This window comes from Xenopus tropicalis, chromosome 7 (genome assembly GCF_000004195.4).
Source record: "Xenopus tropicalis strain Nigerian chromosome 7, UCB_Xtro_10.0, whole genome shotgun sequence".
Classification (NCBI taxonomy): Eukaryota; Metazoa; Chordata; class Amphibia; order Anura; family Pipidae; genus Xenopus; species Xenopus tropicalis.
Window position 1 is genome coordinate 130,176,211 of NC_030683.2, and position 108,006 is coordinate 130,284,216.

At 48.0% G+C, this 108,006-nt stretch overlaps 1 protein-coding gene across 15 annotated transcripts; it reads left to right on the forward strand.

The window, feature by feature from the left end:
- The first annotated feature begins 839 nt into the window (after window positions 1–839).
- ubr4 (ubiquitin protein ligase E3 component n-recognin 4) lies at window positions 840–75,795 on the forward strand. Of its 15 annotated transcripts, none has more exons than XM_031905467.1 (106): window positions 840–1,012; window positions 4,962–5,059; window positions 5,975–6,078; window positions 7,107–7,236; window positions 7,322–7,461; window positions 7,536–7,635; window positions 7,934–8,075; window positions 8,171–8,295; window positions 8,387–8,511; window positions 8,597–8,656; window positions 9,292–9,479; window positions 9,795–9,894; window positions 9,991–10,131; window positions 11,022–11,139; window positions 11,423–11,610; window positions 11,703–11,862; window positions 11,998–12,083; window positions 13,441–13,610; window positions 13,730–14,012; window positions 14,588–14,714; window positions 14,925–15,004; window positions 15,097–15,225; window positions 15,830–16,012; window positions 16,208–16,330; window positions 16,924–17,263; window positions 18,127–18,224; window positions 19,174–19,331; window positions 19,660–19,872; window positions 19,967–20,068; window positions 21,224–21,324; window positions 21,469–21,667; window positions 21,775–21,963; window positions 22,147–22,210; window positions 22,345–22,536; window positions 23,179–23,249; window positions 23,468–23,615; window positions 24,673–24,897; window positions 25,154–25,324; window positions 26,496–26,678; window positions 26,985–27,143; window positions 27,936–28,088; window positions 28,599–28,826; window positions 29,518–29,675; window positions 30,251–30,422; window positions 30,503–30,704; window positions 32,012–32,175; window positions 32,261–32,477; window positions 33,294–33,510; window positions 33,669–33,701; window positions 35,931–35,994; window positions 36,686–36,820; window positions 37,655–37,829; window positions 37,914–38,057; window positions 39,449–39,570; window positions 40,202–40,313; window positions 41,379–41,509; window positions 41,612–41,789; window positions 42,622–42,747; window positions 43,896–44,051; window positions 44,883–45,051; window positions 45,965–46,061; window positions 46,242–46,349; window positions 46,448–46,564; window positions 47,879–48,088; window positions 48,217–48,366; window positions 48,454–48,681; window positions 50,232–50,310; window positions 50,405–50,623; window positions 50,714–50,882; window positions 52,117–52,261; window positions 52,398–52,483; window positions 52,571–52,658; window positions 53,098–53,291; window positions 53,384–53,623; window positions 54,904–55,042; window positions 55,167–55,292; window positions 55,386–55,514; window positions 55,619–55,962; window positions 56,040–56,130; window positions 56,379–56,463; window positions 56,732–56,859; window positions 56,975–57,104; window positions 57,981–58,138; window positions 58,223–58,332; window positions 59,001–59,142; window positions 59,476–59,557; window positions 59,823–59,996; window positions 61,111–61,232; window positions 62,058–62,255; window positions 62,796–62,876; window positions 62,959–63,046; window positions 64,247–64,374; window positions 64,451–64,558; window positions 64,638–64,757; window positions 65,493–65,683; window positions 66,012–66,185; window positions 66,728–66,827; window positions 67,817–68,035; window positions 68,578–68,691; window positions 69,430–69,572; window positions 69,731–69,856; window positions 70,936–71,130; window positions 71,394–71,618; window positions 72,676–72,766; window positions 73,070–73,232; window positions 75,051–75,795. In XM_031905467.1, exons 1-106 carry the CDS (start codon window positions 888–890, stop codon window positions 75,113–75,115), a joined length of 15,513 nt encoding a protein of 5,170 aa, XP_031761327.1. In that variant the 5' UTR covers window positions 840–887; the 3' UTR covers window positions 75,116–75,795. The 15 variants fall into 15 exon arrangements, with proteins under 15 accessions (XP_031761327.1, XP_031761331.1, XP_031761332.1 ...); XM_031905471.1 differs by having other exon boundaries at window positions 43,896–44,039; XM_031905472.1 differs by having other exon boundaries at window positions 43,914–44,051.
- Window positions 75,796–108,006: the final 32,211 nt, after the last annotated feature.

Sequence of the window (108,006 nt, forward strand, 5' to 3'; positions counted from 1 at the left end):
ACTGACCCCGGCAGCCAAACCCTATTGCTCTGTGAGGCTCCAGTTTTATTGTTATTGTTACTTTTTATTCCTTATCTTTCTATTCAGCCCCTCCCCTATTCATATACCTGTCCCTCATCCAAACCACTCCCTGGTTGCTAAGGTCATTTGGACCCTAGCAACTCTTTCCAACTCACCCCGGCAGCCAAACCCTATTGCTCTGTGAGGCTCCAGTTTTATTATTATTATTATTATTACTTTTTACAACTTATCTTTCTATTCAACCCCTCCCCTATTCATATACCTGTCCCTCATCCAAACCATTCCCTGGTTGCTAAGGTCATTTGGACCCTAGCAACTTTTTCCAACTTTCAAACGGGGTCACTGAGTTTTATTGTTATTGTTACTTTTTACAACTTATCTTTCTATTCAACCCCTCTCCTATTCATATACCAGTCTCTCAAACCACTCCCTGATTGCTAAGGTAACTTGCACCTTAGCAACCAAACTCCAAACTGGAGTGCTGCTGAACTGAAAATGAAACCACCAAAAGAAAAAAAACGAAGACCAATTGCAAACTGTCTCAGAATATTACTCTCTACTTCATACTAAAAGCTAACTCAAAGGTGAACACATCTTTAAGTAACAGCCCGCCCCTGACATTTGCACTAGAATGAGTGTGTAAGAGTGTGAGTTTATGTGTGTGAGTCAGGGGCAAAGGCTTTGAATCAATTCTATAAAGAGAGCAACAGAAGGCGACTGTTTCCCTCACACTTTGCCTTTACCAACATGGCGGCCTTGGCAGCTGCCGCTCCACCAATAGCGTTGCGTCAGGAACCCTCAGCTGCTAAGCATTTCCGGTAAAGGAAGAGGCCGTTTCCGGAAGCGGCTTAGTCTGTGGAAGGAAGATGGCGTCTAGCGGAGGCTCTTCGGGGCCCGGCTGGGAGGTTGCGGTCCGGCCGCTGCTCTCAGCCTCCTACTCGGCGTTTGATATGAAGGAGCTGCCCCAGCTGGTGGCCTCGGTGATAGAAAGGTGGGTGCTGCCGGGCAGGGGGAGCCCTACGGGGGCAAGTACAGGAGAGCTGTGTCACTGCGGCCCTGACAGGAGCCACATCCCCGCTGTCACCCACTGGCCCCCGGGTACCGGCCGGGGACGTGGGACCCTTGGAACAGCCACTTCCTGTCTGTGGGCAGAGGCTTCTGGGAGTTGTAGTTTTCCTGCTTAGCGAATGGGCTTCACCTTTTCCTTGTTGCCGGGGTTTCAGCTGCTGCAGAAGCTCTTGGGGAAACAAATGTGGCAGTCATTTATTTAAAGGGACAGTACATGGAATGCAGGTTTGCTGGACATGAGGTGGGCGTGTATTCTGCCTGCGCCTTTAATAATAAAAAAGCTAATATTTTGCTTCTTTGTTTCAGTTCTAATGGTTCTTCCCCCAACCAGGGTTCAGCAGTGAGCTCTGTATAAACAAATCCTAAGCTGCAGCTTTGTGATAAGGAGCAGCTCAGAATACATTTGCTTTACCACCTTCTCCTTATCACAAAGCTGCAGAACTGGCTGCTTCTGAAGGGGCTGCATTTCAGATTTGGAAGCTGTAGATTGTCAGCTCTTTGCTTTAGCAGAGAGAGAATTGGAGTAATTGAATAATATGCCCTAGGTGCATGGCAGGATTTGCCGGCTGCTTTTCATTTAGCCAATCAGAACCCTTCACGTCATGTGACTTGTGCATTGGGCATGTGATTGATGTTGGACGATGGCGTTTGGTTGATTGGGTTGGATGTTGGTGTTTGGGATAACGTTGTGCCCAAATCTGGCCTTATAGGTTTAACTTGCCCTTTCTTTATAGTCTCTGGCATGTAAAGGATAAGTAGAATCAGTTTAGCTGAAGGCTAATGGTGGCCATAAACGGGCTGGCCATGTACCCTCTCTGCCCAATGGGTCACACACAGCGGGGCCGGCAACCAACCAGGATAAAGGCTTTTTTTTACAGATGTGGGTTCACCTTTAAGTTAACTTTTAGTATGTTATAGAATGGCCTATTCCTAGCAACTTTTCAGTTGGTCTTCATTTTTTCGTTTTTGAATTATTTGCCTTCAAGTCTCCAGCTTTCAGATGGGGGTCACTGACCCCAACATCCAAAAAACCAATGCTCTATAAGGCTTCAATTTTACTTTTATTTCTACTTTTTATTACTCATCTCTATATCAAAGCCATCTCCTATTCATATTCCAGCCTCTCATTTTAGTCAGCGCCTGGTTGCTAAGGTAATTTGGATCCTAGCAACCAGCTAGCTGCTAGAATTTCAAGCTGAATAAAGCTAAATAACTTTACAAATAATAAAAAATGAAGACCAATTGCAAATTGTCTCAGAATATTACTCTCTACATCATACTAATAGTTACCAGTTGGCTACTAGGGGTTGTTACTTTGCTGAAACAGTGTTGCACTTAGAGTTTGTTTCCTTTCTCTCCCCCGGGGCGGGTTGGAGACAACAAGTTGATACATCTGTGGGAATAAGGTGGAAAAAGTAACTAAAGGGCAGATTTATCCAAATGTGCCTCATACATAAAGGCTCTCATGTTCTATTCATATAGAAGCTTCTTTATCATTGGTTGAAACTCACCATGTGATATATACGCTCATAACAATCCCGTAGGAATGAGCAGAATGTGGGCGAGTTTTCGTGTATTAAAGTCAGAATTGACATTTTGATAAATCTGTTTGTTTGGCAGAACTTGAGGATAATTTGTCACTGGGGGGGGGGATATGGGCCCCTCAGCGCCCCACTCTATCCCTCTCATGATCCCAAGTCCAGTGTCGCTTATATTCAGTACAGCGTTGTCTTTCTACCGCGGCAATAAAGGGTCCTCTTGTTTTGTTAATTTGATTCTGGTTTCATGTGATCCGGGTGTGGGTGTCTCTTGTCCTGCAAACACTCTCATTGCTCAGAGACAGGGCCTTTAGCTTCCTCTGCAGTCTCCGTCCTGCGCTGTTTGGAATGTGACTTTTAGCTGTGGCCTTCAGGCTGGGCCCCCTTAGCCCATAACAAGGTTACAGATATATAGAAACATTGGGGTAACAGTCACCCTGCTATAGTTCCAGGGGTACCCAGGGCACAAATAAGCACTCACCCCAAATCCCCCCCTAACTGGCCTTCAGGCTGGGGCCCCCTTAGCCCATAACAAGGTTACAGATATATAGAAACATTGGGGTAACAGTCACCCCGCTATAGTTCCAGGGGTACCCAGGGCACAAATAAGCACTCACCCCAAATCCCCCCTAACTGGCCTTCAGGCTGGGCCCCCTTAGCCCATAACAAGGTTACAGATATATAGAAACATTGGGGTAACAGTCACCCTGCTATAGTTCCAGGGGTACCCAGGGCACAAATAAGCACTCACCCCAAATCCCCCCCTAACTGGCCTTCAGGCTGGGGCCCCCTTAGCCCATAACAAGGTTACAGATATATAGAAACATTGGGGTAACAGTCACCCCGCTATAGTTCCAGGGGTACCCAGGGCACAAATAAGCACTCACCCCAAATCCCCCCCTAACTGGCCTTCAGGCTGGGCCCCCTTAGCCCATAACAAGGTTACAGATATATAGAAACATTGGGGTAACAGTCACCCCGCTATAGTTCCAGGGGTACCCAGGGCACAAATACCCACTCACCCCAAATCCCCCCCTAACTGGCCTTCAGGCTGGGCCCCCTTAGCCCATAACAAGGTTACAGATATATATAAAAACATTGGGGTAACAGTCACCCTGCTATAGTTCCAGGGGTACCCAGGGCACAAATAAGCACTCACCCCAAATCCCCCCCTAACTGGCCTTCAGGCTGGGCCCCCTTAGCCCATAACAAGGTTACAGATATATAAAAACATTGGGGTAACAGTCACCCTGCTATAGTTCCAGGGGTACCCAGGGAACAAATAAGCACTCACCCCAAATCCCCCCCTAACTGGCCTTCAGGCTGGGCCCCCTTAGCCCATAACAAGGTTACAGATATATAGAAACATTGGGGTAACTGTTGTTGTGTCTGTCTGTCCCTAGTAGGGTGACTGTTGCACATAACTATAAACCCAGTGAGAATGAGGAATGAATGGATATTGGGGAGTTGTATCAGGAGTCAGAACCAGCAGTGCAGAGAAGGGAAAGGGACAGACACAGTGACAGTTTCACATAACTATAAACCCAGTGAGAATGAGGGATGAATGGGTATTGGGGAGTTGTATCAGGAGTCAGAACCAGCAGTGCAGGGAAGGGAAAGGGACAGACACAGTGACAGTTACACATAACTATAAACCCAGTGAGAATGAGGAATGAATGGATATTGGGGAGTTGTATCAGGAGTCAGAACCAGCAGTGCAGGGAAGGGAAAGGGACAGACACAGTGACAGTTACACATAACTATAAACCCAGTGAGAATGAGGGATGAATGGGTATTGGGGAGTTGTATCAGGAGTCAGAACCAGCAGTGCAGAGAAGGGAAAGGGACAGACACAGTGACAGTTACACATAACTATAAACCCAGTGAGAATGAGGGATGAATGGATATTGGGGAGTTGTATCAGGAGTCAGAACCAGCAGTGGAAGGGAAAGGGACAGACAGACACAATGGATATTGGGAAGTTGCTAACAATAGGGTCACTGCTGCTTGTTCCGGTACATGAGGATCTGAGTGCAATTTGAAACCAAAATGAACAGATGAATAATTCACATACCGCCCCCCCCCCCCCCCCCAGTTCCCTGCGGATGAAATGTCTGTTTCTGGCGCCAGTTCCGTGTAGTTGGCAAGTTGATAATTACTATTTGTGGCTGAGGCCTCCGCCTGACACTGGCGCATTGGGAATTATTTTTGGCCCCCCAGGGCCCATAAGGCTGATACTGTGCCGCGTTGCTAGTATCGTTACTGTAGCAACAGCGCATAGCGACAGGCCTCGGGGTCACTCATTTCTTTAACACTTTGTCTCTCTCTCCCCAGTGAATCGGAGATTCTGCACCACGACAAACAGTATGAGCCCTTCTATTCCTCCTTTGTGGCGCTGTCCACTCACTACATCACCACAGTGTGCAGCCAGAGTAAGTACTGGGACGGCCCGAGATCCAATGGGCCGGAACTGGGGCCACTGGGCTCTGTGAATACTTGGATCTGTTAGTAATGAAGAAATGGGGTAACTGTGTTATTAGAATGTGAGCAGCAGGGGGCACCATATTGTTTGAAAAGGGCAATTCACATTGTCTATGGCAGGGGATTTTCTGGCATATAGTAGCCAGGGCCGCTATCAGGGGGGCACAGGGGGGACAGTCGGGGGCACTGTTTATGGGGGGGCCCTGGCCAGCATAGCGTTAGGGGGGGGCACTGTGTATGGGGGAAATTGGGGGCACTGTCTTCAGTGGGCACTGTGTATGGGGGCAATGGGGGGCACTGTTTTGGGGGGCCCTGGCCAGCATAGCATTAGGGGGGCAATTGGGGGCACTGTCTTTGGGGGACACTGTAGGGGGGCCCGGGGCAGTTGGGGGGCACTGTCTTTGGGGTACACTGTATGGGGGGCCCTGGCCAGCATAGCGTTAGGGGGGCAATTGGGGGCACTGTCTTCGGGGGCACTGTGTATGGGGGGCCCTGGCCCGCATAGCATTAGCGGGGCACTGTGTATGGGGGGCCCTGGCCAGCATAGCAGTAGGGGGGCACTGTGTATGGGGGAATTTGGGGGCCCTGGTCAGCATAACGTTAGGGGGTCACTGTGTATGGGGGCAATTGGGGGCACTGTCTTTGGGGGACACTGTATGGGGGGCTCTGGCCAGCATAGCCTTAGGGTGGCACTGTGTTAGGGTGGGATACTTTTTTTTATCTCTGTGTGTACTTTTTGCTGATGGGAGGGGCCCCAGAAAATTTTGTTGTGAGGGGCCCCATGATTTCTGGTGGCGGCACTGGTAGTAGCTGCTACTAGTAGCTCTGTGCGTCTTTACCCTAATTTGCCTTTCTCTTCCCTGCAGTTCCTAGGAACCAGCTGCAATCTGTCGCTGCTGCCTGCAAAGTTCTGCTTGAATTCTCCCTGCTACGACTGGAGAGCCCCGACGAGGCCTGCGCTGTCTCCCAGGTGAGAAAAATCTACATGGCAGCACCTTGCCACAATCATCCAGGTCTCTCCTTGCCGAAATCTTTTAGACTCCTCCTTGTGTCATAATGAAATTTTTTTTTTAATTTTTCTGGTTCTACGGATGGTGATAGGCTATCTATTCCTGGCCCAGAAATTGACTGAATTCTTTTCAGGCATTTAAGAATGAATGGGCCCTTGAGAGCTTTTGTGCCCCCCCCTCCCTGCATGAGTAGTGGTTCTTCCCATGCTTTCCTGTTCTTAAAGGAACACTGTCATTGGAAATCCTGTTTGTTACAAACCAGTTAATAGAGCTTCTCCAGCAGAATCCTGCATTGTAATCTGTTTTTCCCATGGGGCTAGCCATATTCTTCATTTCCCAGGGTGCCACAGCCATGTGACCTGTGCTCTGATAAACTTCAGTCTCACTTTACTGCTGCGCTGCAAGTTGGAGTGATATCCCCCCCCCCCCTCACCCCCAGCAGCCGATCAGCAGAACAATGGGAAGGGAGCAAGATAGCAGCTCCCAGTAGGTATCAGAATAGCACTCAATAGTAAGAAATCCAAGTCCAGCTTGGGACTCCTCCAGTTACATGGGAGTAGGAGAAACAATAGGTTAGCTGAAAGCAGTTCTAATGTGTAGCGCTGGCTGAAAGCTCAGACTCAGGCACACTTTACTGCTGCGCTGCAAGTTGGAGTGATACCCCCCCTCACCCCCAGCAGCCGATCAGCAGAACAATGGGAAGGGAGCAAGATAGCAGCTCCCAGTAGGTATCAGAATAGCACTCAATAGTAAGAAATCCAAGTCCGGCTTGGGACTCCTCCAGTTACATGGGAGTAGGAGAAACAATAGGTTAGCTGAAAGCAGTTCTAATGTGTAGCGCTGGCTCCTTCTGAAAGCTCAGACTCAGGCACACTTTACTGCTGCGCTGCAAGTTGGAGTGATATCCCCCCCCTCACCCCCAACAGCCAATCAGAACAATGGGAAGGGAGCAAGTTTTACGTTTATACAAATATTTTTCATTCTGTAGAAGCACCTGATCCTGCTCATTAAGGGGCTATGCAGCGGTACCAGCCGCTTGGACCGAACCGAGATAATCACCTTTACAGCGATGATGAAATCCTCCAAGCTCCCTCAGACCGTGCAGACTCTCTCTGATGGTAAGCGCAAGCCGTCCGGGAGTTTTGCTTTTAGCTGCCTTTCCCATAATGTTCATTTTAACCATTTATTTTTTTTCTTCTTTAGTGGAGGACCAGAAAGAAATTTCAATTCTGCCGAGCCCAGAACTGCGCCAGAAAGAGGTCCAGATGAACTTCCTGAACCAGCTGACTTCTGTATTTAACCCCAGAGGGGCAGGCTCCCCGCCTCTTGCATCGCACACACAGGTTGGGCTCATTCACTTTCTTCCCTCCTTGTATCTCAGTGCAGTGGCTTTTTTATTAACGAACCTTGTCCTCAGGTGGAAAATGAGAGTGAAGATTCTACTGCCGATCCGGTGTCTAATGCCAAAACTAAGAGCATCTTCATAGCCCAGAACGTGGCCAGTCTCCAAGAACTAGGTAAGGCCAGATTGTCTGTGTTCTACTCATTAATGTTCATATAAACTCTCCATTCCCTAATGAGAACAAATCATCCATCAATCAATCCATGGTCCTGGTCAAACTGAATCGAATGCTTAAAATCACGCTTAATCACACAAACACATTTTTTTCCACGTGTTGCACACACGGTTCTTTTCAGATTCGGTTCGGTATTCGGCTGAATCTTTCACGAAGGATTCAGCCGAATCCCAAAATAGTAGATTCGGTGCATCCCTAGTTCTCATTGGTGTTTTGTGGTTTTTTTTCGTCTTGACAGGGGGATCAGAGAAGCTGCTGCGCGTATGTTTAAACCTCCCCTACTTCCTGAGGTACATCAACAGGTTTCAGGATGCCGTGTCGGCCAACTCCTTTTTCATCATGCCGGCTACTGTCGGAGACGCAACTGCTGTGCGCAATGGGTGAGTGGGAGCCGGACATACTGGGAAATTGGGAATCAAAAAGAAAAAAATGTTACATTTTTGTTACTGGTCTTTTCCCACTATGTATATTGCAGGTTCCACTCTCTCGTGATTGACGTGACTATGGCCCTTGATACACTGTCCTTGCCTGTCATGGAGCCCCTCACTCCCCAGCGACTGAAGGATGTCACCTTATTGGCCCTCAGCTGTTTGTATGCAGGTAGGGCCACGTGCTGCTTCCATCTTTTGCTTCCTGCGTATTTAATCTGTTTATAGATACACCATTGTCTTTTCTTGTATTCTCTATAAAGGTGTGAGTGTTGCAACGTGTATGGCAATCCTCCATGTTGGAAGCACCCAGCAAGTCCGAACAGGATCCACCAGCTGCAAAGAGGAAGACTATGAGAATGACGCTGCGACCATTGTGCAGAAATGTGTAAGTACAACAGGACCCATAGCTTGGTGTTACACAGACTCAATGCATCTCGCTTAACTTGATCCTTTTTCTACTTGCGTTGCAGCTGGAAATCTATGAGATGATCGGGCAGGCCATTAACAGCTCCCGCAGAGCCGGAGGAGAGGTAAGGGCTACTGAGATTTGTTTGTAAGGCAGTTGCTATGTACCACAGTGGTGTATGATATCTATTGCTTGCCCTATAAGCAAAGGATATGATCATTACATTTGGAATATTTGCCCTTGCATCTCGGGGAACACTTGGGTATAGTTTGAACCACTAGCAGGCAGGATTAAATAGTTAAAACAACTTCTCTTCCCTGGCTGGATCCTTCCACTGTTTCTCAAGAAGCTGCTTAAAGTGATCCAGGTCTGGAACCATGGGCTAGGCTAAGGATTAATCTCTTGTGAACAGTTCTGTTTTCTATAAAATGAAAAATAAGACCCTTACTTTCATCCGGGGAAGGTTCAGTGTAATAGGTTGCCCCTAGGTTATTCTGTGAAATACCCTATCACTTGGTGTTTCACTTTAAAGTTAGCGTTTACTATATCATATAATGTCCTATTCCTAGAAACTTTGCAATTGGTCTTCATTATTTATTTCATGTAATTTTTAAATCATCTCCCTTTTCTGCCTTTTTCCAGTTTTCAAATGGGGGTCAGTGACCTCGGCAACCTAGAAATTGTTGCTTTGTGAGGCCACAGTTTTGTTTAGCTTCCTAATCAAAGTCGAATTTCTCTTTTGCCGTTTATCTCCTGTAGCATTACCAGAACTTCCAGCTCCTGGGGGCCTGGTGTTTGGTTAACAGCCTCTACCTGATCCTGAACCTGAGCCCCACTGCTCTTGCTGACAAAGGGAAAGAGAAAGATCCCCTGGCAGCGCTTAGGGTTCGGGACATTGCGCGAGCCAAGGAAGGTGTGGGCTCCCCCAAACTGGGACCTGGGAAAGGGTATGTTCCCTCTCATTCAGCATACCATTTGCCTTACTGGTAGATATTTGTGTTTTATCCAATACTGCATACTTATTGTGTGCCTACAGCATTCCTTCTCTTATATTTATATATTTGAGAGGAAGCTGCTGTAGTGTTCCCCTTAGACAGTACAGTATTGTTTATATTAAATGAAAATACTGGAATATTACATATGGTTTGGAGCTGCCATAGTGTTCCCCTTTCAGTACAGTATCATGTATGTTTAATGAGATACCCTGATAGCCCAGTGTTAAAATACTAGAATATAAAATGTGTGTATATTTCTCTCCATAGACACCAGGGGTTTGGGGTCCTGTCTGTGGTTCTGGCAAACCATGCAATCAAATTGCTCACATCACTGTTCCAGGACCTGCAAGTGGAAACTCTGCACAAGGTGACTGTCAGCCATTTTTTTTTTACTTGTTCCCTTCCCCAATGCTCCATTCACATATAGAAATGTCGTTCTGATCTCTGCCAATGTTTATCACAGCAGCCATTGGACACAGACGGACCCCTGGCAGAGCTAAGCATTTCAGCTCAGAGCACATCTATTCAAAGGATCCAGCGGCTTATTGATTCCATCCCTCTGACCAACCTGCTCTTCACTATCCTGTTAACGTCCTACCGCAAGGTGAAGCAAATAATTTCCCATACAGTGTACCTTAGCCGTAATAGGCCCTAGTAAAGACCCAAAAATGAAAAAAAGAGAATCAGGGTGCCACAGCCATGTGACCTGTGCTCTGATAAACTTCAGTCACACTTTACTGCTGCGCTGCAAGTTGGAGTGATATCCCCCCCCAGCAGCCGATCAGCAGAACAATGGGAAGGGAGCAAGATAGCAGCTCCCAGTAGGTATCAGAATAGCACTCAATAGTAAGAAATCCAAGTCCGGCTTGGGACTCCTCCAGTTACATGGGAGTAGGAGAAACAATAGGTTAGCTGAAAGCAGTTCTAATATGTAGCGCCGGCTCCTTCTGAAAGCTCAGACTCAGGCACACTTTACTGCTGCGCTGCAAGTTGGAGTGATATCCCCCCTCCCCCCCCAGCAGCTGATCAGCAGAACAATGGGAAGGGAGCAAGATAGTAGCTCCCAGTAGGTATCAGAATTGCACTCAATAGTAAGGGATCCAAGTCCAGCTTGGGACTCCTCCAGTTACATGGGAGTAGGAGAAACAATAGGTTAGCTGAAAGCAGTTCTAATGAGTAGCGCTGGCTGAAAGCTCAGACTCAGGCACAAGGCACTGAGATGGCGCCTACACACCAATATTACAGCTACAAATACATTTGTTGGTTCAAGAATAAAATGTTAAATGGCAGAGGGAATTATTTGCTGTGTAACAGTGTCATATAGAAATAAAAATCATGGAGTCCCTTTAAGGTGCAGTGTGTAAGTTGACATGTATAATACTGACCCCTGATACCCCATGTGGGTTGCCAAGCAAACTGTATATATGGTGATCCTTGTAGTTCCTACACACTGTGCCAGTACTCGTCAACTTTTGTCCTTTACTACTCTTACAGGCTTGTGTCCTGCAGCGCCAAAGGAAGGGCTCTATGAGCAGCGATGCCAGCGCCTCTACAGACTCCAATACATACTATGAGGATGACTTCAGCAGCACAGAAGAGGACAGTAGTCAGGGTAAAGCAATGATCCATTAAAGGAAAACTATACCCCCAGGTCTCTATAAAAATATATTGCATGAACAGCTTATATGTAAAAGCCTGCTTCATCTAAATTAACCATATACTTTTTTAGGAGTACGTGCTATTGGGTAATCTGTTGGTTAAGTATTCATTCTGGGGGTATAGTTTTCCTTTAATGCGTGCAGATAGAGATGTCCAATCTGCTGTCTCTTGAACTAGATGACCCCATAGTGTCTGCATTAGGCTTTGCTATTTACCTTGTCCCTTGTTCCGTTCAGATGATGACATCGAGCCCATCCTGGGGCAGTGGTTTGAAGAAACAATCTCCCCAAACAAAGAAAAAGCCGTTCCTCCTCCGCCTCCTCCCCCACCCCCTCTAGAGAGCTCCCCAAAAGCAAAGAGCCCCAGCAAGCAAAATAACGGGGAAAACGGCAATATTTTGGCCAGCCGCAAGGATCCAGAACTGGTAAGAACAATTCCATTGTGTGGTTTACGGGAAGCTTAAAGGGCAAGTTTTAGGGGAGAGATAATAAAAGACTTCTCTCCCCCACCTCTCAGTTCCTCAGCCTGGCTTCCAGCACTTTGAACTTCATCACGGGCTGCATGCTGAATTCTCGTAGCAACTTCATCCGGAACTATCTGAGCGTTTCTCTGACCGAGCAACACATGGCCACTCTGGCCAGCATCATCAAGGACATGGATAAAGACGGCCTGAAAGGTAAGCAGCGATGACCCAAGAATAGGGGGTAGGTAGGGAGATGAAAGGGAGGGCAACTCCCACAGTTAGTACTAAGGAACCTGTAGCCAGTGATGCCAACATCCAACATTTTCTCCCATTTAATCTGTTTCCTAGGCTCCTCGGGTGAAGACTTTGCAGTTGCTTTGTACCAGTTTAACCACTGCCTTGTGACTTCAGATCTGCAGTCTCCTACACTACAGGTTTGCCTCTTCCAGGACAGGAATCAGAAATAATGGAGCTCCTTACTACTTATTTAGCAAGCCACATTCTAAATACAACATTCCCAGTCCTCCACTTTATGCTGTGGTCTGCAAATTAAACTAGACCATTCAATTGCGGGCCCTTTCACTGCGACAGGGTCTTTGTCTGGACACCTACTTGTTACCCCCAGACTTCAGCCCTGTTCCTGGATGCCCGTCACTGTATATTAAAATATAAGAGGATTAGGATTCTTGGTTAGATAGTACAGGTATGGGATCCCTTATCCAGAAACCCGTTATCCAGAAAGCTCTGAATTATGGAAAGCCCATCTCCCATAGACTCCATTTTAATCAAATAATTTAAAATTTTAAAACTGATTTCCTTTTTTTCTGTAATAATAAAACAGTACCTGTACTTGATCCCAACTAAGATATAATTACCCCTTATTGGGGCAGAACAGCCCTATTGGGTTTATTTCATGGTTAAATGATTCCCTTTTCTCTGTAATAATAAAACAGTACCTGTACTTGATCCCAACTAAGATATAATTACCCCTTATTGGGGCAAAACAGCCCTATTGGGTTTATTTAATGGTTAAATGATTCCCTTTTCTCTGTAATAATAAAACAGTACCTGTACTTGATCCCAACTAAGATATAATTACCCCTTATTGGGGGCAGAACAGCCCTATTGGGTTTATTTAATGGTTAAATGATTCCCTTTTCTCTGTAATAATAAAACAGTACCTGTACTTGATCCCAACTAAGATATAATTACCCCTTATTGGGGGCAGAACAGCCCTATTGGGTTTATTTCATGGTTAAATGATTCCCTTTTCTCTGTAATAATAAAACAGTACCTGTACTTGATCCCAACTAAGATATAATTACCCCTTATTGGGGGCAGAACAGCCCTATTGGGTTTATTTAATGGTTAAATGATTCCCTTTTCTCTGTAATAATAAAACAGTACCTGTACTTGATCCTAACTAAGATATAGTTACTCCTTATTAGAGAAAAAACAATCTTAGTGGGTTTAATTACTGTTTAAATATTTTTTTTTTGCAAACTTAAGGTAGGAGTTCTGAATTACAGTACCTTGTAATTGATCCAAACTAAGTTATAAATATTCCTTATTGGGGGCAAAACAATCCTATTGGGTTTACTCAATATTTAAATGATTTTTAGCAGACTTATGTTATGGAGATCCGAATTACAGAAAGACCCCTTATCCGGAATACCCTTGGTCCCGAGCATTCTGGATAATGGGTCCTATACCTGTACTTCCTGTATTTCATCCATTGCCTTTTCTCTATCTATGTGGTTTGCTGACAGCCTATTTTTTTCCCACTGGCAGAATGCTCTCCTACAGCAACTGGGGGTCGCTCCTTTAAGCGAGGGTCCGTGGCCTCTCTATATTCATGCCCAAAGCCTCTCGGTGCTGTCACGTCTGCTCCTTCTCTGGCAGCATAAGGCAAGCGCTCAGGGAGAGCCGGACGTGCCTGATTGTCTACGAGTTTGGGAGAGGTAGGGACACATTATATGTATGCTATAAGAATGTCCATCTTTTGTTATGAAGCATTTTAAAGAATGGTGCAGGCAGCTGTAGATTGTCCGGCCTATCCTCCTGTATCTCTCTCTTCCAGGTTTGTTGGGACTCTGAAACAGAATGCGCTGCAGGGAGTGCTTCCTGGCGACACCGAAGATGTGAATGTGGATCATCTTCAGCTGCTTCTACTGATCTTCCATAACTTGTCAGAGAAAGGACGCCGCACCGTGCTCTTACTGTGTGTCCAGACCCTGCAGGAGCTGTCGGGCAGCCTGGAGTCCCAACTCTGTACTGTACCTCTGCTGCTCGGCCGACTGCTGCTTGTGTTCGATTACCTGCTGCACCAGTACTCTAAGCCCCCTCTCTATCTGTTTGAGCAGGTCAGCAGAAACTTTTGTACATTCGTTTTTTTACATTTGAATTATTGGCTCCCGTTACTTGCCTTTATCTGCAAGTTAGTGCAAAACAGACACATCCATATTTTTATATTGTTTTTATATTGCATATTTGTTGATATTGTCCCTGTAATAAAGCAGTGGTCTTCCAACCTTTTTTGCACCATGGACCGGGTTTAAGCAAGGAGGACCAGGGGTGGTGGGTATAGACCTGAGCTTGTTTCCCTGCAACTAGATGCGCCCAGCACCCTTGCTCTTCTTACTCCTATCTAAGTGGTGACATCCCCTGACGCTAAATATGGAGATTTAAGTACTTTTCGCAAATAGTAGAAAGCTTCCTGGGCTTCGCATTGCAGTTGTCATGGAGTTTGTATCACAGGTAATTGGGACCCAGAGGTAGCCCAATTTACAACAGCCCACGGCCCGACACCATTCCCTGGCCCAGAGGTTGGGGACCCCTGTAATAAAGGGTGCGAAGCCGCCTTCTATATTGGACATGTGTAGTTCCCACAGCAGAGAGCGACAGGTACAAACAACCACCTCCTCCTTTTGCTTTCTAGGTGCAACATAACCTTCTGACTCCACCTTTTGGCTCCGGAACGTCTCAGGACAGTACCACTCGCACCTCTCCTCTATACCATGGTTTTAAAGAAGTTGAAGAAAACTGGACGAAACACTGTTCTGCAGGTGGGAAAAAATGTATATCGGGAAAAAGGTTGCATATAGTATCCAGAAGCTTGTTTAGAAAGTACCGTAGTTTTGTTCTAGATTGAGGAAAGTATGTATGTGTGAATTGCCCTGGGGGTACTTTCAGCGATCTTATGAGCAGGTCCTAGCAGAATGTAAGTAAGCCAAGCAGAGGTGCTAGTTCATATTCTTATTTTATTTGTTTGCTAGATGCTGCCCCACAGCCGCGCTTCTATAGCATTCTGTCCCAGGAAGCTTCAGAGGATGACCTTCATCGGCTGGACAGCACAGTAAGGGAACACTGCCATATACACCGCCTTCTATACATATATCCATGTTCTATGGAAGCCAGCTGACTCCCACTTTCCCTCTCTCTCCCAAGGTGTGCGAAGTCTTGTTCTCCAGAACCATAAAGTACGACGACCTGTACTCGTCCTTAATTTCCTTGCTCGCTGCCGGATCGCAGTTTGATACAGTGCGACGGAATGAAAACAAAAATATTACACCCCTGGTATGGGCTGTGTATCCTGTGGTCTTTTGGGTATTTTATTGCATATAAGAAAGAATCCAGGTCAGGGGAATTAATAGCTTTTTGGTTTGTTTTTTTTAAATTGGGTATAATATTGAAGGTTTTGTATGTCTCCAGACAGATTCAAGCAACAAGACAACTACATGCAGCTTAATGCCCATTTTTAAATTTCTGGCTAGCTTTGGTTGCATAAAAAATACATATACTGCCAAACAGAACCTCCTATAGGCATCCAGTCCACATAGGGTCTACCAGATAGCCAGGGTTGGGCTGGGCCAGCGTGACACTGGGTAAAAAAAAACCCAGTGGGCCCGGCTGACCCAGACCTGATCCCTGCAAGGGCTCCCCCTGCTGTCTTCCCTCCTCCGAACTCGCCTAGATAAGTATCAGATATGCATGCATGCATGCGTGGGTGGGCGGGCAGGGAGTTTGTGCGGGCAATGGGGTCAACTGAAGGGGTGCGGGGGGCCAATACTGGTAGGGATTGATTAAGGTAGAGGCATAGGCAGAACTCTTGGGGCTTCAGTAGCTGTTACTCTTGGCTAATATGGCTAGCTGTAACACCATGTGTTTTTCTCTTTGCCAGGAGGCTTGTGCACTGCAATATCACTTCCTGATACTGTGGAGAATACTGGGAATTTTACCTCCATCCAAGGGCTACATCAAACAGCTCTCCCTAAATGGGGCCGCTTCTACTGAATGTGAAATCCTGCACACCCTGCGCTGGGCCTCCCGCCTCCGAGTCTCTTCATACCAGCAGTGGATCAAGGTGAGCGGTGTCTGCTTTTTCTGCCTTTGTCTAATTCGGCCGGCACAATGGGGTAGGGCAGAGGGGGCCTCAGAACCAGAGATACCAGGATATATTGTATTCTGAGAAACTGCACAGCAGGTAGGATCTAGTCTCAGGTAGTTATGGCTTATTCAAGTCCTTTTCAGCACAGTATAATTTTTGTACTTCGTACAGGATCATCTTGCAAAACAGGGCATGAAGCCTGAGCTGGCTGCTACATCGATTGAGCAAACGTCGGCCAAATGCAACTCCATTAAATACGACGTGGAGGTGGCAGAGGAATACATCGCCAAACAGGTAAAGCGTGACTGGCATAGTGGGATCCGGGACTCACACACAAGAGTATGAACTTTTTTATTGCTTTTTGGATGGATAAGCACTGGCCAGGACTTGGCAATGAAAAGAACATGACATTTAGTTGATCAGCAGAACAATGGGAAAGGAGCAAGATAGCAGCTCCCAGTAGGTATCAGAATAGCACTCAATAGTAAGGGATCCAAGTCCAGCTTGGGACTCCTCCAGTTACATGGGAGTAGGAGAAACAATAGGTTAGCTGAAAGCAGTTCTAATGTGTAGCGCTGGCTGAAAGCTCAGACTCAGGCACAAGGCACTGAGATGTCGCTTACACACCAATATTACAGCTACAAATACATTTGTTGGTTCAACAGAGGGAATTATTTGCTGTGTAACAGTGTCATTTAGAAATTAAAAGCACCATGGCGGTGTCCCTTTAAAGACAGAATATATGAAACAGACCTCTTCCCTAGCTCTTGGGTTTAAGGGTGCAGAGGTGTGGCTTACAGTAGTTATATGGCCGGAGCAAATTGAATCTTAGGTTCTGTTGTGTTTAGTGTATTGCCATTACTGACTAATGATTTGCTCTCTGACAGATTTCCACATACTGCAGCACCGGCACTTACACATTTGAGCAGCTGCGCCAGGGGCCCAACTTGCAGTGCATTTATACACTGGACGCCGTGATCTGCAAGGTGCAGGTGTCTCTGGATGAGCATTTCTCCAGGCTCTCAACCGAGACCGACCCACAAAAAACCTCGCAAGTAGCCAAGAACCTCCTGCCTGCTGCCTTACAGCTCCTGGATATGTATGCATCTCTCACACGGTGCTACCTGCTGCAGAACCTCCCCGAGGAAGGATCCGACGAGCAGAAGCTGCTGGGATATGCTGCTGTGCTTTCAGTTGGCTCTGCAATGTGCAAGGCTAACACTCTGGGTAATGAGCAAGCAAATGCAACTATTAGACATGGATGGCTTTTTAGAAAGTGAGGGAATACAGGGTTATGGGAGAGAGTTCCGAGTACAAGTTGATCCAGGTTCTGGCCCGATTGCCATCTTGGAGTCAGGAAGGAATTTTTTCCCCCCTGGGGCAAATTATAGGCTTCAGATGGGGTTTTTTGCCTTCCTCTGGATCAACTAGCAGTTAGGCAGGTTATATATATGTATGTGTATATAAAGATATATATATCTTTAAATTAACTTTTAGTATGTTATAGAATGTCCTATTCTTAGCAACTTTGCAATTGGTCTTCGTTTATTTGTTAAATTTTTTTTAAATATTTGCCTTCCTCTTTAACATCTTTTCAGCTTTGAAATGGGGGTCAAAATCTTTTTGCTTTCCGAGGCTACAATTTTACTGCTATTGTTACTGTTTATTCCTTATTGTCCATATTCAGCTTCTCTCCAATTCATATTCCAGTCTCTTATTCTAACCATTGCCTGGTTACTAAGGTAAACAAGACCCTAGCAACCAGATGCTAAAATACCAAATTAGAGAGCTGCTGAAGAAAAAGGGAATTAACTAAAAACCCACAAAAAAAGAGGGTCAGGCAAGATAATATTGACAGCTAGGATTTTTACTGCCTGTATAATGGCAATGGATATGTTAATAAAATAAAAGTAATTTGTGTTTTATGTTTAATTTGAAAAGAACTTTTATTATACAGCTTTTTTATGTCTGGGTGACAGGTCCCCTTTTAAGAGCAGTAGCTTGGCAGCCCCCTTTGTTCATCAGCTGAAAGTGAGTTGCCCTTTATTTTATATCTACTAATAAACTAAAATCTGCTTTCCCCATCCCAGGCCCAATCCTGGTGCAGAATCTTCCGACTGCCGTGCAGTCTGTGTGCGAGTCTTGGAATAACATCTACACTAACGAATTTCCCAGCATTGGCTCGTGGGTAAGTGGAAAAACTGCTTCATATATCTAGTTTTGGGGGGAATGGAAGATGGTTATTGGCCTCGTTTGCTTCAGTGTCAGTAGTGACTATTACAAAGCACTCAGGAGCAAGATGGCTGAACAGGCTCAGTAAGCGTTTTAGGGACTCCCATAGGGGAGTGGGCTGGAACCCAACTTCAGGCACTCTTTAGAGTCCTAGATTTCATAATTGGGTCCAGGGTCGGACTGGGGAAAAACCTAGTGGGTACGTGGCCCTATTGGCACCTGTCAGCCCAGACCCGATCCCCACGGCGCTCCCCTGCCTAAAGATCTCCCTCCCCCCATCGCTTGGGGAGAGAGTTGGGTGGGCAGTGGGGGCCCCTTGGGGTTGGGGGGGAGGTTGGGGCCCCTGGGACCCTGATCAGGTCAGGCTCTTTTTAAATGTAAACTCAAGGCTGAAGGAGCTTAAAGGGGTGGTTTACCTTAAGGTTAACGTTTAGTATGTTAAAGAATGGCCTATTCTTAGCAACTTTTCAACTGGTCTTCATTTATTATTTTGTATAGTTTTTATTAATTATTTGCCTTCCTCTTCTGATGCTTTCCAGCTTTCAGATGGGGGTTGCAGACCCCGGCAGCCAGAAAAAAAATTGCTCTGTGAGGCTCCAGTTTTATTGTTATTGTTATTTTATTCCTTATCTTTTTTTTTTTTTTTTTTTTTTTTTTTTTAGGCCCTCTCCTTTTTTTTTTATTCCTGCCTCCTTTTCAAATCGCTGCCTGGTTGCTAGGTTAAATTGGACCCTAGCAACCAGCTGCTGAAATTCCACACTGGAGAGCTGCTGAACAAAAGGCCTAAATAGTATATAAATATATATTCAATAAAATGATGACCAATTGCAAATTGTCTCAGAATAGCATGCTCTACATAATACTAAATACTAGCTTCTCATACTGACAGTATGTTTGTCTTGCAGCGTAACGCCTTCGCCAATGACACGATTCCCTCGGAGAGCTATATCGGCGCTGTACAAGCGGCTCACCTGGGTACCCTGTGCAGCCCGGCCCTGTCTCTCGCTGCCTCCCTTAAGCACGTTCTCCTGTCGCTGGTCAGGCTCACCGGGGATCTGATAGTGTAAGTGCTGTTAGAGATCCCTGTACGGCAAGTTGGGAAACTGTGCTTATTGCTCCCAACTCCAATTGCAGGAACAGAGAACAGGGAGCCGGATTTACTCACATCAGCTGGGATTCTCATTGGGGGATTTCTTGCATTTTAATGCAGTTTTATTGGGCAATATTGCTTTAAGAATACAGCCCTGATGTTGCTGGACTACAGCTCCCAGCATGCCTCCCCCTTCATTATATGTTACATTATTCTGGGATTTGTAGTCCAGCAACAGCTGGGTAACGTTTGGCCACAGGGTTTAGTTCCCCTTTAACTTCTAATGACTTTTCCGTTTCAGATGGTGCCCTGAGGATCTGAATTCACGGCAGCTCGTACAATCCCTGCTCCCCCTTCTCCTGGAGAGCAGCACAGAGAGCGTGGCTGTGTTTTGCAGTAACTCCCTGGAGCGGGTTCTGGGCCCCGCAGAGTCCGATGAATTCCTCTCCAAGGTGTATGAGAAACTTATCACCGGCTGTTACAATATCCTGGCCAACTACTCCGACCCAGCAAGGTGAGGTTTTTTTTTTATAGATTTGTTAACGGGGCTCTGGGATCCCATAATATGAACCTTCCACTGATCACTTCTGTTGTTCTGGACTTCCCAGTGGTCTCGACGAATCCATTTTAGAGGAGTGTCTGCAACACTTGGAGAAGCAACTAGAAAGCAGCCAAGCCCGCAAAGCAATGGAGGAATTCTTTACTGACAGGTAATAGTTGATGGGGATGGGACTTGTGCCGGGGCTGTAACTGGATTATAAAACAGGGAGCACAACCTGATGTTATTGAACTGGCGTGATTGGAGCTGGTAGTGGCAGGGTCAATGTGAACGAATCGGGAAAGAGCTTAAAGGAGAAGGAAAGGCTAAGGCACTTGGGGGTGCCAAAATGTTAAGCACCCCCAAGTGACTTAGATCGCTTACCTTGTACCCTGGGCTGGTGCCCCTGTTAGGAGAAAAAAGCACCAGCCCAGGGTACCTGTAGGAAGCGCTTCCTCCTTCCTCTCTCTTCTCCGGGCGAAATCCGTCGGCCGGCGCATGCACAGTAGAGTAAAAAGCCGACTTTGTTTTTTAAGTTCGGCTTTTCACTCTACTGCGCATGCGCGCGCGGCGCTACAGGAAGGAGGAAGCGCTCGCTGCTACCCCGGGCTGGTGCTGTTCTCTCCGTACAGTGGCACCAGCCCGGGGTATGAGGTGAGCGATCTAAGTCACTTGGGGGTGCCTAACATTTTGGCACCCCCAAGTGACTTAGCCTTTCCTTCTCCTTTAACAGGGCCATACACGTTAAGATGTGCTCACCTGGCGAGGTCACCAAGCGAGCGGATCTTCTCCCGATATCGGGTGAATTCAGGCTAATTTGGCTGTTTGGCACTGCGGCCAAACGATCGAATTAGAACTCCAGTAATAGGCGCAGTCGGTTCGGGGGCCGTTTCAACGAGCCGGTGCGGTCCCCGCTCAGATTGGACTAAATTTTTTAATTTGCCCGATTTCAGACCAGATGTTGGTCGGGCAGGCCTGTCGTTTGTGCCCCTACACGGGCCGATAAGCTGTCGAATTGGTCTAAGGGACAAATATCGACAGCTACAATCTGCCCGTGTATGGCCACCTTAATTCTGATAGGCATCTGTCTACCCTGATCCTGAGTGGTGCTATAGCCACGTTACCCCCTGTTCCCTACTCATCTAGCTCTTCTATTTTATTCTCCTTACCCCATAAGTATTTTGTGCCTTTGAAGCCCTGTCAGTGTGCCTTTTTATTTTCTGGGGTTTAGTAGCAGGGAAAAAGTAGCTGCTACTAGTAGCTCAGTGTGTCTTCACCGTCATGCTGTCATCTCTTGCTTACTCTGTATCTCTTTGGTTTCTTGCAGGGGAGAACTGGTGCAGATCATGATGGCCACTGCAAATGAGGCCCTTTCAGCCAGATTCTGTAACAAAGTCCTGAAGTTCTTTACCAAGCTCTTCCAATTAAGTGAGTATAAAGTATTTTTATCACACATGAAACACTGCAAGTTATTGAGTAACAACTGGCAAAAAAGGAGCTATGATACCACTCAGAAGAGCCACTCTATATTTGTAGAGCCACTGTGTAACCCGTGCTTTTGTCTCTATGCAGCTGAGAAGAGCCCCAATCCCAGCCTTCTGCGTCTCTGTGGAACACTGGCCCAGCTCGCCTGCGTGGAGCCACCTCGCTTACAGTCCTGGCTCATCCGTATGACTGCAGCACCACCCAAGGACTCAGACCAATCAGAAATTGTGCAAGAGAACCGTCAGTTACTGCAACTGCTGACTGCTTACATTGTGCGAGAGAACAGGTAATAACACTATGATTATCTAGAACCCCAATCCTTCTGGAATCGCGGCTGGGAATTGTAGTTCAGCAGTCTCATCCTTTGTGGTAATCTTTTGTTTTATCCTACAGCCAAGTAGGAGAAGGCGTTTGCACAGTGCTGCTCAGCACCCTCATACCCATGGCCACCGACCTTCTTGCTAACGGCGATGGAACAGGCTTCCCGGAGCTGATAGTGGTCATGGCTACTTTGGCTAGTGCTGGACAAGGGGCTGGACATCTACAGCTGCACAGAGCCGCCATGGATTGGTTGTCCCGATGGTGAGCAAGGAAATTAACATTTACATAGTCTGCTGTGGGTTTTTGTGGGACCAGTTTATAAGGGCTTTTAGGTTTGGGAGAAAGTAGCTTCTTTCTATGGGTGCCTAGAACTGGAACACTTGTACCCACTCTATCTATGCCCTGTCTGTGGATACATTTGCTGAAACTCCTCTTTTCTTGCAGTAAGAAGTACCTTTCACAGAAAAATGTTGTGGAGAAAATGAACAACAACGTGATGCAGGGGAAGGTAAGCATTCGGCATGTCTCCAGATTTAAAGGAAAACTATACCCCCAGAATGAATACGTAACCAACAGTTTATATTATGTTAAGTGATCTATTCAAGATCCATCTGGCATCACTAAGCTGATTTTCCCTTTCAGCATGTAACCATCCTGGAGTGCACGTGTCACATTGTGGCGTATCTGGCCGATGTCACCAATGCCTTGAGTCACAGCTCGGGACACGGGCACAGCCACCCCCCTGTTGATGGGGAGGAGCGAGCAATAGAGGTGGATTCTGATTGGGTAGAGGAGTTGGCAGTAGAAGAAGATGACTCTCAGGCTGAGGACTCTGTAAGTACATGATCTTCTGCCCCTTTAACCCTTTTACTGCCACCAAATATGCACCTTGTTACCCCCCCCAGATACATTCTCTGCAGCTCACTTCCAAAAAACATAAATAAATAGGGACACAGTTTTGTTTATGTAATGCCAGTGTATGATTCCAGTCTGTATGAGCACATCAGATGTTGTAGGAACCAATCGGCAACTAGGCTGACCTGATAGGGAACTGAAGCCTGTCTGTGCTTGTGACTGCAGGGCTGTGATTGGCTCTCCTACTGTGCTTCTGGTTAGGACACGCCCACCCCTCATTTGAAACACAGACAGGGACCTGAGAGGATCTATAGCGAGCTCCAATAAAGGGGCAATTTTTACAGATAAGATTAATTTCTAGCCCTAAGTAAAACCAGCACCATATATTATTCATAATTGCCTACAAAATTAGTTTTTTTTTCCTTTTATCCAATGTCTCTTTTAACCAGACTTCCCACATCTGCCCCTGAACCATGTCAGTGACCTCAGTAGGGACAGCCCACAAATCAGGGCAAGTTGCAGGGAATCCTCGCTGTATTCAGTGCATATGTTTTCATGGCTCCCAGTTTGGGTAATCCCTGCTTAAGTATTTCTTTTTTTGTTTCATAAACTTATTTGTAGGATGAAGATTCCTTGTGCAATAAACTTTGCACATTTACGATTACCCAGAAGGAGTTCATGAATCAGCATTGGTGAGTACTTGGCCTTTAATCCTTTATGGTCTTATTCCATGGGTCTGAATGAACGTTATCATCCTGTTTATATCAGAGCTGAAGCTGATGCCTATTTCTATAATGTGGAACATTTTCCTTATGATTAGGGATGGGGTTTGGCAGGGAAAAAAAAAAATTATATATATATATATATATAATATATACACAATATAAATTTTTTTTTTTTCTCTTTCTAGGTATCACTGCCACACATGCAGAATGGTGGATGGCGTGGGAGTGTGTACGGTGTGCGCTAAAGTATGCCACAAGGATCATGAGATTTCCTACGCCAAATACGGCTCCTTTTTCTGTGACTGTGGTGCAAAGGAAGATGGCAGCTGCCTGGTAAGTTTTTAAATGAACAGTTAGCCCTTCTTGTGAGTACAGTTAAAGGGGTGGTTCATCAACCTAACTTTTACTATGTTATAGCATACCCCATTCCCAGCAACTTTGCAATTGGTTTTCATTATTTATAGTGGTTAAATTTGCTTTCCTCTTCTGCCTCTTTTCAGCTTTCAAATGGGGGTCGCTGACCCCGGCAGCCTAAAACTATTGCTCTGTGAGGTTTTAATTTTGTTATTGTTTTGTTAGTTACTTTTTCTTACTTATTCTTTTACGCAGACCCTCTCTTATTCACATTCCCGTCTCTCATTCAAACCACTGCCTGGTTATTAGGGTAAATAAGACTCTAGCAGCCAGGTAGCTGCTAAAATATCAAATTGGAGAGCTGCTAAATAACCAATTGCAGATTGTCTCAGGACATTGATGTCTACACCATACTAAAATTTAATATAAAGGTGAACTACCCCTTTAAAGGAGAAGGAATGGCTAATAAAGAGTTAATCTCAAGCTGCAGGCATACCTTCAGTTCTCTCAATAGTGCCCTTAAGTCTCCCCATATTTCTCCCATTCAGCTGATCAGAAGCCAAACAGGAATTAAAAACGCTGAGCTGTGTAAAGAATGTTCCCATAATGCCTCACTCCTGCACCAAGACCGGTGTACATGCTCAGTTAGTTAGACTGTGAGTCCGCTTCCTGCTGATTGGCTCAGATCCACATTCCTAAGGGGGGGGGAGTGAGTTCTTAGCATTCTTGAGGGAGGAGGGAGCAGGAGAGAGCAGAGAGCTGCTTGTCCCTGGCACAGGAAAACGGACAAAGAAATCTTTTGACAGTAACTCAGTGCAGTGTTTCTGATAAAGCTTATTTTACCTTCTCATTTAAAAATTCTGCTCATCTCCCTGCCCCAAAGCTGGGCAAGAGGGCCTGGGTTTGATGACCGTTTTAACCATTGTCCTGCCATCCCATGGAATATGTCTGCCCAGACTGAAAATTCCTTCTGCTAATGCTAACCATTAGATAAATGAAGTTGCGGTAAGATCATTATTCCATTCCCCTCTTACAGGCTCTTGTTAAGAGAACCCCCAGCAGTGGGATTGGCTCCACCATGAAAGAATCTGCCTTCCAGAACGAGCCACGCCTTCCAGAGAGCACAATCCGCCACATAGGCTCCGCCCTCACAGACAAGGGCAAGGTCACCATCAGTGACGGGAAGGGAGAGGATGACAAACCAAAGAGGAGCAGCTTGTGCCGTAACATTGAAGGTTGCAGAGAGGAACTCGTATGTCAGGTGAGTGGAAAGGAATATGGCTGCTGGCTGCACTGGTGATGCTCTTTTGCTTCCCATGTTTAGCAGCTTTGGGAGCTTTTTTTTGCCCCCACTATTCCCCTAGTTATCTACTGGTTACTAGGTCCCAGCAAAGAGGATTTAGGAACTGCACATAACTAGTGTTTGTAGGATCTATAGATGCATTTCAGTTGTCGGATCTTGGTTTCCGCCACTGGGAACTACATGTAACTAATTTGTATTTCTCCCTCTTTTCCAGGCTAATGTCTCCTTTGCACCCCTAGTTCTGGATATGTTAAACTTCTTGATGGGTGCCATCCAAAACAACTTCCAGCAGGCTTCTGCCGTTGGGAGCAGCAGCCGAGCCCAACAGGCTTTGGATCAATTACACTCTATGGACAAGAACGTGGAAATGACCGATCAGCTGATGGTAAGCGCTGGGGAGGCTGAGGTATCTTTGGATAATTAGAATTACCGCTGTGTAGTGTTGGTCATTTTACCTACCAGAACCATATTTTATATAGCAAGACTCAGAGATAAGGTTGTTTAGCAGAAAATGGCTGCTTTATTGTAAGTCTCGGGAAGCATCCAGCCCCACAGAATAACTTCTGTAGCTTTTATACCAATTACAAATGACATGAGGTGCACAAAGTCACTAGTAAGAATCCTATAGGTTAATGCTAACCCACTCACAGAATCCCATTGGCCAAATCTAGTCCACCCAAAGAAGTTCTGCATAGACAGCATTTACACCATGGCCTGCTAACTACTAAAACTGCAGGAAAGATAGGAGAACTAAAGGTGGCCATACACGTAACGATCCGCTCGCCTGGCGAGGTTGCCAGGCGAGTGGATCTTCTCCCGTTATCCCCACCTACAGGTGGGCGATATCGGGGGAATTTAGGCTATTTCAGTCGTTTGGGCCCTGGGGCCAAACGATCGAATTATGATGACTGTTAAGGGCACAGTCTGTTCGGGGACCGCATCAGTGAGCTAATGTGGTCCCCGATCCGACTGAATTTTTTAACCTGCCCGATCAATATCTGGCCGATTTCAGGTCAGATATCAGTCGGACAGGCCAGTCGTTGCTGCCCCTACACGGGCCAATAAGCTGCCGAATCGGTTCAAGGGACCAACATCGGCAGGGTCAATCGGCCCGTGTATGGCCACCTTAAGTCATCTTTTTGTTCTGTACGCCTTTTGCCTATACAAGGAATGGTTTATGTATCTGTATTTAATATATTTGTCTATTAAGTATCCCAATATATCTCTCCTATGTGGGTCTTAAGGCAGTCTGGACTGATAGCAGAGGGGCTGCTATAAGTGCCATAAACAGTTACCTACTTATTATACTGGTTTAGGCCCTTTGGGACATTGTATGCTTATTATACCAAGGCCTAATTTAAATTCCAGTCCAGACCTGGACTCGGGTGTCTAAGACCTTACCCATCATCAGTGAGTGTCTCCATTAGAACCAGGATCTTGAGTTTGATTCCAACCATGGCTGTATCAGTGTATAAATAAAAGAATATTGATTGTTATTAATAGCACTGTCCTTATGTACATGAACATTTCTGTGTTTTTTTTTCTTCCCCCTCTAGGTTCCCACTCTCGGCTCTCAGGAAGGAGCTTTTGAGAACGTGAGAATGAATTACAGCGGGGACCAGGGACAGACAATCCGGCAACTGATCAGCGCCCACGTGTTGCGCAGAGTTGCAATGTGCGTCCTGTCCTCCCCCCACGGTCGGCGCCAGCATCTTGCCGTTAGCCACGAAAAGGGAAAAGTGAGTTTTGTACATAATTTTTCTGTTTCTTAGGGCTCGTCGGCTGTTGGGCCGGGGTGAGTTTAGAAATAACCAGAACACATATGTCTCAGTGTGGAGGGTGTTACTTCCGGAGGGGGCGACATACGCGTGGGTCTCTGGGCCTTTCTAATTGGTCCCTGTGTGAGGAATGTTGCTGCTTCACCTGACTTGTTCTGTAATAAGGGAAATTACTGACACACACTCCATCGGCCCCTTTAAAGAAACAGGAGGAATAGCCATAGAATATTTCCACATTTATTTATTTATTTATTTTGCTGTCTGCAGATTACAGTACTACAACTCTCCGCTCTCCTGAAACAAGCGGATTCCAGCAAGAGAAAACTCACCTTGACACGCCTGGCCTCTGCCCCTGTTCCCTTCACTGTTCTCAGCTTGACTGGTAACCCTTGCAAGGAGGATTACCTGGCTGTGTGTGGCCTTAAGGTAAGTGCATGGAGTTCTGTTTGATAGCTACTTATTGCCCAGTTTGGGTTGGTTACTCTAAAGGAGGGATCCCCAAACGGTTTTTTTTTTTAACTCACGAGCCACACTTAGATACAAAAAGTGTTGGTAAGCCACACAAAGTATGGAAAAAGTCATTGGGGGTGGCAAATAAGGGTTGTGATTGGCTATTTCGTAGCCCCCTTGTGGACTGCTAGTCTGTAGGAGGCTCTGCTTGGTGTAAATCTGTATCTTTATGCTTCCAAAACTTCCCTCCAAGCCAGAAATTTGAAAATGGGCCACTGGGAGCAACATTAAAGGAACAGTAACACCAAAAAACGAAAATGTATAAATGTAACTAAAATATAATGTGCTGCTGCCCTGCACTGGTAAAAGTTGTGTGTTTACTTCAGAAAGTCTACTATAATTTATATAAATAAGCTGCTATGTAGCCATGGAAGCAGCCATTCAAAGGAGAAAAGGCACAGGCACATAGCAGATAACAGATAAAACACTATTCTATTCTACAGAACTTATCTGCTATATAACCTGTGCCTTTTCTCCTTTTTTCCAGCTTGAATGTCTGCCCCCATGGCTACACAGCAGCTTATTATATAAATTATAGTAGTGTTACTGTAGCAAAGACACCAGTTTTACCAGTGCAGGGCCACAGTACATTATATTTTTATTACTTTAAAGCTCTTTAATTTTTTGGTGTTACTGTTCCTTTAAAAGGGGTGGTGAGCAACATTGTTTAGGGATCACTGCTCTAAAGCTTTCTGTATTCCTCCCTAGGACTGTCACGTACTGACATTCAGCAGCTCTGGATCAGTCTCCGATCACTTGGTGCTTCATCCTCAGTTGGCAACCGGAAATTTCATCATCAAAGCCGTGTGGTTGCCGGGTTCCCAGACTGAACTGGCCATTGTAACGGCAGACTTTGTGAAGGTAAATAGGGGGCCAGTATCTGTATTGTAACTGGAACCAAAGGTTATGGAATCATTCAGCCTGCATCACACAAAATCCTGCCATAGATACAAACTCAGTAGCTAATATGGGGGTGTGGGGTGGGGGGGCTTCGCTTGCAAAAGCAAAACATACTGGCTGTGGAATAGGGATAGGGATGCACCGAATCCAGGATTCGGTTCGGGATTTGGCCAAGATTCTGCCTTTTTCAGGTTGATTCGGATTTAACTTCCGCATAAACAAGGAAAGTTGAAAACGTTTCAGCGCGCAGCACTCTTTAACCCTTCCGTATCCTAATTTGCCTATGCAATTCAAATTCAGTTTGGCATTCGGCCGAATCTTTTGTAGAGGGTTCGGCCGAATCCGAAAATAGTGGATTGGGTGCATCCCTAATTTAGAATTTCTGGCCGGACCTTGTGTAACCCTGGTATCTTCAGTCGGAATAGTCTACGGTTTGTTGCTGGGTGATGCAACTTTCTCTGTTCATTAAAGGTTTATGACTTGTCTACGGACGCTCTCAGTCCAACGTTCTACTTCCTGCTGCCGAGCTCCAAAATCCGCGACGTCACGTTCCTTTTCAACGAGGAGGGAAAGAACATCATCGTCATTATGTCCTCTGCGGGGTATGTGTACACACAGCTGATGGAGGAGGCCAGCAGCGCCAGGCACGGGCCCTTTTATGTCACCAACGTTCTGGAAGTGAACCATGAAGAACTTAAGGTTTGTAATGAGAACCCGGATCAGAACTACGTTTTTGCGTCTATGGTTCTTATATGGCTTCTCCTGTCAAGGCAGGTCACTATGGTCTCTAAGTACAACCTGTAGCTTAATCTCTTCCAGGGGTTAACTTTTAGTATGTTATAGAATGGCCTATTCTTAGCAACGTTTCAACTGGTCTTCATTTTGTATTTGTTAGCATTGAATTATTTGCCTTTCTCTTCTGACGCTTTCCAGCTTTCAATTGGGGGTCGCTGACCCCGGCAGCCAAAAACAATTGTGAGGCTGCAATTTTATTACTATTCTTATTTTGTATTACTTATTTTTCTATTTAGGCCCTCCCCTATTCATATTCCTGTCTCTTTGAAACCACTGCCTGGTTGCTAGGTGAAATTAGACCCTAGCAACCAGATAGCTCCACAGTGGAGAGCTGCTGAACAAAAAGCTAAATAAATAAAAAAAACGGCAAATAATAAAAAATGAAGACCAATTGCAAATTGTCTCTGAATAGCACTCTCTACATGATCCTATAGTTTAATTTAAAGGTAAACAACCCATTTAATTACCGGAGGGTCTGCTACTTCGTATTAGACCTTTGATAAGAGAAATGTGCTATTACTCATGTGCCGATTTTTGTTAGCTATTGACACTAACTTCTGCCTTTATTCCTTTTTTTTAAATAAATCTCCTACAGGACAGTAACGGGCAAGTAGCAGGAGGAGGAGTGTCCGTCTATTACTCTCACGTCCTTCAGATGCTTTTCTTCAGTTACAGTCAAGGCAAATCCTTCGCCGCCACCATTAACCGAGTGACTTTGGAGATACTGCGCCTTTTCCCCATTAATATAAAGAGGTAGCGCTGCCTTTTGTTCGTAGGGTGTTAACAGGTTAAAGGAAAACTATACCCCCAGAATGAATACGTAACCAACAGACAGTTTATATTATGTTAAGTGACCTATTAAAGAATCTCCTCAAACTGGAATATATATATATCAGTAAATATTGCCCTTTTACATCCTTAGCCCTGAGCCGCCATTTTGTGATGGGCTGGGAAGCTGGACAGGAAGTGATGCAGCTCTAACTGTAACAGGAAGTAGTGTGGGAGTAAAAGATAGATAGTACTCTGTCCATTCATTGGCTGATGGGGCCTAGCATGTATGTGTGCCTTGTCTTGTTTGTGTGCACTGTGAATCCTATGATCCCAGGGGGCGGCCCTTAGTTCTTAAAATGGCAGTTTCCTATTTAGGATTACCCAATAGCACATACTGCTAAAGTTTATTTATATCAAAATGGTTTATTTAGATGAAGCAGGGTTTTACATATAAGCTGGTTTATGCAATATATTTTTATAGAGCCCTACATTGTTTGGGCGGTATAGTTTTTCTTTAGATCAGTATGTTTAATGAAGCTTCCTTGCTTGTGTCCCAGCTCTAATGGAGGAAGTAAGACCTCTCCGGCCCTTTGCCAGTGGTCAGAAGTAATGAACCATCCTGGCTTGGTGTGCTGCGTCCAGCAGACGACGGGCATTCCTCTCGTGGTCATGGTAAAACCCGACAGCTTCCTTATACAGGAGATTAAGACTTTGCCGGCTAAAGCCAAGGTAAGCAGAGGGAGAATGTAGGGACGGTGACGTCTCAGTTTCCAACGCGTTTTACTCCCGTTGCTTTCTGTTTCTTGTAGATTCAGGATATGGTGGCCATTCGGCACACAGCCAGCAACGACCAGCAGAGGACCACCATGATCCTTCTGTGTGAGGATGGAAGTTTGCGCATCTATATGGCCAATGTAGAGAACACATCCTATTGGCTTCAGCCTTCTCTGCAGCCCAGCAGCAGCATTTGTATCTTGAAGCCCGTCCGGAAACGCAAGCCTGCCGCCGTCAGTAAGTAGCACCTCTAGGACTATATATAAGTATGGGACCTATTATCCAGAATGCTTGGGACCTGGGGTTTTCCGGATAAGGGATCTTTCCGTAATTTGGATCTCCATAACTTAAGTCTGTTAAAAATCATGTTGAATAAACCCAAATAGGACTGTTCTGCCCAATAAGGGGTAATTATATCTTAGTTGGGATCAAGTACAGGTACTGTTTTATTATTACAGAGAAAAGGGAATCATTTAACCATGAAATAAACCCAATAGGGCTGTTCTGCCCCCAATAAGGGGTAATTATATCTTAGTTGGGATCAAGTACAGGTACTGTTTTATTATTACAGAGAAAAGGGAATCATTTAACCATGAAATAAACCCAATAGGGCTGTTCTGCCCCCAATAAGGGGTAATTATATCTTAGTTGGGATCAAGTACAGGTACTGTTTTATTATTACAGAGAAAAGGGAATCATTTAACCATGAAATAAACCCAATAGGGCTGTTCTGCCCCCAATAAGGGGTAATTATATCTTAGTTGGGATCAAGTACAGGTACTGTTTTATTATTACAGAGAAAAGGGAATCATTTAACCATGAAATAAACCCAATAGGGCTGTTCTGCCCCCAATAAGGGGTAATTATATCTTAGTTGGGATCAAGTACAGGTACTGTTTTATTATTACAGAGAAAAGGGAATCATTTAACCATGAAATAAACCCAATAGGGCTGTTCTGCCCAATAAGGGGTAATTATATCTTAGTTGGGATCAAGTACAGGTACTGTTTTATTATTACAGAGAAAAGGGAATCATTTAACCATGAAATAAACCCAATAGGGCTGTTCTGCCCCCAATAAGGGGTAATTATATCTTAGTTGGGATCAAGTACAGGTACTGTTTTATTATTACAGAGAAAAGGGAATCATTTAACCATGAAATAAACCCAATAGGGCTGTTCTGCCCCCAATAAGGGGTAATTATATCTTAGTTGGGATCAAGTACAGGTACTGTTTTATTATTACAGAGAAAAGGGAATCATTTAACCATGAAATAAACCCAATAGGGCTGTTCTGCCCCCAATAAGGGGTAATTATATCTTAGTTGGGAGCAAGTACAGGTACTGTTTTATTATTACAGAGAAAAGGGAAATCATTTTTAAAAATTAGAATTATTTGCTTATAATGAAGTTTATGAGAGATGGCCTTTCCGTAAATCGGAACTTTCTGGATAACGGGTTTCCGGATAAGGGATCCCATACCTGTACTTTATAAGTTGGTTTTCAGTGTCTAATCTTGGCCTTACCTGGTTTTGCTTCTTGTAGTGACCCGAGCATCCAGCCAGGTGACCTTTCCTATTGATTTCTTCGAGCACAATCAGCAGCTCACAGACGTGGAGTTTGGAGGCAATGACCTCTTGCAGTTGTACAACGCACAGCAGATAAAGCACCGACTCAATTCCACCGGCATGTACGTTGCAAACACTAAGGTGGGTACATTTCAATCCATTGGGGGTCGGCACTGGACGTGGGTCCATTACGACTTGATACTAAAGATAACGTTCTCCTTTCCAGCCGGGCGGATTTACCGTTGAAGTTACCAACAACAACAGCACCATGGTTATGACTGGAATGCGCCTACAGATTGGGACCCAGGCCATCGAGCGAGCCCCGTCTTACATTGAGATGTTTGGCCGCACTATGCAGTTAAATCTGAGCCGCGCACGGTGGTTTGACTTCCCCTTTACGCGTGAAGAAGCCCTGCAGGCAGACAAAAAGTTAACCTTATTCAGTAAGTTTTGGATGCTCACTTATTCTAATGTAATTTCCCCGATTCCCACAGCACTTCCCTAAAGGTGGCCATACATGGGCAGATTTACCCAAGGACAAGTTTACCCAAAATATAATTTTTTTGCCTAATAAAAAAAAAAAGGTAATTCTAAGCAACTTTGCAATATACATTCATTACACATTAGCAATGGTTTCTGACTTATTTGTATATATAATTGCTATTAGAAGCAGTGTTTGTCTGTTTCTATTCCCTGCCCTGGGGGCTCTGGCATATAAAACAATGTAACACAAGCTATAAGACTGACAGACCTGACTTGCTGGAGGAGACTGACCTTTGCAACATGATTTAAAAAGTAACAAGCAGGAGTTCCGCAAATGCTGCTTTCAATAGCAATTACACTAAAAATTTTCAATAAATTCACATTGGAAAGTTGCTTGGAATTATGGTTTCTTTTATTAAGCAAAATAATTATTTTGGGGGTTGACATGTCCATTAAGCTGCTGAATTGAGTCCTTTAGACCAAATCGGCAGCTCATCTGCCCATACATGGGGACCCCCGATGTACCTGACCGATAATCAGCCAGGTGTTGATTGGGCAGGTTTGATTTTTTTTGTAGTCAACTGCAACGGCTCGTTGATACGGTCCTCACTCAGATGTCCGTTGTTGTAATTTGATTTTGAATCCTGTGAAAATGGCCGAATCCTGGATTTGGTGCATCCCTAATTGGCCACCTTAACTGACATTCCTGTTCCAATTTGAGCTATGTAGAAACAGCAATGTGATTACACTCACGCACACAATGTTACCTGTTGCAGTTGGTGCTTCTGTGGATCCCGCTGGAGTCACCATGATCGACGCTATTAAAATATATGGGAAGACCAAGGAGCAGTTCGGTTGGCCTGACGAACCCCCTGATGATTTCCCATCTGCCTCGGTGAGCAGCGTGTGTCCCCCCAACCTGAACCAGGGGAACGGATCCACAGATGGAGAGACGGCCGCTCCGCCCTCGACCAATGGCACGGTTATTGAAAGGTGCGGGAGTAGCGGGTTCCCCTCTTATGTTGTAAATCACCTTGGTGCGGGGAGAGGGATCACTTGTGTTAGGTAGTCTCTACACTCAAACTCCGAGCCCCTTTAGCTCGTTTGACTTCACATTTCCCCCTTTTTTTTTTTTCTTTGCTCCATCAAAGTCCTGACCCTGAACCCCTAACGATCTTGGACCGGTTAGTAAGTTCTTGTTTCTATGCACGAGTGAGTGTGCGCACTATCCCCCCCACCCCAACCCACCCCTGCTAGTGTGCCTATTTTGCTTTCTAAACATCTTGGCCCCTTTTGCATGGCAGTAACTGGATAGACTTATAGGTTTTACATTGAGTTTCACATTATCGGGGGCAGATTTAGGCACTGGAGGCATGTAACACCCTATATATTAGCATTAATAAGGTAGTGACCCTGACCCAAGCCTAAGATAACGCATGAGTCACATCTGTAAAGGTATGGGATTTATTATCTGGCAACTCATTATGGAGAAAGCTCTGCAGTATAGCAGTGCCATTTCCCATAATTCCCTATTTAAACTATTCCTTGGAACTGATTTTGCTTTTTCTCTGCATTAAAAACATAGTATCCTGTACTAGACCTCTAAACCACTTGAAGCCAAAGCAATCCTGTTGGCATTAAAACATAGTACAGGTATGGGATCCCTTATCCGGAAACCCGTTATCCAGAAAGTTCCGAATTACGGAAGGGTCATCTCCCACAGACTCCATAATAAGCAAATAATTCTAATTTTTAAAAATTATTTCCTTTTTCTCTGTAATAATAAAACAGTACCTGTACTTGATCCCAACTAAGATATAATTACCCCTTATTGGGGCAGAACAGCCCTATTGGGTTTATTTAATGGTTAAATGATTCCCTTTTCTCTGTAATAATAAAACAGTACCTGTACTTGATCCCAACTAAGATATAATTACCCCTTATTGGGGGCAGAACAGCCCTATTGGGTTTATTTCATGGTTATATGATTCCCTTTTCTCTGTAATAATAAAACAGTACCTGCACTTGATCCCAACTAAGATATAATTACCCCTTATTGGGGCAGAACAGCCCTATTGGGTTTATTTAATGGTTAAATGATTCCCTTTTCTCTGTAATAATAAAACAGTACCTGTACTTGATCCCAACTAAGATATAATTACCCCTTATTGGGGGCAGAACAGCCCTATTGGGTTTATTTAATGGTTAAATGATTCCCTTTTCTCTGTAATAATAAAACAGTACCTGTACTTGATCCCAACTAAGATATAATTACCCCTTATTGGGGGCAGAACAGCCCTGTTGGGTTTATTGAATATTTAAATGATTTTTAGCAGACTTAAGTTATGGAGATCCAAATTACAGAAAGATCCCTTATCCCAAAAACCCCAGGTTCCAAGCATTCTGGATAACAGGTCCCATACCTCTACTTCAAATACTGGAAAAGTCCCTTATACGGGAAAACTCCTAAGCATTTCAGATTATAGATCCCAACCTGCAAATACTAATTACTAATATGGGTAGAGAATTAATTACACTGTAGATATTAGCATGTTAATGCATCAAGCCCTTGTTAAACAGGTATAGCTATAAATTTACAACTGGCTGAGCTGCTCAGTGGATTTTAGCCACAGTTCCCCCGTTCCTCCGTTCTAGACTCGGCTAGAAACATCATCTAGTAATGCCTGCTTGTTTTTTCTTTTGTTGTTGTTGTTGTTGTTTGGCAGAACAGTGTAATAGAAAAGAACAACTTCATGTTGCACTTAGGGGTATAGTATGAGCAATACACCTGCTACACACACTGGGAGGGACTACAAGTCACCCTGGTATCCCATGATCCTCCTCATCCCATGGATTTATTTTATGAATGCTCATTTTCAGTTAAAGCCATATTACTCCAACTTGCAGTGCAGCAGTAAAGTGTGAGTGAAGTTTATCAGAGCATAGGTCACATGGCTGTGGCACCCTGGGAAATGAAGAATATGGCTAGCCCCATGGGATAAACAGATTGCAATGCAGGATTCTGCTGCAGAAGCTCTAGTAACTGATGGGTTTTGCAACAAACATGTTTTCCCATGACAGTGTTGCTTTAATGAAGCATTGTCAGGCTATCAAGGGTGTTTTTAACTGCTGTTCTCCCACTTTTCCCTGTATAATGGGGAGAAGCCTGTATCCCAGTATATAAGCTCAGCAGTCTGGCACAGGTCTGTGGCTGCGAGGGGCTTGCAGTGCACCAAGGCACAGTCTCTGGCATTCGCTTCCCACCCTTCTCATGCTCGGTGTGATGCCCCAGAATGGAACTCACGTGTGTGTGTTTGTTAGAGGGTTAGACATTAATAACAGCATTGGGCTTAGGCTTTTGATACTGGGGGGCAGTAGGTTCTCACCTGGACAATATATTTTTTTCCCGGTAGACTTGTGGGAAGCTCTTTGGAAGCCCTAGAAAGCTGCTTTGCCTACGGACCAGTGCCGGAGAAGGTAAGTCATGAGTATGTCTATGAAGATTTTCATTCATCCAGGTCATGGTATATCTAGTATAAATAAATCTAAAGCAACTGGACTTGTTAGGTACCGTATATACTCTAATATAAGCCGAGGTACCTAATTTTACCTAAGAAAACTGGAAAAACGTATTGACTCGAGTATAAGCCTAGGGTGGGAAATGCAGCAGCTACTGCTAAGTTCCAATAATCAAAATAAATACCAATAAAATTAGGGGCATCAGTAGGGTATATGTTTTTAAATATATATTTCAAAGAAAAACAGTAAACTAGCTCTGTAAGCGGAGAAGAGGGTCAACAAAAACAATAGGTCTGGTTACGGGTGGCCTATTTTGCACACAAAAGACAGAGGGTGCTAGTCTGGAGGGACCCATGGCACCCAACTCGAGTATAAGCCGAGGGTGACTTTTTCAGCGCATTTTGGGTGCTGAAAAACTAGGCTTATACTCGAGTATATACAGTAGTCATTGAAGACATTTCACTACTCATCCGAGCAGCTTCTTGAACAGAAGACGCTGCTCGGATGAGTAGTGAAACGTCTTCAATGATTACCTAACAAGTCCAGTTGCTTTAGATTTATTTATATTAGATAAGTCATGAGTAGTACAGGTGTATGTTAGTGGCGTATGTTACATGGTGCTAAAAAATACAAATTTCTCTTGTTACAGGAAAAAAGCAAGGCGTCTGCCCTTGAACTGGCCACTGTCCTGCTGTCCATCCCCACCCCATCCAGTGTGCAGCTCCAGACCAAGAATCTCCTGGCCAGTCTGCATACCAGCCGCTCTGCCTATCATAATCACAAGGTAACACCGGATATTCATATCTATTGAGCTCACCTGAATGGCAGAGCCAATGCAAAAGGGCCCTGGCATAGCCCCGCCCCCTCTGTCCCCCGCCACTGCTTAACTTTTAATATGATGTAGACATTGATATTCTGAGACAATTTTGCAATTGGTTTTCATTTTTTATTATGTGTAGTTTTTCAGCTTTTTGTTTAGCTGCTCTCCAGTTTGGCATTTCAGCGGCTATCTGGTTGCTAGGGTCTTGTTTACCTTAGCAGCCAGGCAGCGGTAGGAATGAGAGACTGTAAATGAATGGAATTAGAAAGTTATGGAATTAAAAGTAACAATACAAATAAAGGTGTAGCAATAGTTTTCTGGCTGCCGGGGTCAATGACCTCCCCCCCCCCCCCCCCCATGTAAAAGCTGGAGAGATGTAGAAAAAGAAGGAAAATAATTGAAAACCTATTACAAATAAATAATGAAGACCAATTGCAAAGTTGCTAGGAATAGTACATTCTTTAATTTTAATTTTAACTCACCTCCCACCTATTTCCAGTAGGGATGCACCCAACCCACTTTTTTGGGTTCGACCGAACCTCCGAACCCACCCAGCAGGATTCGGCCGAATCCCGAACCGGATCCGGGATTCGGTGCATCCCTAATTCCCAGCCCTGCCAGTCCTGTGCCAGCAGCTGCCTGCGGTACTTACCTGCTTTCTATCCGTTTGTCTGTGTCCTGCTCCCCGGTTCTGTTCCCGCAGGGAGTAGTACAGCCAGTGCCCAGCCAACTTTTACCATCACCTGGAAAGAGTGCAGGTACCCCTGCTTATTTATTCTTCATATTCTTTGCCCCCAGGATCAGGCGCTATTGAGCAACGCCGTGCAGTGTCTTTCGTCCTGCGCCCGCGAAGCCAAGGACCTCGACCCAGATGTATTCCAGAGGTTGGTCATCACTGCCCGGTCTATTGCCATCATGCGCCCAAACAACCTGGTCCATTTCACCGATTCCAAGCTGCCAGTGGGAGATGCAGGTGAGATTCCATTAGAGCCCGGCACGTGTAGAAATGTCTTCCCCCTCTGCCTTGTGCCCACGCTTCCATATTGTTTCCCTTTAGAGAGCGGCGAGGAAGGGAAAGAGGCACAGAGAGCTACAGATGGAGACGAGGCCTATTCTTTCATCACGCAGCTCGTTAGCCAGTTCTGGAAACTTCACGCCTCTAAACCAAAAAATGCTTTCCTGGCCCCTGCCTGCTTACCCGGTGAGTTCTGAGAAGGTTCTAGAGCATATGTGTCAAACTGGCAGCCCGCAGGCCACATCCGGCCCAGCATGTAATTATATCCGGCGGGGTTGGCGCACGCATTAGCCGTCATTCAAGAGAGACAGAGAGCCGGCGGGTAGAAACCAGAGTTCTGGTGCTTACTTTGGCGCTTATTTTTTGGCTGGCACAGGTACACGGGGCAATAATATGGCTGCTGGCACAGGTACACGGGGCAATAATATGGCTGCTGGCACAGGTACACGGGGCAATAATATGGCTGCTGGCACAGGTACATGGGGCAATAATATGGCTGCTTGCACAGGTACACGGGGCAATAATATGGCTGCTCGCACAGGTACACGGGGCAATAATATGGCTGCTGGCACAGGTACACGGGGCAATAATATGGCTGCTGGCACAGGTACACGGGGCAATAATATGGCTGCTGGCACAGGTACATGGGGCAATAATATGGCTGCTTGCACAGGTACACGGGGCAATAATATGGCTGCTCGCACAGGTACACGGGGCAATAATATGGCTGCTGGCACTGGTACACGGGGCAATAATATGGCTGCTGGCACAGGTACATGGGTCAATAATATGGCTGCTGGCACAGTTACATGGGGCAATAATATGGCTGCTGGCACAGGTACATGGGGCAATAATATGGCTGCTGGCACAGGTACACGGGGCAATAATATGGCTGCTCGCACAAGTACACGGGGCAATAATATGGCTGCTGGCACAGGTACATGGGGCAATAATATGGCTGCTTGCACAGGTACACGGGGCAATAATATGGCTGCTGGCACAGGTACATGGGGCAATAATATGGCTGCTGGCACAGGTACACGGGGGAATAATATGGCTGCTGGCACAGGTACACGGGGCAATAATATGGCTGCTGGCACAGGTACATGGGGGCAATAATATGGCTGCTGGCACAGGTACACGGGGCATTAATATGGCTGCTGGCACAGGTACATGGGGCATTAATATGGCTGCTGGCACAGGTACATGGGGCAATAATATGGCTGCTGGCACAGGTACATGGGGCAATAATATGGCTGCTGGCACAGGTACATGGGGCAATACTATGGCTGCTGGCACTGGTACACGGGGCAATAATATGGCTGCTGGCACAGGTACATGGGGCAATAATATGGCTGCTGGCACTCCAGCTCTGATAAAATGATATAAGAGCAAAGACAACTGAATTTTAGTGTTTTCAATAAATGTTTAACCTGTTCGGCCCGCGACCTAAAGTGTGTTTTGAATTTTGGCCCCCTGTGCAATTGAGTTTGACACCCCTGTTCTAGAGGGTTTAACTGTGCCGCCTGTGGTTTCCTATGGAAACATAAAGAGATTTTTGTTTCTAACTGTATTAGGGCTCACTCACGTGGAAGCCACGGTCAATGCTCTGATTGACATCATACATGGATACTGTGCGTGCGAGTTGGACTGTATTAATCTGGCCTCCAAGATCTACATGCAGATGCTGCTGTGCCCGGTAAGTGTGCTTATTTATATATAATATTTATTCATATTGCCCTTTTAAAGGGGAACTAAACCCTGCTGCACGGCGCGGCTCAACCAAACGTTACTCAGCTGTTGCCGGACTACAAATCCCAGAATAATGTAACATATAATGAAGGGTGAGGCATGCTGGGAGCTGTAGTCCAGCAACATCAGGGCTGTATTCTTAAAGCAATATTGCCCAATAAAACTGCATTAAAATGCAAGAAATCCCCCAATGAGAATCCCAGCTGATGTGAGTAAATCCGGCTCCCTGTTCTCTGTTCCTGCAATTGGAGTTGGGAGCAATAAGCACAGTTTCCCAGCACTGAACAAGTCTGTCCCTTTATCCCCATGTCTGATTCCTGTGCCATATAATGAGGGGAAAATGCCATCATTATCTCTATATGTAAGGTACCAGCAAGGGGCCTGACACAGTGCTGGGAATCAGCATTCTCATTGGTCACTTCTCTTGCACTTACAGTCACATTGTTGCTCAGTAGAATTCTCATTGGGGAATTTCCTTGCATCTGTAATTATGATTTAAAGCAGGGATTGACATACAGACATGACAGAGAGCACTGAGTGTTCAGACTTGATAATGATCAATTATGTTTACTTTTTAGGACCCTGCTGTGAGTTTTTCTTGCAAGCAAGCTCTTATTCGGGTGCTGCGGCCTCGCAATAAACGCCGTCATGTGACCCTGCCGTCTTCTCCACGCAGTAACACACCCATGGGTATGGCTCTTCTCCTTCTGTACACCGACTAGGTTGCCTTTCTGTGACCTATGTAAAGGCAAATAGCGTTATAAATTGCTATTTGCCTATACATATATACATATATAGATATATCTATATCGTATACAGGTATGGGACCTGTTATCCAGAATGCTCGGGACCTGGGGTTTTCCAGATAAGGGATCTTTCCATACTTCCGATTTCCTACCTTAAGTTTGCTGAAAAAAATTATTTAAACAGAAATTAAACCCACTAGGATTGTTTTAGCTCCAATAAGGGGTAATTATATCTTAGTTGGGATCAAGTACAGGTACTGTTTTATTATTACAGAGAAAAGGGAATCATTTAACCATTAAATAAACCCAATAGGGCTGTTCTGCCCCAATAAGGGGTAATTATATCTTAGTTGGGATCAAGTACAGGTACTGTTTTATTATTACAGAGAAAAGGGAATCATTTAACCATTAAATAAACCCAATAGGGCTGTTCTGCCCCAATAAGGGGTAATTATATCTTAGTTGGGATCAAGTACAGGTACTGTTTTATTATTACAGAGAAAAGGGAATCATTTAACCATTAAATAAACCCAATAGGGCTGTTCTGCCCCAATAAGGGGTAATTATATCTTAGTTGGGATCAAGTACAGGTACTGTTTTATTATTACAGAGAAAAGGGAATCATTTAACCATGAAATAAACCCAATAGGGCTGTTCTGCCCCAATAAGGGGTAATTATATCTTAGTTGGGATCAAGTACAGGTACTGTTTTATTATTACAGAGAAAAGGGAATCATTTAACCATGAAATAAACCCAATAGGGCTGTTCTGCCCCAATAAGGGGTAATAATATCTTCGTTGGGATCAAGTACATTTTTAAAAATGTGAATTATTTGATTAAAATGGAGTCTATGGGAGATGGCCTTTCCGTAATTCGGAAATTTCTGGATAATGGGTTTCCAGATAAGGGGTTCGATACCTGTATATAATCGTTTCAAGAATCAAAATGTAGTATGTGTATATATAAGGCAGAGACCAGTTTCAATAGCAACATGCACTTTTGGCCCAGGAGACAAGGACGATGATGACGACGACGAAGCTGAAGACAAGATGCAGAGTTCAGGTATCCCCCATGGGGAGCACCTCCGGCAGCAGAGCCAAGAACAGAATGAGACCGACCACGGGGACTTTGAGATGGTGGTGAGTAACTTCATAATAAGACCTGCACTCAGGGTTGTTGTTGAACTGCAAGTGCAGAGAATGCACCCTCTGTTTCATGAAAACACTATTCTGTTGTTGCAGTCGGAGTCTATGGTGCTGGAGAGCGCCGACAGTGTTAACAACGGTAACCCATCACCTCTGGAGGCGCTCCTGGCTGGAGCTGAGGGCTTCCCCCCAATGCTTGATATTCCTCCAGATGCCGACGACGAGACCATGGTGGAACTGGCAATTGCTCTCAGCCTGCAGCAGGATCAGCAGGGTAGGTTTTACCTTTATCTCTGTGTATTTATCCCAGGCCCCTTCCAATCCATACAAGAGACTGTGCTTTCAGCCCTCTTAGGCGTTTGCATGTATGTAATGTTTGCCCAAGTCTTGTAACTAATAGCAACCCCTAAGCAGCCATCATTTTTTTATTTATTTATTTTTTATAAAGGGATTCACCTTCAAGTCAACTTTTCGTGTGTTATAGAATGACCTATTCTAAGCAACTTATCACTTGGTCTTCATTTTTTATCTTCTATAGTTTTTAAATTATTTGCCATCTTCTGACTCATTGCAGCTTTCTAATGGGGGTCACTGACCCCGGCAACCAAACCCTATTGCTCTGTGAGGCTCCAGTTTTATTGTTATTGTTACTTATTATTACTTATCTTTCTATTCAGCCCCTCTACTATTCATATGTCGGTCACTCTCTTAATCCACTCCCTGGTTACTAAGGCAAACAGAACCCTAGCAACCAGATAACTGCTGAAATTCCAAACTGGAGAGCAAAAAGTAAAATAATTAAAAAAAGAAAAAAAACTACTAATAATAAAAAATGAAGACCAATTGCAAATTGTCTCAGAATATCATTCTCTACATTATACTAAAAGTTAACTCAAAGGTGAACAACCCCTTTGTTAGTATAGTGACGCTGACATCTGATTGGCTGTACATCTGATTTGGCTGTACATCTGATTTGGCTGTACATCTGATTGGCTGTACATCTGATTGGCTGTACATCTGATTGGCTGATTGATCTGTACGGCACGTACAGAGGGCAGTTTTAGTAGTGGGGGGCAGATCACGTATTTTAAACGCAGCCTTTGTAGTGTTCTCTGTTCTCTTCACAGGGAGCAGCAGCAGCGCCCTAGGGTTACAGAGTTTGGGGCTCTCTGGGCAGGCTCCGAGCTCCTCTTCCTTGGATGCAGGAACCTTATCCGACACCACCGCATCAGGTATCTGCCGCTCAGTCCTGACGACTGCCATCTTGCTCCTAATATAACTGGCATGTTCATGCTGTGCACAGATCCAATACATTGGCGTTACTGTGAGCACTGCTTCTCTACAGGGCATGGTTACCTGCACCTACTACTATATGGATAAAAAGCATAGAATAAATGCATATTCATAGTGTTACACTCTAATCAGCCATTTGGTTCCCTAAAACCAATGTCTGTATCACAGGGAACCCACCTTTGCACCATTGAGTTGATCTGATTGGGCCCCACTGTATCTCCCCATAATAGCGTTATTTGCCCTTAGAGAATCTCTTTAAAACCCAGCTCCATTTTTGGCCCCCTCTTTAGCCCACTTCTTACCTCCCTAGTGGAGTAACTGCAGTATTATCCACCCCCCATAAAGGTGACCATACACGGGCAGATTTAAGCTGCCAATTCAAGTGTTCTAGACTGATTTGTCAACTTTTCTGCCCATGTATGGGTCTTCCCCAATCAATACCTGGCATAAAATTGGGCAGGCTTAATTTTCCCTTCGGATGGGCTCGTTCATGCAGTCCTCAGTCTGACCACCCCTATAACCCACCATTTTAATTAGATTGTCTGGCCCTAGGGCCTAATCAAATTAGCCCAACATTGCCAACCTTAGGTGGGCATATTGGAAGAAGATCCACTCGTATGGCCAAAAAAAACACACAAAAAAAACATCAGTTAATAGAGCTTCTCCAGCAGAATCCTGCATTGTAATCTGTTTTTCCAATGGGGCTAGCCATATTCTTCATTTCCCAGGGTGCCACAGCCATGTGACCTGTGCTCTGATAAACTTCACTCACACTTTACTGCTGCGCTGCAAGTTGGAGTGATATCCCCCCCCTCACCCCTAGCAGCCGATCAGCAGAACAATGGGAAGGGAGCAAGATAGCAGCTCCCAGTAGGTATCAGAATAGCACTCAATAGTAAGAAATCCAAGTCCGGCTTGGGACTCCTCCAGTTACATGGGAGTAGGAGAAACAATAGGTTAGCTGAAAGCAGTTCTAATGTGTAGCGCTGGCTGAAAGCTTAGACTCAGGCAGAATGCCCTGAGATGGCGCCTACACACCACATCCGGCTGACGGGTTAGTTAGAGACTGTGTTTTTACTTGTAACAGCTCTCCTCATGCTTATAGCTCCAGCCTCAGATGACGAAGGAAGCACGGCGGCAACAGACGGCTCCACCCTGCGCACATCCCCAGCGGATCACGGAGGCAGCGTGGGCTCAGAAAGCGGCGGGAGTGCTGTAGACTCGGTGGCCGGTGAGCATAGTGGTACGTCTGTCCTGCGTCTGTCATGCAAGGGCCACAGCCATTATTATAGTGTAAGGCCTGAAGGAGTGATCAGTGGGAAGCAGAGTGAAGCGAGGATCTACTGAAAACTTTTAATATGTTATACAGTGGCCAATTCTATGTAACTTTTCAATTGGTCTTCATTATTTCTTTCTTATAGTTTCTGAATTATTTGCCTTTTTCTTCTGACTCTTTGCAGCTTTCAAATGGGGGTCACTGACCCCGGCAGCCAAACCCAATTGTTCTGTGAGGCTCCAGTTTTATTGTTATTGTTACTTTTTATTCCTTATATTTCTATTCAGCCCCTCCCCTATTCATATACCAGTCACTCATTCAAACCACATCCTGGTTACTAAGGTAAATGAGACCCTAGCAACCAGATAGCTGCTGAAACTCCAAACTGGAGAGCTGCTGAAGAAAAAGTGATATAATTAAAAAAAAAAAGACCAATTGCCAACGGTCTCAGAATATAACTCTTATATTATACTAAGGTGAACATCCCCTTTAAATGTTCCCATTATATAATGTGGTTGTCTCTGGTTCCGTGTTTTGTGTTTAACCTCTGCATTGCTGTTCAGTCTATTGCTACAGCGGTTGCCTTAGGGAATGCTGTGGGCAGAGAATGGGCAGCCATGTTACTTCCTGAGGTCAATAATCACCATTGGGTGCCTTAGTTGGGTGTTTGGGTGGGGGGGGGGGGCTGTATAAAAAAAAAAATTGGGCTATTGGCCCATGGGGTTTTGAAAATCCTCCGTGTTCCTTGTATAAAGGCGCCCCCTCTTGGTCTTGCTACCCTTCTCCTTTCTCTTTTAGTTTCAGGACGCAGCAGTGCTTATGGCGACACCACTGTTGAGGGACATCCGACAGGACCCGGGAGCATTAGTTCCAGCACCGGGGCAATCAGCACCACTACGGGCCAACACGAAGGAGACGGTTCTGAAGGAGAAGGGGAGACAGAGGGCGACACTCACACCAGCAACAGGTTGGCAGTAATTTCAAAGGACAAGTCAACCCAGAATATAATTATTTGCTTGATAATAGAAAACAATATTCTAAGTAACTTTGCAATATACATTCATCACAAATTTGCAATGGATTTTGAGTTATTTGTATATATAATTGCTATCAGAAGCAGTGTCTGTCCCTTTCTATTCCCTGCCCTGGGGGCTCTGACTGAAACAGTGTAACACAAGGCAGCAGCCTGACAGACCTGACTCGCTGGAGGAGACCGACCTATGAAACAGTGTAGCACAAGGCAGCAGCCTGACAGACCTGACTCGCTGGAGGAGACCGACCTATGAAACAGTGTAACACAAGGCAGCAGCCTGACAGACCTGACTCGCTGGGGGAGACTGACCCCTGAAACAGTGTAACACAAGGCAGCAGCCTGACAGACCTGACTCGCTGGGGGAGACTGACCCCTGAAACACTGTAACACAAGGCAACAGCCTGACAGACCTGACTCGCTAGGGGAGACTGACCCCTGAAACACTGTAACACAAGGCAACAGCCTGACAGACCTGACTCGCTAGGGGAGACTGACCCCTGAAACACTGTAACACAAGGCAGCAGCCTGACAGACCTGACTCGCTAGGGGAGACTGACCCCTGAAACACTGTAACACAAGGCAGCAGCCTGACAGACCTTACTCTCTGGAGGAGACTGACCCCTGAAACACTGTAACACAAGGCAGCAGCCTGACAGACCTTACTCTCTGGAGGAGACTGACCCCTGAAACACTGTAACACAAGGCAGCAGCCTGACAGACCTTACTCTCTGGAGGAGACTGACCCCTGAAACAATGTAACACAAGGCAGCATCCTGTGTAGCCAGACCTAAACAAATAAAATCCATGGTCAGGTCACTTTTTTAACTTATCACTTTTTTTTTTTCAGACTCCACATGGTGCGCCTTATGCTGCTAGAGCGTCTGCTTCAGACCCTGCCCAGTCTGCGAGGGGTCGGAGGGGTCCGTGCCATCCCATACATGCAGGTAAGGTAACATTCGGCTTGTATATTGTACTGTATGTAGGACCCCTCGCTGGGAGAGAACAAATATGGCTTCTCTGTGTATATCCAGTGATACATGGCTTATTTCAAGCCCAGGTGGGGTGGGTGGTCAGGGGAGAGAAGAGGGACCTATAGCTAATGCTGTTTGTGTCTTATTACTCAGGTACTACTGATGCTGACGGCAGATCTTGATGGAGAGGATGAGAAGGATAAAGGGGCACTGGATAACCTGCTGTCCCAGCTGATTGCAGAGCTCGGCCTGGACAAAAAGGTAACAAGGCTTCCATACACCAAAATCTCTGTTGCTAAATGATTCCCCGTCTCTACAGAGCCTTATAATTCCGCAATGTGTTTCATCCTCTCCCCCAGGACGTGGCCAAGAAGAATGAACGCACGGCACTGAACGAAGTGCACTTGGTCATCATGAGGCTGCTCAGCGTCTTCATGTCAAGAACAAAATCCGGCTCCAAATCCTCCATCTGTGAGGTAAATGAGTGCTAGCTCTGCGCGGATGCCAACATAGTCAGATTCATAGGCATTTTCATTCCATCGCTGCATACAGAGGGTCCAGTCACGTGACTGCATCCTCCCAGAGAGTAGGCTTATGTAGTCACTACTTCTCACTTCTGTATGCAGAGGGAGGGGTTACTTTGCTCTGTGCAGGTAGTGGGGTTACCTGTTCACTTGCTTGTAAAGGTGGGGGTCACCTGATTACTACCAGTCCTGTACGCAGAGGGAGGGGTAACATTGCTCTATGCAGGTAATGGGGTGCCCTGTTCACTTGCTTGAGAAGGTGGGGTCACCTGATTACTACCAGTTCTGTACGCAGAGGGAGGGGTTACATTGCTCTGTGCAGGTAGTGGGGTGACCTGTTCGCTTGCTTGGGAAGGTGGGGGTCACCTAATTACTACCAGTTCTGTACGCAGAGGGAGGGGTAACATTGCTCTATGCAGGTAATGGGGTGCCCTGTTCACTTGCTTGAGAAGGTGGGGTCGCCTGATTACTACCAGTTCTGTACGCAGAGGGAGGGGTTACATTGCTCTGTGGAGGTAGTGGGGTGCCCTGTTCGCTTGCTTGGGAAGGTGGGGTCACCTAATTACTACCAGTTCTGTACGCAGAGGGAGGGGTAACATTGCTCTATGCAGGTAATGGGGTGCCCTGTTCACTTGCTTGAGAAGGTGGGGTCGCCTGATTACTACCAGTTCTGTACGCAGAGAGAGGGGTTACATTGCTCTATGCAGGTAATGGGGTGACCTGTTCGCTTGCTTGGGAAGGTGGGGTCACCTGATTACTACCAGTTCTGTACGCAGAGGGAGGGGTAACATTGCTCTATGCAGGTAATGGGGTGCCCTGTTCACTTGCTTGAGAAGGTGGGGTCGCCTGATTACTACCAGTTCTGTACGCAGAGAGAGGGGTTACATTGCTCTATGCAGGTAATGGGGTGACCTGTTCGCTTGCTTGGGAAGGTGGGGTCACCTGATTACTACCAGTTCTGTACGCAGAGGGAGGGGTAACATTGCTCTATGCAGGTAATGGGGTGCCCTGTTCACTTGCTTGAGAAGGTGGGGGTCACCTGATTACTACCAGTCCTGTACGCAGAGGGAGGGGTTTCTTTGCTCTGTGCAGGTAGTGGGGTGACCTGTTCACTTGCTTGAGAAGGTGGGGGTCACCTGATTACTACCAGTCCTGTACGCAGAGGGAGGGGTTACATGACCAGTTCTTCCTTTAACAAAGGATAATGTATAATTAGAACTCAATGTAACACAACAGACAATGGCTTATTCTTATCTTTCTATGAAGTCGTCGTCGCTGATCTCTAGTGCGACCGCCACCGCCCTGCTGAGCTCCGGAGCCGTCGATTACTGCCTGCACGTGCTCAAGTCTCTCCTCGACTACTGGAAGAGCCAGCAGAGCGACGAGGAGCCCGTGGCTACCAGCCAACTCCTCAAGCCCCATACCACTTCCTCCCCTCCCGACATGAGCCCCTTTTTCCTGCGTCAGTACGTTAAGGTGCGTGATTGGCCGCTATGATGGCATTGGAATTGGATTTCTTGTTACTATAAACACTGTATCTTTATTACTTTTATTGGGGGGGCTATTTTCCATAGCTGTCAGACCCACTGTGTTTGCCTTTGCAGGGCCACGCTGCTGATGTTTTCCAGGCCTACACCCAGCTGCTGACAGAGATGGTTCTACGCCTTCCCTACCAAATTAAGAAAATTGCCGATACCAGCTCCCGTATCCCCCCTCCTGTGTTCGATCACTCCTGGTTTTACCTCCTGTCTGAGGTAAGTCGTTCTAGGTGTAAGTACTGCCATAAAGATACTCACGGAGATGCCCATTTGTGACAGATCTGTATCCCTTCTCACGCACAGTACCTGATGATTCAACAGACTCCATTCGTTCGCCGGCAAGTGCGTAAGCTCCTCCTCTTCATCTGCGGCTCCAAAGAGAAATACCGGCAGCAGAGGGACTTGCACACCCTCGATTCCCACGTCAAAAGCATCAAAAAGCTTCTGGAGGAACATGGCATTTTCCTGCGTGCCGGCGTAGTCACTGCCAGCTCCGGGTCCGCATTGCAGTATGATACGCTCATTAACTTGGTAAGTTTTGGGGGACCCTAATCAGGCCCGGATTTGTGGGCAGGTCGCGACAGCCCAGGCCTAGGGCAGCTTATCCAGGCAATTGTTCTACCCTAAGATGTGCACTGCTCATACCTGCCTGTCTCACTACAAAAGGTCCATGTCTACTCAGCACGGCAAGCCACACCACATTGCACCTCCTACACTCCAGTCAATTTACTTTTATGGTATTGAAGGGCTTGTTCACCTTTAAATTTACTTTAGTATGATGTAGAGAGTGAAATTCTGAGACAATTTGCAATTGGTCTTCATTTATTATTATTTGAGGTTTTTGAATTATTTAGCTTTTTGTTCAGCAGCTCTCCAGTTTGGAATTTCAGCAGCTATCTGGTTGCTAGAGTCCAATTTAACCTAGCAACCAGGCAGTGGTTTGAAAGAGACAAGGGGTATGAATAGGAGAGAGCATAAATAGAAAGATAAGTAATTAAAAACAATAACAGTAATATTGTAACTTCACACAGCAATAGGTTTGGCTGCCGGGGGTCAGTGAGACCCCCATTTGAAAGCTGGAAAGAGTCAGCAGAAGAGAGCAAATAATTCAAAAACTATAAGAAATAAATAATGAAGACCAATTGAAAAGTTTCTAAGAATGGGTCATTCTATAACAGGGGTGGGCAAACTACGGCCCGCGGGCCACATCCGGCCCGCTGGCCTTTTCAATCTGGCCCGCTGACTCGTGCCCCCTTAAAAGAATTATGGCCCTTGATTGGTTGCGCCCTGTGCGTGCGCGTGACATCAGCACGCACGGGGCGCAACCATATAAAAGGATGTGGCGGGGAGCCGGGGTCAGAAGCAGCCGGAGGATGGAGCCGCACATAGCTGGGGGGGGCGAGCTGGAGGATGCTGGGGGGGGCGAGCTGGAGGATGCTGGGGGGGCGAGCTGGAGGATGCTGGGGGGGGCGAGCTGGAGGATGCTGGGGGGGCGAGCTGGAGGATGCTGGGGGGGGCGAGCTGGAGGATGCTGGGGGGGGAGCTGGAGGATGCTGGGGGGGGGAGCTGGAGGATGCTGGGGGGGGGAGCTGGAGGATGCTGGGGGGGGGAGCTGGAGGATGCGGGGAGGGGAGCTGGAGGATGCGGGGAGGGGAGCTGGAGGATGCTGGGAGGGATGCTGGGGGGAGTTGAGAGGCCCCGTGATTTGTGACAATGGGCCGGCCCGTCAGTAAGTCAGTGTGGCCCCTGAGCCAAAAAGTTTGCCCATCCCTGTTCTATAACATACTTAAAGTTAAGCTGAAGGTAAACCACACCCCATTAACTCACCGTAGCAGACCAATAGCACGATAGAGAAAATGCTCTTTACACATTCCTTAGACTTCACTGGTTAAAAACCAAGGGGTGCAATGAGCTCAGATTCCCTGAGAAGGAGGGGGGGGGGGGGGGGGATACAGAATAACCGTTTTGCAGCAAACTGTCAAGGAAACATTATATTATGAGCTCCACCAGTACAAAAATGAAGGTATTTAGATGAAATTGGACATTTTTGCCGCACATTTTGAGAGCTGTTTGTGTTGCAGATGGAACATCTCAAAGCCTGTGCGGAGATCGCATCCCAGAGAACCATCAACTGGCAAAAATTTTGCATCAAAGATGACTGTAAGCGCTTTATTACCTGATTTATGAAGCTGTCTTTGTTCTTTGCTGCTTCTTGGGCAAAGAATAACCATTTAACGGTGTTGTTTCCCTGCAGCGGTGCTGTACTTCCTGCTGCAAGTCAGTTTCCTGGTGGATGAGGGCGTATCCCCGGTGCTGCTGCAGCTCCTCTCCTGCGCCCTGTGCGGCAGTAAAGTGCTCTCTGCGTCGTCCTTCTCCGGTTCAAACGCTCAGCCTTCCTCGGGCCAGGCCGGCTCCCAGACCAAATCGTCCACTAAGAAGAGTAAGAAGGAGGATAAGGAGAAAGACAAAGAAGGTGAAGGCTGTGAAACAGGAAGGTCATTGCAGTTGATTTTGATCCTAGAGCAAAGCCAATATGCCAAATATTTTGTCTTTCACGTTGCAGGAGAAAGTGCAAACAGCCAAGAGGAGCAGCACTGCACTGCGCTGGTCAATCAGCTAAATAAATACGCAGACAAGGAGACCCTTATCCAGTTCCTGCGCTGCTTCCTACTAGAATCAAATGCCTCCGCTGTGCGCTGGCAGGCCCACTGCTTAGCTCTCCATATATACAGGTGAGCATGGTACTGCCACCTCTGTGTGCTGGGGGCCCACTGCTTAGCTCTCCATATATACAGGTGAGCATGATACTGCCGCCTCTGGGTGCTGGGGGCCCACTGCTTAGCTCTCCATATCTACAGGTGAGCATGGTACTGCCCCCTCTGTGTGCTGGGGGGCCCACTGCTTAGCTCTCCATATATACAGGTGAGCATGGTACTGCCGCCTCTGGGTGCTGGGGGGCCCACTGCTTAGCTCTCCATATCTACAGGTGAGCATGGTACTGCCCCCTCTGTGTGCTGGGGGGCCCACTGCTTAGCTCTCCATATTTACAGGTGAGCATGGTACTGCCTCCTGTGTGCTGGGGGGGGCCACTGCTTAGCTCTCCATATCTACAGGTGAGCTCATTACTGCCTCCTCTGTGTGCTGGGGGGCCCACTGCTTAGCTCTCCATATCTACAGGTGAGCTCATTACTGCCTCCTCTGGGTGCTGGGGGGCCCACTGCTTAGCTCTCCATATCTACAGGTGAGCTCATTACTGCCTCCTCTGGGTGCTGGGGGGCCCACTGCTTAGCTCTCCATATCTACAGGTGAGCTCATTACTGCCTCCTCTGGGTGCTGGGGGGCCCACTGCTTAGCTCTCCATATCTACAGGTGAGCTCATTACTGCCTCCTCTGTGTGCTGGGGAGCCCACTGCTTAGCTCTCCATATCCACAGGTGAGCATGGCACTGCCTCCTCTGTGTGCTGGGGGGCCCACTGCTTAGCTCTCCATATCTACAGGTGAGCACATTACTGCCTCCTCTGTGTGCTGGGGGGCCCACTGCTTAGCTCTCCATATCTACAGGTGAGCACATTACTGCCTCCTCTATGTGCTGGGGGCCCACTGCTTAGCTCTCCATATCTACAGGTGAGCATGGAACTGCCTCCTCTGTGTGCTGGGGGCCCACTGCTTAGCTCTCCATATCTACAGGTGAGCATGGAACTGCCTCCTCTGTGTGCTGGGGGCCCACTGCTTAGCTCTCCATATCTGCAGGTGAGCATGGTACTGCCTCCTCTTGGTGCTGGGGGGCCCACTGCTTAGCTCTCCATATCTACAGGTGAGCACATTACTGCCTCCTCTGTGTGCTGGGGGGCCCACTGCTTAGCTCTCCATATCTACATTTGAGCGTGGGACTGCCTCCTATCAGAGTTTTGCATGTATTTTTGCACTGGGAACAGTGAATTGACTGTTACATCTCCTCTGCCCCAGGAACTCTAACAAGTCCCAGCAAGAACTGTTACTAGATCTTATGTGGTCCATTTGGCCAGAACTCCCGGCTTACGGGCGCAAAGCTGCTCAGTTCGTAGATCTGCTTGGATACTTTTCACTGAAGACCCCTCAGAGTGAGAAGAAGGTGGGTGCCGGACACACATATAAAGGATTTTATTGCTGTAACAGTAATATCTGTGCCCAGTGCAGTCCCATGGAAATATATAATATATTGTAATAATGTCAATATGTGTGTGTATTTAAGTTAGTCCCTATTTCAGTTCAAGGAATACTCCCAGAAGGCCGTGGAAATCTTGCGAACCCAAAACCACATCTTGACCAACCACCCCAACTCCAACATTTACAAGTAAGTCGCCTTATTTTTTTAACCATTTGCGTCTCGTTTTTATTCCGTGCCGTTTCATAGCTGACCACTGATCTATTTTCTGTGCAGCACCCTTTCTGGCCTGGTAGAATTTGATGGTTATTATTTGGAAAGTGACCCGTGCCTGGTGTGTAATAACCCAGAAGTTCCCTTGTGTGTAAGTATCTATGTGGCTGGCAGCCAGTGAGCCCTGGTTCCTTATGGTCCCCATACAAGGGGGTCGATGGTAGCTGCCTATATGGGTCCCTTAGACCGATTCTGCAGCTAGTCGGCCCGTGTATGGGCACTACCGATGGGCCCACCCAACCGATATCTAGCCTGAAATCAGCCAGATCTCGATGCATCGGCTCGTTGATGCGGTCCCCAGACCGACTTTGCCTATACCCGTTGTTATGTTTGGCCCCAGGGCCAAACGATCGAATTTCCCTGGATTCTCCCGATATCTCCCACCCGTAGGTGGGGGATATCGGGAGAAGATCTGCTTGCTTGGCGACATCGCAAAGCGAGCTGATCTTAAGGTGTATGGGCACCTTTAGGGGGGGCCTATTGGCAGTCCTGTCAGCTTTTCACTACACTCCATTGTTCATTTTTGGCAGAACATCAAGCTATCCTCTATAAAGGTGGACACGCGCTACACTACAACCCAGCAGGTGGTTAAACTCATCGGCAGCCACACTATCAGCAAAGTAACGGTGAAGATCGGGGACCTTAAACGGACCAAGATGGTGCGGACCATCAACCTGTACTATAACAACCGCACCGTGCAGGCCATTGTTGAGCTTAAAAACAAGTAGGTGCCACAGAGCGGGTAGGAGGCAGCCTTTCCTTTGTTAAATGTGCCCACTTCTCTTGGTCTGTGTTAATTGGATCTCTCTCTGGCAGGCCTGCCCGCTGGCACAAAGCCAAGAAAGTGCAACTGACCCCCGGGCAAACCGAGGTAAAGATCGACCTTCCGCTGCCTATCGTGGCGTCAAACTTGATGATCGAGTTTGCCGACTTCTATGAGAATTATCAGGCCTCCTCCGAGACCCTGCAGTGTCCTCGTTGCAGCGCCTCTGTACCCGCCAATCCCGGAGTCTGCGGCAACTGCGGCGAGAATGTGTACCAGTGTCACAAATGCAGGTAAGAATGGTAACTACTGGCTTCCCACAATGCAAGGGGGTTGTACACCTTTGAGTTAACTTTTAGTATCATATAGAGAGTCATATTCTAAGAAAATTGCAATTAGTTGTTTTTTTTATTATTTCATCTGGTTGCTAGGGTTCTGATTATCGTAGCAACCAGGGAGTGGTTTGAATGAGAGACTGGTATATGAAAAGGAGAGGGGCTGAATAGAAAAATAAATCATTAAAAAATAAGAATAACAAAATTGTAGTCTCACAGAGCAATTGTTTTTTGGCTGCCGGGGTCAGTGACCCCCATTTGAAAGTTTGAAAGAGTTAGTGGATTATGCAGATATTTAAAAAAAAAAAAAAAAAAAAAAAAAAAAAACCGATTAAAATAAATTAAGCCATAACGCTGTCCCACTGCGCCCCCTAGTTTTGCTATAGACGTTTCCAAAAAATGTAATTACAGAATTACAGATGCAAGAGAATTCACCAATGAGAATTCTGCTGATCAAAAACTTTATTATAAATGCAAAAGAATTGACCAGTGAGAATGCTGATTCCCAGCCCCCTGTCTTATACCAGGGGGCGTTTCCATTAGGGTTCTGTCTTATACCAGGGGGCGTTTCCATTAGGGTTCTGTCTTATACCAGGGGGCGTTTCCATTAGGGCCCTGCCTTATACCAGGGGGCGTTTCCATTAGTGCCCTGCCTTATACCAGGGGGCATTTCTATTAGGGTCCTGCCTTATACCGGGGGGTGTTTCCATTAGGGTCCTGCCTTATACCAGGGGGCGTTTCCATTAGTGCCCTGCCTTATACCAGGGGGCGTTTCCATTAGTGCCCTGCCTTATACCAGGGGGCATTTCCATTAGTGCCCTGCCTTATACCAGGGGGCGTGTCCATTAGTGTCCTGCCTTATCCCGGGGGGCGTTTCCATTAGTGTCCTGCCTTATACCAGGGGGCGTTTCCATTAGGGTCCTGCCTTATACCAGGGGGCGTTTCCATTAGTGCCATGCCTTATACCAGGGTGCGTTTCCATTAGTGCCCTGCCTTATACCAGGGGGTGTTTCCATTAGGGTCCTGCCTTATACCAGGGGGCGTTTCCATTAGGGTCCTGCCTTATCCCGGGGGGCGTTTCTATTAGTGTCCTGCCTTATACCGGGGGGTGTTTCCATTAGTGTCCTGCCTTATCCCGGGGGGCGTTTCCATTAGGGTCCTGAAAGGTTGAATTTGATGGATGTTTATTTTTTTTTTTTTAACCTCATCTACTACAAATATCCAATCTCTTTCCTCAGATCCATTAATTACGATGAGAAGGATCCGTTCCTGTGCAACGCCTGCGGTTTCTGCAAGTACGCGCGCTTTGATTTCATGCTTTACGCCAGACCCTGCTGCGCAGTGGATCCAATTGAAAACGAAGAAGATCGGAAGAAAGTGAGTTTGAGCCATTTTGCCTAAGGCGCCAGTTCTACCCCTCTTTTGCCTCTACCGCCCTCTACTGGCCAAGTTATTAAGTGCAGATTTCTCGGTACTTTCTTATTTCCACATTCACCTTCAGGCTGTTACCAATATTAACACCCTGCTGGACAAAGCTGACCGTGTGTACCACCAGTTGATGGGCCACCGACCCCAGCTGGAGAATTTGCTGTGCAAAGTGAATGAGGCTGCGCCGGAGAAGCCCCAGGTAACTGTCCCTACAAAGCTGCTTTGTGCCCATACTGCTGTGTGGCCCTTTCCTGACGCATTGGTGTTGATTTCTCCGGTTTGTGCCCTACAGGATGACTCTGCAAACGCCGGAAGCATAAGTTCTACCTCTGCCAGTGTGAACAGATACATCTTACAGCTGGCCCAGGAATACTGCGGAGACTGCAAGAATTCTTTTGATGAGCTCTCTAAGATCATTCAGGTATCCGTTTCTGACTCCCAAAGCCTAAAGGGGGGGGGGATATTGTGTCCCATTTGTATCCCATTTGCTCCTTTACACCTTGTCCATTATTTCTGCCGTTGCAGAAAGTCTTTGCCTCTCGGAAGGAGCTGCTGGAGTACGACCTTCAGCAAAGAGAAGCAGCCACTAAATCTTCCCGCACCACCGTGCAGCCCACCTTTACCGCCAGTCAGTACAGATCCCTGTCGGTGCTGGGCTGCGGCCATACCTCCTCCACTAAGTGCTACGGATGCGCCTCGGCCGTGACCGAACACTGTATTACGCTGCTCCGTGCCCTGGCCACCAACAGTACGATCAGGCACATCCTGGTATCACAAGGGCTGATCCGGGAACTTTTTGACTATAACCTGCGACGTGGGCCTGCCACCATGCGGGATGAGGTGCGGCAGGTCATGTGCCTTCTTACCAGGTATGACCAAACCCCATTGACTCCTGATTGGCTCTGTCCTCCAATAGCAAGGCTAACGCTTATGGTTCCATCCACAGGGACAATCCAGAAGCCACACAACAGATGAACGATCTGATCATAGGGAAGGTGTCCACTGCTCTCAAAGGCCACTGGGCCAATCCGGACCTGGTAAGGGCACTAACATTTGTCTCTGTGTCCCTATTGGCTGCATGTAGACCTGTTGGGAAAAGGGAATCCTGTCCCTATTATCAGCACTATTCGCTGACCGAGGGGTTCCCTTCCATGGGGGACCTATGGGTCCAACCTCCTATTGACAGGACACTTGACAAAACTGGAGATGGAGCTTTACCCCTTAGGTCCCCTGGAGACACCAGAGAAATATATGATACACCACTGTTCTATTTTGTGCCATTTAGGCCAGCAGCCTTCAGTACGAGATGCTGCTCCTCACAGACTCCATATCCAAAGAGGACAACTGCTGGGAGCTCCGCCTGCGCTGCGGTGAGTTTAACCGTTTTTACGGGAAGGACATTTGCCACATTATATTAAAGGGTAACTACTGCCATTAGCTGCATCTTTAAGGACTTCCTTTCTAGTGATAAGTAGTAATTGCCACACATGTTCCCTACATTTCAGATAACTGAATGGTTATTCAGTAACCCCCCCCCCCCCCCGCGTTATCTCGTTAACATCAATAATATTCTCTGTATCAAAGAGACCTTTTATGTTTATATAATCGCTGTTTCTCCTGTCTGCGTTATCCCTGTAGCTCTGAGCCTGTTCCTGATGGCTGTAAATATAAAAACCCCAGTAGTAGTGGAGAACATCACTTTGATGTGCCTGCGGATCCTTCAGAAGCTCATTAAACCCCCGTCTCCAACCAGCAAGAAGAACAAGGTACACATCCCTGCACGTAATAGGCTCAGCAGTCTGACTGCCATGTAATATAACTGGTCTGTTTTACAGGAGTGCATACAGCTACATGGTAATATTATTATATTGTGTTGATTAGGAGGTTCCCATGGACACCCTTACAACAGTCAAACCCTACAGCAATGAGATTCATGCTCAGGCCCCGCAGTGGCTGAAGAGGGACCCGAAGGCCTCGTATGAAGCTTGGAAGAAATGCCTCTCTGCCCGTGGTAAGGTGGATTCTATTTTGATGATAGGCTGACAGAGTAGTAGTGTTTTTGGATGCCGGGGTCAGTGACCCCCATTTGAAAACTGGAAAGAGTCAGAAGACGAAGGCAAGTAATTAAAAAAAAAAAACATAAAGTGAAGACCAATTGAAAAGTTGCTAAGAATAGGCCATTATACAACATATTAAAAGTTAATATGAAGCTGAACCCCTTTAATGCCTCTTGCCCAATGCCAAAAGGAGATAATATAGGGACAAAGACATAACTCTGAACCGAACCATCAATTAATAGAGCTTCCAGCATTGTAATCTGTTTTTCCAATGGGGCTAGCCATATTCTTCATTTCCCAGGGTGCCACAGCCATGTGACCTGTGCTCTGATTAACTTCACTCACACTTTACTGCTGTGCTGCAAGTTGGAGTGATATCCCCATCCCCCCCCAGCAGCCGATCAGCAGAACAATGGGAAGGGAGCAAGATAGCAGCTCCCAGTAGGTATCAGAATAGCAATCAATAGTAAGAAATCCAAGTCTGGCTTGGGACTCCTCCAGTTACATGGGAGTAGGAGAAACAATAGGTTAGCTGAAAGCAGTTCTAATGGGTAGCGCTGGCTGAAAGCTCAGACTCTGGTCCAATGCACTGAGATGGCGCCTACACACCAATATTACAGCTACAAATACATTTGTTGGTACAAGAATAAAAGGTTAAATGGCAGAGGGAATTATTTGCTGTGTAACAGTGTCATTTAGAAATACAAAGTACGCAATAAATATCATGGCAGAACCATAGAGTTGCCCCACATTCAGGGGCAGGTCCCTGTGGAGATGGGAGGGGCCTTTATCCATCAATAGGAAATAATCGCAACCTCTCTTCCTGGCAGGTACAGATCAAAGCGGCAAGTCTCCCAGCAAAGCAGAGAGGCGGCAGTTGTACTTGCAGGAGAAATACGTCTGGAAATGGAAACAGTTCATGAGCAGGAAGGGCAAAAGGACGTCACCCCTGGACCTCAAATTGGGGCACAACAATTGGCTGAGACAGGTGAGTGCGGTGGGAGTTCTTCTTTTCTCTGCTCTCCTCCTGCCTGTCGGAATACAGAAATAGTAACCCATTGCCTTATCACAGGTTTTATTCACCCCGGCCACCCAAGCAGCTCGCCAGGCTGCATGCACCATCGTGGAGGCATTGGCCACCATTCCTAGCCGCAGGCAGCAGGTCCTGGATCTACTCACCAGGTCAGTATGGGTCAGTGAAGCCCAACCATAGCCGCCAACATGGCTTTCATTTTGCTCAGCATTGGCTTCAGCTATGCTGCACCTTTAATAGGTTACAGAACGGCCAGTTCTTAGCAGCTTTTCAGTTGGTCTTCATTTTTTATTTATCATTTTTGAATAATTTGGTTTCATCTTCTGACTCTCCAGCTTTCAATAGGGGGTCGCTGACCCAGCAGCCAAAATCTATTGCTCTGTGAGGCTGCACTGTTTTTGTTACTTTTTATCACTTATCTTTTTATTCAGACCCTCACTCCTTTTCATTTTTCAGTTTCTCATTCAAACCAGTGCCTGGTTGCTAGGGTAATTTGGACCCTAGCAACCATAGCTGCTAAAATTCCAAACTGGAGATTAGCCGAATACAAAGCCAAATAAATCAGAAACCACAAATAAAACAAAATGAAGACCAGTTGCAAATTGTTTCAGAATAGCACTCTACAACAAAGGAAAATGTAATTTAAAGGGGAACTACCCCTTCAAATCAACTAACAACCTAAAGAGGCTATGCATGTACAGTATTGATCTATTCCATACCATCTGAATATGTATTTACACAGTCCTCAGTCTGAGACCCAGCAACCTAAATTCTTCTTACTCGTTCATGGTTTTCCCTCTTGTCCTTCCGATTACAGCTATTTGGATGAGCTGAGCGTCGCAGGGGAGTGCGCCGCCGAGTATCTGGCCCTTTATCAGAAACTGATCAAACCCGCTCACTGGAAAGTGTATCTCGCAGCCAGAGGGGTCCTGCCGTATGTGGGCAATCTCATCACCAAGGTATCTTACCCCTAAAGGGCTCCTTAGCAGTGTATATATATATATATATAATATTTTGCTTTGCTTGGTGGCAGCCAGACCATATCGGTATGTGCCTTCAGTCTATGCACAGTTATACCACCTAATCAAATATATATATATAGATAGATATAGATAGATATATATATAGATAGATAGATATAGACATATAGATATAGACATATAGATGATATATAGATATAGACATATAGATGATATATAGATAAATAGATAGATGTATATAGATAGAGAGAGATGTATATAGATATGTCATGTGTATACAGGTAGATACTAATGTGTATGTTTTATTCTCAGGAGATTGCACGTTTGCTGGCACTGGAAGAAGCAACTCTCAGTACAGATTTGCAGCAGGGCTATGCCTTGAAGAGCCTCACAGGTTAGTCTTGGAAGCGCAACCGTCATATTGGGGCATTTATATTATACTGTGTAAGCCAACATCACCGGTGATGTTGCCCATAGCAACCAATCAGAAATTTGAATAGAACGGTCACCTACAAGAAAACAAAGGCAAAGATCGGATTGGTTGCTATGAGCAACATCACCAGTGATGTTGGCTTACACACTGTAATAAATATGCCCCATTGGGTTCCTCTCCCTCTTGTACCTTTACTTATTTTATTGACACATCTTATTCTTTCTAGGCCTCCTGTCATCATTTGTGGAGGTTGAATCAATCAAACGCCACTTCAAAAGCCGCCTGGTTGGCACTGTATTAAACGGCTACCTGTGCCTCAGGAAGCTGGTGGTGCAGAGAACCAAGCTGATAGACGAGACCCAGGACATGTTACTGGAAATGCTGGAGGACATGACAACAGGTAAGGCGACCGTTTCAATTGGCTCTTCTCTGATTTGCATTGTACAAGGGCAGCCATATTGGCAGGGAAAAACCTTGTGCATCCGTTTTGTTACTTTTTCATGCAAAAGCAAAATATTGCACAGGAAACACAATGCAGCGATCTGCAGCAGAGAGGTTCCAAGCTGTGGCAGTTGAGAGGGTCCCCAGCCTGTGGCCGCAGAGAGAGGGTCCCCAGCCTGTGGCTGCAGAGAGAGGGTCCCCAGCCTGTGGCTGCAGAGAGAGGGTCCCCAGCCTGTGGCTGCAGAGAGAGGGTCCCCAGCCTGTGGCTGCAGAGAGAGGGTCCCCAGCCTGTGGCTGCAGAGAGAGGGTCCCCAGCCTGTGGCTGCAGAGAGAGGGTCCCCAGCCTGTGGCTGCAGAGAGAGGGTCCCCAGCCTGTGGCCGCAGAGAGAGGGTCCCCAGCCTGTGGCCGCAGAGAGAGGGTCCCCAGCCTGTGGCCGCAGAGAGAGGGTCCCCAGCCTGTGGCCGCAGAGAGAGGGTCCCCAGCCTGTGGCTGCAGAGAGAGGGTCCCCAGCCTGTGGCTGCAGAGAGAGGGTCCCCAGCCTGTGGCTGCAGAGAGAGGGTCCCCAGCCTGTGGCTGCAGAGAGAGGGTCCCCAGCCTGTGGCTGCAGAGGGAGGGTCCCCAGCCTGTGGCTGCAGAGGGAGGGTCCCCAGCCTGTGGCTGCAGAGGGAGGGTCCCCAGCCTGTGGCTGCAGAGAGAGGGTCCCCAGCCTGTGGCCGCAGAGAGAGGGTCCCCAGCCTGTGGCCGCAGAGAGAGGGTCCCCAGCCTGTGGCCGCAGAGAGAGGGTCCCCAGCCTGTGGCCGCAGAGAGAGGGTCCCCAGCCTGTGGCCGCAGAGAGAGGGTCCCCAGCCTGTGGCCGCAGAGAGAGGGTCCCCAGCCTGTGGCCGCAGAGAGAGGGTCCCCAGCCTGTGGCCGCAGAGAGAGGGTCCCCATCCTGTGGCCGCAGAGAGAGGGTCCCCAGCCTGTGGCCGCAGAGAGAGGGTCCCCAGCCTGTTGACCACTTTGCATCCAGTCTGTGGCAGTCCCCTTTCCCTCATGCCTTTTAACATTGCCTAATTTTCTGCCTTCCCTTTAGGAACCGAATCAGAGACCAAGGCCTTTATGGCAGTGTGCATTGAGACAGCCAAGCGCTACAGCCTAGACGATTACCGGACCCCTGTATTTATATTTGAAAGACTCTGCAGTATCATATATCCTGTGAGTAAGCGGAAAAAAAAAGTGTGTCTATAATTGTCTTCCCCTTAAAAAGTATCCGTTTGCAATTACTCAATGAGACACTCCCATTGGGGCATTCAGTGTTGCACTGATCATGCACAGATATAGCTTTGGCCGCTAGAGGGAGTGCTTGCTCTGTCACACTGCCATTCACAGTAGTTTTTTCCCAAGCTCAGTGCCATCAAACTCCAGTGTCCCACAATTCCCTGCACATGTGATGTCAGTAAGGAAAGGAACATCCCAGTGCAATGCATTGTGGGTTATGTAGTCCCTGCGTGCTGTCTGTAAGATGTGAAATCAGTGTTTTAGTCCCCTGCCACCCCTGCCAGGATTTCAAATGATGCAGAAAGAGAAGAACTGTTTTGCAGCTGGATTTCAGCATATAAAAATGGTATTTATTCCTACTTTTCGAAGGAACAGATTACAGTGATAGGTTTATTAGGGGTTTATTTAACAAATTTGGGTTCAGAAGCTAAAGTTCCCCTTTAAATTAGAACAGCGCAGAAGCAGTAAAGAGCTCTGTACTTATGTAAATAGTTGGGGGGTGGGAGAGACAGTCTTTGCCTGACCATGGGAAAGAGAACAGCCCACTAATGGGAAATCTAAAGTATCAGAACTCTGTACCTGGGCAAGTACTGGTGGGGCAGGACTAGTTACCCAGTGGGTAGGCAGTGGCCAAAGGTGCTTTTTGTATTTATTTACTCTCTAAACCCAGGGCAGTGGCCCACTATGTATCTATTGATTTTCAACCTTGTAATAAACCTTTTTTACCAATTCATTCCTTACCCCACTTTCTTGCACACACAGGAAGAGAATGAAGTGACAGAATTCTTTGTTACCCTTGAGAAAGACCCCCAACAGGAGGATTTCCTACAGGGGCGGATGCCAGGGAACCCCTACAGCAGCAATGAGCCGGGTATTGGGCCCCTCATGAGGGATATTAAGAACAAAATCTGCCAGGACTGTGACCTTGTGGCCCTGCTGGAAGACGACAGCGGCATGGAGGTGGGTATAAAGCACTTCAGGCCCAGAATTAAAGGGGAAGTTAACCTTTTAGTATAGAGTTAGTTAGAGAGAGGCCATTTCTAAGCAACTTTTGAATTAGTCTTCATTATTTGCCACATTCTAAAGGCCCCCATACACGGGCTGATAGAAGCTGCCGATATCGGTCCCTTGGACCGTAGGTGGGGATATCGGGTAAAGATCCGCTCGCTTGGCGACATCGCCAAGCGAGCGGATCTTATAGTGTATGGGGACCTTAACTCTTTGCAGCTTTCAAATAGGGGTCACTGACCCCGGGAGCCAACAATCTTTAGTTCTGTGAGGCTCCAGTTTTATTGTTATTGTTACTTTTTATTACTTTTCTTTCTGTTTAGGCCCTTTCCTATTCATATATCAGTCTTTAATTTAAACCACACGCTGGTTGCTATGGTAATTTGTACCCTAGCTATCAGATAGCTCCAATCTGGAGTTCTCTGTTGGGGGGTTATTTTATGATGCCTGTTTGATTCTAAGCTCCGTCTTGTTTCTTCTGTTCTCTCGCAGCTACTGGTGAACAACAAGATCATCAGCCTGGACCTGCCTGTTGCTGAAGTTTACAAGAGGGTTTGGTGTCCGACCAATGAGGTGCGTGTGGGATTTTCCCCTTGGTCTGCCATATTCATTAGGAATTAATACATTTTATATCTAATTGGCTCTCATTTTGCAGGGAGAGCCAATGAGAATCATCTATAGAATGCGAGGCCTTTTGGGGGATGCAACAGAGGAATTCATTGAATCCTTGGATTCCACCACAGGTAACCGTGCCCCCTACTGGCCTTTCCTTATGCAGACACTGATCTATAGATAATATACCGTATATACTCGAGTATAAGCCGAGTTTTTCAGCACACAAAATGTGCTGAAAAAAGCGACCTCGGCTTATACTCGAGTACTCAACAAATACAGACCCCCTCCAAGTGATTGCCGCTGCCCCCGCCAACAAGACAGGCTACCCGCATCAGCTCTAAAGCCCCGCCACGCGCACCAGGGAAGTTAAAGACACAGTCGCATGTTACCGGCACTCACGTTCGTCAGTCTTAAGGAGAAGGAAAGTGAAAGGTATACTTGTTTAAAGCATCAGCCCCCCTCCTGAACCGCCGCATTAAGAACTCACTAGTTGCTGCTGGTTCGGTGCACCATCCATCTCCTGTGTTCAATCTTTGGCTCCACCGCCATGTCACTTCCTCCTTGCGCCTGCTCCTAATGCGCATGTGCCGGCTTCGTGACTTTGGTGACGTAAGCGCTACGGGCGCGCTTATCTGTTACTGCCCTGCACATGCAGATTGCTGACGGAGAAGGTGAGGTTCCCTTTCAGAAATGGCCATAGCACTTTGCCCATAGCATTTTGCCCATAGCAAAAATAGACATTTCCATTTCCACCTTAAGAGGACACTTCTGCCATCAGAACTTGTTACAAGGCATTATTTATGAAATTATATGTTTAATAAATAATATTTATTTTAATTCTATTTTATACTGGTTTTGTGGCTGGGGATGTGGGACTGTGGAATGGCTGGTGTATGTGGGATACACAGGAGCATTCCGATTGGACAATAGAATGAAGTGGGCTCATTGTTTTTAGACTTTCCTTGTCCTTTAAATACCGGCACTCTCGTTCACCAGTCTGTGAGTGAAACCGCTGTGTATCCTTCTGTAATGTTTTTTTGACACTCTTCTTCACTTACAGAGCTAGTTAAACTGTTTTTCTTTAAAATAAATATGTAAAAACATATACCCCACTGATGCCTCAATTAATGTGATTTTATTGGTATTTATTTTGATTATTGAAACTTAGCAGTGGCGGCTGCATTTCCCACCCTAGGCTTATACTCGAGTCCAGTTTTCTTAGGTAAAATTAGGTACCTCGGCTTATATTCGGGTCGGCTTATACTCGAGTATATACGGTAACTGCCCACGTCACTACATAACCCTTTGGTGCTGCTGGTTACTTGCAGATGAAGAGGAGGACGAGGAAGAAGTGTACAAGATGGCAGGAGTCATGGCCCAGTGTGGCGGCCTGGAGTGTATGCTGAATCGCCTCACAGGAATCAAGGATTTCAAGCAGGGGCGCCACCTTCTCACCGTGAGTCTGTAACAAGCCCCCAATAGCATAGACATGAAGTCTGATTTATCCGTTTAACCATCTCCTTCTCCTTCAGGTCCTCCTGAAACTGTTCAGTTACTGTGTGAAGGTGAAAGTCAACAGACAGCAGCTCGTGAAGCTGGAGATGAACACCCTGAATGTGATGTTGGGCACGCTGAACCTGGTGAGGAAGCAATAGGCCGCTGCTTACATGCCCTTGGCATCTAGTAGCCTCAACTGACCCCCTTGTGCCCTTCTCCTAGGCTTTGGTTGCTGAGCAGGAGAGCAAGGACAGTGGAGGAGCAGCCGTAGCCGAGCAGGTCCTGAGTATCATGGAGATTATCTTGGATGAGTCCAACGCAGAGCCACTGAGTGAGGACAAGGTTAGTGTTATCCTGTCCAATTAAAATGCTTAACCTTAAGGTGGGTATACACTGTTAGATCCACTCATTTGGTGGGCATAGGTGTTAGCTCAGGGACCGCATCAACAAGCCGGTGTGGTCCCCAATCCAATGGAAAAATCAAACCTTCCCCATTGAGATCTTACCAATTTCAAGCCAGATGTTGGTCAGGTAGGCCTGTCGGTGATACCAATACATGGGCTAAAGGTCTAAAGGGCCGATATCGGCAGCTGAAATCGACCCATGTATGGCCCATAGCAACCAATCAGATCTTTGCTTCTGTTTTCTAGCTTGTAAGAGACCTTTAAAATAGGGTTGCACCGAACCCACTTTTTTGGGTTCTACCGAACCCACCCTGATGGATTCTGCTGAATCCAGAACTGAATCCTAATTCAGGGACCGTGGATTCGGGCCGAAACCGAATCCATCAAAAAAAGTCTGGATTCAGCCCGATTCGGTACATCCCTACTTTAAAACCAAATTGCTTATTGGTTGCTATGGGCAGCATCACCGGTGATGTTGGCTTTCACACTGTAATAAATATGCCACAAGTTGTGCAGGCTACAATTCCCTCTGGTGGCCACTCCATACATGTAATAAGTCCATATATAGGTCCAAATAGGAGCTACCATGCCCTTAATTCATTAAGACCTTTCAGATATCAGTGGAAGACTTTAATGGCCGTGTCTTCACTCGTTTCTATGTCTGTTTCCCCAGGGCAACCTTCTGCTGACCGGAGACAAGGATCAGCTCGTAATGTTGCTCGACCAGATCAACAGCACCTTTGTGCGCTCCAACCCCAGTGTCCTGCAGGGTTTGCTGCGCATCATCCCCTACCTGTCCTTTGGCGAGATGGAGAAGATGCAGATTCTGGTGGATCGATTTAAACCCTATTGCACTTTTGAGAAGTACGTCCTGCCCAATAGTCTCTCTCGGCTTATTTAGTAGCGTTAAAGGGGTTTGTTTGCCTTTTGAGTTAACTTTGAGTATGATGTAGAGTGTAGTATTCCGAGACAATTTGCAATTGGTCCTCTTTTTTATTTGTATTTTACTTTGTTCAGCAGCTCTCTAATTTGGTGTTTCAGCAGCTGTCTGGTTGCTAGGTTCCAACTTACCTTAGCAACCAGAGAGTAGTTTGAATGAGAATGAATAGGAGAGTGGCTGAATAGAAAAATAATTTATAGAAAGTAACAATACAATGCAACGCAGATGAGCTAATTGTCTGCCCCGGGCCAGGTACGACGACGAGCACAGTGCCGACGACAAAGTCTTCCTGGACTGTTTCTGCAAGATCGCCGCTGGCATTAAGAATAACAGCAACGGGCACCAACTAAAGGACCTGATCCTCCAGAAGGGCATTACCCAGAATGCACTGGACTATATGAAGAAGCACATCCCCAGTGCCAAAAAGTAGGTCCCCCCCCCCACAACATGTCCGACCCATGGCAGCCATGTATAATAGTTGGGATAATGGGCATTTCCAAAGGGGGTGGGGCACTAAGAGCAGTGACCAATGCTAAAGGACCTGATCCTCCAGAAGGGTATTACCCAGAATGCACTGGACTATATGAAGAAGCACATCCCCAGTGTCAAAAAGTAGGACCTCCCCGACATGTCCAACCCATGGCAGCCATGTATAATAGTTGGGATAATGGGCATTTCCAAAGGGGGCGGGGCACTAATAGCAATGGCCAATGGGTGGCATTTTCAGGCTCCTGCTTTATGCCAGCCTTGGTGGCCACCTTGGGGTGCTAATAGCCTTTTATTCCCAGGTGTTGCTGCTCAGTGAGTCTCTATAGGAGTTTAGACGCCAGTGGAAAGTTTGTTTAACTGGAGAGACAAATTACAGAACACGCCACAGGGGAAGGAAGGATTTATGTTGGCACAGGGTACGGGCGCGCTGTTTGTGCCTGTGGTTCTGTTATTGCCCTAATGTGAATCTTCCCTTGCAGCCTGGATGCAGATATATGGAAGAAGTTCCTGTCCCGGCCTGCTCTGCCCTTTATATTGCGCTTGCTGCGAGGATTGGCCACACAGCACCCTCCCACCCAGGTATGTTGTTATTGGCTCCTGATGTTGCCTTGGGTGCCATGCCTTCTCTGTGCCAACTGCTATTATTTCATTTCATTTACCAGATCAATCTGTTGCCACAGGTACAGTCCTTTATAAACGTGTCCTATAAATCAGTCTATTGCAATTACGTCATTATTGGGTTCTCTGCCCGCATTATTTGTTTGCTCTTCCATCGATTTATCTATATAATTATATAATTATAGGATTGGAGGATCACCTTAGGCTTGAGCTTGTTATTCAAAATCCCATAGAGCAACAGAAAATCCACATCAAATAGGATCTGTGCCACTGTGACAGAATGCTCTGTTATACAGATAGCTAGAATCTCAGCCATAAAGCAGGGCAGGACTGCTGCTTACAATGGGGGGATCAGATAGGATCTGTGCCACTGTGACTCTGTTATACAGATAGCTAGAATCTCAGCCATAAAGCAGGGCAGGACTGCTGCTTACAATGGGGGGATCAGATAGGATCTGTGCCACTGTGACAGAATGCTCTGTTATACAGATAGCTAGAATCTCAGCCATAAAGCAGGGCAGGACTGCTGATTACAATGGGGGGATCAGATAGGATCTGTGACACTGTGACAGAATGCTCTGTTATACAGATAGCTAGAATCTCAGCCATAAAGCAGGGCAGGACTGCTGCTTACAATGGGGGGGTCAGATAGGATCTGTGCCACTGTGACAGAATGCTCTGTTATACAGATAGCTAGAATCTCAGCCATAAAGCAGGGCAGGACTGCTGCTTACAATGGGGGGGGGATCAGATAGGATCTGTGCCACTGTGACAGAATGCTCTGTTATACAGATAGCTAGAATCTCAGCCATAAAGCAGGGCAGGACTGCTGCTTACAATGGGGGGGATGCTAAATAATAGTAATTCTAGGATAGGGGTCTGTATGGGAATCAAACCCTGGCTCCCTGTGCCGAGAATCCCATAAATCCCGAGTATTTTTCTTCTCTCAGGCTCTGATCGGCACCGACTCCATCTCAAATCTGCACAAACTGGAGCAGGTCTCTAGTGACGAAGGTATCGGGACTCTGGCCGAGAATCTCCTGGAGGCTCTCAGGGAACACCCGGATGTCAATAAAAAGATTGATGCTGCGCGGAAAGAGACTCGGGCGGAGAAGAAACGCATGGCGATGGCAATGAGGCAGAAAGCACTGGGCACTTTGGGGATGACTGTAAGTACCTACCTGCACCGCCACTCCTCTAACCCACAGGAACATTCCGTCCCCCACCAAGTTCTAAATAAACATTTGTGCTTAGTACAGGGGAATCCCTATGTGCCATAGTTTTATGGTATCTCTCTGTACAGGCTATGAGCAAACTTAGGGGGCTGTTCCTGCTGAATTGTGCTTAGTACAGGGGAATCCCTATGTGCCATAGTTTTATGGTATCTCTCTGTACAGGCTATGAGCAAACTTAGGGGGCTGTTCCTGCTGAATTGTGCTTAGTACAGGGGAATCCCTATGTGCCATAGTTTTATGGTATCTCTCTGTACAGGCTATGAGCAAACTTAGGGGGCTGTTCCTGCTGAATTGTGCTTAGTACAGGGGAATCCCTATGTGCCATAGTTTTATGGTATCTCTCTGTACAGGCTATGGGCAAACTTAGGGGGCTGTTCCTGCTGAATTGTTGAAGTGGGCCCAAAACACGTCTGGCTTCTCAATACAATGCAAGCAGACTGGTCAGTACCAATACCAGTACCTGTTCTGTTCCCTAGACAAACGAGAAGGGTCAGGTAGTGACGAAGACCACCCTGCTGAAGCAGATGGAGGAACTCATTGAGGAACCCGGACTCACCTGCTGCATCTGCAGAGAAGGCTACAAGTTCCAGGTAGAGTTGGTGCAGAGATGCTCTGTGATTGGTTTATTTTAGAGAGGGCCGCCATATTGCCTGTACAGCTTTGGCTGCAGTGCACCCTTATGGCCATTAGAGGGAGCCTTTGCGTCACTATAGGCTTTAGTTTCCCTTTGCAAACAAGAATCCTATTCCCAGCAGGTCTAAGTGACACCCTTCAGAACAAACAAGTAGGCGGGGCTCAGAATGAATGACCAAAGTGGATCAGTATTCAGTACTAGGGTGGATCACCCTGACGCAGCCTTAGAAACCGTTGCCAATCATCGCCCAGATCCCAAGTATAATAACATGCCAAGCTATTCCCTGACTTGGCACGTGCCTGTTTGATCCATCAACTCGCTCTAATGAGCCAGCCGTGTCGGTATTAAAATTAAAGGGGAACCCAAAAAGAAAATAATCGTAAACTTAGTCACATTGCTACGGACAGTTTTATTCTGACGTAACCGCAAAGGCCTTAGAGATGATTAGGGAGCTGCAAGCCTGATATTGGCACAGTAAAACTGCTAATATCTTGGCAACTGTTCATAGAAAATGAATGGAAATTGTAGAAGTTCTTAAGTTGATCCTATTTGGGTTTATATCCCCTTTAATGCTCTAAGAAGCCCCCAAACACTGCTCATTTGACTGCAGTCAGGGGTGGAGCTTAGTCTCTCATTGGGTTCCTATCATACGGGGTCCTTACGCCACACCTGCCCCCTCTGTTCTACCCCGCAGCCCACCAAAGTGCTCGGCATTTACACCTTCACCAAACGCATGAACCTGGAGGAGCTGGAGAACAAGTCGCGCAAGCAGCAGGGGTACAGCACCGTGTCCCACTTCAACATCGTGCACTACGACTGTCACCTTGCCGCCGTCAGGTACCGTATTTATTATATATTGGAGTCACGGGGGGGGGGGCCACGGCTGTAGCCCAAATGCTTGGCCCTCACCCCCTGTGTATGCAATAAATATCTCCCTTTATATTATATATATATATTATATTATACTTATCTGCTGATTGTATGTTGCGCTGCAGGTTGGCCCGAGGACGGGAGGAGTGGGACAGCGCCGCCCTGCAGAATGCCAACACTAAATGCAATGGCTTGCTTCCTGTTTGGGGCCCCCATGTACCAGAGTCTGCATTTGCAACTTGCTTAGCTAGGTACGATACCATTGCCCTTTCTCCCCCCAGTGGGGTAACTATAGAGGGGGGGGGGGACAGAGACGTAATAAAAAATAATTCCCTCCTTCCCAGCTGCTTTCTTAAGCAGTAGATGGGAGCAGAGGACAGTGATGGGTGGGGAAACAGGTGGGTTGGAGGCGGGCAGTGGGTGGGGAAACAGGCGGGTAGGAGGCGGGCAGTGGGTGCGGAAACAGGCAGGTAGGAGGCGGGCAGTGGCTGGGGAAACAGGTGGGTAGGAGGCAGGCAGTGGGTGGGGAAGCAGGCGGGTAGGAGGCGGGCAGTGGGTGGGGAAACAGGTGGGTAGGAGGCGGGGAACAGGTGGGTAGGAGGCGGGCAGTGGGTGGGGAAACAGGTGGGTAACAGGCGGGCAGTGGGTGGGGAAACAGGCAGGTAGGAGGCGGGGCAGTGGGTGGGGAAACAGGTGGGTAGGAGCCAAGCAGTGGGTGGGAAAACAGGCAGGTAGGAGGCTGGCAGTGGGTGGGGAAACAGGTGGGTAGGAGGCTGGCAGTGGGTGGGCCACTGGGTAACAATGGCTGTGCACTGGGCCCCTCAGAATTATTTTTTTGCTTGGGGGCCCAGCACACTGCTGTTAAGATCCTCAGAGGCGGGCACTGTATGCATAGAGGGGAACTGTGATTGGGTGACAGAATTTGCAGCTGGTTAGAGAACTAGCAGTAGCAGAGGGCTGTCAATTACTACAGCTGGCAGCACCCCAGGGGGGGGGGGGTGGTGGTGTAGTCATAGCAGGGAGCTATTAGAAGGTCGGAAGGTACAGGAATATGCTGCAAAATTAATAAAGGCAAAGTTGCCTCACTTCAGCTTGGGAAACACAGGGAAAAAGAGAAGGAAAGTTACAATCACTGGGGGGGGGCAAAATTTTAGGCACTTTTTCACTCTACTGGGCTGGGGTATCAGGGGAGTACAATCCCTGGGGGGGTGCCTAACATTTTGGCGTAATTGTTATTATAAATGAGCCCAATGTGTTGGAGCCGTACAGTTACCCAGCAGGTCCGTGCCCCTGATACTCACCCTGTTTGTGTGGTTCCGCCCCCCCCAAGGCACAACACATACCTGCAGGAGTGTACGGGTCAGAGGGAACCCACCTACCAGCTCAACATCCACGACCTGAAGCTCCTCTTCCTCCGATTCGCCATGGAGCAGTCGTTCAGCGCCGACACGGGAGGAGGGGGCAGGGAGAGCAACATCCATCTCATCCCCTACATCATCCACACCGTGCTCTATGTGCTCAACACGTGAGTGTCCCGCGCCCCTTCCTGGCCCCTGAGGGCCAAACAGAATCTAGATTGTTTTGATTGGTGGATTAGGCTTTGCCCTTTCTAAACATGGGCCAATAGACATGGACCAAACCAAGTGCCAAAAAGGGGGCAACTCCCCTATACTGTATATTGGCCTTTGGTGCAATGGTGAGGGCCGGCATATTGTGGGGGGATTTGGCTGCCATTTTGTTGGTCAGTTGGCCAATAATAATTCTATGTACGTTCCTTCTTTACTCCAGAACCCGGGCCATATCCCGAGAAGAGAAGAACGTCCAGACCTTTTTAGAGCAGCCCAAAGAGAAATGGGTGGAAAGTGCCTTCGACGTAGACGGACCCCATTATTACACGGTGCTAGCGCTTCACCTCCTTCCCACCGAGAGGTGGAAAACCATCCGAATCGACGTGTTACGCCGGCTGCTCGTCATCAGTCACGCGCGGGCAGCGTCGCCCAGCGGCGCCAACAGGTATTGGGGGGCCCCCCGGCTACTGGAGCTACGTGCCCAGGCAGGTTGCCTTACCCCCTGGGTCATGTGAATTGGCCGCAGTTACCTATTAGGGTCGGCATTCCTGTGTTGGGCAGGGCCTGTCCCAGTGATCTCACTAGAGGTGTGCCCCTCCCACATTCAACAGGCTCAGCTCGCATTCCAAGGCAATGTGCAAGGCTCCCTGCGATTGGTTCAATCCCTTAATTACAGGACCGGGGAGTCTCCCACTCCCTCTCCCAAGGGCCCTGCCTGCCTGTGCAGGATAATGGGGAACCTTGTAGGGTGCACCCCCCCGCCCCACTGCCCTTGGGTTTTATATCTAACTCCTCCTATTGGGACTTATGTAATAAAAGGCACTAAGCGACACATAGCGACCAATGAGAGATTTGCTTTTAAACAAGTAAATGCTCCTTGCTGATTGGTTGCTATGGGTTACTGTGCAAACTTAGTGAATTTATTACCTCCTAGTGCACATCCATAGGCCTGAACCCCACCAGGGTCAGACTTGGGGGTGCAGGGCCTACCAGGGCCCCAAGGCCTCCACACCCCCTCCCCCGAGTGCGCATAAATCAAACTTACCTTCAGTGCATTGGGCGACTGGCAAAAAAGTGTCTGCACACTCAAAAATTGCGAAAGAAAAGAAAATTTTATGAAATATAAAACATAGAAAATAAAGCCCAACGCGTTTCAACCCAATAATGGGTCTTCATCGGGGCAAAAAAGTTTTTGTAACTTTTCCCCTGATGAAGACCCCTGATTTAGGTTCTGATATTTTGTATCATTGGGGGACTGAACCCCACCCACCCCATAGCTGAAAGCTGTGGGACCCCCAGCACATACTCCTTTGTATAAACCCCACAATACAAGCCCCTCCCACCCCAGGAAATGGATATAGAGCAGCCGGGGGACATGTGGGCCTTCCCATTCACTTACATTGGAACTGCCCAATTAACTGGTTCTTTGCTGGCACAGACCTATGTACACACGCTGCAATTCCATTCAGCAATCATTAACCCTTTCCTGTTTTCCCTCCCAGGCTGACGGATAAGAGCATAAGAGACTACTCCGTGTATCGCTCCAGCCTGCTCTTCTGGGCCCTGGTCGACCTCATTTATAATATGTATAAGGTAAATACCCCCCCCTGTACAGAGCCCCATCTGTTAATGTTTTCCTGCTTGTCTGGGGGGTCATTTATTAACACTGGGCAAATTTGCCCATGGGCAGTAACCCATGGCAACCAAATCAAACTGTTGCATATATTGTTTTACCTGAAAAAAAGCCAATCACTGATTGGTTGCTATGCGTTACTGCCACATTGTCTGCCAAAGTCCATCGCCCGTGTCATTCCCAGACTGGCATGGGGGGGGGCACACTTCTTTATTGTGAAGATCTGTGTTGATTTTAACTCTTTGGTCTCTGTCCGATTGCAGAAGGTACCAACGAGTAACACAGAGGGGGGCTGGTCGTACTCCCTGGCTGATTACATCCGGCTCAACGACATGCCCATCTACGAGGCTGCCGACAAAGCCCTAAAGACCTTCCAGGATGAGTTCATGCCGGTGGAATCCTTCTCCGAGTTCATAGACGTGGCCGGTTTGTATCTTTTTGGTTTTGTATTGGGATTTAAAGCCGCAGGACACCTTTTTCTAAGTAGTCAATTGAAATAGCAACCACATGGTCTGGCTAGGGTGTGCGGGGCCCACTGTGGCTCCCACCCCAGGGGCCCCGCACACCCCCGATGTATTCCCGGTGTCCCACCAGCCCAGTCCTGCCCATGTTTGTGCTGTAACCTCCCCAAACCAGTCAGCAATGAGTCCAATAGCCCGGTGCCATTAACCTGTTAGGCTACTAACATTCAGGTACCTGGGAAACCCCAATGAGCCCAGGCAGGTATGTGGGCCCTGCTGTTCATCCAATTATTTTGCCTGTACCATGGCCACTCCTACTTCCTGTCGGAAGTGGGAAGAATAGACCCATTGGGCTATTTTCTTGTGGGCCCCTGACTTCCCAGTCTGACACTGCAGCCATTTTTATCTGGAGTCCCAGAGAAGAGGGGCAACTTGGGAGGGTGTAATATGGGGGCAGCTGGGGAGGGAGGGTGCCCTGTAATATGGGGGGCAGGTTGGGAGGGAGGGTGACCTGTAATATGGGGGCAGCTTGGGCGGGAGGGTGCCCTGTAATATGGGGGCAGCTTGGGCGGGAGGGTGCCCTGTAATATGGGGGCAGCTTGGGAGGGAAGGGTGCCCTGTAATATGGGGGCAGCTTGGGAGGGAGGGTGGGTGCCCATGGGGGGGGCAGCTTGGGAGGGAGGGTGGGTGCCCATGGGGGGGCAGCTTGGGAGGGAGGGTGCCCTGTAATATGGGGCAGCTTGGGAGGGAGGGTTCCCTGTAATATGGGGGCAGCTTGGGAGGGAGGGTGCCCTGTAATATGGGGGGCAGCTTGGGGCGGGAGGGTGCCCTGTAATATGGGGGCAGCTTGGGAGGGAAGGGGTGCCCTGTAATATGGGGGCAGCTTGGGAGGGAGGGGGGTTCCCATGGGGGGGGGCAGCTTGGGAGGGAGGGTGCCCTGTAATATGGGGGCAGCTTGGAGGGAGGGTGCCATGGGGGGGGCCGCTTGGGAGGGAGGGTGCCCATGGGGGGGGGGGGCAGCTTGGGAGGGAGGGTGCCCATGGGGGGGGGGGCAGCTTGGGAGGGAGGGTGCCCCATGGGGGGGGGGCAGCTTGGGAGGGAGGGTGCCCATGGGGGGGGGCAGCTTGGAAGGGAGGGTGCCCATGGGGGGGGGGCAGCTTGGGAGGGAGGGTGCCCATGGGGGGGGGGCAGCTTGGGAGGGAGGTGCCCATGGGGGGGCACTTGAGGGAAGGTGCCATGGGGGGGGGGCAGCTTGGGAGGGAGGGTGCCCATGGGGGGGGGGCAGCTTGGGAGGGAGGGTGCCCATGGGGGGGGGGGCAGCTTGGGGAGGGAGGGTGCCCATGGGGGGGGGGGCAGCTTGGGAGGGAGGGAGCCCATGGGGGGGGGGCAGGGCCCATATGGGAGCCTCTTGCTGCTACTTCCCTTAATACAAAAATGAAATGTTACGTTAATGAAAGAGTAGAATAGAGAGTAGTAATAACAGTTTCCCTGTAATTGCCCCGTATAGTAACAAATCGGTTGGTTAGTACTCGGCCGCACATAATGGATGTTTTTGCAGCTAATTATACGCCCGGGAATGTGCTGCCCGGTTATTTGGTGCTGACGTAACCGGTACCGGTACTTTATAGGCTCAGAGACTGGTGCAGCCTGTGGGCCGGTTATAGTTCAGCTAGGAGAGCTGGGCCTCTGCCCCACAGATGAGCAGCCTATGGGGGTTCCCAGCATCCCCCCAATATAATTCTGCTGGGAGTTGTCACTTCTGACCATTGTCCCCTCTCTGTAGGGCTTTTATCCGAAATCGAAGACCCTGATGGCTTCCTCCGCGATCTGCTCAACTCGGTCCCCTGAGCCCCCACAGAAACGGATTTGCTTTAAGCCTCTGCCGATTCCGTGCCCCTTCTGCCCCCCGAGTGCCTCTGTAACGCCCCCCCATTCTGAGTTGTGCTGTGTGTCCCTGGAAGCAATGGGCCTAGAGCCCCTGGAGCAGCAGAACCCACAGCACCTTTCCTGGTTCTTGCGCCTCATTCTCACCCCCCCGAGACCCAGAGATGTCACTGCCCCCCCGAGTGCCGGCTTTTCGTGTATGAATTTTGCAGTGTGCAATAATCCGGATCGATTAAAGAACATCGCAAAGTGAGTGGGAACTGGACCCAGCGGCACCACAGGACTTTCCTCTTTCCAATTGCATGAATTATCCGGTCCCCGGTGCGGTTCCATGAGTGCATGTCCCTTCCCAACTGCCTCCATCACCATAACAACGTCCTGCTACTTACCCCTCACTGAGCTTCCCCGTGTGCCCCCCCAGCCCCACAGGGGCCCACGAACTTCCCATCTGACAGTTAAGGATGGCAGTCTCTCAATATCAGGGGTCCGGCTACACATCTCCGCTGCGCCAGTTTGGGTCGGGCACATGTCGGCCTGGTGTGTGTGTATTTGGTTTGATCCCTCTGTATAAGCCTCTGTGAGTTCTGGTGGCCCAGATTATCCGCTGTGTGTAAGTCCAATAAAGCTTTCATTTCTCAGTCTGAGACAAGGGGCTGCTGATATGTATCTGCTGGGGGGGGGGGGGCGCTGCCGAGGCCTATCTGCTGGGGGGTATCAAATCTCAACTGATGGTCTGTGTGATGCTCCCAGCCAATGGGCGGCAGTCTTCTTTCCAAGGTTGGACAGGTTCCCTGGGTGGCAGGGAAAGGTTCTTATGTTAAGGGCGGGTCCAGTTGACTTTGTAACCCAATGTAAATACAGAAACCCGATATCGGCAGATACTGATCAGCAGGGGCCGCCATGATTGCTCCGGTCCAATAAATGTCCATACACACTGGTGACACGGGCCACTTTTTGGGCATAAGGTACACAATGATGGGTTCTGGAATGGTTCTTTAGTGGCCAATGAGTGTTGGAATTAGGCCATTAGTCTGCCCCATAACCCTTTGCTCACTGAGTATTCCTGGGATGGCGCCACAGTTTTGATTGGCTAATTGTTGGCCTGTGAGGCCTCCTAATGAGCAGTTAGTCGGTACATGGAACCAAGGGCCCCTTGCTCAGGGACACCCCACAGTTATGGGTACAAAGGGGTGGTGGGTATTTGATATAAATGAGGGAATCCGGCGTTGCCGAGCCGTATCCAGCGCCACTCACGTTGGCAGAACACGAGCAAACTGAGTAAATAAGGCTTGGCCTATAGGGGAAGCCTGTGAAGCGGTGCCAGGGCCCCGGCAGGAGGTACAAGATGGCGGAGAGGGATGCCAGATGCCCCGAAGGGATCCCTAATGGTTTGTTGTGAAACCGTAGCCGTCTGATTGCCAGATGCCTCCCTGTTACCTGGATACCCCTTGTTGCCAAGTAGCGACGCCTTTGATGGAAGGGAGTCTGCCGCACTCGGGGCCCTTGTGTTTGGGGAATGACTTCAGAGCAACGATTGGCTGATGGGGATATTTATATGTATAATCCCCTTGTTATTGTGCCAAGGAACACACTCATTATGGGTTTAACATCTCTATTGACTGGGGATTGACTATTCCCTACTGGTTTATATGGCTGCCAAACTCTGGGTTCAGCCTCGCCCATGGGTGCCCTCTTTGTTGTGGGTGTTGCTATGCGCAGCGTGCCATTCCCAACAATGCCGGGTGGCTTTCCCTTCTGTCCATTGAAATGACTCCTTCCTTGCTTTGGCCTATGGCCAATCAGTACATGAGAAAGTCCAACGTGGTTAGCCAATCAGAGCTTCTGATGTATGCCAGGCAATGCTGTGACCAGTCAGAACTTGACCATCCCGAGCATTAGTGACGGTATCCAATCAGATCACAGGACTAGACCAACCTGTAGCCGATCAGGGGGGTTACAAAGATCACATGGATAAAGGAAGCAGCCTGAGTATTAGGGTGTTCCCAGTACAAAGTTAGGGTGAGTGGGGAGTAGAAGCTGCTGCCATTACTATACACTAGGGGGCCCCACCCCTTGGATCAAAAGCTATCTGCCCCTCCCAGTGTAAACTGCCATTTGAGTGTTCTAGTCCCGCCCACTGTTTGAGTTGCCTACTTCCTGCCCCTTTCTCTGTAAGTGTTTTAGTCCAATTCAGTGTTGGAGTTAGACTCTCCCCCCCCCCCCCCCCCTATAAGAATGGTCAAGTCCAGCCCACTGTGAGTTCTTTTCTTGTCCCTTAAACGGTCATCAGTGTTCTGGTCCCACCACTGCTTGAGTTCATAGCTGCCTTCCCTACCCTGTAAGCTGCCATTAGTGTTCTAGTCCAGCCCCCTTCTTCAGGTAGACTTCCGGCCCCTCCTCCTGTAACCCTTCCATCAGAATGTTCTCACCACTGTTTGAGTTCATAGCTTTCTTTTCTTACCCCGTAAGCTGCCATTAGTGCTCTAGTCCAGCCCCCTAGCTTAGGTAACTTTTGGTCCCCCCCCCCACATAAGCCTTCCACCCACAGCTTTCATTACAGACTCCCCTTTAAGCTGAGATTGGTCTAGTCCAGCCCACTGTGTGAGCAATGTAGGCGGCCATTGTTGTTCTAGTCCTACCCACTTCCTGTCCCTACCCTTTAAAGTACCCTCAGTGTTCTAGTCCCGCCCACTGCCCACTGAGTTACATAGTCCCTATAAGACCCAGCAATGGCCAAGGTTTGGTGCTAAGGGCATGTGTCCCCAGTGCACAGAATGGCCAGCAGGGGGTGCTGGTGAGAGATTTTCCCTTATCCCCTTAGGTGGGATCAATGGTAGAGGAATGGCTGGGGAGCCACGTGGGCCACTTACTGACAGGGAGGTGAGTGCTGCTTTATAGAGTAGGGTGGAGTAACCACGTCTGGATTCCGTTCCATATTTACCGCACAAGTGATACCTGTATAATTAGCAGCCGGCACATCCCCTGCCGGTATCGCTCAGCCAGCAATTAATTGATTGCTTCCTAATTAAGCTGAAATGGTGGAACCAGCGCCCTGAGCTTCTTACTCCCCAAGGTGAGTCAGTTAGAAACACCCACGGCCGAGGCAAATCTGCACCCCAATGCCCCGGCCTGAGTCACCAACCAGATTGGCTGGTCTGGCTACTAACTCTCCCTAGTAACGTCTGGCCGGCTACTAACTCTCCCTAGTAACGTCTGGCCGGCTACTAACTCTCCCTAGTAACGTCTGGCCGGCTACTAACTCTCCCTAGTAACGTCTGGCCGGCTACTAACTCTCCCTAGTAACGTCTGGCCGGCTACTAACTCTCCCTAGTAACATTTGGCCGGCTAATAACTCTCCCTAGTAACGTTTGGCCGGCAAATAACTCTCCCTAGTAACGTTTGGCCGGCTACTAACTCTTCCTAGTAACGTCTGGCCGGCTACTAACTCTTCCTATTAACGTTTGGCCGGCTACTAACTCTTCCTATTAACGTTTGGCCGGCTACTAACTCTTCCTATTAACGTTTGGCCGGCTACTAGCTCTTCCTATTAACATTTGGCCGGCTACTAACTCTCCCTAGTATTGTTTGGCCGGCTACTAACTCTCCCTAGTAACGTTTGGCCGGCTACTAGCTCTTCCTATTAACATTTGGCCGGCTACTAACTCTCCCTAGTAACGTTTGGCCGGCTACTAACTCTTCCTAGTAACGTTTGGCCGGCTACTAACTCTTCCTATTAACGTTTGGCCGGCTACTAACTCTTCCTATTAACGTTTGGCCGGCTACTAACTCTCCCTAGTATTGTTTGGCCGGCTACTAACTCTCCCTAGTAACGTTTGGCCGGCTACTAGCTCTTCCTATTAACATTTGGCCGGCTACTAACTCTCCCTAGTAACGTTTGGCCGGCTACTAACTCTTCCTATTAACGTTTGGCCGGCTACTAACTCTCCCTAGTATTGTTTGGCCGGCTACTAACTCTCCCTAGTAACGTTTGGCCGGCTACTAACTCTTCCTATTAACATTTGGCCGGCTACTAACTCTCCCTAGTAACGTTTGGCCGGCTACTAACTCTTCCTATTAACGTTTGGCCGGCTACTAACTCTCCCTAGTAACGTTTGGCCGGCTACTAACTCTTCCTATTAACGTTTGGCCGGCTACTAACTCTTCCTATTAACGTTTGGCCAGCTAATAACTCTTCCTATTAACGTTTGGCCGGCTACTAACTCTTCCTATTAACGTTTGGCCGGCTACTAACTCTTCCTATTAACGTTTGGCCGGCTACTAACTCTTCCTATTAACGTTTGGCCGGCTACTAACTCTTCCTATTAACGTTTGGCCGGCTACTAGCTCTTCCTATTAACATTTGGCCGGCTACTAACTCTCCCTAGTATTGTTTGGCCGGCTACTAACTCTCCCTAGTAACGTTTGGCCGGCTACTAGCTCTTCCTATTAACATTTGGCCGGCTACTAGCTCTTCCTATTATCATTTGGCCGGCTACTAACTCTCCCTAGTAACGTTTGGCCGGCTACTAACTCTCCCTAGTAACGTTTGGCCGGCTACTAACTCTTCCTATTAACGTTTGGCCGGCTACTAACTCTTCCTATTAACGTTTGGCCGGCTACTAACTCTTCCTATTAACGTTTGGCCGGCTAATAACTCTTCCTATTAACGTTTGGCCGGCTACTAACTCTTCCTATTAACATCTGGCCGGCTACTAGCTCTTCCTATTAACATTTGGCCGGCTACTAACTTTCCCTATTAACGTCTGGCTGGCTACTAGCTCTTCCTATTAACATTTGGCCGGCTACTAACTCTTCCTATTAACATTTGGCCGGCTACTAACTCTCCCTAGTAACGTTTGGCCGGCTACTAACTCTCCCTAGTAATGTTTGGCCGGCTACTAGCTCTTCCTATTAACATTTGGCCGGCTACTAACTCTTCCTATTAACATTCAGCCCCTACTAGCTCTTCATGTTTATATTTATCCAGCTACTATCTCTTCATAGTAGCATTTGGTTGGCTATGAGCTCATCATAGTAACATTTGGAGGACTGATGACTCTTCATAGTAACATTTGACCGTCTACTAACTCTTCATAGCAATGTTTGGACAGCTGATGACTCTTCATGGTAACATTTGGCCGGCTACTAACTCTTCCTGTTAACATTCAGCTCCTACTAGCTCTTCATGTTTATATTTATCCAGCTACTATCTCTTTATAGTAACATTTGGCTGCCAACTAACTCCTTATGTTGTCATTCGGCCAGCTACTAATTGTTGGTAACATTTGGTTGGCTATGAGCTCTTCATAGTAACAGTTGGAGGACTGATGACTCTTCATAGTAACATTTGGCCGGCTACTAACTCTTCATATTAACAATTGGCCGGCTACTAACTCTTCATATTAACATTTGGCCGGCTACTAACTCTTCATATTAACATTTGGCCGGCTACTAACTCTTCATAGCCCCTAATATAACATTTCTAGGTTATAGATTCCATTGACACCTTCTATGCTTCCTGCCCTCGCCCACTCAGCAGCCCCTTGTTCTACTGCCCTAGTTATTAGGCCCTTTGCCCCAGCACAAACTGGTTCCCCAAGACCAGTCTACTTTCTCTCCATGTTGGACAGCGTTGGGCTGGTCTACAAGAGCCTTTCCCAGTGGGCCCAGGCTGCCAACATTCTCATTGGTCCCTTCATATTTCCACTGAAAGCCTAAATACCCTCTATGGAATTTGGCCCAATCTCTGGCCCCAGGGTGGCCCCCAAGCCCTGCATGGAGAGAGCTTTAGACTAAAGGTGAGTCGGGGGCTTTGGGGGGATTGTGGTCTCCTAGAGGTCCGGCTCAAGGGTCATTTATGCTGCTATTTGGGTTTATGAGTAACATTGTGGCACAGTTTCCCTTTAGTTCCATCGCTAAATATATCATTAGCCAATAAAGTTTAATAACCTCCCGTAGAGGTTTAGCGAGTGAGTCTCTCTGGATTAAAGGGCAAATGTGCAATTACTTTTATCTGTAAATTCCATAAATGCCACAGTTATTTGCTTTTTATAGCAAACTAAATACATTGGTAGGTACTGCTTGATCCCCAATGTAATGTGTAATTAGGGTTGGCCCCTAGCTGGGGCCTATATGTATAAATGGTGCCCAACAGTAGGGCTGGCAGTGTCTAACAATAAAACATTGTGCTTCTTTGGTTGGAATGTTCTAGAACCAACCTGTAGCCAATTAGAACATCCACAACCCTAGGGTGACCCACTGCCAATCAGAACATTAGCATCTTCTCAAGGCTGTGCCCAACCAGTAGCCAATTGGGGCATTCACTAAGATAGAACAGACCTCTAGCCAATGAGAGCACTGGAACATTGACAGATCTAGAACACCTGTAGCCAATTAAAACATCCAGAACTCTAGGGTGACCCACTGCCAATCAGATCATTAGCATCTTCTCAAGGCTGTACCCAACCAGTAGCCAATTGGTGCATTCTCTAAGATAGAACAGACCTCTAGCCAATGAGAGCACTGGAACATTGACAGATCTAGAACACCTGTAGCCAATTAAAACATTCTGAAGTCTAGGGCGACCCACTGCCAATCAGATCATTAGCATCTTCTCAAGGCTGTACCCAACCAGTAGCCGATTGGGGCATTCACTAGGATAGAACAAACCTCTAGCCAATGAGAGCACTGGAACATTCACAGATCTAGAACACCTATTAGAACACTCAGAACATGGTTACACCAGCCTACATAGCCACCACTGAGAGTGCTATGACAATCATAAGACTAGATCACCCTAAAGTCAACAAGAGTATTAGATTGTTCAAAGGGCTAGAACAACCTTTAACCAATCAGAGATTAGAGCATCACAGGGCAGGCAGTCTGAGCAATATAACAGTTGCTGGGCTAGACCCACCCATAGAACTGAACCCTAGCACATTCCCAGGGGTAGTTCAAGCTGCAGTCACCATATCTGAACATTGTGGGCTAGAGGAACCTGTAGGATGAGACATTATCAAGGCCAGTTCAGTCTATAGCCAATCAAAGCTTTAGAACATTCTCAGGGATAAACCAACCGGCACCTAATCAGCCTTTAGGAGGTTAGACCAGCCTGGAACCAACCCAGAGCATTTCAATGAAGCAACTGCCCTTAGACAGTGGCGCCAACAATCTCAAGCAACTCAGAACTTCAGAACGTTTCCATGGTTTGGGCCCCTGAACCCGACTGCACAGCACCATAAGCTAAACCTAACAGAACCCCTGTGGGATGGAACCCCAACTGTGAGCCTGATCCCCAACATCACTGCCCAACCTCACTAATGTGGCTGAATGGGAGCAACTCCCAGCAACACTGTTCCACCATCTAGTGGGAACCTTCCCAGAGGGGCAGGGGCAGTTATAGCAGCAAGGGGAGGGGCAACCAAACTGACCCCCTGTGGGATGGAACCCCGACTGTGAGCCTGATCCCCAACATCACTGCCCAACCTCACTAATGCCCTTGTGGCTGAATGGGAGCAACTCCCAGCAACACTGTCCCAACATCTAGTGGGAACCTTCCCAGAAGGGCAGGGGCAGTTATAGCAGCAAAGGTAGGGGCAACCCAACTGAACCCCTGTGGGATGGAACCCCGACTGTGAGCCTGATCCCCAACATCACTGCCCAACCTCACTAATGCCCTTGTGGTTGAATGGGAGCAACTCCCAGCAACACTGTCCCAACATCTAGTGGGAACCTTCCCAGTTGGGTAGGGCCAGTTATAGCAGCAAAGGGAGGGGCAACCCAACTGAACCCCTGTGGGATGAATTAGAACCCCAACTGTGAGCCTGATCCCCACCATCACTGTCCAACCTCTCTAATGTGGCTGAATGGGAGCAACTCCCAGCAACATCTAGTGGGGACCTTCCCAGAAGGGTAGGGGCAGTTATAGCAGTAAAGGGAGGGGTAACTGCTATTAATCCCTTGATTTTGGCACAAGCTGGTGGGTATACTCTTCGCCATAGAATGTAGACTTGGACTTCACCAGAACCAAATGTTCGGGAGATGCAGGAACCAGGCCACAAAAGGATTGGCCCATGCCTGGCTCTTCACACTATACTCATGCCGTACTGTATCCACCAAAGCAGAACTGTCATGGCTGCCAGCCTAGAAGGGAAGAGGTCTCCATCTTGTATCTTACATAACATTATGTCACACCCCGTGCTAATCCTCGTGTCTCATGTCTTGTTGACATTTTTATTGTTGTATCTGGCTGAGGATCTTGTTGGGAACATGAGGTGCAGCGTAGATCCCATGAAGTGCTGTCTGCACATGTCTCAGCTGGGAGCTACAGTCTTTGTGCTTCTGTGACTGTCTCCCCAGACTGCTGAGCCCGTCTCTTCACTCCACGCCCAAGGTGTGGTCCCAGGAATTGTTGGGATGCCAGCGTTCTGTAACATTAAAATCATTATTGCCCTTCGCTCTGTTAAGCCTCTCGCTCTTGAGCTTCTGTAACCACTAATTAGTCTCAGGGGGTTACGTAATCGTTGATAGAAGAACGAGTTATCATAGATATCCCCCCATTTAGAACCCAACATATCCCCTCTTTGGGCCAGGTTACCCCACACTCTACCTGAAGCCCATTGCCGACTTGTGTGTGGGCCAGAATCTTGGTGAGAAACCGAGATCCAGTTATTTCATCTACTTCCTGGATCTTAAGGAGAACCTCAATAAGGGAGAACTGTCTAAAACACTGTGAGCTCAGAGGACAACTATTGAGTGAAGTCTGGATCTAGAACAGAATGTTCCTACGAGCCAGTATGAAGAATTGGGCCTCCTAAAACTGTAACTCTCCTGGATTCCCTTTCAGCCTCTTGAGGAACGTTCATGAGATGTTAATCTTCTAGGGTTTGATGGTTTGTTTAGCAAGAGAGATAATACAGGACTTTTTCAGCCTGTGTTACTATGTATCTTGGGATATTTTTGGCCACCAATTAAAAAGCATTCCTACTTCTTGGGCCTATGAACCTTGGACTATCTCAAAAGTCTGAAGAGCAACCACCTGGGCTTCCTTAAGAACTTTACAATGAGGTGGTAGGCGGGCTCTGTTATACAGATAGCTAAAATCTCAGCCATAAAGCAGGGCAGGACTGCTGCTTACAATGGGGGGATCAGATAGGATCTGTGTCACTGTGACAGAATGCTCTGTTATACAGATAGCTAGAATCTCAGCCATAAAGCAGGGCAGGACTGCTGCTTACAATGGGGGGGGATCAGATAGGATCTGTGCCACTGTGACAGAATGCTCTGTTATACAGATAGCTAGAATCTCAGCCATAAAGCAGGGCAGGACTGCTGCTTACAATGGGGGGGGATCAGCTAGGATCTGTGCCACTGTGACAGAATGCTCTGTTATACAGATAGCTAGAATCTCAGCCATAAAGCAGGGCAGGACTGCTGCTTACAATGGGGGGATCAGATAGGATCTGTGCCACTGTGACAGAATGCTCTGTTATACAGATAGCTAGAATCTCAGCCATAAAGCAGGGCAGGACTGCTGCTTACAATGGGGGGATCAGATAGGATCTGTGCCACTGTGACAGAATGCTCTGTTATACAGATAGCTAGAATCTCAGCCATAAAGCAGGGCAGGACTGCTGCTTACAATGGGGGGATCAGATAGGATCTGTGCCACTGTGACAGAATGCTCTGTTATACAGATAGCTAGAATCTCAGCCATAAAGCAGGGCAGGACTGCTGCTTACAATGGGGGGGATCAGATAGGATCTGTGCCACTGTGACAGAATGCTCTGTTATACAGATAGCTAGAATCTCAGCCATAAAGCAGGGCAGGACTGCTGCTTACAATGGGGGGGATCAGATAGGATCTGTGCCACTGTGACAGAATGCTCTGTTATACAGATAGCTAGAATCTCAGCCATAAAGCAGGGTAGGACTGCTGCTTACAATGGGGGGGATCAGATAGGATCTGTGTCACTGTGACAGAATGATCTGTTATACAGATAGCTAGAATCTCAGCCATAAAGCAGGGTAGGACTGCTGCTTACAATGGGGGGGATCAGATAGGATCTGTGCCACTGTGACAGAATGCTCTGTTATACAGATAGCTAGAATCTCAGCCATAAAGCAGGGCAGGACTGCTGCTTACAATGGGGGGGATCAGATAGGATCTGTGCCACTGTGACAGAATGCTCTGTTATACAGATAGCTAGAATCTCAGCCATAAAGCAGGGCAGGACTGCTGCTTACAATGGGGGTATAATTGCTGCCCATGGCTAATGATAGTTTGGCAGGGACTGGGCAGAAGATGTTGGCACGCTGTCTCTCCTCCCTAGAGGATTCTGTAGTCGCTGGGATCGGTGCCAGACACAGTTATAGCGGTGCTGCTGTAACACATTTAGCGCTACAGGAGCCCATACACTGCCCCATTTAAGGTAATGATTTACCAACCACATGATTCATCTGCTTTACGCCGGCGACTTCATTGGTACAAGTGACCCCCCCAGTGCCCGGGCCCCGTACCATGGCATGTGATGTCACAGAGAGAATTCCCCCGGGGATTAATCACTTCTACGGTGATCTGGGCCCCCCTTCCCTCCATTCCCAAGGGGGGGGCGGGAATGGAATTGGCACTGTATTTATCCTGCTGTGGGTTCTGGGGTATTATACATGGAATTGGCACTGTATTTATCCCGCTGTGGGTTCTGGGGTATTATACATGGAATTGGCACTGTATTTATCTGCTGTGGGTTCTGGGGTATTATACATGGAATTGGCACTGTATTTATCCCGCTGTGGGTTCTGGGGTATTATACATGGAATTGGCACTGTATTTATCCTGCTGTGGGTTCTGGGGTATTATACATGGAATTGGCACTGTATTTATCCCGCTGTGGGTTCTGGGGTATTATACATGGAATTGGCACTGTATTTATCCCGCTGTGGGTTCTGGGGTATTATACATGGAATTGGCACTGTATTTATCCTGCTGTGGGTTCTGGGGTATTATACATGGAATTGGCACTGTATTTATCCCGCTGTTGGTTCTGGGGTATTATACATGGAATTGGCACTGTATTTATCCCGCTGTGGGTTCTGGGGTATTATGCATGGAATTGGCACTGTATTTATCCTGCTGTGTGTTCTGGGGTATTATACATGGAATTGGCACTGTATTTATCTGCTGTGGGTTCTGGGGTATTATACATGGAATTGGCACTGTATTTATCCCGCTGTGGGTTCTGGGGTATTATACATGGAATTGGCACTGTATTTATCTGCTGTGGGTTCTGGGGTATTATACATGGAATTGGCACTGTATTTATCTGCTGTGGGTTCTGGGGTATTATACATGGAATTGGCACTGTATTTATCCTGCTGTGGGTTCTGGGGTATTATACATGGAATTGGCACTGTATTTATCCCGCTGTGGGTTCTGGGGTATTATACATGGAATTGGCACTGTATTTATCCTGCTGTGGGTTCTGGGGTATTATACATGGAATTGGCACTGTATTTATCCTGCTGTGGGTTCTGGGGTATTATACGTGGAATTGGCACTGTATTTATCCCGCTGTGGGTTCTGGGGTATTATACATGGAATTGGCACTGTATTTATCCTGCTGTGGGTTCTGGGGTATTATACATGGAATTGGCACTGTATTTATCTGCTGTGGGTTCTGGGGTATTATACATGGAATTGGCACTGTATTTATCCCGCTGTGGGTTCTGGGGTATTATACATGGAATTGGCACTGTATTTATCCCGCTGTGGGTTCTGGGTATTATACATGGAATTGGTACTGTATTTATCTGCTGTGGGTTCTGGGGTATTATACATGGAATTGGCACTGTATTTATCCTGCTGTGGGTTCTGGGGTATTATACATGGAATTGGCACTGTATTTATCCCGCTGTGGGTTCTGGGGTATTATACATGGAATTGGCACTGTATTTATCCCGCTGTGGGTTCTGGGGTATTATACATGGAATTGGCACTGTATTTATCCTGCTGTGGGTTCTGGGGTATTATACATGGAATTGGCACTGTATTTATCCTGCTGTGGGTTCTGGGGTATTATACATGGAATTGGCACTGTATTTATCCCGCTGTGGGTTCTGGGGTATTATACATGGAATTGGCACTGTATTTATCCTGCTGTGTGTTCTGGGGTATTATACATGGAATTGGCACTGTATTTATCTGCTGTGGGTTCTGGGGTATTATACATGGAATTGGCACTGTATTTATCCCGCTGTGGGTTCTGGGGTATTATACATGGAATTGGCACTGTATTTATCTGCTGTGGGTTCTGGGGTATTATACATGGAATTGGCACTGTATTTATCTGCTGTGGGTTCTGGGGTATTATACATGGAATTGGCACTGTATTTATCCTGCTGTGGGTTCTGGGGTATTATACATGGAATTGGCACTGTATTTATCCCGCTGTGGGTTCTGGGGTATTATACATGGAATTGGCACTGTATTTATCCTGCTGTGGGTTCTGGGGTATTATACATGGAATTGGCACTGTATTTATCCTGCTGTGGGTTCTGGGGTATTATACGTGGAATTGGCACTGTATTTATCCCGCTGTGGGTTCTGGGGTATTATACATGGAATTGGCACTGTATTTATCCTGCTGTGGGTTCTGGGGTATTATACATGGAATTGGCACTGTATTTATCTGCTGTGGGTTCTGGGGTATTATACATGGAATTGGCACTGTATTTATCCCGCTGTGGGTTCTGGGGTATTATACATGGAATTGGCACTGTATTTATCCCGCTGTGGGTTCTGGGGTATTATACATGGAATTGGTACTGTATTTATCTGCTGTGGGTTCTGGGGTATTATACATGGAATTGGCACTGTATTTATCCTGCTGTGGGTTCTGGGGTATTATACATGGAATTGGCACTGTATTTATCCCGCTGTGGGTTCTGGGGTATTATACATGGAATTGGCACTGTATTTATCCCGCTGTGGGTTCTGGGGTATTATACATGGAATTGGCACTGTATTTATCCTGCTGTGGGTTCTGGGGTATTATACATGGAATTGGCACTGTATTTATCCTGCTGTGGGTTCTGGGGTATTATACATGGAATTGGCACTGTATTTATCCCGCTGTGGGTTCTGGGGTATTATACATGGAATTGGCACTGTATTTATCCTGCTGTGGGTTCTGGGGTATTATACATGGAATTGGCGCTGTATTTATCCTGCTGTGGGTTCTGGGGTATTATACATGGAATTGGCACTGTATTTATCCTGCTGTGGGTTCTGGGGTATTATACATGGAATTGGCGCTGTATTTATCCTGCTGTGGGTTCTGGGGTATTATACATGGAATTGGCACTGTATTTATCCTGCTGTGGGTTCTGGGGTATTATACATGGAATTGGCACTGTATTTATCCCGCTGTGGGTTCTGGGGTATTATACATGGAATTGGCACTGTATTTATCCCGCTGTTGGTTCTGGGGTATTATATATGGAATTGGCACTGTATTTATCCTGCTGTGGGTTCTGGGGTATTATACATGGAATTGGCACTGTATTTATCCCGCTGTGGGTTCTGGGGTATTATACATGGAATTGGCACTGTATTTATCTGCTGTGGGTTCTGGGGTATTATACATGGAATTGGCGCTGTATTTATCCTGCTGTTGGTTCTGGGGTATTATATATGGAATTGGCACTGTATTTATCCTGCTGTGGGTTCTGGGGTATTATACATGGAATTGGCACTGTATTTATCCCGCTGTGGGTTCTGGGGTATTATACATGGAATTGGCGCTGTATTTATCCTGCTGTGGGTTCTGGGGTATTATACATGGAATTGGCACTGTATTTATCCTGCTGTGGGTTCTGGGGTATTATACATGGAATTGGCGCTGTATTTATCCTGCTGTGGGTTCTGGGGTATTATACATGGAATTGGCACTGTATTTATCCTGCTGTGGGTTCTGGGGTATTATACATGGAATTGGCACTGTATTTATCCCGCTGTGGGTTCTGGGGTATTATACATGGAATTGGCACTGTATTTATCCCGCTGTTGGTTCTGGGGTATTATATATGGAATTGGCACTGTATTTATCCTGCTGTGGGTTCTGGGGTATTATACATGGAATTGGCACTGTATTTATCTGCTGTGGGTTCTGGGGTATTATACATGGAATTGGCACTGTATTTATCCTGCTGTGGGTTCTGGGGTATTATACATGGAATTGGCACTGTATTTATCCTGCTGTGTGTTCTGGGGTATTATACATGGAATTGGCACTGTATTTATCCTGCTGTGGGTTCTGGGGTATTATACATGGAATTGGCACTGTATTTATCTGCTGTGGGTTCTGGGGTATTATACATGGAATTGGCACTGTATTTATCCCGCTGTGGGTTCTGGGGTATTATACATGGAATTGGCACTGTATTTATCCTGCTGTGGGTTCTGGGGTATTATACGTGGAATTGGCACTGTATTTATCCCGCTGTGGGTTCTGGGGTATTATACATGGAATTGGCACTGTATTTATCCTGCTGTGGGTTCTGGGGTATTATACATGGAATTGGCACTGTATTTATCTGCTGTGGGTTCTGGGGTATTATACATGGAATTGGCACTGTATTTATCCCGCTGTGGGTTCTGGGGTATTATACATGGAATTGGCACTGTATTTATCCCGCTGTGGGTTCTGGGGTATTATACATGGAATTGGCACTGTATTTATCCTGCTGTGGGTTCTGGGGTATTATACATGGAATTGGCACTGTATTTATCCCGCTGTGGGTTCTGGGGTATTATACATGGAATTGGCACTGTATTTATCCCGCTGTGGGTTCTGGGGTATTATACATGGAATTGGCACTGTATTTATCCTGCTGTGGGTTCTGGGGTATTATACATGGAATTGGCACTGTATTTATCCCGCTGTGGGTTCTGGGGTATTATACATGGAATTGGCACTGTATTTATCCCGCTGTGGGTTCTGGGGTATTATACATGGAATTGGCACTGTATTTATCCTGCTGTGGGTTCTGGGGTATTATACATGGAATTGGCACTGTATTTATCCTGCTGTGGGTTCTGGGGTATTATACATGGAATTGGCGCTGTATTTATCCTGCTGTGGGTTCTGGGGTATTATACATGGAATTGGCACTGTATTTATCCTGCTGTGGGTTCTGGGGTATTATACATGGAATTGGCACTGTATTTATCCTGCTGTGGGTTCTGGGGTATTATACATGGAATTGGCGCTGTATTTATCCCGCTGTGGGTTCTGGGGTATTATACATGGAATTGGCGCTGTATTTATCCCGCTGTGGGTTCTGGGGTATTATACATGGAATTGGCACTGTATTTATCCTGCTTTGGGTTCTGGGGTATTATACATGGAATTGGCACTGTATTTATCCCGCTGTGGGTTCTGGGGTATTATACATGGAATTGGCACTGTATTTATCCTGCTGTGCGTTCTGGGGTATTATACATGGAATTGGCACTGTATTTATCCCGCTGTGGGTTCTGGGGTATTATACATGGAATTGGCACTGTATTTATCCCGCTGTGGGTTCTGGGGTATTATACATGGAATTGGCACTGTATTTATCCTGCTGTGGGTTCTGGGGTATTATACATAGAATTGGCACTGTATTTATCCTGCTGTGGGTTCTGGGGTATTATACATGGAATTGGCACTGTATTTATCCTGCTGTGGGTTCTGGGGTATTATACATGGAATTGGCGCTGTATTTATCCTGCTGTGGGTTCTGGGGTATTATACATGGAATTGGCACTGTATTTATCCCGCTGTGGGTTCTGGGGTATTATACATGGAATTGGCACTGTATTTATCCTGCTGTGGGTTCTGGGGTATTATACATGGAATTGGCGCTGTATTTATCCTGCTGTGGGTTCTGGGGTATTATACATGGAATTGGCACTGTATTTATCCCGCTGTGGGTTCTGGGGTATTATACATGGAATTGGCACTGTATTTATCCTGCTGTGGGTTCTGGGGTATTATACATGGAATTGGCACTGTATTTATCCCGCTGTGGGTTCTGGGGTATTATACATGGAATTGGCACTGTATTTATCCCGCTGTGGGTTCTGGGGTATTATACATGGAATTGGCACTGTATTTATCCTGCTGTGGGTTCTGGGGTATTATACATGGAATTGGCACTGTATTTATCCTGCTGTGGGTTCTGGGGTATTATACATGGAATTGGCACTGTATTTATCCTGCTGTGGGTTCTGGGGTATTATACATGGAATTGGCGCTGTATTTATCCTGCTCACTTCCATTCCGCAGAATCTCACGGGGGAGACTCATTGTGCAATGGGAGCTCGTTATCTGTATTAGTAATGAAGTCTGTGCTGGTAACGAGAAGGAGATTATAAAGTTGAGCAATTGCAAAGCCGCTGAGATAATGCAACTGAATGACAGCGCCAGAGGCATTTCCCATGCAAGTCAGCGAGTCAACGAGCCGCGTGCCGACACCGTCTGTTCCCTGAACACAATGTGATTAGGAAGATGCCCATTGGCTGTAGGTCCGGGGGGGGCGGCACCTTTAGTGCCATATTTCTTCACCCTATTAGTATCCAAGCTAGAAAAGAAACCCATTTGTGTCCCAAAAAGAAGAAATGTTTCTGTAATAACACAAAGTCCCTCCTTTTGGCGGTGCCCAAACGTCCGGCTTTTTCACTGAAGTCCCTTTGTCGTCCATATTGGGCCCTTGTGTGGGATGAGAGCCTCTCTGTGATTGGGCTGGAGACTCCTCTGGGAACAAAGACCTTTATTGACTGGCAAAGGAGAGGCCGATGTTCCTGCCCCGCCGGCTGCTAAATTGATTAACCATAAGGGACACGGTGGCAGGGGGGGATACAGTGATGGGGCAGAGATACTGAATGGGGGCAATTGTGCCACTCCTGCCTGGTCTGGACTGGGATAAGAAATAGGCCCTGGCATCTTAAGCACACAGAGGCCCAAACAGCCCCCCCCAGCCCAATAAATAGTGACTGTCTGTGGCACCTTACAGCCCCCCTGGCATTCCCAGTACCCAGAGGCACAAACAGCCCCCCCCCCCAGCCCAATAAATAGTGACTGTCTGTGGCACCTTACAGCCCCCCTGGCATTCCCAGTACCCAGAGGCCCAAACAGCCCCCCCAGCCCAATAAATAGTGACTGTCTGTGGCACCTTACAGCCCCCCTGGCATTCCCAGTACCCAGAGGCACAAACAGCCCCCCCCCAGCCCAATAAATAGTGACTGTCTGTGGCACCTTACAGCCCCCCTGGCATTCCCAGTACCCAGAGGCACAAACAGCCCCCCCCCCAGCCCAATAAATAGTGACTGTCTGTGGCACCTTACAGCCCCCCTGGCATTCCCAGTACCCAGAGGCACAAACAGCCCCCCAGCCCAATAAATAGTGACTGTCTGTGGCACCTTACAGCCCCCCTGGCATTCCCAGTACCCAGAGGCACAAACAGCCCCCCCCCCCAGCCCAATAAATAGTGACTGTCTGTGGCACCTTACAGCCCCCCTGGCATTCCCAGTACCCAGAGGCACAAACAGCCCCCCCCCAGCCCAATAAATAGTGACTGTCTGTGGCACCTTACAGCCCCCCCTGGCATTCCCAGTACCCAGAGGCACAAACAGCCCCCCCAGCCCAATAAATAGTGACTGTCTGTGGCACCTTACAGCCCCCCTGGCATTCCCAGTACCCAGAGGCACAAACAGCCCCCCCCCCAGCCCAATAAATAGTGACTGTCAGTGGCACCTTACAGCCCCCCTGGCATTCCCAGTACCCAGAGGCACAAACAGCCCCCCCAGCCCAATAAGTAGTGACTGTCTGTGGCACCTTACAGCCCCCCTGGCATTCCCAGTACCCAGAGGCACAAACAGCCCCCCCCCCAGCCCAATAAATAGTGACTGTCAGTGGCACCTTACAGCCCCCCTGGCATTCCCAGTACCCAGAGGCACAAACAGCCCCCCCCCCAGCCCAATAAATAGTGACTGTCAGTGGCACCTTACAGCCCCCCTGGCATTCCCAGTACCCAGAGGCACAAACAGCCCCCCCAGCCCAATAAATAGTGACTGTCTGTGGCACCTTACAGCCCCCCTGGCATTCCCAGTACCCAGAGGCACAAACAGCCCCCCAGCCCAATAAATAGTGACTGTCTGTGGCACCTTACAGCCCCCCTGGCATTCCCAGTACCCAGAGGCACAAACAGCCCCCCCAGCCCAATAAATAGTGACTGTCTGTGGCACCTTACAGCCCCCCTGGCATTCCCAGTACCCAGAGGCACAAACAGCCCCCCAGCCCAATAAATAGTGACTGTCTGTGGCACCTTACAGCCCCCCTGGCATTCCCAGTACCCAGAGGCACAAACAGCCCCCCCCCAGCCCAATAAATAGTGACTGTCAGTGGCACCTTACAGCCCCCCTGGCATTCCCAGTACCCAGAGGCACAAACAGCCCCCCCAGCCCAATAAATAGTGACTGTGGCACCTTACAGCCCCCCTGGCATTCCCAGTACCCAGAGGCACAAACAGCCCCCCCCCAGCCCAATAAATAGTGACTGTCTGTGGCACCTTACAGCCCCCCTGGCATTTGCCAGAACCCCCAGATTGCCAGTCCGGGCCTACACTCCTACACACACAGACACTATAATGCCAGCCACCAGCCTGTGCCACACTCTTAAATACATATCCTAATGGGACAATATCAAAATAAATTTGGGCTGTAGTTCCCCTTTAAAGTAATGGCCATGAAAGGATATTCTGCAAAATGATAGGCTGGGAGGCTGCTCCAATCAAGCCAAGCTTCTGACCAGTAATTGGGGTTGGCAGACACATCGCTGATGGGAAGTTCTCAATGAATTGTTGCCGACAGATTTATTACGTTCCTCAAAGGTTCCCAGAAGGTGAACTGGAAAGGTTCCGGAATTTCTTCGAATCTGTGGAACAGACGCTTATCAGACATATTGGCATTATTATACGCAGGGGGAGGAGTATCGCTCGCGGCCATCGTCCTTTAGATCCAAAATGATCTATTCAGCCCAAGGTTCTTCTCTATAGCTGCATCGCTTCCCTATAAGGGTAGGAGCCCAATCCTATAGCTCCTCATCTGGAGGCCGTGGGTTTAGGAGCCCGTGGGTTTAGGAGACCGTGGGTTTAGGAGACTGTGGGTTTAGGAGACTGTGGGTTTAGGAGACTGTGGGTTTAGGAGACCGTGGGTTTAGGAGACCGTGGGTTTAGGAGACTGTGGGTTTAGGAGACCTTGGGTTTAGGAGACTGTGGGTTTAGGAGACCTTGGGTTTAGGAGACCGTGGGTTTAGGAGACCTTGGGTTTAGGAGACTGTGGGTTTAGGAGACCTTCGGTTTAGGAGACCGTGGGTTTAGGAGACCTTGGGTTTAGGAGACCGTGGGTTTAGGAGACCGTGGGTTTAGGAGACCATGTATTGACTCTTTGAGTTGGTTTGGAACATAGGGGTCTTCTGTATTTCTTGCACCCCTTTTTCTTGTTACTTTCTAACCAAGGGCTCCATTGCCATCGTCTCATTGTATCCAACCCGGGATCATGGAAATGTAAAGAGAGCCGCCCCATTGTATTACACTGATATGGGAATGTCACTGAGAAGGTGAAGTCCAAGGTTGTCCTTCTGTGTCCTTGGGTTATTGTGGTCAATGCTAAAGCCTCAGGCCATTGTTCGTACAACAGCTCAGTAGCTACTCATTCCCTACTCTGTGGGCTTGTGTGAGTCCATTGTTACATTGTGCAACGACACTGGGAGAGGAAACCACAGAGAGGAGCTGCTTTGTTGCTGCAGAGAAACCACCTTCATGAACTCGGCACATTGTGTTGCTGTAAGGAATTACTTTCCTGCCGCCGAAAAAACTTTACCTGTCACAGAGGAACCACTTTTATTTTCAAGAGGATAAACCACTGCCTTTAGCTACTCAGTCTCACCCATTCCCACTGCATATGGATAGATTGTATTAATGTATAGTAAGCCGAACAACATCCCCTGACGGCTGCAGGTTGGGAAACACTTGTTCTACTGTCTCCATCTTGCCCTACTGTCTCCATCTTGCCCTACAGTCTCCATCTTGCCCTACTGTCTCCATCTTGCCCTACAGTCTCCATCTTGCCCTACTGTCTCCATCTTGCCCTACTGTCTCCATCTTGCCCTACAGTCTCCATCTTGCCCTACTGTCTCCATCTTGTCCTACTGTCTCCATCTTGCCCTACTGTCCCCATCTTGTCCTACTGTCTCCATCTTTCCCTACTGTCTCCATCTTGTCCTACTGTCTCCATCTTGCCCTACTGTCTCCATCTTGTCCTACTGTCTCCATCTTGCCCTACTGTCCCCATCTTGCCCTACTGTCTCCATCTTTCCCTACTGTCTCCATCTTGTCCTACTGTCTCCATCTTGCCCTGCTGTCTCCATCTTGCCCTGCTGTCTCCATCTTGTCCTGCTGTCTCCATCTTGCCCTACTCTCTCTATCTTGCCCTACTGTCTCCATCTTGCCCTACTGTCTCCATCTTGCCCTACTGTCCCCATCTTGTCCTACTGTCTCCATCTTGCCCTACTGTCTCCATCTTGCCCTACTCTCTCTATCTTGCCCTACTGTCTCCATTTTGCCCTACTGTCTCCATCTTGCCCTACTGTCCCTATCTTGTCCTACTGTCTCCATATTGCCCTACTGTCTCCATCTTGCCCTGCTGTCTCCATCTTGCCCTGCTGTCTCCATCTTGTCCTACTGTCTCCATCTTGCCCTACTCTCTCTATCTTGCCCTACTGTCTCCATCTTGCCCTACTGTCTCCATCTTGCCCTACTGTCCCCATCTTGTCCTACTGTCTCCATCTTGCCCTACTGTCTCCATCTTGCCCTACTCTCTCTATCTTGCCCTACTGTCTCCATCTTGCCCTACTGTCTCTATCTTGCCCTACTGTCCCTATCTTGTCCTACTGTCTCCATATTGCCCTACTGTCTCCATCTTGCCCTACTGTCCCCATCTTGTCCTACTGTCTCCATCTTGCCCTACTGTCTCCATCTTGCCCTACTGTCCCCATCTTGTCCTACTGTCTCCATCTTGCCCTACTGTCTCCATCTTGTCCTACTGTCCCCATCTTGTCCTACTGTCTCCATATTGCCCTACTGTCTCCATCTTGCCCTACTGTCCCTATCTTGTCCTACTGTCTCCATATTGCCCTACTGTCTCCATCTTGCCCTACTGTCCCCATCTTGTCCTACTGTCTCCATCTTGCCCTACTGTCCCCATCTTGTCCTACTGTCTCCATCTTGCCCTACTGTCTCCATCTTGCCCTACTGTCTCCATCTTGCCCTACTGTCCCCATCTTGTCCTACTGTCTCCATCTTGCCCTACTGTCTCCATCTTGTCCTACTGTCTCCATCTTGCCCTACTGTCTCCATCTTGCCCTACTGTCTCCATCTTGCCCTAGTGTCCCCATCTTGTCCTACTGTCTCCATCTTGCCCTACTGTCTCCATCTTGCCCTACTGACCCCATCTTGTCCTACTGTCTCCATCTTGCCCTACTGTCTCCATCTTGCCCTACTCTCTCTATCTTGCCCTACTGTCTCCATCTTGCCCTACTGTCTCCATCTTGCCCTACTGTCCCTATCTTGTCCTACTGTCTCCATATTGCCCTACTGTCTCCATCTTGCCCTACTGTCTCCATCTTGTCCTACTCTCTCTATCTTGCCCTACTGTCTCCATCTTGCCCTACTCTCTCTATCTTGCCCTACTGTCTCCATCTTGCCCTACTGTCTCCATCTTGCCCTACTGTCTCCATCTTGTCCTACTCTCTCTATCTTGCCCTACTGTCTCCATCTTGCCCTACTCTCTCTATCTTGCCCTACTGTCTCCATCTTGTCCTACTGTCTCCATCTTGCCCTACTGTCCCCATCTTGTCCTACTGTCTCCATCTTTCCCTACTGTCTCCATCTTGTCCTACTGTCTCCATCTTGCCCTACTGTCTCCATCTTGTCCTACTGTCTCCATCTTGCCCTACTGTCCCCATCTTGCCCTACTGTCTCCATCTTTCCCTACTGTCTCCATCTTGTCCTACTGTCTCCATCTTGCCCTGCTGTCTCCATCTTGCCCTGCTGTCTCCATCTTGTCCTGCTGTCTCCATCTTGCCCTACTCTCTCTATCTTGCCCTACTGTCTCCATCTTGCCCTACTGTCTCCATCTTGCCCTACTGTCCCCATCTTGTCCTACTGTCTCCATCTTGCCCTACTGTCTCCATCTTGCCCTACTCTCTCTATCTTGCCCTACTGTCTCCATTTTGCCCTACTGTCTCCATTTTGCCCTACTGTCTCCATCTTGCCCTACTGTCCCTATCTTGTCCTACTGTTTCCATATTGCCCTACTGTCTCCATCTTGCCCTGCTGTCTCCATCTTGCCCTGCTGTCTCCATCTTGTCCTACTGTCTCCATCTTGCCCTACTCTCTCTATCTTGCCCTACTGTCTCCATCTTGCCCTACTGTCTCCATCTTGCCCTACTGTCCCTATCTTGTCCTACTGTCTCCATATTGCCCTACTGTCTCCATCTTGCCCTACTGTCCCCATCTTGTCCTACTGTCTCCATCTTGCCCTACTGTCTCCATCTTGCCCTACTGTCCCCATCTTGTCCTACTGTCTCCATCTTGCCCTACTGTCTCCATCTTGTCCTACTGTCCCCATCTTGTCCTACTGTCTCCATATTGCCCTACTGTCTCCATCTTGCCCTACTGTCCCTATCTTGTCCTACTGTCTCCATATTGCCCTACTGTCTCCATCTTGCCCTACTGTCCCCATCTTGTCCTACTGTCTCCATCTTGCCCTACTGTCCCCATCTTGTCCTACTGTCTCCATCTTGCCCTACTGTCTCCATCTTGCCCTACTGTCTCCATCTTGCCCTACTGTCCCCATCTTGTCCTACTGTCTCCATCTTGCCCTACTGTCTCCATCTTGTCCTACTGTCTCCATCTTGCCCTACTGTCTCCATCTTGCCCTACTGTCTCCATCTTGCCCTACTGTCCCCATCTTGTCCTACTGTCTCCATCTTGCCCTACTGTCTCCATCTTGCCCTACTGTCCCCATCTTGTCCTACTGTCTCCATCTTGCCCTACTGTCTCCATCTTGCCCTACTGTCCCTATCTTGTCCTACTGTCTCCATATTGCCCTACTGTCTCCATCTTGCCCTACTGTCCCTATCTTGTCCTACTGTCTCCATATTGTCCTACTGTCTCCATCTTGCCCTACTGTCTCCATCTTGTCCTACTGTCCCCATCTTGCCCTACTGTCTCCATCTTGCCCTACTGTCCCCATCTTGTCCTACTGTCTCCATCTTGCCCTACTGTCTCCATCTTGTCCTACTGTCCCCATCTTGTCCTACTGTCTCCATATTGCCCTACTGTCTCCATCTTGCCCTACTGTCCCTATCTTGTCCTACTGTCTCCATATTGCCCTACTGTCTCCATCTTGCCCTACTGTCCCCATCTTGTCCTACTGTCTCCATCTTGCCCTACTGTCCCCATCTTGTCCTACTGTCTCCATCTTGCCCTACTGTCTCCATCTTGCCCTACTGTCTCCATCTTGCCCTACTGTCCCCATCTTGTCCTACTGTCTCCATCTTGCCCTACTGTCTCCATCTTGTCCTACTGTCTCCATCTTGCCCTACTGTCTCCATCTTGCCCTACTGTCTCCATCTTGCCCTACTGTCCCCATCTTGTCCTACTGTCTCCATCTTGCCCTACTGTCTCCATCTTGCCCTACTGTCCCCATCTTGTCCTACTGTCTCCATCTTGCCCTACTGTCTCCATCTTGCCCTACTGTCCCTATCTTGTCCTACTGTCTCCATATTGCCCTACTGTCTCCATCTTGCCCTACTGTCTCCATCTTGCCCTACTGTCCCCATCTTGTCCTACTGTCTCCATCTTGCCCTACTGTCTCCATCTTGCCCTACTCTCTCTATCTTGCCCTACTGTCTCCATCTTGCCCTACTGTCTCCATCTTGCCCTACTCTCTCTATCTTGCCCTACTGTCTCCATCTTGCCCTACTGTCTCCATCTTGTCCTACTGTCTCCATATTGCCCTACTGTCTCCATCTTGCCCTACTGTCTCCATCTTGCCCTACTGTCCCCATCTTGTCCTACTGTCTCCATCTTGCCCTACTGTCTCCATCTTGCCCTACTCTCTCTATCTTGCCCTACTGTCTCCATCTTGCCCTACTGTCTCCATCTTGCCCTACTCTCTCTATCTTGCCCTACTGTCTCCATCTTGCCCTACTGTCTCCATCTTGCCCTACTGTCCCCATCTTGTCCTACTGTCTCCATCTTGCCCTACTGTCTCCATCTTGCCCTACTCTCTCTATCTTGCCCTACTGTTTCCATTTTGCCCTACTGTCTCCATTTTGCCCTACTGTCTCCATCTTGCCCTACTGTCCCTATCTTGTCCTACTGTTTCCATATTGCCCTACTGTCTCCATCTTGCCCTGCTGTCTCCATCTTGCCCTGCTGTCTCCATCTTGTCCTACTGTCTCCATCTTGCCCTACTCTCTCTATCTTGCCCTACTGTCTCCATCTTGCCCTACTGTCTCCATCTTGCCCTACTGTCCCTATCTTGTCCTACTGTCTCCATATTGCCCTACTGTCTCCATCTTGCCCTACTGTCCCCATCTTGTCCTACTGTCTCCATCTTGCCCTACTGTCTCCATCTTGTCCTACTGTCCCCATCTTGTCCTACTGTCTCCATATTGCCCTACTGTCTCCATCTTGCCCTACTGTCCCTATCTTGTCCTACTGTCTCCATATTGCCCTACTGTCTCCATCTTGCCCTACTGTCCCCATCTTGTCCTACTGTCTCCATCTTGCCCTACTGTCCCCATCTTGTCCTACTGTCTCCATCTTGCCCTACTGTCTCCATCTTGCTCTACTGTCTCCATCTTGCCCTACTGTCCCCATCTTGTCCTACTGTCTCCATCTTGCCCTACTGTCTCCATCTTGTCCTACTGTCTCCATCTTGCCCTACTGTCTCCATCTTGCCCTACTGTCTCCATCTTGCCCTACTGTCCCCATCTTGTCCTACTGTCTCCATCTTGCCCTACTGTCTCCATCTTGCCCTACTGTCCCCATCTTGTCCTACTGTCTCCATCTTGCCCTACTGTCTCCATCTTGCCCTACTCTCTCTATCTTGCCCTACTGTCTCCATCTTGCCCTACTGTCTCCATCTTGCCCTACTGTCCCTATCTTGTCCTACTGTCTCCATATTGCCCTACTGTCTCCATCTTGCCCTACTGTCTCCATCTTGTCCTACTGTCTCCATCTTGCCCTACTGTCTCCATCTTGCCCTACTGTCTCCATCTTGCCCTACTGTCTCCATCTTGCCCTACTGTCTCCATCTTGCCCTACTGTCTCCATCTTGTCCTACTGTCTCCATCTTGCCCTACTGGAACACCTCCCTACCCCTCCCAGATACATATGTACCCCTACCCAGTACCACTACCCCTCCCAGTTACATAAGTACCCCTACCCGATACATAAGTGCCCCTCCCCCCCACTTTCCTTAACCCCTTGTTGGACACAAAGTGAGGGCAGATAATACACTGCAGCTGATGATTCACTGGCAGTCTGGCCGGTCTGTACCCTTCCCACTATGGGGGCCGCTATACATTATATATATTACAATATAATACAATATATACAATAAAATATATGTAATACAATACAATATGTGGCTGAAACATATAAGACAATGGTTATAGATTATTTGCCATTTATTCTTTTCTACAATTAGATAAATGTGATTTTCAGCTAAACGTATTGGCCGTGGGCCCCGCTATGGTCCCGCCTGGTGTAAACGTGTCGGCCGTGGGCCCCGCTATGGTCCCGCCTGGTGCAAACCTATTGGCCGTGGGCCCCGCTATGATCCCGCCTGGTGCAAACGTATTGGCCGTGGGCCCCGCTATGATCCCGCCTGGTGCAAACCTATTGGCCGTGGGCCCCGCTATGATCCCACCTGGTGCAAACGTATTGGCCGTGGGCCCCGCTATGATCCCGCCTGGTACAAACGTATTGGCCGTGGGCCCCGCTATGATCCCGCCTGGTGCAAACGTATTGGCCGTGGGCCCCGCTATGATCCCACCTGGTGCAAACGTATTGGCCGTGGGCCCCGCTATGATCCCGCCTGGTGCAAACGTATTGGCCGTGGGCCCCGCTATGATCCCGCCTGGTGCAAACGTATTGGCCGTGGGCCCCGCTATGATCCCGCCTGGTGCAAACCTATTGGCCGTGGGCCCCGCTATGATCCCACCTGGTGCAAACGTATTGGCCGTGGGCCCCGCTATGATCCCACCTGGTGCAAACGTATTGGCCGTGGGCCCCGCTATGATCCCGCCTGGTGCAAACGTATTGGCCGTGGGCCCCGCTATGATCCCACCTGGTGCAAACGTATTGGCCGTGGGCCCCGCTATGGTCCCACCTGGTGCAAACGTATTGGCTGTGGGCCCCGCTATGATCCCGCCTGGTGCAAACGTATTGGCCGTGGGCCCCGCTATGGTCCCACCTGGTGCAAACGTATTGGCCGTTGGCCCCCCATGGTCCCGCCTGGTGCAAACGTGTCGGGATTGATTTAAAGCCAAGGACATTTATTCACGTTTCCTTCCCAAGGTGTTTGGCCCTGTAACTACTACAGCCGACAGGATCCTTATTCCTTTAAAGGGGAAGTTCACCTTTAGGTTCACTTTTAGTTATAAAATGGCCTGTTCCTAGCAACTTTGCAATTGGTCTTCGTTGTTTATTTCTTATAGTTTTTTTAATTATTTGCCTTTTTCTTCTCTTTGCAGCTTTCAAATGGGGGTCACTGACCCCGGCAGCCAAACCCTATTGCTCTGTGAGGCTCCAGTTTTATTGTTATTGTTACTTTTTATTCCTTATCTTTCTATTCAGCCCCTCCCCTATTCATATACCTGTCTCTCATCCAAACCACTCCCTGGTTGCTAAGGTCATTTGGACCCTAGCAACTCTTACCAGCTTTCAAATGGGGGTCACTGACCCCGGCAGCCAAACCCTATTGCTCTGTGAGGCTCCAGTTTTATTGTTATTGTTACTTTTTATTCCTTATCTTTCTATTCAGCCCCTCCCCTATTCATATACCTGTCCCTCATCCAAACCACTCCCTGGTTGTTAAGGTAACTTGGACCCTAGCAACCAAAACCCCAAACTGGAGAGCTGCTGAACGAAAACTTAAATTACTAACAAATTACAAATAATAAAAAATGAAGACCAACTGCAAATCTCTCAGAATATCACTCTCTACATCAAACTTAACGTTAATTCAGAGGTGACCCCCCCTAAAACAAAGCCCCCACATGTAATAAAAGGCACTAAGTTTGCCCATAGCAACCACTAAGATGTTTGCTTTTAAACAGGCAACCCGTAGATGCTGCCTGCTGATTGGTTGCTATGGGTTACTGCCCCAGGGCAGTGCCATGTATTACATAACCCCCGTAGGAATGATATCATGGCTATTACAGGGCTCATTCACAGAGCGATTGTACCCAGCGCCGCGTGCCAATGGGCCGACCGCAGGTACCGAAGGCTCAGGGATTCCCAGCATGGCACTTTCATCTGCTCCAGACACCAGGGCAATTATCCTGCATTGTTTTAATGATGTAATTAATGCAGCCAATTAAGACATCATTACGATATGTGAAAACTATTGTGCCCCATTCAGCCGGCAAAGCAAATAAAGGTGTTTTCCCATGTGACTGCGCTGGCACCTGTCTGCCCGCCCCCTGCTGCCCAAATACCCACGGTACTTCTACCCGCCCCCTGCTGCCCAAATACCCACGGTACTTCTACCCGCCCCCTGCTGCCCAAATACCCACGGTACTTCTACCCGCCCCCTGCTGCCCAAATACCCACGGTACTTCTACCCGCCCCCTGCTGCCCAAATACCCACGTACTTCCACCCGCCCCCTGCTGCCCCAAATACCCACGGTACTTCTACCCGCCCCCTGCTGCCCAAATACCCACGGTACTTCTACCCGCCCCCTGCTGCCCAAATACCCACGGTACTTCTACCCGCCCCCTGCTGCCCAAATACCCACGGTACTTCTACCCGCCCCCTGCTGCCCAAATACCCACGGTACTTCTACCCGCCCCCTGCTGCCCAAATACCCACGGTACTTCTACCCGCCCCCTGCTGCCTAAATACCCACGGTACTTCTACCCGCCCCTGCTGCCCAAATACCCACGGTACTTCTACCCGCCCCACCCCCTGCTGCCCAAATACCCACGGCACTTCTACCCGCCCCCTGCTGCCCAAATACCCACGGCACTTCTACCCCGCCCCCTGCTGCCCAAATACCCACGGTACTTCTACCCGCCCCACCCCCTGCTGCCCAAATACCCACGGCACTTCTACCCGCCCCCTGCTGCCCGAATACCCACGGCACTTCTACCCGCCCCCTGCTGCCCAAATACCCACGGCACTTCTACCCGCCCCCTGCTGCCCAAATACCCACGGCACTTCTACCCGCCCCCTGCTGCCCAAATACCCACGGTACTTCTACCCGCCCCCTGCTGCCCAAATACCCACGGTACTTCTACCCGCCCCACTCCCTGCTGCCCAAATACCCACGGTACTTCTACCTGCCCCACCCCCTGCTGCCCAAATACCCACGGTACTTCTACCTGCCCCGCCCCCTGCTGCCCAAATACCCACGGTACTTCTACCCGCCCCCTGCTGCCCAAATACCCACGGTACTTCTACCCGCCCCCTGCTGCCCAAATACCCACGGTACTTCTACCTGCCCCGCCCCCTGCTGCCCAAATACCCACGGTACTTCTACCTGCCCCGCCCCCTGCTGCCCAAATACCCACGGTACTTCTACCTGCCCCGCCCCCTGCTGCCCGAATACCCACAGTACTTCTACCTGCCCCGCCCGCTGCTGCCCAAATACCCACGGTACTTCTACCTGCCCCGCCCCCTGCTGCCCGAATACCCACGGTACTTCTACCTTCCCCGCCCCCTGCTGCCCGAATACCCACAGTACTTCTACCTGCCCCGCCCCCTGCTGCCCAAATACCCACAGTACTTCTACCTGCCCCCGCCCCCTGCTGCCCGAATACCCACCAGTACTTCTACCTGCCCCGCCCCCTGCTGCCCAAATACCCACAGTACTTCTACCTGCCCCGCCTCCTGCTGCCCAAATACCAACGGTACTTCTACCTGCCCCGCCCCCCTGCTGCCCAAATACCCACGGTACTTCTACCTGCCCCGCCTCCTGCTGCCCAAATACCCACTTTACTTCTACTTGCAATGCCCCCAGCTGCCCAAATACCCATGGTACTTCTACCTGCCCCGCCCCCTGCTGCCCGAATACCCACGGTACTTCTACCTGCCCCGCCCCCTGCTGCCCAAATACCCACTTTACTTCTACTTGCCCCGCCCCCTGCTGCCCAAATACCCACTTTACTTCTACTTGCCCCGCCCCCTGCTGCCCAAATACCCACGGTACTTCTACCTGCCCCGCCCCCTGCTGCCCAAATACCCACGGTACTTCTACCTGCCCCGCCCCCTGCTGCCCGAATACCCACGGTACTTCTACCTTCCCCGCCCCCTGCTGCCCGAATACCCACAGTACTTCTACCTGCCCCGCCCCCTGCTGCCCAAATACCCACAGTACTTCTACCTGCCCCGCCCCCTGCTGCCCGAATACCCACAGTACTTCTACCTGCCCCGCCCCCTGCTGCCCAAATACCCACAGTACTTCTACCTGCCCCGCCTCCTGCTGCCCAAATACCAACGGTACTTCTACCTGCCCCGCCCCCTGCTGCCCAAATACCCACGGTACTTCTACCTGCCCCGCCTCCTGCTGCCCAAATACCCACTTTACTTCTACTTGCAATGCCCCCAGCTGCCCAAATACCCATGGTACTTCTACCTGCCCCGCCCCCTGCTGCCCGAATACCCACGGTACTTCTACCTGCCCCGCCCCCTGCTGCCCAAATACCCACTTTACTTCTACTTGCCCCGCCCCCTGCTGCCCAAATACCCACTTTACTTCTACTTGCCCCGCCCCCTGCTGCCCAAATACCCACGGTACTTCTACCTGCCCCGCCCCCTGCTGCCCAAATACCCACGGTACTTCTACCTGCCCCGCCCCCTGCTGCCCAAATACCCACAGTACTTCTACCTGCCCCGCCTCCTGCTGCCCAAATACCCACAGTACTTCTACCTTCCCCGCCCCCTGCTGCCCAAATACCCACAGTACTTCTACCTGCCCCGCCCCCTGCTGCCCAAATACCCACGGTACTTCTACCTGCCCCGCCCCCAGCTGCCCAAATACCCATGGTACTTCTACCTGCCCTGCCCCCTGCTGCCCGAATACCCACGGTACTTCTACCTGCCCCTCCCCCTGCTGCCCAAATACCCACGTTACGTCTACTTGCCCCGCCCCCTGCTGCCCAAATACCCATGGTACTTCTACCTGCCCCTCCCCCTGCTGCCCAAATACCCACGTTACGTCTACTTGCCCCGCCCCCTGCTGCCCAAATACCCATGGTACTTCTACCTGCCCCTCCCCCTGCTGCCCAAATACCCACGGTACTTCTACCTGCCCCTGCTGCCTACTCATATTCTGGGGCAAGAAGCAGTGTATGGGGCTCTATGGGCGGCAGTGTCCGACTGGCAATCTGTTCCGGCAAATGCGCTGCGGGATATGTTGGCTCTTTATAAATAAATGTTAATAATAATAATATTAATGCCAGGGGGGCTGCTGTAGGGTAATTAAAACCTCCCAGGACTGGGGCATTAGAACCCCTTGGGACTTGGCACAGGCAAAAGCCAATCAGATTATTAGAATATCATAGGGTTAGACAGTGGCATAGCCAATCAGATTATTGGACCCACAGGGCTAAGCATAATTTAGCCAATCAGAATGCTTATATTAGATGAATGGCCCTAATGTTTGTAACCAAAGGGGGTGTGAGCCCAGGGCCTATTTATATATATATTTGCCTTTGGGCGGGGCCAATATCAGTATCACAAGGGCCCCCGAGGGGCAAATAAAGATATTTATTATTAATGGGTCTTTTTATCCCAAATTGGTGCATTTCTACAGATCCCCGGATTATTCCACTTTACAGTGGGGACCCCCATTGTTCTACCCAGGGGCAGTAACCCATAGCAACCAATCAGCCGGCAGCATTTACCGGTCAACTGTTTCAAAGAAAGCATCTTATTGGTCGCTATGGGTTACTGCTCCTGGGCAAACTTAGTGCCTTTTATTACATATGGGGGTTAATGGGGTTCATGGGAAAGCGCCGAAATACGTGTTTTTCCTCTCGAAGTCGCCTTTTGGATGATAAAGAAGCGAATCGTCGGTGGCCAAACTATAAGTAAACACGTTTATTTCCTGCAGGGCCGGCTCTGATTGGCTACGGAGGCGACATGGGGATTATTATGTTGCCTTTATTTGTACAAGTACCAACAGATTTAGCGGAATTACCAGCGACGCGCCTTCCCCCCCCCGGCGCTTCCCATTGGGATTCAAAGGCAAAATTGTCCAGTAATTACTCAGGTTGGGGGGGAGGGGGGGGGGCAGAAGGGCAAGTGGGGACTGGCGGGTAATAACTGGTAAATAACATTCGTTAACTTTCCCTTTCTGTTTGGGCGCTCGTTAGCGCTGGCAAATAATTGCACAATCTGATCACCGCGCCCAATGACATCGAACGGCATTAACTATTAATATAACGAGGATCCTGACACACAGGGTGGATTTGGGGCGTTCGGTTCCGCTCCCCTCAGCCCGATGCCAAAGTGCCCGCAGCTGCCAGCTGGAAACGTGCTGACACGGGCATTTGTATATAGTCCTGGCACTGCTGGTTCTGACTCCTGAAACAATGTAGGAGAAGGCAGCCGATCGGTAGAGATTTCTGATACATTGGTCAGACTCTGAGAACATTCAGCTGCGGCTTTTACATATAGTCCATCACTACAGGCCCATAGCCTTCCTGATATGTTATAAAGCCGTATTCTTATTCTCTATCCCATGTGCCCCCTATGGGTCCCCTGTGCCCCAATCTGATCTCGCTGCCCAGTGCCACCCTCGCCATAGCAACACATACACATACATAGTATTCCCCTCATTTATTTGTTAATTAACCCAGAATGTGTTATTTCCAGCCCATTTGGTGCCAGGGTGACCTTCCCCCGTCTAATCTCATTACTGTGACTGGGTGCAACAGTTGCCCTGGCAACTGTATTGGGCATTTACTTTCATGCACCAGGGTGCCCCGACCCCAGAACCACCCTGAAGCCTGGCAGCTTCACCCCCACATCCACCCCACCTCCCAATGCCCCTCTGACCCTGGCACCGCTCTCTGTATACTATTGCCCCTCTGACCCTGGCACAGCTCTCTGTATACTATTGCCCCTCTGACCCTGGCACAGCTCTCTGTATACTATTGCCCCTCTGACCCTGGCACAGCTCTCTGTATACTATTGCCCCTCTGACCCTGGCACAGCTCTCTGTATACTATTGCCCCTCTGACCCTGGCACAGCTCTCTGTATACTATTGCCCCTCTGACCCTGGCACAGCTCTCTGTATACTATTGCCCCTCTGACCCTGGCACAGCTCTCTGTATACTATTGCCCCCCTGACCCTGGCACAGCTCTCTGTATACTATTGCCCCTCTGACCCTGGCACAGCTCTCTGTATACTATTGCCCCTCTGACCCTGGCACAGCTCTCTGTATACTATTGCCCCTCTGACCCTGGCACAGCTCTCTGTATACTATTGCCCCTCTGACCCTGGCACAG

Excerpts from the sequence above, each read along its gene's own strand:
- ubr4 (XM_031905467.1), top strand. The coding sequence starts at position 888 with ATGGCGTCTAGCGGAGGCTCTTCGGGGCCCGGCTGGGAGGTTGCGGTC. Across the intron at positions 28,089-28,598 it reads TAACGGCAGACTTTGTGAAG|GTTTATGACTTGTCTACGGA; the intron begins GTAAATAGGGGG and ends TGTTCATTAAAG. Across the intron at positions 33,511-33,668 it reads AATGGCACGGTTATTGAAAG|TCCTGACCCTGAACCCCTAA; the intron begins GTGCGGGAGTAG and ends GCTCCATCAAAG.